Source organism: Gymnodraco acuticeps, unplaced genomic scaffold (genome assembly GCF_902827175.1).
Source record: "Gymnodraco acuticeps unplaced genomic scaffold, fGymAcu1.1, whole genome shotgun sequence".
Classification (NCBI taxonomy): Eukaryota; Metazoa; Chordata; class Actinopteri; order Perciformes; family Bathydraconidae; genus Gymnodraco; species Gymnodraco acuticeps.
In genome coordinates, this window is record NW_022991375.1 from 129,388 (window position 1) to 273,566 (window position 144,179).

General features: G+C 42.0%; 4 protein-coding genes and 2 long non-coding RNA genes across 7 annotated transcripts; 2 read left to right on the forward strand and 4 right to left on the reverse strand.

Moving 5' to 3' along the window:
• The first annotated feature begins 26,235 nt into the window (after positions 1-26,235).
• LOC117562859 lies at positions 26,236-27,447 on the forward strand. Its single transcript, XR_004571632.1, has 3 exons — positions 26,236-26,292; positions 26,800-26,899; positions 27,005-27,447. It is a non-coding gene; the product is annotated as an uncharacterized LOC117562859 (long non-coding RNA).
• A 523-nt stretch (positions 27,448-27,970) lies between these two features.
• LOC117562858 lies at positions 27,971-30,363 on the reverse strand. Its single transcript, XM_034240788.1, has 5 exons — positions 29,952-30,363; positions 29,826-29,882; positions 29,443-29,718; positions 29,131-29,369; positions 27,971-29,057 (listed from the first exon to the last, which is right to left on the reverse strand). Exons 1-5 carry the CDS (start codon positions 30,037-30,039, stop codon positions 28,530-28,532), a joined length of 1,188 nt encoding a protein of 395 aa, XP_034096679.1. The 5' UTR covers positions 30,040-30,363; the 3' UTR covers positions 27,971-28,529.
• A 7,170-nt stretch (positions 30,364-37,533) lies between these two features.
• Positions 37,534-76,559, reverse strand: trim71 (tripartite motif containing 71, E3 ubiquitin protein ligase). Its single transcript, XM_034240746.1, has 7 exons — positions 74,835-76,559; positions 56,094-56,261; positions 48,022-48,156; positions 43,047-43,289; positions 41,325-41,822; positions 39,867-40,007; positions 37,534-39,657 (listed from the first exon to the last, which is right to left on the reverse strand). The coding sequence occupies exons 1-7, from the start codon at positions 75,570-75,572 to the stop codon at positions 39,085-39,087; spliced, it is 2,496 nt and encodes an 831-aa protein (XP_034096637.1). The 5' UTR covers positions 75,573-76,559; the 3' UTR covers positions 37,534-39,084.
• A 5,956-nt stretch (positions 76,560-82,515) lies between these two features.
• Positions 82,516-100,795, reverse strand: topaz1 (testis and ovary specific PAZ domain containing 1). 2 transcript variants are annotated; one of them, XM_034240785.1, is made up of 19 exons: positions 98,239-100,795; positions 98,111-98,154; positions 97,773-97,858; positions 96,844-96,890; positions 96,691-96,758; positions 96,509-96,567; positions 95,409-95,495; positions 94,767-94,824; positions 92,898-93,049; positions 92,288-92,380; positions 92,072-92,187; positions 91,510-91,573; positions 91,242-91,413; positions 91,070-91,164; positions 89,741-89,906; positions 89,008-89,160; positions 85,183-85,386; positions 84,338-84,518; positions 82,516-83,362 (listed from the first exon to the last, which is right to left on the reverse strand). In XM_034240785.1, exons 1-19 carry the CDS (start codon positions 100,539-100,541, stop codon positions 83,164-83,166), a joined length of 4,347 nt encoding a protein of 1,448 aa, XP_034096676.1. In that variant the 5' UTR covers positions 100,542-100,795; the 3' UTR covers positions 82,516-83,163. The 2 variants fall into 2 exon arrangements, with proteins under 2 accessions (XP_034096676.1, XP_034096677.1); XM_034240786.1 differs by lacking the exon at positions 95,409-95,495.
• Positions 100,796-110,690: 9,895 nt separating this feature from the next.
• On the reverse strand, positions 110,691-120,221 carry LOC117563064. The gene is made up of 4 exons (XR_004571653.1): positions 120,092-120,221; positions 117,294-117,461; positions 114,850-114,934; positions 110,691-111,206 (listed from the first exon to the last, which is right to left on the reverse strand). It is a non-coding gene; the product is annotated as an uncharacterized LOC117563064 (long non-coding RNA).
• Positions 120,222-133,738: 13,517 nt separating this feature from the next.
• Positions 133,739-137,878, forward strand: LOC117562979 (1-acylglycerol-3-phosphate O-acyltransferase ABHD5-like). Its single transcript, XM_034241068.1, has 7 exons — positions 133,739-133,850; positions 134,704-134,786; positions 134,993-135,383; positions 136,368-136,519; positions 136,668-136,779; positions 136,850-137,030; positions 137,513-137,878. The coding sequence occupies exons 1-7, from the start codon at positions 133,807-133,809 to the stop codon at positions 137,633-137,635; spliced, it is 1,086 nt and encodes a 361-aa protein (XP_034096959.1). The 5' UTR covers positions 133,739-133,806; the 3' UTR covers positions 137,636-137,878.
• The last annotated feature ends 6,301 nt before the right edge of the window (positions 137,879-144,179 follow it).

The window sequence follows — 144,179 nt, forward strand, 5'->3', positions numbered from 1 at the left end:
TACATGATGTGGTTACACTTTGTATGGATTGGCACTATTTATAAGTTTCGTTATTTAACGATATTTTGAGGGGAAAGTGTGGTAGCACAAGCAGGCTATGTTGCTGTCACTGCCAGGGCAGTCACGTCCGTAGTATAGTTGCGCTGCGCTGTCATGTTCTTCTATGGGACAGACAGACAGCAGCGATTGCGTTATTGAATGGTAAATATATATATATAAAAAACACACACCCAAGTACTTTTTCAGCTGTAATTGCATTATTGCATACTTTTTATTGACAGTTTTAACTAAAGTCTGATTCAACACTTGATTAGATTTCACATCATTCATCCACATCTGCAAAGTAACTAAAGGTATTACATAAATGTAGTGGAGTAAAAGTACACCATTTACCTCTGAACTGTAGAGGAGAAGAAGAACAAAGTAGCAAAACATCGAAATACTTAAATAAAGTACAAGTATCTCAAAATTGTACCCAAGTATAGTACTTGAGTTTATGAATTTAGTTACTTTACACCAGATGCCATAAAGATAGAAAGACTAAGCCTTGCACAGAGGCATGACAATAGATTTTCAAAATGCTCAACAGTGCTGCCAAAATTATAAACTGACTGCTACACAATTAAAATAAATGCTTTTATATATTTCTATTAGATGTGACTCTTTAGCGTTTCTGTTATTATTAACGGCTGCTTTAGTTGTTTTGACTGCTAAAATCTTCTGTTATTCCTCATTTTAAAGCCGATATTCCGTGGGGTCGGGGGGCTCGGGTCCTTGTCACCTTTTCCATACCTGATGAGTTTGCATCCCTGATAATACTTAGTAAGGAGGCCATAATATTTTTGACTCATGGCTGAAGTTAAGTTTCTCCAGCTCTCCCCAGGTTGGCAAAAAAATGCATCTCAAAATGCATCAGATTGATGCTTTAAAATATGGAATATTCAAAATGTTCTTCCGGGGGAGCATACATCTTACCCCCGGACCCCCCTAGAGGGATAATATCCTTCTCACCTTTTTCACCCCTGACCCGTTTTCATGCCTGTACTTAGATACGTTTTACATTTTTGGAGGGAAACGTTTGTGTTGTGGTGATTGACATTATTCACCCACGGATCTATGGGTTGGGGTATTGTTCCGCACGGACATTTGAGTGAGCCGGACTTCCTGTTTCCGCCGGTCTTCGCTTCCCGGGCATGAAGTGGTTTACATGTGTGTTCCGATGCTAAATAAAAGTAGAGCTTGTAATTTTGATACCCCGCCTCCGACTCCCGTCTCTCGGCACCACATTGGTGACCCCGACATAAGTCTTGTTGAAGGATCCGAGACTGAACCGAGCATGGCAAGTAACGCCGTTTTTTTCAAACTGCCGGAGTTTTGGGAGACATCTGCAGCTGCATGGTTCGCTCAGGCGGAGGCTCAGTTTCGCCCTCCGTGGAGTGGCTGACGACGCAGCACGCTATTTTCACGTCGTTTCGGCGCTGGGGAGCTCCACTGCGACCCGGACGGTGGGCTTTATTACATCTCCTCCTGCCCAGGATAAATATGCAGCGTTCAAGGCTTTCCTGCTAAAGACTTTCGAGCTGTCACGGTCGGAACGGGCCCGACGCCTGCTCGCTATTCATAGCCTGGGGGACAACAAGCCTTCTGACCACATGGAGATGATGCTCAGCCTGCTGGGTACGGAAGAACCTAATTTTTTGTTCATAGAACTGTTTCTTCGGCACATGCCGCCGCATGTACAGACAGCGCTCGCTAACACGGCTATTACTGAGCCCCGCGCTTTGGCCGAAGAAGCTGACCGGTTCTTCCTGGCAACCCTGCGTTTTGCCCCGGAGGTGCTGGCACCGACACGCAGCGGCACCTTCCCTGGTACAGGCATGCCACCTAGCAGAAGCTCCGGGGCCAACGTCAGCAACACCAGCCCTGGCCTGTGCTATTACCATGCACGCTATGGGGCGAAAGCGAAGATGTGCCGTCCTCCCTGCACCTACAAGGTAACGGGAAACGCCAAGGCCTGCGCTCGGTAGTGGCCGCGAGCGTGGGCACATCCAACCGGCTCCTGTTCATCAGGGACACCCTCTCTGGTCGCAGACTCCTTTGTGACACAGGAGCCCAGCGGAGCGTCCTGCCGGCTACCGTGGAGGACGCTGCCGGTGGAGGCCACGGCCCACCTTTAACGTCCGCTAACGACACCCCTATTCGCACCTATGGCACAAAGACAGTGGACCTGTGCTTCGAGGGTCAGCGGTTTAAGTGGGATTTCGTCACGGCTGACATCTCCTTCGCTCTCCTCGGTGCAGACTTCCTGTGCGCTCACGGACTGCTGGTGGACGTCAAGAACAGCCGCCTGGTGGACGCACTGACGTTTGCCTCGTTCAAGTGTACCCGCGGCGAGGCGTCATTCAGCGGGCTCTCCAGCTCACTCTCACAGGGCGACAAGTTCCAGCACCTTCTCAGTGAGTTTCCCGACTTGACGCAGCCCACCTTTTCCGCTGCCACTACCAAACATGGGGTAGAGCACCACATTGACACTGAAGGCCCCCCTGTCTACGCTAGGGCCCGGCAGCTCAACCCTGACATGCTGGCAGTCGCCAAGTCAGAGTTCGTCAACATGGAGCGTCTGGGCATCATCCGCCGCTCAGACAGCCCTTGGGCTTCGCCGCTTCACATGGTCCCTAAATCAGCCGGTGGCTGGCGACCGTGTGGTGACTACCGCCGCCTTAACGACGCCACTACGCCAGACCGCTACCCGGTCCCTCACATCCAGGACTTCTCTGCACACCTGGCGGGCAAGCTGGTTTTCTCCAAGGTGGATCTGGTGCGGGGCTACCACCAGGTTCCGGTGCACCCCTCGGACGTCCCCAAAACTGCGGTAATTACGCCGTTTGGGCTTTTCGAGTTCCTGCGTATGCCGTTTGGACTTAAGAACGCAGCTCAGTCCTTTCAGCGGCTAATGGATTCAGCGCTCAGAGACATGCCATTCATCTTCGTCTATTTAGACGACATCCTGGTCGCCAGCTCCTCCTCCGAAGAGCACCAGGCACATCTCCGGGTCCTTTTCGCGAGGCTCAACCAACACGGCCTGATTATCAACCCGGCGAAGTGTCAGTTCGGGTTGTCCTCCATCCATTTCCTCGGGCACCTCATCAGCAAGGACGGGGCTGCCCCCCTCCCGTCGAAAGTGGAAGCCGTGTCTGCCTTTCCACGACCGCCTACAGCTCGGGCGCTCCGAGAGTTCCTCGGGATGGTGACGTTTTATCACCGGTTCATCCGCCGGGCGGCCCACACCATGCGCCCGCTGTACGAGGCCCTCAGGGACAAATCCCCCGGCCAGGCCATAGACTGGACGGCTGAAAGGGAGGTCGCTTTCAACGCCACCAAAGCCGCCCTGAGCGAAGCCGCCATGTTGGCTCACCCGTCACACAGGGCCCCCATCGCTATCACCACTGACGCGTCTGACTACGCAGTGGGCGCGGTGCATGAACAATGGGTCGACGGCGCCTGGCAACCGCTCGCCTTTTTCAGTCGCCAGTTGACTCCCAGGGAGCGCAAGTATAGCGCTTTTGACAGAGAACTCCTTGGTCTCTATTTGGCGGTTCGCCACTTCCGTTTCCTGCTGGAAGGCCGGGAGTTTGCGGCGTTCGTGGATCACAAGCCACTGACCTTCTGCATGTCCAAGGTGGCCGAGCCGTGGTCCGCCCGACAGCAACGCCAGCTTTCGTACATCTCCGAGTACACCACGGACATACGACACATCGCTGGCAAGGCTAACGTGGTCGCGGACTGCCTCTCCAGAGCGGTCATCGGAGCTGTGCAGCTGGGCCTCGATTACCTCCGCATGGGCGCTGACCAGGCCTCTGACCACGGGGTCCAGACCCTCAAGGCCTCGGTCACGGGATTACGCCTGGAGGAGGTCACGGTCGGTGACTCTGGCGCAAAGCTGTGGTGTGACGTCTCCACGGGCCAGCCTCGACCGCTGGTCCCTGCGGACTGGCGTCGACCCGTTTTTGAGGCGGTTCACAATCTTTCCCACCCCGGTAGGAAGCCGTCCGTGAAGTTGTTGTCACAGAAGTTCGTGTGGCAGGGGCTTAAGAAGGACGTGAGGTCCTGGGTCGACTCGTGCGTGGCCTGTCAACGGGCCAAAGTCCACCGCCATACTAGGGCCCCTTTTGAACTTTTTGCGGTTCCTGAGAGGAGGTTTGACCATGTCAGTGTCGACCTCGTAGGTCCGCTTCCCCCCTCTCACGGTTTCACTTACCTGTTTACGATGGTGGACAGGACGACCCGCTGGCCCGAGGCCGTTCCCCTCGCCTCGACATCAGCTTCTGACGTCGCCCGCGCTTTCATCGGCACGTGGGTGGCGCGATTCGGGACCCCGTCTGACCTCTCCTCTGACCGCGGTTCTCAGTTCACCTCGGAGCTGTGGAACGCTGTTGCTGTGGGTTTGGGGGTCAAGCTGCACCGCACCACTGCATATCACCCCCAGGCTAACGGATTGTGTGAGCGGTTTCACCGGTCCATGAAGGCGTCACTGCGTGCCGGCTTGATAGACGGCAACTGGGTGGATAAGCTCCCGTGGGTTATGCTCGGCCTCAGGTGTGCCCCCAAAGAAGACCTGCAGTCCTCGTCGGCGGAGCTCGTCTATGGTCAGACGCTACGGGTCCCTGGGGAATTAATTCCCACCGCCACTGTGCCCTGGTCTGCAGCCGGGCAGCGCTCCTCCCTGCTGGAGACCGCCGGGACATTCACGCCCGTCCCCACGTCGCAGCACAGCAACCCAGCTTTCCGGGTGTCCCCCGGATTACGGTCGGCCGATTTCGTTTTTATTCGCCACGACGCCCACCGCGGTCCCCTGCGGCCCCCTTACGACGGTCCGTTCAGGGTCATACGTCACGGGGACAAGAGCCTGGTGGTGGACGTTGGTGGCAGGCCTGAGACTGTGTCCGTTGATCGGATTAAGCCTGCTCACGTGGACATTTCCAGGCCGTTGGAGTTGGCTCTGCCCCCACGTCGGGGCCGCCCTCCCATGGCCCGCCCCCCCGCCCCCTGTGGGGATGCCCTCGTTGGCGCCCCTGCCCTCGCCTGCGGCCCCGCCCTCCTCGGCCCCTGTGGTCCGTACGCGCCGGGGTCGGGTGGTACTTCCTCCCAGGCACGAGGATTTTGACTATGGGTGAATACTGGGGGGGCTTGTGTGGTGATTGACATTATTCACCCACGGATCTATGGGTTGGGGTATTGTTCCGCACGGACATTTGAGTGAGCCGGACTTCCTGTTTCCGCCGGTCTTCGCTTCCCGGGCATGAAGTGGTTTACATGTGTGTTCCGATGCTAAATAAAAGTAGAGCTTGTAATTTTGATACCCCGCCTCCGACTCCCGTCTCTCGGCACCACAGTGTTCATGTTAGCATGGGTAGCATGATCATGTTAAGACTATGAATATCATTTTACCACAACAGTGGATGAACAATTTATATATGTGTTTGAACAAGAACAACAGGAAGAACAAAGTAAAAGGGACGAACACATGTGTGAACAAGTATTAAGAACAGTGTATGGAAAAAGTGATGTGATGTGGGATGTGTGTTAGAACAAAACAAAGTAAAATGAATGAGAAGGAGAACAAAGAGGGTTAGGGTTCAACAGAAAAAGATTAATTCAGCCAAAAAACACAATTTTGATTAATCTAAAGTGTAAAACAATCTTCAACACAGACCAAATTAGTGCCCTTGGACAACAAAACATCTGGTGGGGCAAAGAAACGATAAATTAAATTGAGAGAATGGGAGACTAAAAATGATTACTATGATAAATATTCAAACTATTTACAAAACTATTTACAGAAGCTCCTGTTGAACCAGCAACAAAAACAGGTTTGTCAACAATAACGAGGCCACTTTGCCAGGGGGAGGTGATCCAGCGACGAGACAATAAAGCAATTCATATTAGGTTCTGTTGAGACACTACAGAATATAAAACCTTCCAAGCCATGACCTCTCCGAGGAGAATGCAGCACATCAAACTGGAGTCAGGAGTGTGAATAACACATTTTGACCAAAACAAATTGTTGCTTACCAATACAGTGACTGAACATTGGACACCAAAAAGTTTGACCTCATGTCGTCACGCAACACTGTTACTGCCCTAAGTCATTTCAAGATGGAGGAGTATGATAAGGCCATCAGCTTCCTCCGGGACTCCATCCATCTGTTTCGGGGCCTGAAGATCGGTCCCAAGGGCAGCTGGAAACCAGTCCAGACAGGACTGGTGATGGCCACAACAACAATCCTGGAGGTCCAGCATGACCTGTTGAGACAAGGGCACAAATTTGTTCTCACAAGCCGCTTCACTCAAGACTGCCTGGAAAACACATTTTCGTCCATTCCTCTGAGGAACTCTGTCCCAACACCTGTAGAGTTCCAATATGCTCTGCGCGTTGTCACTGTGGGTGAAAAAAAAAGTGCTAATTATTTTTTTTTTAAGTGTTTATTTTGTTAAAAATAAACATTTTGGATGCATGACCATGTTTTAGGCTCATCCTTCATTCACTGCTGTAGAGTAGCCTATTCAGTAGGCTATTATTTTTTTAAGACTGAATAATACCTTTGAAGAACAATCATTAAACTAGTGTGTATATTACAATACAAAGGAATCTATCCTAGCATGCCATCAAGCATGAGTAGCGCTAGGCTAGTTGTACAGTACAGATGAGTTAACACGGAACAGTACCAAAAAAAACAAAGTACAGTCAACATGTCACATAATGAAATGTTAGTATATCCCAAAATTCAATGAAATATTAAATGAAATATTTATCACAAACGCCACCTCATTTCTACTAGTGCTAGCAGTTAAGTCATATCATACAGAAAAAGCCGACTAAGGATGGCTGACACGATCAGGTTCAGCGGATAAAAACCAAAATAACAATAAAAACACATAATCAATCTAAATCCTGCTTGTTAGTTACCCAGCATCATTGATATATAAGCTGCTAGCGATTCATTACTGAAATCTTACCTTCAAAGCTGACGAAGTCGCGCTAGCTAACTAGCAGGCAATGCTAGCTAAATTGGTTGTAACAACCAAGATAAAATATAGATAATTACGCTGTGCATATACAAATGAAGACCAGTATAAGCATCATAAAGGGCCTCTGATACAATATAGACAGTTGACAATTCAAAAGAGTTCGATATTTCAGCAACTTACCTCTGGAACTAATCGACGCGCCGTAATGTAAGTGAATGAGGTTCAACGCCCAAATGACAATATTTTGAACTATTTCGATGTCCATACCCCGGAAGTAGGCGCCGCCATTTTTTACAACGGAGGTCTATGGGAGTGTCGTAACTCTTATCTCTCTAGGGCTCTGGACTACACCATGTGCTCTGTTTGACAAACCCCGTGATTAGTTCTCAAGCTCTGTGATTGGTTGACCTCCAACTGCATTCCATATAAAAATGTTTCGTAAAAGATAAAATCATACTTTATTCAGCAGTGCTTGCTTTACTCTTTGAAAGTCATCACATGAATGCATTGTAATAAATGGTTCGGCTGCATTAAATATATTACACATCTGTCGTAGTTCTTTATTTTTATTTATCTACAGAGATCGGGCTCAGAATAGACCGGAAACTATTCTTTTACCGTTCAGTTTGAATTTCACAATAAAGTTAGTAGTAATATTTTGTTTTGATATTATTGTTTTTTATTAACTACTAGACCGCTGGGTCATGTTAAGACCATCTTTTCTGTGTTGCTGTGGATTTTTTCCATCGCTTTTGTGTTACAAATATCAAAACAATAACTAAATATATCCGTCGTAAACAGAGATGGGGTCGTTACTAAAAAAAAGTAATATATTACATATTACATATTACTTTTTAAAAAAGTAATATATTACACTACTTCGTTACTCTCTAGATAAAGTAACTCGTTACTTTGCTCGTTACTTTACTCGTTACTTTACTCGCAGGGCCGGCCCGCCCCTCCCTACAGGCAGATCACGCAGACTGCGGCGCACCTACAGTGTAAGCGCGCCACAGTTTTGCCTCTGCGAAACTCCACTTGCACCCCCAATTACTATTGCATTAAGGAAGACATAACACAAGTCTTTATTTTTATATGCTCTAAAATAGGCTACCAGCCTACCACAACAAGCTAACAGTCTGTGAAACGTAAATACACTAATTAATTAAACCAGTTCAAGACGCATTATTCTTATCATTCTTTATGAGCGCATAACGGTAAGGTATCTAATTACTTATTTATTTAGTATTCCATAACTTAGTAACAGAGATGGTCAAACTAAAGTGGTAGAGACAGAATTCCTACAATGAAGCGGGGCATTGAACTGTTCACCCGTGAGAGGGCGATCAACAAAAGAGAGCGAGCGCCCCGTTGAGGGAGTTTACAGATGAAAAGACTCAGCCATGTTTATGCAGCACTGCACGTGGAGATGTGGTCTCGCAAATCGCGCAGATTACATAGGCCTATATATATATATGTATATAAACCGATATAAACCTGCGGCGGAAACCCCTCTTGTCTGTCAGTGAGTGTGATTATTTTATAAAAGTAACGAAGTAACGCGTGTCGGGGCAATGTTAGTAACTGTAGTGTGCATGGGCGTCGCCTGGGGTAGGCATCCGGGGCTTTAGCCCCGGATGTATTTTCTTTAGCCCCGGACAACTTCTCCCTCAATAATATAATACATTAACCTACTTTACCTATAGGACAGACGGCAGGAATGTAATTTCCCATGTTCAGTGAATGCAACACAGAGGCAAGACGACGCCACCAGACCAATCAGAGAGTTGCATGGACATAAACGTGTTTTATTGGCTGACAGGTACGTACCTCTCCTCTGTGACAATGTTTAAACTTTAAACTGTCAGCCCCGGACGCGGAGATTCTGAAGATGGACATTAGACATTTCTTTAATAAAAAAGACGGCAATTCTCAAGTGGTGGCTCACACAACAACCCAGAGCCACCACCTGAGCCAGATGAACAAGGTATGTACCTGTCAGTAAACTTACAAGTTATGCGAACATGTAAGCAAAGCATAAATTATAGCTACGTTGACGTTACTTTGAATCGCGCGGGTAAGCTAAACCGTTAGCAAGTAGCTATAGCTAGCCAGATATATTAAATCAACACTTTGTCATACAATCTAAATGTTGTGTTTTTTAGCGTTACCTGGTGATTTCAAAGAAAGCTCTCTGGGAAATGTTGACTTACTGTCTGTGTTCGACATGAAGCTAGAAGCTACCTTACAAGTACACAGTTGATCCTGATTCCGGAGTCCTGTCAGTTAAAGGGTTTCATAGTTAGCTTAGCTTAGCATCAACCTAGAACTGAAATATATATATGGATGTTATGTGACAGTATTTCTGAGAAAAAGTCAGCTGAAATGGTGGCATAGTTGCCACTGCTTTACGTGTCGACAGCATGTTTGAACGTATTTGCAGCAGTAAATGTGGCTGTCTGGCCACTGACGTTGCCATAACAACACCTGCATTTAAATGTGCAACCTCTTTTTGAGACAGATTTTGCATGAAAATATAATTCTTCTGATTGATATTCCTATTGACAGCTAGTTTCTATGTGAACATTATGAGATGGACAGCCAGCTAACAAGCTTTTTATACAAATATTTCAGATCAAAGCCAATCCAGTGGGGCTCCTGAAAGGGAGCAAGGGACACTATGCTCCCAAATATTAAGCCTTGACCCGCATCTTAAAATTGATATGATCAAAAAATGATCTGCATTGTCGGAGGCCTTTTTTCCTCATTATCATGTCAAATTGTACAGCTTTCCTTAGTGTTGAATGCAGAAAGAGGACTATATTAGAGTATTAAGTGAAAATGACTATATTAAAGTTTTAAGTAAATGTATTAAGTGAATTACTCAAACTGCATTTGTATAGGAATGATTCTGTCCTATTGGCAGATAACTACTCTTAACAGTGATATCTACAAGAGGTTTCCAATGTAAATGTAACTATTTTCAATTGGTTAGTATTACATTTTGTGACAGTGTGGTGACACTCATTTTAATGAAGACACATGTGTGTATCTTGAAATTCATTTATTTGACAGAGCTGGAAACGGATTGACTTACATACTTGTTTGTGTTTACCTACACAGTCATCACAGATGAGCCAAACAGAGTAGAGGATGAAGAAAGGAGAACAGGAGAAAGGGACACACAAGAAGGAGATACAACAGACAAGAACAACAATGGAGACAACAATGAACAGGAACACCAGAACAGACAAGAGTCAATGAGTAACATGACTGATTTAGGGACAGCAGATAGAGGGCCAAGGCAAGTGAGACACCACTGCTTTCCATCCAGCATGTTTGGCCAGCAAAAGAGATAATTTCAACCGCAAACAGCAAGTGATGAGGGATTATTATTTCCTCCTTCCATCCCTGTTTTCTGTTTAATCTGATTACTAACAACTTCTAATAATTTGACATAGTTTATGATTTAATTGGAAAATGAAGTGTTTTTAAATAATAAACCCGTTTCTGATTCTTTGATTTCTTTTTGACATATGGGTGTTGAGAGATGTATCCATATCTCTTGATGTTGCTCTCAAAGTGCACAAGATTGATGCTTTTGACTTCAGTATTTAAAAAAAGTCTTCCTGGGGGAGCATGGCCTGGCCCCCCCAGAGGAGGTGAGTTCCCCCCAAAAGAGCACTTTATCTCTGCTATGTAACTCCGGTGTAGTGTCCCCTCGGCAACAGATCACTCAGAGCTGGTGATTACTTTCCTGCATTTCAATGGACAGCATATAAAAAGGACACGTGAGCTGCATTGCTTAAGAGATCCTCTCATGCTCTCTTTTACAAAATAACAACAAAACAAAACATCAGTGATCGTATAGTGGTAGTATATTTTTCACAAGCAATGTGAAACATTAAACTTATACAAACTGGTGTACAAAACTCACATACCTGCGTTGATCTCCTGGAGTGTCTCTACTCTTTCTTCTCCACATCTCTTTCCACCATCAGAGATTGCAAACATTTCAGAAACAGCTAGAGGTAGGGGACAAACAACTTGTTCGCTGGGCATGTCAAAAACCTCCCTGCTTTGATCAAGACTTTAGGGAGCCTTTAGCCCCTCTACCAAAGGGACTGGAAAGCAAGCTTTGAACATGCAGTACCATCTACATGCTGTCATGTTCCAGACACTGCTCTCAACCACTCAGGGCCTGCACAAATACCTGCAGAAAGAAACACTTGACTTGGTGCAGGCAGTAGATTACAAAACAGCAGTTGAGAACACACTGAAAAGTTACCAAAGTAACGAGAAAGCACATGAGGTCTATGACAAGACCAAGGCCCTGTGCAATGATCGTGATATTCCCGAAACTGTGACACAGAGGAAGAAGCGTAGAAAAATGGAAGACTTTGTAGTCGAGGCATCATGTGGAGCAATGTGAAACATTAAACATAAATAAACTGGTGTATAAAACTCACATACCTGCATTTCAATGGACAGCATAAAAGGACTCTGAGCTGGGTTCTGGTGCTCAGATTAGATGTTGATGATCACGTTGATAAATCATATAAAACAAATAGCCAATCACACTAAAACATGTTGCTGTGACTGTGAGCATTAAACAATTAACATTAAACTAAACAAACACAACAGTACGTTATTGTCCTTATAAAATAAAAACATACATTTTGTCCACCGAGATAATACAGGCACCTTACCCTCAAGAGATCCTCACGTGCTATGAGAATCTCCCACAATGCATTGCCGTAACAAAGCTAATGCAGGCACACGTTTGTGACACCAGATGGCGCAATTGTGTATGTGCGTGTGGGGAGTCTTGCAGTAGAAAATTTGACTGTAGCGCCGCCACTGTGGGCTAAGCCCCGAATGTTTCCAGGTCCAGGCGACGCCCCTGGTAGTGTGATAACTGAATTATAAAAGTAACACGTTACACTACTCCGTTACCGACACAAGTAATATTATAACCCTTTGTAACGTGTTACACCCAACTCTGGTCGTAAACTAAACCAGAAACAGCAGTATATTTTATTTTGTTAACACTGTAAACTTGACAGCTTTTTAACCCAAACCACCTACTGGTTAAAGCACGTTATTACACGTTTAGAGTAATGCAATGCAGGTAGATTGTGTTGCTTTTTAATGACTGTTTAAAATGCCTTTTTCTTAATGTCTTTTGTTATTATTAACTACTTGTTACTTGTTGCTAGGGACGCTGCTATCGATATTATTTATGTTATGTTGTGTAACTGTTTAATGGTGTTATCTTTATTGCTACCCCCTTCCCCGTCAACGTAGTGTTGGTCCACAGCGCAAACGTATTAGTTTAAGAAAATCCGCATCTAAAATTGTGGCATAGATAGCCTACGTTATTTTCCCCTGTGCAATTCTCCATTTACTCAACAATAACACATAATTATCCTTGTGTTTATTTATTTGTTTGATTAATAAACACAAGTTGGAGTCCGTCAGGACCGAGGGTCGGAGCAGCTAATTTGCTTTAGAGAATATTACACCGGGAAGTAAGTATTCTCTCCGCTTCGCTTGACAAACTCCGTGATAGTCCTCAAGCTCTGTGATTGGAGAGTGTGCTCCGAGGGTTACGCCGAGCGTCGAACAGCACTTGAAATGGGATGGAACCATGGCAGACTGTCCAAAACTGGATTTGAACGAGTCCACCGCGTCCCCCCCTCCCCCGCCCGGTCCCCAGAACTACACATGCTGGCTATTGTGTTTCGCAACATGTTCTCTATCTATGGCACGTCTCTACTGGGAGTTGTAGTTTTAACCCTCCGGCATCATTCGATTGGACTACGCAAATTAGTCATTCGAGACAAAAATGTCCACTGCAAAAGACTTTGATAAAAACATTGTATTAAAAGGTTTTTTTCACAACTTTTTTGGGTTCAATTTTTAAAGCAACTTCCGTCCTAATAGAAAATACCAAAAATGTAATCATTTTCAGGATTTTAACCCTTTAAATGCCATTTTGAATACATGAAACCGCTGTTTATTTTCATGATGAAAACAGAGAAAATGAGTTATTTTCCAAAAAATACATATCTGGGGATTGGCTCTTTTTTTTATAACAGTCTTGGATATGTCAAAGATTAGCAACAAAATTGATTTTTTTGCATTATTAGTTTTTGCACAAAATCAGATTGAACAAAAAAGTTACAAATTAGTCATTCGGGACAAAAATGTCCACTTCCAAAAACTGCTCTAAAATGACAACAGATTAATATTTTTTAAAACTTTTTGGGGTTAAATCTTTCAATCAACTTCATTCCTGATCAAAAATACCAAATGTTAAATTATGTTCAGGATTTTAACCCTTGAACTGCCAGTTTGAAAACATGAATTTGCGTTTTCTATGAAAAACATGCACAAAAAGGCAGTTATTTTCCATATAATGAATGTTGGGGGGGGTTGGCTTTTTTTAACACAGTCTTGGATATGTCAGAGATTAGCAACAACATTGATTTTGGTGGATAATTAGTTTTTGCACAGAATCAGATTAAACAAAAAAGTCACACATTAGCCACTCGCGGACAAAAATGTCCCATCCGCTCCCATTATAACCAGATCTTTTGATCTCTCCGCCATACCGGTATAAAATCATGCATTTTGTAATGTCATGGTTTTATATTGGAGGAAAATAGTTCAATTTTCCTTTTTACTGTAAAAACCAGATGTGACATTTTACCATTGAATTACATGCTTGTCATTTCTTGGTTTCTTTGCCTGTTGTATAATGGGGCCCTGCCAGCCATTGGAATACATGTATGCAACTAATATGATGTAGGTGTGTTGGTATGGATGTGGAAGAGTGGTATCAGCTGAGAAATGTTTGTGTGTGTGTGTGTGTGTGTGTACAGAGACAACAATATACAGTAGATTTGGTTTACAGCAAGTCGCAGTTTTCACCTCATATCTTTCTTTCTCTCTCTCTTTCTCTCACTCCCTAATTTCCCAAACTCATACACACTCTTACATATTAAACCTCCGTATACCTTGTATGTGTGTGAGTGATTGTGTGTGAGAACGAGACAGGAGTAAGTGTGCTCTCCTGGCGTTTTGTTTTTCATTTGTGCTGTTTCATGTGTCTTTGAGGTAAACAGATGTATGATCTTGACCCTGCTTGACCTCGATGTTTTGAATTGTTTGGAACTTCAAAGTCCTTTGATAATGTCTCTTTAGCAAACAGACATACACAGCCATACATATACTCCTTGAAGTAAATAAAAACACCTGGCTGCAAAGCCAAAGCTTCAAATATGTGTAGTTTGGCTGGATGGTCATTTCATTCCTGTGATACGCAACAAGCAGTAAGATGAAGAGGAGCTTCTCTGTGGGACAAGAGGTATCTGCTCATGCAGCCCGTAACTTCAGGACTCATCCTCTGAAACAGAAGCACCCTGAGAAGGAGAATCTGGTGTGGATCTGCCTGAACTGCTTGAAAGGAGTCAGCACAAGGATAAAACACTTTTTTGCCAAACAGTTTGCCAAACAGTTCATTTATCAGATGGGGGCAGAGAAGAAGGAACAATTCTGCCCTGAATCCCACGTTGATACAGAGGAATCGATGAGTTCCTTTGCTGAGGAGGTTGAGGAGCTGCTGAGGAGCTGCTGAGGAACAACACGATGGTGATAGAGGAGGCAAATCCTACTCTGATTGAGCTGGTGTCTTATTTATCTTTTCTTTAGTTTTCTAGCCCCTCATGCTATAATCATGTGTATTTTCTCCATTCCTATTCATGTGTCTTCTCGCAATTATCACTGGCCCCGTGTATCTCCTAATCGATATAACCGGCCTGCTCTCGTCTATCCCACGTGCTCCACTGAGATCCAACATCTAGTTTCTGGTGGCCTGTGGAATTGCCAGTCAGCTGTTCCTAAGGCTGACTTCATCTCTGGCTACGCCTCCCTGCAGTCTCTGGATTTCCTTGCTCTCACTGAGACCTGGATTACTCCATCCAACACATCCACCCCAGCAGCTCTCTCCACTGCATATTCCTTCTCCCATACACCCAGACCCACTGGCAGAGGAGGTGGCACTGGTCTCCTGCTATCTCCCAAATGGAGCTTTTCCCTCTTCAAGCTACCTAACTTCACTCCTTCCACCTTTGAATTCCATGCCGTCACAGTAACCCATCCTATACAGTTAACCATTGTTGTTCTCTACCGTCCACCAGGCGCCTTGGGGGACTTCTTGGAGGAATTAGATAATCTCCTCTCACTCATCCCTGAAACTGGCCCTCCCGCTGTACTTCTCGGAGACTTCAACCTCCAGACGGGGAAAATAGACGAACTAACATCTCTGTTAACCGCCTTTGCTTTCTCACTGTCTCCGTCCCCACCGACTCATAAAGCTGGCAATGTCCTTGATCTCATATTCTCAAGGAACTGCTCTACTTCTAACCTCTCTGTAAACCCGCTCCACACATCCGATCACTTCTTAATTTCATTCTCTCTATCCCTTTCCAAACATAACAAACTAATCTCTTCCCATCCTGCACTTGTCCGCCGTAACCTTCGCTCCCTCTCCCCCCCTACCTTTGCCTCGTCGGTGCTCTCAGCCCTCCCTTCCTCTGATTCGTTCCATCTCCTGCCTCCAAACTCTGCTGCAGAAACTCTCCTCTCTACTCTCTCATCCACTCTGGACTCGCTCTGTCCTCTCACATCTCGGCAGGCTCGTCAGTCCCCTCCTGCTCCCTGGCTAAATGATGCACTGCGTGCTAATAGAACCGTCCTTAGGGCAGCAGAGCGGAAATGGTGGAAATCCAAACACCGTGACGACCTCCTAACCTATCAAGCTCTCCTCTCCTCTTTCTCTGCTTCGATCTCTCAGGCAAAAAGCACTTTCTTTCAAGATAAGATCCAATCTTCCTATTCTAATCCTAAAAAACTATTTTCCATCTTCTTCACCCTCTTGGACCCTCCAAAAGCTCCTCCCCCCTCCTCACTTCTGTCAAGCGACTTTGTTACCCACTTTGAAAAAAAGGTTGATGATATTCGCTCTTCTTTTTCTGACTCACCTTTACTCACCGCTGGGTCACCAGACCCTCCTTCCACCAACACACTTACCTCCTTTTCCCCTCTCTCTCCAAGTGAGGTTCTTACCCTCATTACCTCTGCCCGCCCTACCACCTGTCCTCTGGACCCTATCCCTTCAAACCTCCTTCAGACTATCGCTCCTGATATTCTACCGTTTCTCACCCATTTCATCAACACTTCTCTAACTTCTGGTCACTTTCCAAACAGTCTCAAGGAGGCAAGAGTAAACCCTCTCCTAAAGAAACCCACTCTCAACCCGTCTGATGTTATAAACTACAGGCCTGTCTCTCTCCTCCCATTCCTGTCTAAATCACTTGAACGCGCTGTCTTTAAACAACTCTCCTGTTATCTCAATCAGAACAACCTTCTGGATCCGCACCAGTCTGGTTTCAAGGCAGGTCACTCCACAGAAACTGCTCTCATTGCTGTCACGGAGGAACTGCACACTGCCAAAACTGCATCCCTCTCCTCTGTCATCATCCTATTGGACCTGTCTGCCGCATTCGACACGGTGAATCATCAGATCCTCCTTCGCACTCTCCAAAAACTTGGAGTTTCAGGCTCTGCACTTTCCCTCCTCACCTCATACCTGAAAGACCGTACCTACAGGGTGACTTGGAGAGGGTCTGAGTCCGACCCTTGTCAATTAACTACGGGGGTCCCTCAGGGCTCTGTTCTTGGTCCCCTCCTCTTCTCCGTGTACACAAACTCGCTCGGATCAGTCATTAGCCCGCATGGTTTTTCTTACCACTGCTACGCTGATGACACCCAATTAATTCTGTCCTTTCCCCGCTCAGAGACCCAGGTCGTTGCACGCATCTCTGCTTGTCTAGCTGACATCTCTCAGTGGATGTCTGCTCACCACCTCAAGCTCAACCTTGACAAGACTGAGCTGCTCTTCCTCCCGGGAAAAGATTGTCCCACTCTTGACCTAACAATCAACATCGGCACCTCAGTTGTTTCCCTGACTCAGACTGCAAGGAATCTGGGTGTGACCCTAGATAACAACCTGTCCTTCACTGCAAACATCGCTGCTACAACCCGTTTGCTGCAGATACACGCTTTACAACATCAGGAAGATACGTCCCCAGCTGACTCAGAAAGCGACTCAGGTTCTGGTCCAGGCTCTCGTCATCTCACGCCTAGACTACTGCAACTCCCTCCTGGCTGGTCTACCTGCATGTGCCATCCGACCTCTGCAGCTCATCCAGAATGCAGCGGCTCGTCTGGTCTTCAACCTTCCTAAATTCTCCCACACCACTCCGCTCCTCCGCTCCCTTCACTGGCTTCCGGTAACTGCTAGAATCCACTTCAAGACACTGGTACTTGCTTACCATGCTGCGAATGGATCTGGCCCTTCCTACATCCAGGACATGGTTTAAACCGTACACCCCAGCGCGTGCACTACGCTCTGCATCAGCCAAACGACTCGTTGCGCCCTCGCTGCGAGGGGGACCCAAGTTCCCATCGGCGAAAACACGTGGGTTTGCTGTCCTGGCTCCAAGATGGTGGAATGAGCTCCCCATTGACATCAGGACGGCAGATAGCTTGCACATCTTCCGGCGCAAACTGAAAACTCATCTCTTTCGACTCCACTTCGAGCGTTAGAACTATTAACGAAGCACTTTTATACTAATAAAGGACTGGCTTACCTAAAGCCAGTTGAGTAGCACTTGAAATGTTTGGCTCTATGAAACCTGATGTACTTATATGATTCTGTTTTCTTCAAGGTTGTGTCTTCCTGGTCGAATGTACTTATTGTAAGTCGCTTTGGATAAAAGCGTCAGCTAAATGCAATGTAATGTAATGTAATGTGATGAGGTTGAGATGTATGAAGGACTACAAAACCATTTAGATGGAAAAAGCCTGATGTTCACTAAAGTGCTTAGTGATCTCCTCCTCAATCACACCACAAAGGGGATGATAGCAGCAGAGATTGCCACAGGAGTAACAAGAATATTCATTGCGCGCCACGTGAAGCCATGCTTAGAGAAATGATCAGATGCTTGTGGTGGAGTCTGATCGTTCTTCGTCTGACCCTTCCCCTGAAAGTGGAGAGGACACAGAGGATCCCATCCCGTAGCTGCGCTACATTCCTCTGCACTATCCTATCCAATGTTTGCTCAAACATCTGTGGCATCAACATCCCTCCAGTTTGCCACCGAACGTCCCCCATGCAGGTGTGTCATGTCGACAATACTGCTGATGATCTCAGGGGTAAAGAATAAATCAAAGAAGGATTCCACGTCATGAATTCTTATTTATGCCACTCGTAATGGCATAACGCGTGGGCCCTGAAACCAAACCTCTGGCAGCAGGAATGTAGCGCGGCATTTCCTCGTGAGAGGGAAACCAGATTTGAAAATGTTTTGATGTCCACCCACTGCCACGATGGACACGATCCTCCGGATAGGATAGTACAGAGGAATGTAGCGCAGCTACGGGATGGGATCCTCTGTGTCCTCTCCACTTTCAGGGGAAGGGTCGGACGAAGAAGGATCAGACTCCACTACAAACTCCACATCAGATTCTCCGTCTCGTGTTTGGCAAAAAAGTGTTTTATCTTTGTGCTGACTCCTTTCAAGCACAGTTCAGGCAGATCCACACCAGATTCTCCTTCTCAGGGTGTTTCTGTTTCAGAGGATGAGTCCTGCAGCTGAAGTTAGGGGCTGCATGAGCAGATACCTTTTGTCCCACAGAGAAGCTCCTCTTCATCTTACTGCTTGTTGCGTATCACAGGAATGAAATGACCATCCAGCCAAACTACACATATTTGAAGCTTTGGCTTTGCAGCCAGGTGTTTTAATTTACTTCTAGGAGTGTATGTATGGCTGTGTATGTCTGTTTGACATTATCAAAGGACTTTGAAGTTCAAACAATTCAAAACATCGAGGTCAAGCTGGGTCAAGATCATACATCTGTTTAGCACAAATGAAAAACAAAACGTCATGAGAGCACACTTACTCCTATCTCCTTCTCACACACAATCACTCACACACATACAAGGTATAAGGAGGTTTAATATGTAAGAGTGTGTATGAGTTTGGGAATGAGGGAGTGAGAGAAAAAGAGAGAGAGAAAGAAAGAAAAATATGAGGCGAAAACTGTGACTTGCTGTAAACCAAATCTACTGTATATTGTTGTCTCTGTGCACACACACTGTACATCCAGACACACACACACACACACAAACATTTCTCAGCTGATACCACTCTTCCACATCCATACCAACACACCTACATCATATTAGTTGCATACATGTATTCCAATGGCTCTCAGGGCCCCATTATACAACAGGCAAAGAAACCAAGAAATGACAAGCATGTAATTCAATGGTAAAATGTCACATCTGGTCATATACAGTAAAAAGGACAAATTGAACTATTTTCCTCCAATATAAAACCCTGACATTACAAAATGCATGATTTTATACCGGTATGGCGGAGAGATCAAAAGATGTGGTTAGAATGGGAGTGGATTGGACATTTTTGTCCGCGAGTGCTAATGTGAGACTTTTTTGTTTAATCTGATTCTGTGCAAAAACTAATTATCCACCAAAATCAATGTTGTTGCTAATCTTTGATATATCCAAGACTGTGTTAAAAAAAAGCCAACCCCCCCAACATTTATTATATGGAAAATAACTGCCTTTTTGTGCATGTTTTTCATAGAAAACGCAAATTCATGTTTTCAAACTGGCAGTTAAAGGGTTAAAATCCTGAACATAAGTTAACATTTGGTATTTTTGATCAGGACTGAAGTTGATTGAAAGATTTAACCCCAAAAAGTTTTTTAAAATATTAATCTGTTGTCATTTTAGAGCAGTTTTTGGAAGTGGACATTTTTGTCCCGAATGACTAATTTGTAACTTTTTTGTTCAATCTGATTTTGTGCAAAAACTAATAATGCAAAAAAAATCCATTTTGTTGCTAATCTTTGACATATCCAAGACTGTTATAAAAAAAAAGAGCCAGTCCCCAGATATGTATTTTTTGGAAAATAACTCATTTTCTCTGTTTTCATCATGAAAATAAACAGCGGTTTCATGTATTCAAAATGGCATTTAAAGGGTTAAAATCCTGAAAATGATTACATTTTTGGTATTTTCTATTAGGGCGGAAGTTGCTTTAAAGATTGAACCCAAAACGTTGTGAAAAAAACCTTTTAATATAATGTTTTTATCAAAGTCTTTTGCAGTGGACATTTTTGTCTCGAATGACTAATTTGCATAGTCGATTTGTTACACAGTTAATTAAAGACCAATTTGAAAAATTTAAATTGGAATTCCAAAATAGATCGAGAAAATAGCCTTGTTACAAAAAATCAGGCCATTTGCACCAACACAACCAAAGTTATTGCAAAATGAAAAGTGAAAAATGACCCATATGGACAAAAACGTCCACAGTGATACCGGAGGGTTTAAAAGACGTTTTCGTATTTCCCATAATAAGAAGTTGCCAGTATTAAACTGTGTACATCCCTGGAGGTTTAGGGGATAGGAAACACTCAAATTTAAAACATATGATTAATAAATGGGTGAAAATTGCTTGTGCCCATAATGGGCAGCATTAATATATATACCCACATGCCAGCTAAGGTCAGAAGAGCTTTATTTAACAGCTGGTCTTATGTTTGTGACCCCTCCTGTTGTTAATTGATAACATTACATTATATTACATTAATTGATAAGCCTGAAACATGCACTTGTCAAGGTTCAGAGGCAAATTTTGCAAATATGGCATGGAGCCATCGATCAGCTTAAGATAAGATATACTTTATTGATCCCAAGTTGGAAACATTTGCGTTACATCAGCATGTGTAACAGTTGTAAATATGAAGTGGTGTTTATTTGTAAATCATTTAGTATAATCACACAAATTCTGTGTTTTATATTTAACAATTCTGTGTTCTTTATTTATTGATTGTTCAATACCTGACAAGGCCGGAGATGAAATATCTACATACATCTTATAAGAGTATAATACATATGTATAATATCAGTTAAAATAAGTGCTTCAACATAGTTAACATTGCTGGAGGTATGCACAAATATTAGGCTTGTTTGAGACACATTGCGGCTCGCCTCGAAAGTAGACGAGAGTAGCCGATCGCAGCCGGGGGAGGTGTCAAAAAGCTCGTCTTAAGTCGGACAGCTCGGAGTCGGCTTGACTGGCTGGGTTTGCAATGGCGGAAATTGCGTTGGCGTTTTTCGTTGCAGATGAAGTGGATGCAATAGAATATGGAAGCAAACAAGAGACAGAAGTATTTGAATTTTATTAGACACCGAATTTATAGCATTGAAAATAATTACTTTGAAAATCATGAATCTGAATTTTTTTTTGCTCCGAATTTATCTATGTGAAATAAAAATGTAAAAATTCAAGTTAAAAAAATTCGAATGTTCAAATTCAGATCCCAAAAATTCAAGTGAAAAAAATTCGACGTCAAATATTTCGGTGTTTAAAATTCGATGTAAAAAAATTCGGTGTGTAAAATTCGACGTCAAAAATTGCGATGCAGCCTCATCCGGGCTACTCAGACAGGATAAGCAATCGAGCCCTAATGCAATCAAACCGACTTCTGGCCTATCAGAGCCAAGCGGCAAACCCCGGGACAGTGCGGTGAAGCCCAATGCTGCAAACTATAGGCGATGGATGCAGATGGGAGCAATTCCCGTAGACCCTTTGTTAAAATGTCCAACTTAACATCAGAAAATGAACATGTTTCTAGCCTGGATCTACAAAAACATATTCTGTATATAGTTAGATTCCCCCTTCATGACAACGGGGCTGCTGCTCCTAGCTCCTCTCTGCTAGCTCCGTTAGCTCCGTGATGCTACAGCGGCTCAGCTCATGAGGAGAACACTACTTGAACTCGGCCATGTTTGTTGTGTTGGTTCCTGGTGGACTATTCGTCCTGCAAATATAGGATTTATCTGCCGTTGAAACAGACCGTCCATGAATGCAGTTTCTTCGGTAAGTCAACCCTGCGTACTTTATGTTATGTTACTGGTGTTTTTATTAAGCTAACGTTAATGAATGTTTAGAGTTGGGGTAGTATTTGAGCAATCGTAGCTCCATCTGTGCTAACGATGCTATGCGTAGCATCCAAGAGTGTAAAACATTAAGTGGGATGCTACTGTCTACCAAAAGGCTTCTGTGCGAGGTTGCTCAAATAAGGTCATCCTTGTACGTTAGATAGTTAGTTTGCTATTTAGGTTACTGTATGCATTGTTAAGGTTCATTTAAATTCGCTATGCTCTACTATAGCATACAATAGACTAGCTAACGTCAACGTATTGTTGAAGAGAGGCTTAAATCAACCTCACAATGAAATATGTGTATCTTTAAAATATGAACGTCACATTTCAAGATAATAACGCTCCCTTAGATATTGTAATATGGTTTGTTGAACTGGAGTTATTTATTGCAGCTAACCGCCTATCCGACGAACATTGTTGTTTTTAATATTATTACCAATGCCTCTTTTAATTGTATTATCCTCACACTTGAGAAACAGCCTCATCGTGGCTGTAGAACAGAACATGTAACTTAATTCCTGCATTTAAGGACGATGAATAGCGTAGTCAATGCTTTAGTGACAAGGAAATGATTTGTTTAAATATTATATATGACGTTATCTGTGACTTCAGTGGAAATTAAGCTTATCCATTGCATTGCATTTGTTCAATAGGTTTGTGTCTTACCCTTACGTGTGTGATACATATGAATATGGCATATGAAAACAAATTAATTTGACTGACTCATGAAAACCTCATCCAAAGTAACAGTAAAATAAAAAGGACCTACACAATAATACTCAATCAAACTGATACAGTATAAGGACTGTGATATCCAGCAATTTCTGAAGTATAACAATAAGATTATGACCTGTTTTTAAAAGAAGATAAAAAGTTGTTTGCATGGAAAGAAGTCTGTAACCCACGCATGTAACTTTACATCTGTTTGTTCAAAGTCTCCTTAAGGTGATCCAGACAGGCTGGACCAGAGTAGGAGAGACAGACCTGGACCAGAGGAGGAGAGACAGACCTGGACCAGAGGAGGAGAGACAGACCTGGACCAGAGGAGGAGAGACAGATCTGGACCAGAGGAGGAGAGACAGACCTGGACCAGAGGAGGAGAGACAGACCTGGACCAGAGGAGGAGAGACAGACCTGGACCAGAGGAGGAGAGACAGACCTGGACCAGAGGAGGAGAGACAGATCTGGACCAGAGGAGGAGAGACAGACCTGGACCAGAGGAGGAGAGACAGACCTGGACCAGAGGAGGAGAGACAGATCTGGACCAGAGGAGGAGAGACAGACCTGGACCAGAGGAGGAGAGACAGACCTGGACCAGAGGAGGAGAGACAGATCTGGAGTCCTAGCAGCAGAGAACTTCAGCACGGATTCCAAGGTACACCTTTTTCATGCTTTACAAAGAATGCATAAAGTAATGACTCTAATACACTGATAGACATGCCATTAAACATGACTGAATACTAGATCTCCTACACATCAGTGATGTTGAGTGTACTTTCTTAGCAAAAGGTTACATTTACATTTTACCAAGCAACATCACATAGTGAGAGCTGCGACCCTTTGTCTTTCAGTGAGACAACCGGACAGAGCAAGCTTCTACAGTTGCACTAAGTTTTGATAACAGTTAAATATTATTTTAATAATACATTTATTTCAATGTTGATGAATTTAGAACGGTTTATTCATAATCTGATTATCTTTGCAGTACACTGTTGGATTTAAAAAACACATTCAAATAAAAAATCATTATATTTATGAACAAACAAACACACCTCTTTCTTAAATAACACACTTGCTCAGCAATAATATGTTTTTTGATATTTCTGTTAGGAAAGGACACGCCTGAGAGACAGGACTGCTTCACCATGTTCTCTTTCTCTGAGGGTCCAGAAGAACATCCAAGAGGGAAAGGAAAAGCTGATGTTATGAGATTTAAGAGCAGTACAGGACATTCACTAAGAGACACTTGTATTGTAACACAAAGACCTGCACACTGAATAGTTTTGTAGTCTAACAGGAACTTCATTTGTGTTGTTTTGTGTTTTACGTTGCACCTCAGAGACAGTGTGATTGTCAGGCCTATAAAGTTTGGCAAAAAAAAAGTCAGCTGATCAAATGCATTTGCACTTTGAGCTTCACATCACTTGTGCCTTGTGCCGCCGAGTTTGGAACGTCATAAATAAATGGTACCAATCTTCAGTCAGATGTGAATGTGTAATTTAACATTTTCAGTAAGGATAACGGACAAAAGGAGTGCAAATACAATTTATTGAAATGTGAGCTAAAAGTTATCAAGCATGAACCATCACCATTTTTAAAAAAAAATAAAAACGAAATAATATACATAAGTTACACTCAATGTTAATCTGTTAATTGACAGGCTAGGCCTGTGCAGGTGGTAACAGCTATGCCCAGCATGGGCTAAGTTCTGTAGGTGGTGCAGGTCCTCCTCCATCAGGTCTGGTCCTCCTCCCTCAGGCCTGCAGGGTCTTTCCCTGCGAGGAGGACTCCTCGCAGGGAAAGACCCTCAGCCCTCTCTGGCCAAAGCAACAGACAGGACGTTCATAAAGCTGAGGTTTCCCCCAAAGTCTCTAATCATCCATCCTGTGAATATGAGAGGGGAACAAATAGTGTAATAGATGCTTTGGACAATAAGAAATATAAAGTTAACTGTTGAGTTGCTCAGTTTTTTAGATTGACAGGGTTTAATAACACAAACAAAAGGAGAGAAATAAAGATTGGTCTTTCAATACATTGTGTTGATTTTGTCTTTTGAATTGTTTGTCTGAAGTCAAGTAGCTAGAACTGTTACTTATAGTTTGAATGATACAGTCTGGTTATAATGTGTGGAGGAGGCATCACAGGTAAGAGCACCATTTGTTGTGTTCCATCCACAACACATTGATGTGTGTGTATTTATTTATCTACTATTTCTTGAATCATTACTGTCAGTCCAAAACAAGAGATTTTGTTTTGGTAACATTTAAAAAAAAAAACATTATCTCTTTTCCACTACACTATCTTGAATACTTTAGTTTTTACGTTACTACATTTATCCAACAGCTTTAACATTGTAAAGGTGTCACTTCGGACTCTGGGTAATTATGACAGCATGTCCTACTCAGAGCCCTCGAGTCTCTCGGGCTCTGGTCCTACTATTTTGAGAGTTTGAACAAACCAGACCTTCATCTATTAATGTAGAAAATAGTCAGCACATTACACCATTATGAAAGTAATAATTAGTTAGCTCATTGTTCAAATGAGCTCCAACTACAACAGTTAAGTCAACTCGTGCATCGGTAATAACAATAAATCAAATGATATAATATAATAGAATAACTTGTGTCTACTTTAAATACTCTAACAACACTTGTTGCTAATTATACTAGCATACTTTTACTAAAGTAACATTAACATGTTTAAATGCAGGGCTTTTGTAAGAGAGTATTTCGTATAGTGTAGCATGGTCTACTTGACTTATCTAACCGAAGTGATCGTTACGTTACTTTGCAAACCGTCCCCCCCCCCCCCCCCCCACACACACACACACAAAAGGACACGGTAACGTTGTGATTCACTTCAATTAATGATAACTACGGAGCTTGCTAACAGCAAGGCTACTTCACTCATTTAGCTAATGTAAGATACAAATGCTGTCGAGCCCTCACTGCTTGTAAGATAAAGAGCACAAACTGACTACTTACCCGAGCGCCGAGCCCCGCTGTTCTCCGTCATTTTTCTCCCGGGTTGTTGTGATCACATGACTGACAAAGCCGTGCTCTGATAGGCCAAGTCAGTTTGATTGCATTAGGGCTCGATTGCTTATCCTGTCTGAGTAGCCCGGATGATGCTGCATCGCAATTTTTGACATCGAATTTTATACACCGAATTTTTTGACATCGAATTTTTTGACGTCGAATTTTTGGGATCTGAATTTGAACATTCGAATTTTTTTCACTTGAATTTTTACATTTTTATTTCACATAGGTAAATTCGGAGCAAAAACATTCAGATACATGATTTTCAAAGTAATTATTTTCAATGCTATAAATTCGGTGTCTAATACAATTCGAATACTTCTGTCTCTTGTTTGCTTCCATAATAGAAATCCCACATGTATTGTATGGAGAATGGCATGATGAACACCGTCTGCGGAGGTAATTACGTATCTTTTTATTTTTTAATTTGATAGGGACAGAGCATGTTAATGAACATCAGTATAAAATACAAGAAGTATAAATGTGTTTGAGCAAACGTGCTAATTTACATCCGTAGTAGGCTACCTAGGCAGGTAACAAAAACAGATACACAATACAATACACAAGTAAAAAGACAAAATATATTGTTGCATCAGTCTAAATTAAAAAGTATGATCGATTATCCGGACTGATTACTTTACTCTACAGATCACAAATTGTGCAAAATTATGACACTATTAGTCTTTTTTAGTCCAATGGGATAAGATAAAAGCTACTTTACTAAAGATATAGAAAGCAAGCAAGATAGTAGTACAAAGATACAATAAATAAACAAGAATACAACTGAAATCAAGTGAAGATAATATAGGCCTACAGCAGCAGCAGCAGTTATATATATATATAAAGAATGTTGAATAGGTCTAATGATTTATGGTCATCATTTGCTCCTGTGTCTGCCTTCCTTAGATCCGTTCCAAAGGTCCAACAATTTGTGGAAGAAGTGGTCCCACAGTACAGTCCTTCAGACTTCAAAAGTCATTTCCGATTGTCCAGGGGACATGTGGAAGTATGTGTGTGTATATATATATATATATATATATATAAATAACATCAAATATGTATTATCTGGACTGGTGATATTAAAAGCCATTTATTCCTTTCTACCAAACAGGATGTGATGACGACTATTGGCCCGTTCTACTGGAACAGACAGCACAGTAAAGTGCCGCTTCAAAACAGTGTTCTTGCCTGTCTGTGGACTCTATCAAACCAGGAGTCCTATAGGGGGGTTGCTGATCGTTTCAATATCACCAAATCCACTGTCTGCCTGCATCTCCATGAATTCTGTAGTCTTGTCACCACATATTTGTCTCACCACATTTCCTGGCCCACAGGGCAAGCCCTACATAATTCTGAGTTAGGATTTTGTGCAGCAGGATTTCCCAACACTGTCTGTGCGGTAGATGGATGCCACATTCCTATTGTGAAACCACACTGTGAGAACCCAGTAGCATACATCAACAGAAAACAGTTTTATTCTGTTGTGCTTACTGGGTTCTGTGACAGTAAACGGAGATTCTGTCATGTTAATGTGGGCCACCCTGGTAGCTGGCATGATGCACCGGCATTCCGGTTGTCTGCTGTTGGAAGGCTGCTTGATGAAGATCCCCAGTCCCTGGTGCCTGAGGGAATGCACATCATTGGGGACTCTGCCTACCCACTATTGCCTCAGCTTATGAGGCCATACAGGGACAATGGCCATTTAACTGCTCGGCAGCGTCGTTTCAATCAAAAATTAAATGTTGCACGCGTGGTCATTGAGCATACCTTTGGCCTACTGAAAACGAAGTTCAGGAGGCTCAAATGTTTGTACATGAAAAACATTGCAAACATTAGCACAGCAGTCACTGCCTGTTGCATACTTCACAACATGTGCTTGGAGGAAGGGGAAGCAATTTAAGTTGATGAGCAGGTTGAAGCAGCAGATAACAGGGCACCGCATCCCCAGAACCAAGATGCAGTGTTGCACAGAAATCAGATTTGTGACCTTTTTTAAAGAGCTCACACACACACACACACACACACACACACACACACACACACACACACACACACACACACACACACACACACACACACACACACACACACACACACACACACACACACACACACACACACACACACACACACACACACACACACACACACACATACAAATAACCACTGTCATATTCTTTGTGGAAGACATTTGTTTTTTATTTCCTTTCCTTTTATGCCCACAGTATTGAGTATGTAAGTCGCTTTGGATTAAAGCGCCTAACAAGTAACATGTAATGTCATCCAAAATGATTGGGCAAGTAAAAAATAAATGCATATACGGTATATGAAAACTAGATATGGTCATTTTCTGCACATGTCAATAGCAGTTGACTATCTTCTTTGAAAATGAAATAACTATATATACATATGTACACATGTACTTGGCAAATAAATAATAATTGCATATAAACATTGTGAACACTTAGTGTATACAAATACAAATATTACAAGGCAATTGCCAGGGATGAAATAATAACTCAACTGCATAACGAGGAAAATAAATAACTAATCTAAACAATATTACTTCCATAAACAAACTGAGGTGGTGTTCTTTATAAACAAATTAATTCAGGGAATACCCAGTGTGGGGGAAATTATGGCATATTGGGCTTGTCCTGCAAAAGCTCAATGATGCGCTCTTGTTGGCTCCCAATGAACTTTAACTGGGAAACAACTTCTCCCATCGCAGTCAACATTTTAGCTTCAAACCTCCTCCTATTTCTCTCCTTCAGCCTTCTCCGGCGCTCCTGTTCTGGCTGCACCAGTGTCTCCAGTGCACTGGTCCTCCTCTCCGAGTGGGCCTCATACAGGTCGTAGAAGGAGGGATGGGAGACTCGAGACCGGATTGATCTCGGCTGAGTGGTGGGCAGGGTCATGGAGGGACCAGGCTGGCCCTCAGAGGCACACGGCAGTGTGGTGGGCAGGGTCATGGAGGGACCAGGCTGGGCCTCAGAGGCACACGGCAGTGTGGTGGGCAGGGTCATGGCGGGACCAGGCTGGGCCTCAGAGGCACACGGCAGTGTGGTGGATGGTTGTGAGGCAGTGGGTAATAGAGGGGTGGAAACAAGAGTGCCTGGAGGTGCGCTCCCAACACCGCACCTCCCAAACAGGTTGTCCATTATCTGTGGAATTGCAGAATTGTTCAAATGGAAATTTTGCTTTTACCAACTAGATGTGCAAGAACAAACTTCTTAACCCATAATATTCCCACGTTATGTTCCCCTCTCCTGTTGAGGTACAACGGTCCTTGGCCCTTTTGTAGGTGGTCAAAAGGTTGTTCAGTTTTTTCCGGATTTTGTCTGAGGAGAAACTGTATCCCTCCTTGCTGAACTGCCGTTGTAGAATTTTGTAAAAACCGGGTTTGGAGTGATAGTACACCTGTTGGTGTGTTTTTGTCAGGTCCAAAAGCAGCAGTATGGTGTTGTGTGTGAAATCTGTTAAGACACAAGTGTTAGTAACTCAAACAAATAGCATTTGCTGTTTAGATCCTCATTTTAGTTACTGTACCTTGTGTTGCCTCAAGGTGTTCTGACCGGCTGGAGGGGGATGCCAGGTGAGGAGTGCCAGCTTGGGATCTAGCAGGCCTTACAGGAGCAGGCCTTACAGGAGCAGGCCTTTCATCAGGAGCAGGCCTTTCGTCAGGAGCAGGTCTTTCATCAGGAGCAGGCCTTTCGTCAGGAGCAGGTCTTTCATCAGGAGCAGGCCTTTCGTCAGGAGCAGGTCTTTCATCAGGAGCAGGCCTTTCAGGAGCAGGCCTAGCATCTGAAGACAGATCTAAAGGGACTGTGATTGAGAGAAAATTAAATATTTGTTTACAATAAACATGAATATGTCATTTGTTTGATTTGCATTAAAAGACAATACCATTTTTGATTTAAATGATAGATTACCTTGTGCATTTGTTGCAGCCCTTGCTTGCTGCATAAGTGCAGCTGCTAAACTGTTATCTGAAAAATAATTTACATCATTTAAAATCATATCCAGATTGTTGGAATGCAATTTAGTTGTTTACTCACCATTTTGTAGTCTTTGGGAAATGTCTTGTGAGACTCTTACAGTGATGTCTCCCTGTTCGTCACACAGTGTAAGCAGCAAAAATTCCATTTTACCCACTGTAGACAAAGGTGATCTCCATTGCTTTATATAGCTTTGTTAATTCAGTCATGATGATGAACCACACCAGTGACTGGGTTCCATAATTAGAAATGCTCCTCCCTCTTAATGTTTGCAAAACTAATAGGTGGACAGGCTACAAATGATCAGTCCCTTCAGATCCGCACACGTGAAGCTTAATGAGCATGAATTGAACAGACCTGCTGCTGTGTTAATTCTTTAGCTGCCACTTTAAGCTTTATGATGTGTACAACATGGATGTAATTTGATTTAATCTTGCCATTTTAAATGATGTATTCAATAAATAAGGTTAAACCAAATCATTACATTAGATTTTATTTTAATGATTTGGTTTAACTTAAAGAGAAACTTTATTGTTATTGCACATATTACAGGTACTGAGACAACGAAATGCAGTTTAGCTTCTAACCAGGTGCAACAAGCAGTGAAGTGGAAAGTAATGTACACAATCTACAGAATAACATATAGAATGAATTGAATGATGAATAAACAGTGGGGTATGAATACACTAGATATCAGCCTGAGAGCAGTATGAACAGTGTGAATGAATATGCTAAGATATATAAAGTATGAAAACGGTAAGCAGTATAGTATAAAATATATAGATATTAATTTCATGATGATAAACATTGTGGAACAATGATGAAAAATGGGAATGGATGTGGCGACGTAAAACTGACACAAAACAACAACAAACTTTTGCCAGCCAATTGGAGAGTTTCATCAGCAGCACGTGGTAAAAACCACCAATGAGCGCTCAGCTCGAGATACCAGCGAGCCGTTTCCCATCAAGCATTTCGCTTCCGCAGCCCGTGGAGAGCAACTGCGCCAACTCGCCTCGCCTCGCTCTCAAGGCTGCGGGCGTCTTTGTCCCGCGAAATTTCAAAGTCTCATGTGGGCGGGCCTCCAGAGCAAGTCGGACAAAATGACTAACCATCATGCAACGCACTAGCAAGACGTTGATCGCGTCTGCGCAGGTCTTGCTTGTCTCAAACAAGCCTATTGATAGATGTCTTGTAATGCACTATTGAGGAACCTGCGACCCAAGTTTTTCATTCAATGCATAACTACACCGTTTGTGAATATGATATGTCAATAAACCTTAAAAATGTTTTCGGTCTGTTTCCGGTATTTGTTAATGACGATGTGCTGTGAGATGTGAGACTGGAATTGCACAGGGGGAAATAACGTATCTTTAGATGCGGATTTTGTTAAACTAATACGTTTGCGCTGTGGACCAACACTATACATTGACGGGGAAGGGGGTTGCAATAAATGTGAACGTTCTCTGGACGCAATTTCCTAAAGTAATCTTCATAATAACTAGCAAACTAAAGATCATGTACATCCACTGCACACATAATCTGAAATAACAACTCATATTTCTCGCATCAAATGACATCAAAACGCATTTTAATGGCCAAACTAACTTTAAAATAGGCATTTTCCACCGAGAATAAAACGAAGTTCGGCCATGTTTTTTTCTTCTGCAGGGAGAAATTTGAAGATCACGTGACATAGAGGCCAGCCATTGGAATGAATGGTGAAAAAAACGGGGTTTGTCAAACAGAGCACATGGTGTAGTCCTAAACGAGAGCTGGGGATTCTGGGTAGTGTAGTGTCTTCTGCCATCCTTTACTCCGAAAAAATATTTGTTTCTCCGAATCGAAGGGGAAAAATACAAAAGCATTGCACACAATTTAAACCAATCAATGTTGTGTAATTAACAAGGATAATCTGGTGTTTTTTAGTCGATGAGTAGTGCAGATATCACTGTAAAATCAATCGACAGTAAGGGGAATACTTTCTTCCGGGGGTACAATTCTCCGTTATCCAATGGGAATGGACGCTCACATTGCCTTTAAGGGCAGCCGACCAAGCCCCCAGGAAGACACAGGCCGTGGGGGGACACCCGAGACCGGGCAATGTCCCCTAGAAACCGGGTGAAATAGCCAAAAATAAATAAAACCCGGGAAAAGTGAAAAAAAGTGTCCGAAAATAGGCACTCGTGAGGCGGGCAGAGTCCCCTGGGTCAACTCCCGTTACATTCCTCCATGGTGTCATTTGAGCGGGCGGGGGGGGGGGGGGGGGGGGGGTCAAAAGGGCATGACCAAGGCCGACCCAAAGTGCACGGTGGGCGGACTCATCACCTCCGTGATGAGTCTCCATTGTGATTTGAAAACTTCCATCAAATGAGTCCTTCGGTGGGCGGGGAAATACGCGTCAGAATCGTCACTTCCTGTACTGACAGTGGAGGTCATATCTATGGTGGAGGTGTCCTGAGAGTGGAGGTCTGCACCGGAACTGTCCTGAGAGTGGAGGTCTGCAGGCAGGCTCCCATGGTAAAGACAGATCATTGTTGTGATACGCAACAGAAACCCGTTTCTTTACATTTTTCACATTACCCTTGACATGTCATAATGGGGAAAGTACATGATTTATAAAAGTAATCACCCACCTGTGCTTTTCCTGTCAAAAGGAAATATGTTTATTGTGATAATATCAGCCATCATTATCAAATGAACTTAAAGTAATTAATTGATTCCAGATATTTACCATCACTATTTTATGTGGTCCCCTACTTTTATTGAATTGCTACTCACAGTTTTAATTTGACCTCTGACCTCTCGGACAGAAGCAAAGAGGAAAACCAATGTTCTCTTCTTGTTTTTTCCACTAGGGGGGGATGAGAGCCCATGATGCACTTGTCTGTGTATTAAATGCAGTATGTACATAAGGTCATGTGTTTTTGTTTAGTCTTTTAAAAGTCTTACATAAAACCAAGAGGACGTAACATGTCGTAAATGCAAAATTGTAATCAAATATTTGCTTTACATTTTTTTTAATATATTGTAAATCCAGAATATAATAATATAGATGTTATCAGGTTTAGATTTGTTTTAAGCTTGCATTTTAAATCCTTAAACCATTTATTCAGGGGATGGAAAAAGATAGTTGCTCCCTCTTGTCTGGAGTGGTTCAAACCTTCTTAAACATCACTTTTCCAGGTCCAAATCACTCAAATTCAAGGACCCAAGCAAGGAAAGTTGACATGGATGAACACACCCTCGTGATTTCTAGAGGCAGGTGGTGTTTGAAAGTAAAAGCCGACTTCCGGAGACACACATGCAGACTGTGGAAAACATTTTCTGTTATTGTTGAAAATTACACTGATTGAATGTGACAATGTTGAAAAGAGGCCTCATACGTAGCTTGGGATGTTTATGGGATTAGAAGATTATATATTAACGTGGGGAAAACACCAGATCAATATATAATGCATTATGCATCTGTATAATATCTAAAGCTACCCTAAGGGCTTTTGAAAAGTGGCTTCAATTTAATAAAATAATTCATCTTAAAACGGTTAAATACCAGATCTCTATCTCTAAGAATATATAAAACTGTATGTACTATTACATTTTAATTTGTATCTTTTATTTACTATCTATTATTATTTCAGACATAGTTTTTCCTTTTTTCAGAACAGTACATTGTCAATTATTTAAAACATAACAAATTGGTAATAACTGAGATTTCTAAATACAATAGATAAAATAAAATACAGTCACTATAATACCATATTCTGTGCTTCATCTAAGATAAATGGTCACAAGAATAAATAGATAGTGTTCGTTTAGTTTAAGAGAAAAAAAAGACAGAAGTCAAAGAAATACAACTTTATTTAAAGTGTAAACCAAAAAATGCATAGGAAATGTTTAAAGTCCACAGAGTACAGAGAGAGCGGCAGGTGGCCAATATATTATAGTCTCCTTTACTTTATTTAGACTGAAAACCTAACATCTGCACTTAAACTTAGCAGTGTGAGTGTGTGTGTAAAAGAGGGAGGAAAGGTGAGACTGATAAACACACACACACACACACACACACACACACATACACATACACATACACATACACATACACACACACACACACACACACACACACACACACACACACACACACACACACACACACACACACACCTGCATGAGGAAGCGCCAGCAGCAACCATCTAAACTCAGCGGACCACCCCGGCCCGCCCTGCCTCTTGGACTGTTGGAGGATACATTCAGTGGATTTCTGCTTACACAACATGGATGCAGCGCACAAACACAACACACACTCACACACACCCAACAGCCGGGAGAACAGGACACAACGCAAACAAGATTTTTGGACACGATTAGCTGGCTGTCAGACTCTCAGGCCTCCCATCGGGGTAAGGCTGTCGTAAAGCTGGTTCAGAACGAGGTGCTGCATGTTTCCACCACACACACATGATCCCACCTCTCACTCGAGGTATTGCTGGTGTGGAACATTTATCACTGAATAGAAAACTCTGCGTTGTGTCTTGTTCTGCGACCGGCAGCCGGTTGTGGGGAGCAAGCATCAACAAGACGGCGTTTAACCCTTTTCTTCACAAAATACATTCTAAAAGGGCCAACGGACGTCAGGTGGTGGAGAGCGTTTGTACTTTTAGTAAAAGAAAAATTGGCAAAAAACCAACCCAAAGATTAATCAGGGGGAGCTAATCGAAAGTGATTTAGAAATAATTAGTTTTATAATATGTAAATGGAGCACACAAAAGAATCAGACTAGTACTGAGAGGTCATAAGGAGAGGAGGGGGAGGGGGAGGGGGAGGGGGAGGGGGAGGGGGAGGGGGAGGGGGAGGGGGAGGGGGAGGGGGAGGGGGAGGGGGATACTACATCATCACTACGGGACACGTTTCAATGAGACACCTGCAGGGCAGGGCTGTTGAGAACTACCTGAGTTTTTTTTTTTTTTTCTTTCTAAATTTTCCAACATTTTTTTTGTCTTTCTGTGTTTAGAGTATCCAATCATTAAAAGAGGGTCTACGACCTTGCACATGTCACCTGGTGCAGCTTTTCTTTTTCTCTCTTACACTCTTTGTCCACACAGCGGCTTTGGAAAAAGCTTGGAGGTGGGCGTGCCTGAAGCTTGACCAACAACCATGAATCTCCCGCCCCTGACACACAAGCAGCGGTTTGATTGGCTAGAGCTTGTACTGGTTTATGATTCGATTGGCTGACGCTTCTGCCGAGGCTTCAAAAGTTGAACATTGCTCAACTTTTGCAGCCTGAAACGCCAGGAAAGCTCCGCTCTGCTTCCCACAATGCAGTTTGGCGAAAAGTGACGTCACCCCATTGAAAGTGAATGGGCAGAAGCGTGGAAGAAGCTTCCAACGCCGCTGTGTGGACGGGCCGTTACAGCCGTGAGAGGCCAGCAATAAAAATGGTGGACAAAAACCACAGGGGCCCAATAATAAAATAAAATAAAACACCGAACAGGAGTGCAGTCAACCGATCACGTGCTGAGCAGCCGTCGCCGCACTTCCTGGGTTCTTATAAAGACGAGGAAGGAAGCTGATTGCTAGTTTGTGCTGCAGAAAGCTAGCTGCTTCTCACATGACAGCGAGCGAGTTCCCATTACTAGGTCAAACACAAAACGGCCACCTTGTGGATTCATCGTATTTGGGGAGGTACATCTACAGAAGGACAATATGTTAATATGTCTAATATTCAGACTAAAGGGAGTTAAAGTAAATTAAGCACTAATGGTGGAAGGACGCAGCTGCCTTCTGCTTTTTAATCTGAAAACGGCCTCTTTTGTTTTCAGGGCTTGAGGCTCGCCTGGCCCAACAGGTTGTGCTCTGCAGAGCCTCTTGAGAACAGGAAATACAATCGCAAAGGTCAAAGGTTAATCCCATCCAACGCAACCCTAAACACACACATACACATCTTTGGGTATATATTTTGGTAAAAACCATCCCAATAGTCGGCTACCCCACCCCATCTGAGTTTTTTTTCAACACCTATCAATATAATACAATATAAGGACTTTTTAAAGCATGCAACAAAAAAATGAAAAACATATTTACGTTTTAAAATACATTTGTTTCCTCTTTAAGAGTGTAGCCCTAAGGATCTTAAAGATAGAATTCAGCAATTAAAAAAAAACTGATGCAACATGAATGAACATTTTCACAGAGTTAATACTTAAAAGCAAAAAACAATCTTACTGGTGAAACTAGTGTTGAGTTCAAAGTAGCTGGGTCTGTGGAATCAAACTGGCTCGCCATCAATGTGCTAATAGCTCCACTTTAATAATAAACCAGGCTGTTGTAATGCCTTAGGCATATTCCTATGATGCGTTCGTTTAAACCGCAAAATCCACACTGAAATATTTGTAAATTGTGCTGAAAATTGAGGTAATTCTTGTGCGTTCAAAGGTGGATTTGTGAAGTTATCAACTCTTTAGAAGAGGCCACATCCTCTTGCCCTCACCAAAGTGTAATCCACATGTTCATCATCATTTTGAGGTAAATTGGGCCCAGCCCTCTTAAGTGCATCCAATCAGAGAGCGAGGATTTATCCCCAGGTGCTCTCATGATTCCACATGTGTATCTGTGATGTAACGGTCCAGTGACACTTGTCGTCTACAACTTCTGGTCCCAATGCCAACTCCGTTTGGCACTGAACTCTCACAGATCATTTTGGCACGATGCTTTCATCTGAAATATTTGGTTTCTTGATGATAAAAGGCATAGTTCACCAGGCATTTTACAGTAGATTAGACAAACCAAAAAGCTGCTCAGGGTTGCAGGATGGAGCGATGACCATAATACAATTTTTCTCTGTTTCAACAAAACCATGATCTTTGGTCCAAGAGCTATGGGACATGTACTGCACTGTAACACAAGAAGATTCAAAGAATGAGGTATATCTGTAATGCATACAAATCAGACGAGGTATGCTTAAATATAAGAGTAAAAACGTGGTATGTGTAACAAGTTGAGGTATTTAAATGTTTAAATGCACAGTAGCTATGAGTGACACACTTGAGGTATTCAGGAGTTGAGGTATATATACGAGAAAAATGAGGTAAAACAACCATTGAGGTACAAGATATCTGAGATATGACGGCGTAAATCCTCTCCTCTGAGGGGAGCGCCCGTCGGTCATTCTTTTCAAAAGGTCCCAAAATTCGTCGCTAGGCTAAAGAAGTGGCTAACAAAACCGAATAATTGTCTAGTGCTTCCAGTGGGACACGGATCAAACAAAAAGGGCAAGGGGATTTAAAACCCTGCAAGAGTTAGTAGCGATTAGTTTCTATTGAGGTACAGATCTGAGATGCTATTCTGAGTCTACGGGCCGTCTAAAAAGGACCAAAGATGGGCGAGGTTTGATTGAGGCGATAAATGCGGGGGAGGGAAAGGGGGTTATCTTTGGTGCGGGTATCTTCTGTTCTCTACACCACGAACATCTGCAGAAATCTCCTGTCACATCCTGGATCAAACAACTGCAGGTCATAGCGGGAAGTCAAAGTGCACGTGCATGATAAACTCACGTGCACTTTGTTCTTCTAAGCCTTACATGGACAACGCTATGACCTCAACTCCAGGCCCTTTATGAACTCGAGACTTCCCAGCAACAATGATTATTTAAGAAAATGTTTTTAAAGGGGATTTTTTTTTTTTTTTTTTTAAAAATCGCCAAATCTACAGTTGGCCATTGTACAGAAAATCTAACTTTGGTTAACTCCAGTAGTCTATAGACCTCCATCTTTAGAGGAATCGGTCTACTGACGCTCAATCTGGAGGTTTCTCCTCAACTCCAACATCAATAAATAGGGCAGGGCTTCCTGATCGCGCCCTATCATTCGACTAAATCCCGGGCCCCAAGGAGCCACAGACGGTGGCTTTCAACCACCATCCAAATCAAAAGGATTGTAAATGTCAGGCCTTAAATTTGATGTCATTAACGTCGTCTGGACAGCCAAATCAGGTGTCTACTTGTGAGGCTTTTGTCACACAGCATGCCTCATGAAAAAGGAGTCATTCAATTAAATGATTAAATCTCTATGTTAAGATCGCTAATAGATCCGGATCTTGGAAACAAAATTCATCACCAAAGGCCTTTGGTGTGCTCCCTTTTCGATACTGCATACTTTAGTTTGCATTTATGCATCTGACTGGAGAATAACGACTGAGGTTGTCTTGACAATAATTCTTCCAGTCTTATGAGACACGGTTGGGGAAGGGGAGTATTGGATGATCATATTTTATAACAGGATTTATTTTAGGGATCGTTTTGGAGATGACTTTATATATTTTTAATTCTCAATAGATTCACTCAGCCAGTAAAACTAGAGGGGGAGTCTGATCATTTCAATCAGTCCTACGTGACCTGAGCTAAATTAGATTCTTTCTATTTTGGCATCGCTTCGCGCTCTCCTCTTAGGCGATCATGACGAACTCCGCAGAGCAACAAAGAGACAAGGGTCGATGCATAAGCAAAAAACTAACCACTCGGAAACAAACATTAAAAAAGGACACTAAATCCCTCTCCGAGAGAAGCCCTCGAATGAGAATAAATCATGTAGCCTCGACAGCGGTCTGAGTATTGTCTCAGCAACAACATTCAGGAGGTTCACTTTAACTCATATTTCGAAATGCACAGCAAGAATGTCTTTAATCCTGTGCAAATATCAACTGAACAGTCTATTCTTTTTGTGTCTTTCTTAAATAACAAAGTATAGAGGTAGGCTTTTCTTCTTTGTAAAACTTCACGGACTTTAAACCTCTGCTCAGTGACTATGAGTACATTCATAAAGAGCTAAATGAGGTAGGTGTGGAGCAGAGGGTACAAGATTTCGAGAAAAGTGAAAAAATCCCTGAGATGGATACTAAAGAGGAGCTCACAGAGAGGGTTCAGAGCAGCTGAGACCGGGGAATGGAAATATGGCTTTTTCTACTGATTATCAATTTGTAGAGGTCCCCTTTGTCATACATACCAAAGATATCTGATTGGAAAATATATATCAATACACATGAAAAAAAATCTATAGTTTTAATTTCCCTTCACTGCAGCTTGCTCTCAACCCTCTCTGCGCCCGCCTCCTGTTGTGTCTGTTGATTCATTCTCTCGCCTCCATTTCCTTCATCAAGAAAACTGCAAACGGAGGCGGAGAATGCAAAAAAATAAATCTTAAAACTTGAGGATGCGATTATTTCCAAAGTCAACGACCACGATGACTCCTTCGGGCGTCACAGCCACACCGGAGGGGCGGTCCATCTGTCCGAAGCCATTCCCCTGTGTGCCAAATTTGCATAAGAAGTTCCCGTTGGGCTCGAACACTTGGACCCGGTGGTTGCGGGAGTCGGCCACGATGATGCGGTTCTCGTGGTCCACGGCGACGCCCTGGGGCCGCAGAAACTGCCCGTTCCCGGTGCCCTCGGAGCCCAGGAAGCGAGCCGACTGGCAGTCCGGCCGGATGACCAGCAGCCTGTGGTTGTTGAAGTCGGTCACCACCAGGTGGTCTTCGTGGTTAAAGGCCACGCCCCTGGGAGAGTCAAAGTGTTTCCACAGGGCCCCCTCGAAGCCGTACTTGTTGAGGAAGGAGCCGTCGGGGCCGAAGAGCTGCACGCGGTGGTTCCTGGTGTCCGAGACCAGGATCTTACCCTCAGAGTTGACAGCCACATCCCAGGGATAGTTGAACTGCCCGTTCTTGGTACCCTTTTCCCCAAACTTCAGCAGGAACTGGCCCTCAAAAGTAAACACCTGTAAGACAAAGCAAATGTGTTAGAGTCCAACGTGTTTATATCTGCAGGAGAGAGAATAAGCATGTAGAGCTGTGTGTTTACACGGCTTTAAAAAGGTTTTTAGAAGCTTAACATGTTTTTTTACAATAACATTTATTCTCCAATGTCTTATGGACTTCCAATTCACATGTGGAATGCCAGCTAATTTAGCACCTAAACATTTCCTACCTGCACTCGGTGATTGTCCTTATCAGCCACAATGATTCGTCTCTGACTGTCACATGCAACCCCGGCCGGACGGTCAAACTGTCCCGGACGGGAACCCAGAGAGCCAAACTTATGGTGGAAGGCACCGCAGGGCTTGAATATCTGGAGAGCGAAGAAACAAAAATGTTGATTCCAATTCAATGAACGCTCTAATTGTTTAAGAGAAAGGGTCAAACTCAGCTGTGTTTGTGCAGTTTCTACAAAATGTATTCTAATGCAGTGGTTCTCAACTGGAGGGTCACCATTTGTTCTATTAAGTGTGTGTGTGTGTGTGTGTGCGTGTGCGTGTGCGTGTGCGTGTGCGTGTGTGTGTGTGTGTGCGCGCGCGCGCGCGCGTGCGTGTGTGTGTGTGTGTGTGTGTGTGTGTGCGTGTGTGTGTGTGTGTAGGGAAGAATGGAAGCCAAATGCACTTTTCAACACTCAAACACAAAGTTTGTTTTGCAGACTCTCCACTATGTAAGCCACTTGGCACAAAAATCAACAGTGTGAAGTTAGCATGAACTGCTGAGTGAATGCTGAGTGGATGGTACATTACTTATAACCACTCTAAATTCAATTTAAGTCCAGATCGCTGTGGTGTTTAGTCGAGACAGACTGAAACAAAGGGTAGAATTACAGACAAAAGGAAGTGTGTATGTATATACATGGACAAGGGAATAATTGGTTATGTGTGTATGAATGTATATTCATGACATCATCCCCTCTGTTTGTACCACCGTTATTGAAATGAGAATTGCTGCAATGGGTAGCAAATGGAAGACATAGTGAGAACATATCTTAGACCTCTCTGCATATCAATGCTTTTTTGTTGCTTTCATTTGACTTAAAAAAAATGTGTTTCTTTTCATTTAATTTAATAAATGTTGTCTTTGTTGTGATTGACCTATACTTTATGCATAAACATGAGTTTGTATTCGAGGCAAAGTGCATCTGTTCACAAAATAAGTCGATCAATTAAAAAGTATTAAGGATTAAGACTTTTTATAGAGTTTGGAGCAAAAAATAAAGCCCTCTTTATAAATTGCTTTACCTACATTGAACTGGCCAGGGATAGTGAAGATTCATAACAAACATTCTTGTGATAGTGTGATTGAAGATCCAAATTTAAAAAAGCATTTCAAAAGTGTTTTTGTCGTATGCAGAAAAGCTAAAGCGTAGTGTTTGGCTATCAGAATCTTAGGTCCAGGGATACTTCTTCAACGCAACATACCATATACTTTAGACATGAAGCAATAAGAAAGAAAAACAGTGAGAAAAACAGTGCAATAAAAATGTAAATCCAGAGACAAGTAAACTATGTAAAAGTAGTAAAGAATAAGATAAAACAGAATGAAAAATTAAAAACCATACAGTGGAATAAAATAATGTAAATGAACTAACCAGATGTACGTGTTAAAAAGAGCAGGCAGAAGTCTCTACCTGTACGCGGTTGTTGCTCCGGTCGGCCACCACCACGTATCCCTCCTTGTCCACGCTGATGCCCCAGGGGCGACACAGCTGGCCGTCCCCCTCCCCCTCGTTCCCAAACGCTGCCACCTGTGAGCCCAGGGCTCCGTAGCTGCGCCCCGACTTCACCAGCACCTTGAAGGGGCTGCCCTGGATGTGCTGGTTACACACCAGCACCGACAGCAGGTGCTCCCCCTCACTCTTGGGCAGGTAGCCCACGGTGTACGAGCCGTTCTGGTGATCCGTGACCTCCACGGCCGTCAGGTGACCGTCCGGGACCGACATGATGATCGCTGACACCGTGTCGCCGCCGGAGAGACGAGGCTCGCCGTCATGGTCGTATCCAATCACAGTGAAGGAGGAGGGTTTGCCACGAAGGGCAGTTTTTAGACCCTCGCCGTGGGCTTTGGTGACGGGGGCGAAGGCTCCGCTGCTGATCAGACCCATCGACTGGACGGCTATGTACAGAGCCTGTGGGAAGCGTGACGGAAAACATTAGTGTGTTTTAAAGATTTACGCTCTTAACAGAATTCATTTAAATAATCCACAAGGTTAAACAGCCATAGCCCCTCTCCTCCAATCAGTGTTTTGTATTAGTCTTTTTATTGAACATGTTAGAAACAAAACAAACAATAATTATTATTTTAACAAAGAAGCAAATAAAAAAAATGTCAAGGTATTATTCTCAAATAGTTTCCGTCATGTTCAAAAGGGGAAAGAAGAAGCTTAAAATCGTTTCTGGTCCTATCCCCTCTAGCGTACATTGTTCATGAAAAAAGTTTAGGTCATCGTCATCTGTTATATTTGATTCATTGTTTTAAACAAATCATTTATTTGTACAAAAACAAATGACTTTTACAACGACAAGAAATAGCAAGCATGAGTTCACAGCTCCTGCTCATAACCATTCAGGATTTGGTTTCTACATAATTGTTTTAGTGTTGCTTTTCTTTAAAGGTCCCATGTCATGGCCATTTCTACTGATCATAATTCCGTTGTTGAGGTAAACTAAAATAGATTTATATTGTGCAATTTTCCAAACTCACATTGGTTTCTCAGACAGCACCTCGTATGTGTATTCACTCTCTGTCACGCCTTGTTGGAGCTCCTGCCCCCCCCTCCCTGTGAGCCCAGTGGCGGTCTGCGAGACACAGCGAAACCCAGCCCGAACACACACACACACACACACCTGCAGCCTGGCTGTGAGTCAGTGTGTGTGCTCACACACAAACTCAGAAACTCAGAAATCGGCAGAGCTGCAGCTGAGAAAAATTGAGTGTGTGTGTGAGGAAGTCCGTGGATTGGTCCAAATTGACCAATCCACGGACTTAACCTAACGGCTCTGCGGACGTAACTTAACGGCTCCACGGTTTGGTCCATTTGGACCAATGGGTCCATTTGGATATGGGCACGTCACTGTACCCAGGAAGAAAACAAGAAATCTCCAACGAGGCGTTCTGGGGCAGCATAGACAGGTATTTTCTGTGTTAGAGTTTTACTCGCTACAGGGTGTACTTTGAGGGTTAGTGACTCGCAGACCGCTTACATGCTTAAAAACCTTCATAACACACAAGGGGACGGGTAATAACCGGAAAAGCATGACATGGGACCTTTAAAACCTCATTTCTATTTTAGTCATCTTTCAGAGGATGTTGTCATGTTATGTTGTACTTTATTTTACAGGAGATGAGCTACCTGGTCTGGAGGAGTGAACATGAAGCGATCGTCCTCCTGCGCCTGCAGCAGACCCCGCAGAGCTTTCAGCTCGTGGATCTGAGTGAGCATTCGCTCTCGGGCCAGCAGGACGTCCAGGTGGCGGCCCTCGTCCAACACCTGGCTGACGGCGGCGATGGTGCTGTCCAACTTGGTCAGACTCTGGTGCAGTTTCTCCACCTGCAGGTACAGAGACTTGGCCTTCACCTGACGGATCTTCTCCACCTGAGAGGAGACAGAACCAGGAACTAGAACGTTAACAATCTCTAAAAAGGGGTTTTTATTGTTCAAAAAGCATATAAAGCACACGACAAAAACACTCTATTGATGCAGGAAATTATAAGGTTATATCTTGCATGATATATTTAAATCAGCACAGATAACATTAGGCAACTAAAACACAAACTATTTTTGCATTATTATTAGGGCCGGGACTCGATTAAAAAAATTAATCTAATTAATTAGAGGCTTTGTAATTAATTAATCGAAATTAATCGCATTTTTAATCGCATATAAATATTTAACCTGAGAACAGTGAGAAGCAATTTTTTTCACATGGATTTTAGTATACCATTAGGCGCATTCACACCGCAGTACTTTTCCCACAAAGGTTCATGAGAACTTAGTTCATGAGAACAAATGAAGCCGCTGACGTCACTTCTTCTTCTTCTGCTTTGGGTTTACTGGCAGGCCGCAAACCACTTCACGGCGTATACTGCCGCCCAAAGTCCCCGGCCGGAAGTCCCCGGAGTTGGGGACTGGCTTCAGTAGAAGCTGCTGGGAGTCCCAGCAGCTTCTACTGAAGCCTTCCGAGTAAATCGCCAGAACGCCGACACCTCCTCATCTCCACCGCTCCCATGTTTTATTTTGTGTTGCCATAAGTTAGTCTCTCTGCGTTTCTGCGCTGGGCTAATGCTAATGCTAATAATGCTAATGCGAGGATAATAAAATGGCGGCTTCACCAAACTTTTTGGGAGTTTTACGGGGCGTGGTTTGCAATCCGCCCAGCCAATCAGAAATATAGCTCTTTTCTCACAAGAGAGCCGTACGAAAGTCCCTGCTCTCTGCTCTCTAGCAGGGACTTTCGTGGGGGTAAAAAGGTTCTCATGAACTAATTTTAGTACCGGCTCTTTTTGGTGTGAACCATAGACTGTATGGTGTGAACGCGATAAAAGAGGCTAACGTCCACGCTAGCTGCTATATGTTTTTGCATTGAGGTGATACTTGAGGCTTGATGTGCTGCGGTGATATGCGAATTCATTTTTGCATAATTTGCACACAACCGTGCTCTTATCAACGCTTCCATCCGTCCGTTTTTTAAAACAACATTTCCCACTGTTGTTCACTGTGGTTTGTTGTTGTCTGAAGTCATGAACGTTAGTTGGTGCTCCAGTATAATCGGTACGCCTGAAACTCATCCAGTGAGAAACGTTCCGCGGTGCAAAAATAAGTGCGATTAAAATGCGTTAATTTTTGTGTAATTAATTCATCTTAATTAACGCGTTAAAGTCCCGGCCCTAATTATTATATTACAAAATTACACATTTATGTATTTTCAGGTTTGTCTGTTCCTGAAGTGATGCCACTATATGCACTCTATACAAGTGTGTGTGTGTGTGTGTGTGTGTGTGTGTGTGTGTGTGTGTGTGTGTGTGTGTGTGTGTGTGTGTGTGTGTGTGTGTGTGTGTGTGTCATACTGGTAAACTTCATTAAAAGATACCCCGATATAACACACGACTATGTCATTTTAAACATAAGATTGAAAGTGGAATTAAACAAGTCTCCTGGTAATCTAAACCCAGTGTGCCCACAGGGTGGCAGCAATGTGCTGACCATGCCAAGTCTCTCAGATATTCAGGAAGGAGAAGAAGAATATTTGGCTGATATGCTACTAGTTGCATGCATACAATTTTTTGACTGGGCATCAGTGTGTCTAAAGTCTGGTACAATGCAGGTTAAGTGAAGTGACTTGAAGTAGCAGAGATGCATCTACAAGAGACACTATTAAATGTTTACTTAAAGTTAATGGGCATGGACGAGAAATAGTACATTACATGGTAATTAACAAATGAATGTGATTGACAAAATGTGCTTGACTTGGTATGGTTGTTTACTACTACATCATATGTAATTCTGTGTCATTACTATTCATGACTCCCTGATTGTGATACAGGAAATATGGATGTTATCTATGTTGGGAAGCTCAATTGAAAATCCTTTTTAATCCTTTCATTCAAACATACAAAATGAAATACTGCAACTGTAGATAGGTACATCTTAAATGTTTGTAATACATTCAAACAAAAGGGTAATACTAATGCATATTCTATAAGTGCTAAATCGTTAGCTGTGAGTCCAATTTGCATCACAGTTAGTATTTCTTAAGCAGTTTTAAGGGATTAATGCAGGTTTGTTGCTTCTGTCTGAACAATACAACAGAAGACAATAGGACAACAATGAGCATACAAAGTCAACTATACAAAGAGATACCAGGGTCTGCAGCTCACAAAATGAAAAGTGGTTCAGGAGTGATTTATTCAACCGAAGGTGAAGAAAATAAATTAACTTGTCACTAAACCACCACACATCTCTGTTCCCTTTAGAAGCCAGGTAGAGTTACGATACAGTCGGTGAGAACAAAGAATTAAAGAGGGTGGCAGAACCTGAGAAGCACAGATTGGGCTCTTGCTTAACGTCAGCAAACAAAAAGAGTAAAACACAATAGCCTGACTGCTTCTATGGCTAGAAGGACTTCTGATAGTGGGGAGGGACTGTGAAAGAAACAAAAGAGAGGGGCTCTTTTGTTAATCCTTGGCGTAAGTGGAACTGCAATTTGCATCTGTGTGACTCGAGTTACACTTTATAGCCACGCAGGACAATGACTCAAGTTAGGCTGTCTAATGGGCAGACATGGAGTTTGAGTTGAACACACTCATTGGTAGGTTGGTATGTATTTCAAAGAAGTACTGAGCGAAAAACCCCAGAGACAGCAAGAAGGACTGCTCTTTGATGTAATAACACCTTATCATTTACCATGCTAGCCAACGCCGGTGCTACACATTCACAACCTACACAAGACACACCCAGACTCACACTTTCAAGTCAAATATTTCACCCCTGAGTAACTTTATACTATTGTTTTTGCTGTCATCTCACAGCCATGAATCACTCTAGAGCAGAGCCACAGAGCTGAGTCACTGCAGAGCGCCTTCCTAGATTTAGTTTCTGTTTTCCGGACACCACTGTGAGCCCGTGGCCATCACACAGGCTCACCGTACAGGAAACACTAGCCGAGTCATTTCCAATATCTTGTCTGAGTCAGCAGAGGACAGCTCAACTTACAAGCTTTATTCACCTGAGTCAATGACAGCATAGGAACGTGATAGCATGCCACCACTGCAGTCTTACTCAGCTCAAATGACCAAACTCGGTATTATTGAGGTATCACAGATGATACTTATTTCTAAGGAATTTCTGTTCTTTTAGTCCCAAGTTGAGGATTTTGTAGCGTATATTGGCAATGATCGATATCATCTATGATTAGGTTAATTTATTTACCTTTAGAGGGGGAATGATTAATTATTAGTTTAGCCAAAATGTATTATTTAATGACTAATCGATTGTTGCTTCTTACAAAATGACCCTTTGCTAAGCCCCGCCCCTTTGTTGTTGTAGTAGCAGCTGCAGTCGGCAGAGCTCACGTGTGCACACACACACCTTAATACTCAGAGAAACAAATATTGTACATCTACTTATTGATATTTATAACATTTGTGTGTGTGTGTGTGTGTGTGTGTGTGTGTGTGTGTGTGTGTGTGTGTGTGTGTGTGTGTGTGTGTGTGTGTGTGTGTGTGTGTGTGTGTGTGTGTGTAGGGTGCTTTGGTTGCCTGTAATGACTTTATCAGGGCAGGGATAAGGGGTCCTGTAGTGGTGTATAAAGGATTAAAGAGGGAACACGGGTAAGTGAAAACCTCCTCGCTGACACTCTGACCTGCACACACACACATGCACACTTGAGAGCTGTAAGATCTGAGGGAGAAAATACACAAGTCAGTTTTTACAATGTCACCGAGCCTGCTCTCAGGAGGAAAGGGGAAATAAGAGTTGGGTGGACCGGTGGGTGTTCGGATAAATCATCCGTGATGTTCTGTAAGGCTACAGCAACACATTTCACACATGTACGCACATTTAACTTCCCGTTTTCAGTTGTAGTTAATAGACGCAGATTTTGTGTGTTTGACTGGTATAATAGCATGCATGTAGCACAACATGGCTCAGGGATGAGGGTTGTTTCTTTCACCCAAAACCCAGCTCCTTCTCTGGGTAACCTTAAATCTGGGGGGCCTTCAGAGGGTTCCTGTTTAACCTTAAGCTACTACAAGGAGTTCTTCACTGGTTATGAACCTGCTCAATTGAATACTCTTTATGACTTTAATAAGCAAACAAGATTATCAACATAACATGCGCCTTAAAAGCACACACCTTTATTCTCCCTAACGATGGCTCTACCAGTGTGTACCAGGCGGGTATCAAAGGATATACAATACATTCAAAAAGGGACCATATTTGGGATTTTGGTCCCTCCAGAGGGAATTTCTCTCCTAAACACCCCCCATCTCCTTTGTCTGCTTCCCTAACATAATGGCATCACTATGTAACACTTCTATTGGCTAGCGCTCAAACACATTGTACGTGATAGGCTAAGGGGCGGGACATCTCTAAGCGGTTGACCAATCACATCAGAGCCGACCAGCTAACCAATCAGAGCAGACAGGGCTCTGGTTTGAGACAGAGGGTGAACAGAGGTTCTGCAGCACAGGCAGTATGAGAAAAATAAAGAGCTTTTTGAACATAATAACATGTCACAGTAGAGGCGCAACATAGGAATATGAAACTGAAAACTAGCATGATATGGTCAAGTGAGTTGACGTTGATAAAGATGCGGGCAGCAGCTCACCTTCCACAGTAGTTCACACTCCCTCTCCTCTAAAGCTTTCTTGTGTCGGAGCACGAGGGCCTTCACTTCGGTCTGCACCACCTTGGCTTTGATCTCCACCTGCTCCGCCATGGCCTGGACCTTCTCCATGCTTAGCTGTCGAAACAAAACACAATGATGGAAGGAGAGTTAGCAAGTGTTTCCTTACAGTTTACCTTTTTTTATTTCAATTTTCACCTTGGTTATGAAGTTATATCATGACTGATGTCCACCTTTATCAGTCCCAAATGAAACCACACCATCATGTCACAGGGCCAAGTATCTAGATGAGATTTTTAGTAGTCCACGCTTGAAAAATTGTAGTTTCAGCTCGGCATTGTTCCCTATTATGCTTTTTGGGGTTTTCCCTTTCCTGTGGTGTGTTATAGAAATGAAAATGGTCTGTAAGGGCTAACATCCCAAGGTCTTCCACACTACCCCCCCTGCCTGAAACCCCTTAATAGTACTCCTTTGTTTACTTCCATTACATAGTGACATCGCTAGAGTTAGGGGAGGGTAATATTGGTACGGTTATACACACAAACAGAAAAATCATTAAAAAAAACTGGAAAAATATGTGGAAATTAGCAAAGATAGCGTTATCTCTCACTGCAGTGTAACAAAGGAAAGGTGGACGTCTAAAGGCACACCACCTCCTGCTCTGTTTTATTACTCTGGTGAGACACAGATGACACCCAGAAACAGGATGCACAGGACCAGGAAACATTAAAAACAGAGGACACTGTACGGGACATCTTTCCTGGCAGGCCCATGCTCTAACACCTGCTCAGCTTTGCGAATTTGTTCCTTTCTCACGTTTGGCGGCTACTTTAGAAGGGAAAGGGAAACAGGGGTAGGAAGTCACTTCCCACTGCACAAAATGATGCTACTTCCTGCTGATTTAACCCAGACTCAGTCCTGATATTCAAAGTGGGCATCGTGGGAATTATAAGCACTACATTTGGGACACTATAACGCTCATAATTTATTAATTAATGTTTTGAAAAGTGTCAAAGAAATTGAGAAAAGTGTCAAGAAATAAAAAATGGCATTGCACATTTGGTACGATTTTTTAGGCTTGATTACATATTTGTTTATCGGAAATGTTATTAACTTAACTTTATTTTAATAATCATACATTTAAATTGTATGATGTAAATTAAAATGATACTCTCAATAGATTAGATAGAGTTTTTATTTTATAAATAGTTCGGTATGTTTGATATTCTATTTTTAAAAACATGCAAATTGCTTTTGGGTATTTTAGGTCCTGAACAAGAATCTATTTTACTTAATAATGTAGACACTGTTTCTTCATTACCCTAATAAACCCAGGCACTGAAATACAGCTGTTTGGCATGAACTGAAGGTGTAAGCTTTTACCACCCCCAATTTTGGGCTTAATGCAAATTTCCCTCTTTGTCTCCCTCCCTCTCCCTGCTGTGTTTTATCTGGCTTTTCCTGTGGCGTTTTTCTGGGAGGTCACAGGGTGAGCCGGACCTCACAGGGACGATGGGGAGGTGGGATAAGGCCTCCTTTGTGATATCGGCCGCAGGGATCAGAGGTCCCCGAAACCTCTACAGGTCATGATCTGCCACCTCTGTCTTAAGACACATACCGCCCTCCCCCACTGCTGCCCTGCAGGAACAAAGCCTGGCAGCACGCCTTCTTTCTCTTTCCCCTGGCCATTTGAGGTGGGCAGCTAAATGGTCAAATAAATCCGGCCCCCAGAGAGAGAACAGCAGGGGGGGGGGGACTTTTGGAAGAATCGGGGGAGTTTTATCAATACATGAGGAAAGAGAAAGGGAGGAAACATGAATGCTCCAACACCCTTTTTTCCGGTTAGCTTTGTGTGTTCCTCTAAAATGCAAAATCCCTTCTGTTTTGTCAAGTAATTAATCAATAATAAATGTTCCTATTTTTTCTGATTTGTTTTACTGCAGCTCAGTTTTCCCTTTTCCCTTTCACACCAACGCGTTTTCAGCTCCGGCTCGGAGCTGGAGCCTGAAAAGTACCGTTTTTTTCCTGTTCACACCGCAGCGGCGCCGCCTCTTAGCTCCGGAATCTGGTTCACTTCCAGCTCCAAAAAATTGTCGGTCTAGAGGCAAGAGCTTCGGAGCTAAGAGGCGGCGTCGCTTACTTCTCTCTTACGTCGAGGCGGGGGCAGGGGCAGGGGCATGGGCGGGATCAACCTCCTGAACAACAACAAAATGCCTGCGTTTTAACCAGTTTGTACACAACGATGGAAAACCGTTCGATGTGAGGGATTTCCGCGCGGTTTGGATTTTATGAAGCAGGCACGTAAACGGTGACGTCATGACGCAGCAGCGGCAGCTCTGGGCGGTGTGAACAGAGCGGGAGCAGAAAAGGGAAACCGGAGCTGAACCAGAAAAGATCCCGCTCGGAGCTAGAAAGGGAAATGCGCTGGTGTGAAAGCCGCATTAGTGGCTTTGGAACCAAATGGTTGCCGGTTCAAGTCCCGATTGGAAAAAAAGTACAAAGTGTGGACTGCTTACTGGATAAGTCTCCTTGAGCAAGGCACAAACCCCCCAATTGCTCCCTAGTGGAATAAAACCTCAAATTGTCTCCGACACCCCTCCATAAAAAAATCTATGTGTTTGTGCATGTGTGTATCTTAACTGTGTGTAAAGAAAAACTGAATTTCCTTGATTAAGTGGCTTCTTCTTCTTCTCTTAATATCCCTCCCTGTCTCAGTGTCTCCATCTCCTCTCTTTGCGTCTTCCTCTCAACATTTCCAGAAAGGCACATCTTGTTACACAAAGAGGGTGAAACCAACCAATCAAATTGCGTGACGCAACTCTGACCAACTAGGAGGTCACAAGCCTGGAGTCGGAGGTCAGGGAAGATAATGGATGTGGAGTGGGCGGAAATTTCCGACCTCAGGGGACAGAGTGGAGCGTGTGTGTGTGCTTGTGTGTATTATCTGGCGTCAGCATTAACTCTCATGTTGACCTGGGCCAAAATAGACAAACGCATGATAAACCAAGGTAATGCCAGATGGTAGGGGGGTTTCTTATGACTCAGCACAGATCCATGTGCTGTTCATTACATAAATTATTGGAATTTGTCTCTCATTGGTCAAGATAACGTGTGTGTTGTGGTATTATCTTTAGCTTTACTAACCATAGCCTGGTGAATGCTATTTAACTAGGCAGTGTTGTGATATGTGGGAATTTGCAGAACACCCAGAGTGACACAAGTATCTGTCCATTAAGGCACAAAGCGAGACCCGATCACACAAAGGTCAAGCTCTGAGGAAGAGATACAGTACATGCCTACGTGTCACATGACCTTAGTGGAACAGCTAGTATTTCAAGTTTAATAGAAAGGGTCATAACACAACCACACCTCCCAGGCACATTAGACAACGCTAGGGAGTGATCCAGTAATGTTACCCCTTTTAGCTGTGGCTACAACTCATAACTCATTCATATCCACAAACGTAAATAACTTTTATTATCCCCTAACATGAGATCAAAATGTATCCAATAGCAACCACCTCCATATACCTTGAGTTTTGGGCTTACGAGAAAACGTAAGCAGCATGCTAAGCTAGTGAGCATGGCTAACAGTTCCAACTAAACATTAGCATGTTAGCACACTTTCATGTTTAGCTGAGACTACTTCTGTGCCTGAATACAGCGGCTAAACTGGCAGTTGTAGAAATAACTGTAGAAATCCAATTGCTTATCAAAATTGTTGTTAATTTGTATTATTTCAAACAACTAATCATGTACGTTTTGTTTTTTTTAATCGTCATTTAAAAACACAACAAGACGTAAATTAGAGCACATAAAGGGTTTGAGATTTGGTTATAAACAACCACGTTTCTTGACGTGAATTGAATTTTTTTATTGAAAAGTGTGTGAGTTCCTGAATCTGATTTATATAAATGACGCTCCTTTATGCTAATTAGGCAGCATTATCGAACATAACAATCCATCTGTCTTTGTAATCCAGCATATTGTTATATATGTGTTCAGGTTGGGATTCTCTAAAACATCAAACCTTTTGAGGTTAATCTTCCCGTTTCCTTAACGTTCTTTATCATGTTTAACTGTGATAGGCACACCTCTATCAGAGCCATAGCACCAGGGATGGCTAAGTATTTAATATTGAACACTAATAATCTATGTTTTTGTATTATATTCTATTGTCAGTCTTGCAACTTTCCTAAAAAAAAAGTGTCGAATAGCAAAGAGAATCAGGACTGTTTAGGCAAATATCAAACTGTTACGGAAACCTCTCACCCTTTTTTCACTTATTATGTCACTGTATGGATTGGAAACAACGGGGGGTCTAGGAGGCTGCCACCCAATCTATAATTACGTAATTGTAGGCAGGGTGTGTGTGTGTGTGTGTGTGTGTGTGTGTGTGTGTGTGTGTGTGTGTGTGTGTGTGTGTGTGTGTGAGAGGAAGAGGGGGAGGGGGGAGGAGTGGATGGGTGAGTGCCTGAAAAGGGGGTAGGGCAAAGTGTTCCTTTCTCAGAAATCCTTTAAATACCTCATCTACCCTCCCCCATCCTCCTCTCCGTTCCTCCACCCCTGTGACCTCCAGCCCTGCCCCCGCCAGACCTCACCCCATGTGACCCACCCCCTTTCAGGGCCAGCTGGACACCTCTAACCCCAGGCGTCCCAGCAGCCCCTGCACTGGTCAAACTCTCAAACACATTCAGGCTGATCATCTGTGCAGAGCGACGCTGGAAACACACAGCTGCTCTCCGCGGCGTCTCCAGGAGATGGATGAGTTTGGGTTTGTGCGGCTTGACCTTTACAAGGATTGTCTTTTTGTCAGACCTTGAAGAAATCATGCAGATGAGCTTCCCGCAGTTAAAGACTTAAATTAGGTTGGCCTTTTTGAATCCGGTGGAGTGATTCAAGCAGGTTTTCTTTTGAACCAATTATAAGGACATCTGGTCGTGTTGTCTTGAATTTATATTCCGTTTTTACACACTTTGATTCGGACAAAATCTGATATTAGGATTATACCTATATTCTGATATGAGGATGAATACCGTCTTAGATTTTGGTTTTTCCTGCTGTAAAAGGTTGCTTTACAGTGAATGGATGTCATTTTCTGAATTTACTTGACTGTTCGAGCTATCACATTATTAACCTTTGCTCACTAAGAAATAAATCAACATTACTTGTCAATATTTGTCAAATTTCTCATTGTTAAAATATTTTGTGAAAGCATCAACCCTACAATACTGTCACAATATTGATATTGAAGTATTTGGACAAAAATAGTAATATGGTTTTCTTTATGTCCCCCAGCTCTAGCACAACACTAAGTATTATTTTATGCATATTTTATGTTTCCCTCAAGACTGCTGCATAAGTTCAAGCTTTTACAGTAGGAGTAAAAAAAAGTTAAGTGTTTTACATTCGATTGCATTAAGGCTTTATGATATCCTTCACAGTAGACATTTGAACATATCAAATTGCTGATCACCACTTCCATTGAATTTTGGATGATTTAGTCAACTTTGTAACATCCATGGTGTTCCCGGTCAAAAATGACCGCCATAAAGAAAAGGAATTAGTAATCATCCGGATCAAGGGCGCCGGAAGCGGGGGGGCCAGGGGGCCATTGGCCCCCCCGCTTTACGGCCCTGCCCCACATTTTCGCAGCAGCGGATGCCGCGGAACACTGTACACATCCCGTTTCAATAATTCCCCTCTACTCTAAAGTCGCATCTAAAAAGAACGCTGTGTATATTTTGTTATTTTTGATTGTTATATTCAATCTCATTAGCTACAGGCATTTTTTAAGCTTGTAAAGGGAAGAACACAGCTCGCCTCTCACTCGCCACTCAGCTCTCCCACAGCGCCGCTTCCCCTCCCTCCGCTGACATTATGAATGTAAGGCATATAGTAATTATAGATAACACCGCAGGGTCCGTTACAGTTTGTTTTTATCTGATTTCAAATAAACAAAGTCTTGGCTTTCAGAATGTTAAACTTGTTTCGGCAAATTCAGATGATAAATACAGCTTTGAAGCTTTTAACGGCATAATTACAAGCGGAGAACGGAGTAACTTGACGTCACAGTAAGCATAACAACAGCCGGTGTTTCTCCTGAGAGTTTTCCCCGGGAAACAAACGCAAAAATACACCAACACACACACGTATACACACACACACACACTCGCGAGCTTCCCCCAGACCAGTAATCCAAACGAAAATATCTTCCCTCCGTACTACTTTGATCATTTGCTCCGTTAATAATCAATCAGATCGATCCAGAGAAGAGGAAACTTTAAAGGCCTTTTTCTCAAAATGATGACTGTGACAGTCATTATATAATGTGACATATTTTGCTTAATATAGTACAAAAACAATCCTGATATCATTAGAAAGCTAGGAATCTCCTCTTTCCAACAGTGTATACCACTCAAAATGTGTCTTCGGATCAATGCGACTGACTTCGATGGAGCAGCAGGTCACTTTGCATTAGGTAAAATACAGCAGGCAGACATAACAGGAAGAATATGTACATTTTAATCCAATCAAATAGGACATTGTCACACCATTCAAATGTATCCATGTACATTACAACCAATAACAAAGCTTAGATGTGTTTATTTGTTACGTTGTTTACGTTATGTGTTACGTTGTTCAGTGTGTGTCAGCCGTTAACCTAGATAGATAAACTTGCAAACATGTCAGAAGAACCGGCGCATAAGAAAACAAAATACAGTCAAACTAAGCTGAAATTCAACAACTTGAATGTCACATCCCTGACATCCACAACTCCGGAGCCTGGTCCTTCAACCATAGAACCAGCGCAGCCAGATGAACCCCAGCAGCAGCTCTGCGGCCGCAGAGGCTGTCAAAACCGCCGCCGCCGGCATCGTTGAACCGAAACAGGCTGGTTCCGACTGCATGGAGGTTTGTTGTCGGGACATTGTGACGGGCCAATAAAAGCTTATTTGGGCAAAGAGAAAGGTACTTCAATGCAGAATGGTACAAAAACAGAGAGTGGTTAATTATTTGCAAAACCACTAAACGAGCCTTCTGTGAAATATGCAGATGTGCTGCTGTCAAACGGCTTGTAACTTTCTCCAAATGTAGAGATGACAGCTTTGTAAATACCGAGTTAATAACTGCAACTTTTCACAGAGCTTACTTCAGTCAAACACCAGTCAACATTCAGCTTGTCAAACAAGAGCGTAGCAGGAAAAAAGAAGAGATGGAATGAGCAACTGCGCTGTCATATGTGGGCTAGTCTGTATAGTTTAATTTACAGGAAAGGAGTGAGCAGAGGGTTGAGTTGTCCATTCTTGTTCTGTTTTCTCTGACTATCTTCCTCCTGAAGACCCTCTCAGACTTTCATTTGCTCGCGCTACTAAAGAGACAAGTTACCATGGAAACCAAACAATGGTGTAGCTGTATTGAAGTCCGAGTGGAAACAGTAACATTTGGTGCGTTATGTTAGAATGAAACAAATCAGATTTAGTCAGAAATCGGGAGAAATGCGGGATAAATATGACCCCGGGAGGAAAACGGGAGTCTCCCGCGAAAATCGGGAGGGTTGGCAAGTAGGCTATGTCACATGCACTTTTTGGCCCCCCCCACTTCTGAAATGAATCCGGCGCCGCTGATCCGGATCGGATCAGATAAAACACACACACATCTAGAGTGTGTGTGTGTTTTATCTCTCCTTATGTGCCCAATCCCCCCATGTGAATCACACCTGGCACTCAAACACACAGAACAATTTGATACATTTCCCACTCTTATGTGCCCATCCCCCCACATGGATCACACCTGGCACACGCAATACATGTTCAGTGTCTATTCTTTGGATATTTACTGCAGTTTTTCATGTATACCAGTAGTCTGATACAATATTTACAGTTTGAAAGGGTGTTAAATGAAATTTGGTGATGATTAATGGTTTTTGTGTAAATGTAATAGTTAAAACAGGACCGGTCAAATTTGACCGCGAATACCAAAGTAAGGGGGGGAAAACGAAGACAATAGGAGGGTTAATCCCTTTGAAAGTGTCTGTCCTGGTTCATGTCTCACCTGCACAGCCTGGCGTCCCTGCTGGGCGTCTGACAGCAGCTGGATGGTGATGGACCTGCAGTCCTGTACGGCGTCCTGTAGATAGACGAAGGTATGGCCCATGTGACGGCCCACACTGCACTCCCGACAGATAGGCACCGAGCAGGTTTCACAGAAGAACAGAAACACCTGGGAGAACAGGGAGACAGACAAATCAGCTTTTTGTTCCCAATTAAACAGCAAAAGAGAAATCCTATGGGACTTCATATAAGACTTCGATCAAAGCTATACTCATAAATTGACAAGCTCACTCATTTTAAAATGCATGAACAACTGACTAATCATTTGGAATACTCTCATTGTTGTTCAGATAGACCCTCAAGAAGTCCTTAAAGGTGCTCTATTCTGCTCATTTTTAGGATCATATTTGTATGTTGTGCCTCTACTATGACATGTTCAAAAAGTGCTTGAGACTGACCGATCATTTTTAAATATTCACATTATCCCTCAGATTTTCATTTGTATATGTATGCCTAATTCAATGACATTTCTATTACGTTCTTACTATTTATAAACATTTAAAGATCTTCATGTTTAAATAATGTAAGGCCAAAAAGTCCCTGTCTATTGAAAAATACACACACACACACACACACACACACACACACACACACACACACACACACACACACACAACACACACACACACACATTACACACACACACACACCACACACACACACACACAACACACACACACGACACACACACACACACACACACACACACACACCACACACACACACACACAGCACACACCACACACACACAGCACACACACACACACACACACACACACACACACACACACACACACACACCACACACACACACACACACCACACACACACACACACACACACACACACACATACACACACACACACACACACACACCACACACACACACACACACCACAACACACACACACACACACACACACACACACACACACACAATTAATGAGAAAAGCCCATGAATGATGAGCAAGTCATCCATATGCATGTGTTAGCAGGGAGGCTCCATCGGCAGCAGCACCCTAGAGAGTTTCTCTTTTTTCTCAAACACAGAGGGACTAAAATACTCATTCTGAACAAACTCCCAACAGCTGTGGAGGAGGGTCATTAAGGGATGTCACATAATTCAAACTATGTAATACTGTCAATGCATGCAACAGTCTAATACCTGATGTGATTAATGCTTGAAAGCATTCTGTTCTTTGTAAATGTATTATTTCTTAATAACATGCATTTTTTTTAATGTTGAATAATAGACCTTTGAAAACCATTTTATACTATTAAGTAAAAATCACTCTAACAGCTGGCTATTGACTTTATTGGGATGGTTTACAATCAACACTGATTGCCAGGAGAAATGACTTTGCAGTGTTCATGGTTAATTATCCACCTGAGTTCTGATTGGCTGTGATGGAAACATCACCTGGGTTGGCACGCTCATTTTCTACACAAGTGATGCATAATAAAAGGAAATCATTAAGGATTAAGACAATAATTATACTTTCTTAACGTTCATTTATCTCTTCTTCAAAGCTAGACATTTAGGCCACGTCCACAGTGAGATGAAAACTAAAAACAAACCGAGGTCGATATCAAAAAAGTATTCCGTCCACACGGAATCTGCACCAGAAATGTGTCCGTCCAAACGAGACCGCTCAACCCGCTGGAGACGCTGTAGTACATATGCCGGGCCTGTAAGTGGCGCTGTACTTCCGCCACAAAATACACCAAAAGCAGCGAATAAGACCCCCCGGGCATGGTTGCCATGGTTGCCCTGTTTATTCTCCGCAGTGGATTTAGCAACATGTAGTTCAGGTAGTTCTCTATGTCCACTTGCTGCTGATGGTTGTGGTAGAGGAGCTGTAGATGTTGCACTAACATCTGTGGCATGGCCAGTAGCATCTGGAGCACGAAAGCAACCCTGTGATCCGCCATTGTTGTTGTTGTTGTTGGCAAAACACATCAGCGGTGACGCGGGGGTGAGCAGCAGAGGTGGGGCTATGGCGTCATCGTTATCAGGAAATGATCGTATACACGGAGCCGTTTGGCCCTCCAGAGCGTTTCGTCCGCAGATCTACCCACCTTGGGAGCCGTTACCGTTTTCGTTATCAGCGTTTCCGTGTCGGCCTCGTGTGGACGAACCGTCTATACGATAGAGAACTGTAGCGGATACAACCCGTTTTGTCTCCGTGTGGACGGGGCCTTAGTCACACAGTGATTTTACTGCGCTGATCATCATGAACCCACTTAATTTGAGCTTTACAGAAACACAATAAGACTAATTTAATCCATCTTTATTACTCCTTCACTGTGCCAACAATCACCAACTCTGATTTAAGAGTTTGAAAAATAAACTGAATATGTACAAATATATTAAAAAAGAGGCCAATGCTACATTTTCACTGGCTTCCACCATTGTTTACCAATCCTGGTTCCAGAGGCCTGTACTACGAAGCAGGATTTTCGCTTAGCCGGCTAACTTCAGGGAAAACTCGGGGTTTCTGGTCCTACGACGCTGGTTCTCTTTTTAGCGGGCTAGATCTCCATGGTAACTTATGCTGTGCGGCTAACCTGGTCGGGACCAGGTTAGGTTGCAGGCTAAGAGATCAACTCAGTGAAAGCACTGCCTGCTGACCAATCAGAGCTCAGTGTGCGGAGTTTAAAGCGATCAAGTCATATTACAGGAGAAAGGAAATACAGTTTAAACTGCCGTTGCAGGAAAGACGGCTGGCAAAAATCACCGACTGTGTGAACGTGAACATTAATAGAATATCACCTCCCATCTTCAGAGCAATCTGACTATTATAACATTAGTGTTAAGAAAGCTTAATTAAATATCTGCCACAACATAAGTAACTGGATCAAAGTAACATTACGTACAGTCCACGGCACTGTGAGTGCAGACGTCAATATGTCCCATTATCATTCATATCACATCATAATGTATCATATATTTCCTTATCTGAGTCAGCTTCTTGAGCCGTATCTGGCCGTGCAACACTTAGGCCTACAGTGTCACATACTGTATGCAGAAGTATTATTTTAAGCAACACATTAAGTTGACGAAACACTGGAGTCAAATGTAATTAAAGTCAGATCGTGTCTTAGCCGTCTAAGACACGATCTGACTTTAATTACATTAGACTCGAGTGTTTCGTCAACTTAATGTGTTGCAGTGATATCATAAACCTGTTAATGTACGCATTCAAACACTTGTTCTTTTGCCAGCTGTATTCACCTTGCAGGTGCAGCTATGTGGCTTTGATCCTGGATAAAGTGTTTAAGTCATGGATGTTTAAAGTTTAACTTCTTCATATTCTACTAATATTAAAGTTCACTTTTCATTCAGGAAGTATGACGCTGCGCTGTCAGTACGCTTCTCCATGTTTGTGATTGGTCGAATGCTCCAAATACCACCCCTTTCATGTGAACGCGCACCTAACTAGATAGGAAACGACTGGCTTGAGCGATCCACTTGATAACCAGCGTTGTAGGACCGCTTAGCGAGAGCGCGTATGTTTTGGATTAGGCCAACCGGCTAACTCAAACATATCCAGGTTAGGTTGAACCAGCTTCGTAGTACAGGCCTCTGGTCCAAAAAGAAGCGTCTGTGACACGCCAAAATGAAAAGAAACCGCAAAAAAAACAAGCGTGGAGAAAATACAGTTTAAAATCAACTTTCCCAATTGTTAAACCAACACATGAGGTTTATTTCACTGGGAAAGGGTGTTATGCTGGCAGGTATGCTTCGATTTGGTATATAATACGCATGACAGGTGAAGTAAAAGCATCCCTGATCATACTTGAGAAAAAAGCCCCATGGGATCAGAAGGCAAGATGTCATTTAACCTTTGTTCCTAAAACCTAAGCTTTGATCTGAACCCCTTGTCTGAATGTTGATTGTTTGTAATGGAAGGCTAATTAAATATGCAGTAGCCATCATATCCCAAAGAGACACCAGATGAATGGCCTCCAATGGCAGGAGACCTGAGTGGATGGGGAGGGGCCGGCAATCAATACATCAATAATGGCTGTTCCCCCAGGGAAGCAGCATAATCTAATGACACACACAAACACACACCCTTCTTCCAACTTCCTCCTCCTTTCTGCCTTAAACTCTTCTTCAATCCTTTTCTTTTTCTTGCCTGTCTCTCTTTCTGCTGTCCTACACTTCAGTCTCTGCACCGCTCTGTCACTCAATGTTCTCCCCCGTGAGTCCCATCCTAACCCAACCCCCCTCACCACATTGCCATCTCCTAAATTCCAAGGGGACGGCACAAACAAAAGCCAGGAATTCAGCTGGGCTCCAGAGTGGAGGAGGAAAGTGGAGATGACGGACACCGGGCTAATGGGGATGAGGGAGGGATTCTGGTGACCCAAAATATCTTCAGGACAGAGATCTGCAGCTAATCAAAGGAAGCTGTGCCAATATTGCCGATTACGTGAAGAGTAATATCTAATGATTGTATCCCTCTACTGTTGCTTATTGGCCAATTACTGAAAGCTGCAGCTCCCACAAAACCCTCAACATATCAGATCACAGTCAAAAAGCCTTACTGGTAATGATTTGTTTCTTTAGCGAAGATAGACAAGATAGGATTACTTTGTGCTTAAATCAATTGTTTTAATACCATCAAACAAAGTCTCCACACCTGATTTCATCAATGCTCATGATCGTCTCTTGTATTAAAACCATCTCCATCCCAGAATATATTTCATATCCTAAAAGAGGTTTCCCTTTCTCTACCTGGAAGTTCTTTATTTTGTTCCTCCTTAAAAGGCTTTTTGGAGAGTTGTTTGAAGACCCAAGGCTCTGTGGACAGAAGGTGTTGTATGCTAGATCGATTGTAAAGCCCCTTGAGGCAAAATTGTAAATTTGGGCTATATAACTCAAATTGACTTTGGAATGCTAATCAGGTCTTTTATACAGCCTGCCACAGAACAGAGGAGCAGGATGTGTGCAATATAATATGCTAATTTACTTTTATGGATGTTCAAAAGGTCCTCGACATCCCCCATATAGTGGTTAAATCCCCCATTTATGCTGGTGGGAAATCTTGGAAGTCCAATGTGGAAAAACCTTTTACCGGCATTTTCCCAATAACCAAAAAAACCTGTTTCCTGTTCCTCCCATTAAAAAAACAAGACAGTTTACATGTTTTAATTTCCCCATCTAAAGTCCCAAATGTGCAACCGTAATGTTGTATTTTAAATCTTGGTTATACAGCTTCTATATGTAGACAAATTCAACCTGGGGTAAAAAGGGTGGAGAAATTAGAAAAAAATCTGATCTAAAAAAATCTTAGCTGTGTTTATGTTTGCTTTCAGTTGGATTTGCGTTCATGTATGCACGTGTTTTTAATGAAGGTGTTTACAGGATGGTTTCACTGGACTACTTTGTATGCTCTTGTGATTACCAAATTATTGTAGAACAATCACTATATTCATTTGTTGCAGAGATTATAATATGGTCTTCCTCTTGCAAAACATAAAGTGCTTTAATTATGTGTAAGGAATAGCAGATTCTGAAAGAAAACACAATTAAACCAGACATTCAACACACAAAACATAAAACTGACCATTTTCATTCGATTTTATATGGACCATTCAAAACAATCTACAATATCTCATGATTGTATCATCTCATGTTAACAGTAACCATTTGTGATTTTGTGTAAGTGGAGAAATAGCTAAATGAAAAACAACACAAAACATTGAAGTCCTATTTCAGGAAATAGTTCCTGCAACAGGCTTTTGATGACGCTCATGAGCCATAAACACAAACACAAACACGGTCATATATTACATAACACACAGCCTCTTGGAATGCCTGTCAATATTATCGACTCGCTCAGGATACTGCGTCTTCCCAGAGGTCTTCATGAGGAGGAAGCTGTTGTTGCCCTATCTAGCGCTTGCCTCTTTCTGACACCCATCCTTCACAAGCTTTGAGTATATTTAAACTGAGAGACTAAAATGCACATCGCACACAAGCCGAATTCTCCAGACGCCAGGAAAAGCAGCGTCTCTGTTACACACGTGGTACTTGAACAGAACAGGAATTTCACAGCCAGGCCATGCACTGGATACGCCGGATAGGATACCTCCACTCACACGAGCAAGAACACACACCAGAAACTCCCAGAGTGCATGTGAAAAACAACTCTAGAAAGACGTGAAATATAGGCGTGGTGCCATGCTAACAAAGTTGTAAATTCCTCAGAGAACACCCTAGAGGGGCGGCTGAGGTGACTCACCTACAGAAAGTATCTCTGTTACACAAAAACTAGACGCACGCTAGGGCTGCTCAATTAATCGTGTTTTAATCGCAATTACGATTATGGCTTGCAACGATTACGAAAACAACGTAATCGAAATAAAACGATTTTTTTTAAATTAATTTTTTCTCAAATATTTTTTTTTTTATTATTGGTTTTTCAGTTGAATTATACTTAAAGTTCAGGGTAATCAACTGTTAAAAACATACTGTTAAAAAACATTTTCTCCAATAAATCGTTTTTAAAAATCGTGATAATTATTGACCCAAATAATCGAGCCTTTTGCTGTTGGGGAGCGGCTGAACATGTGATCAGCTGTGAGCTCTGAGCAGGGGCTCGGCAGGGGGAAGTGAGTTATTGTATTTCATTAGTGACCGGATGTTTCCCTCTCTGCCCATTACGCTGCTCATTCACATCATACAGGACCATTTTAGGGTGTTTTTATTTTTCTTAGCTCTAGCTTGTTTTTGATACCACCTTATTTGATGTAATTGGTTGATTATTCAATTAAAAAACAATCTAGAATTTTTTTTTTTATTCAGTTAGCAGATTTGCTAAACTCTGTTTTATTTTCATTGTAAATGTTATATCTTTGGATTTTTGGAATCAAATACATGTGTGGAAGTCTCCTTCGGTATTAGGAAATTATAGCAGGCATTCACATCAGTTCCTTGCATTTATTGGACTCAACATGTAGGTTATTTTACCCCAAAAAAGACACATTGAAATACTATACAGACAAAAAATGCAGATAAACAAATGCTGCCAGTGCATTACTCCTGACAAATGAGTCATGCATTAGTAATTGCAGTCATTTATATCATCTAAAGACCAAAGTAAAAGTGTAGATAAGTGATGAAAAATGAATTTGAAGGATAACTACAAATTAGCAGACTCCACAAAGTGCAGACATAATTAAATATAAACAATCCAGGAGCCAGAGGGCATCACAATAGACTAACAGAGCTTGTTTACAAAAAAATAAATGCCAGGGGAAGACCCACCCTACAGTGAAATGTCCTAAATGGCCCATGCCCCCCTGGGAAAGCAGGTTGAGTACCCCTGCTGTAATGGGGATGACAGTATCACACCAAGCTCTTGATTGTCGAGAGCACAACACTGAAGTTGTGAGGGAAAAACAACGTTGGTGTACGTGCATGACGGCCAACCCTCTGCTCACACTGTGGGGAGGAGGACCGGCCCCTCTCCCCCCTCCCTTTGGAGGTACTGGGAACTGGGGGAGAGGGCACGATCTCAGCCAGCCAGTAGGATCGCCCTGTGCAGCCGAGTGGGGGGAGGGGACGAGGGCCATGTAATGTCACACTGCGGTGCCAGAAAAACCAGAGCTGCTCTGAAGCACGCTCAGAAAACATACAGAACCCTCCTCTGACAGGGAGACGCTCGGAAAATCTGCAACAGTCCAAAGGCCTCAGACACTCCAAAGACACGATTACATTAACGCACACTATGCAAACAATACCTTTATTTATTTCATTTGAGGTTTTTTTCATTTTAGCCAGCTCAGCACTACCCTCTGAATATTTTGGCACATGTGTACACAAGCTACCTCTCTTTATTACTGCATAACTTTCCACAACAATACTTCACATATTTTATTATTTTGCATTAGTATACAGTACGTAGATTTTTGGTATATCTATATTTAATGTAAAAATGTTCCTTTATCTTTACCTCAATAAGAGTTTTTTTATAGATGGTCTTATATTTTGGCTGTTTTTCCTACAATCCATCTTTAACTGTGTTTATGTTTGCACCATATACACCACAGGAAATTCCTCGTATGTGTAAACCTACTTCTGATTCCTTTTCTCAACTGTTTCCATCTTACTCCAAAAATGCATTTTACAGATGCTTTATAACGCACATTATTATAACTTCATGTACACAAGCTTCTGAAATCAAACACACGTGCCACTTCAGAAAGATAATACTGTTAGTGGTCCATACTGTAGATGTGAGCTCATTTTTAAAGATGAGATCACACTCAGCTCTTTTCCTTTGGGGTTTTATTTTTCCAGTAGCAGTGTGCAGGGGCTCAGGTTAGGGGGGTTTGATATGTAAAGAAACTGTTAGACAAATATTATTTTAACCAAGAGAGACAAATGTCTGCTCAAAGCCACTGGGGAGGGACGTTCTGAATGGTTATTCTTACAAGTACAAATACGGCCTGCATACTTCAAATATAGACCTAGTTTTATGATATAGGAGTTTAACTGTGGACTGTTTACACACGCATAACATACATACACAGAAGAGACATCTATTAATATGTTGACTGATTTATGTGTTTAGCAGCTTTTGACACTTAAAAAATATGTTTTCCCCGGTGACAAACGGACACATTGTGTGTAAAACTCAGTATTTATCATGCTTCTAGATTTGTTTGTCCCTTTAAATAAGCTTTTATTTAAGATACATTATTACATCTAGTTGTCACTGAGCTTGAAATACACTTTTTACAGCGACATGATTTACAAATAACTAAATGTGTACAATTTGCCCTGGTAGGTGTCCTTGACAACAGCAACATGAGAAAATATATATATATTTTTTATCAATACTTGAAAATTATGAGTAATTTAAAAATCAATAAATCCATTTCTTTTTATGGTCAAAGATCTAGGTCATAAACTTCGTAATCCTTTCCGTTTAGAGTTGAAGTCAGGTAGTGTCATGAGTAACAACAAAAGGCCTCATTACAGACAAAAGGCTGGGGTCAGGATGCCTTAAGCAAACACAAAAATAGAAAAGAAAACATAGGCAGTAAATATGGCGTGAAGCGTTTCCTGCAAAGCAAAAAACAACAAACCAGCGACTTTCCTCTGAATGATTTTGCAGAATCAACGTTAATTATATCTTACTTTTATATTGTTTTAGCTGTATTGGCCCTTCATAGTGCATATTTGACAGATAGTCTTCAGAAATATACCTCTCACTGTCATTGTGTACAGTGGGGCAAAAAAGTATTTAGTCAGCCACCAATTGTGCAAGTTCTCCCACTTAAAAAGATGAGAGAGGCCTGTAATTTTCATCCTAGGTACACTTCAACTATGAGAGACAGAATGGGGGGAAAGAATCCTGGAAATCACATTGTAGGATTTTTAATGAATTAATTGGTAAATTCCTTGGTAAAATAAGTATTTGGTCACCAACAAACAAACAAGATTTCTGGCTCTCACAGACCTGTAACTTCTTCTTTAAGAGCCTCCTCTGTCCTCCACTCATTAACTGTATTAATGGCACCTGTTTGAACTTGTTATCAGTATAAAAGACACCTGTCCACAACCTCAAACAGTCACACTCCAAACTCCACTATGGCCAAGACCAAAGAGCTGTCAAAGGACACCAGAAACAAAATGGTAGACCTGCACCAGGCTGGGAAGACTGAATCTGCAATAGGTAAGCAGCTTGGTGTGAAGAAATCAACTGTGGGAGCAATTATTAGAAAATGGAAGACATACAAGACCACTGATAATCTCCCTCGATCTGGAGCTCCACGCAAGATCTCACCCCGTGGGGTCAAAATGATCACAAGAACGGTGAGCAAAAATCCCAGAACCACACGGGGGGACCTAGTCAATGACCTGCAGAGAGCTGGGACCAAAGTAACAAATGCTACCATCAGTAACACACTACGCCGCCAGGGACTCAAATCCTACAGTGCCAAACGTGTCCCCCTGCTTAAGCCAGTACATGTCCAGGTCTGTCTGAAGTTTGCTAGAGAGCATTTAGATGATCCAGAAGAGGATTGGGAGAATGGCATATGGTCAGATGAAACCAAAATAGAACTTTTTGGTAAAAACTCAACTAGACGTGTTTGGAGGAGAAAGAATGCTGAGTTGCATCCAAAGAACACCATACCTACTGTGAAACATGGGGGTGGAAACATCATGCTTTGGGGCTGTTTTTCTGCAAAGGGACCAGGACGACTGATCCGTGTAAAGGAAAGAATGAATGGGGCCATGTATTGTGAGATTTTGAGTGACAACCTCCTTCCATCAGCAAGGGCATTGAAGATGAAATGTGGCTGGGTCTTTCAGCATGACAATGATCCCAAACACACCGCCCGGGCAACGAAGGAGTGGCTTCGTAAGAAGCATTTCAAGGTCCTGGAGTGGCCTAGCCAGTCTCCAGATCTCAACCCCATAGAAAATCTTTGGAGGGAGTTGAAAGTCCGTGTTGCCCAGCGACAGCCCCAAAACATCACTGCTCTAGAGGAGATCTGCATGGAGGAATGGGCCAAAATACCAGCAACAGTGTGTGAAAACCTTGTGAAGACTTACAGAAAACGTTTGACCTCTGTCATTGCCAACAAAGGGTATATAACAAAGTATTGAGATGAACTGTTGTTATTGACCAAATACTTATTTTCCACCATCATTTGCAAATAAATTCTTTAAAAATCAGACAATGTGATTTTCTGGATTTTTTTTCTCATTTTGTCTCTCATAGTTGAGGTATACCTAGAATGAAAATTACAGGCCTCTCTCATCTTTTTAAGTGGGAGAACTTGCACAATTGGTGGCTGACTAAATACTTGTTTACCCCACTGTATATATCTTTTATTTGGAGACGTTTATATTTGTTGTCTGTTTATTTCTTACATTTTCACATTGTGTGCTGTGCCTCTTTACATGCTGCTGTGACGCAAACAGATTCCCAAATTGGGATCAATAAAGAATATCTTATTTTATCTGTCTTTGATGAGACTGGCTCTGACTCTCCAGCTGTTATAGTCAGTGTTGTGAGGCTTGGGGAAAGAAGAAAGATTAGCAATGTTACTCCACTTATGAAAAGCCAAATAGACAGCAGCAGACCTAAGCCAGTCTGGTATGTCCAGGCGGGATTATCTGTGGACTACCCAATCCCGACATTCCCAGCAATCCCAGGAACACCATCTGCCAGACAAAGCTCATTTTATGGCCCTCGCAGATACCTACTCTAATCTTTTCCTAACACAGTCCATATCTTGCTCACATATAGTTTTCTCTGTTCCCTCCATCACTCTTCTTCTCTCGTTGCTCTTTTTCCCTTTGCTGCCTCGCCGCCGCCCCGCCCTCAAACCCTGTTGGCTCGTTGCCACGGACACAACACGCACACAGACATGCCTGCCGATGTTTTGAAACCCTGCCAGATACGACAGGGGAGGGGGGCGGTGGCCGTGAGCCGGCGATCTGATTGGACGGCCCCAGAGCGAAAACAAACCACAGTCAGCTGGCCTCTTTTGCCGGCGAGCATGTGACTGACTGTTGTGTGATTATTACTACAGCAGTAAGAAGAAGAGAAAAAGGGGGAGGAAGTGAAAGGGTGGGAGACACGGGTGGAGATAGAAATCTAGTGTGAGAGGAAAAGGAGTTATACAACGATAACAAAGTGAAGAAGGGAAACATGAGAGCGGGGTGAAATGGAGAAGCTGTGTGAATGAAATGTGGAGCAGCTGAGATGTAAACGTGCGCCTGTTTACAGTCACAAAGCAGCCTATTCCTGGTCACAGTGACATAAGAGAGTATAATAAACAACCCATATGTTTAATGAACTTTAGTCCGTTACAACTCTGACCAAAACACAGGACATTCACACGCTCAACGCGCAAAACAGATAACAAACATTCATTGTTTTGTCCCGCGCTCTGTCCCTTATATATTTTCATGGCCTGTTGGTCACACACAAACAATTCCCAACTAGACAGTCTAGAGAGCATTACCTTAACAGGAAGTGGCCCTGTTACACAAGTAAGCTCAAACGTCAACATGAGCAAATGCCTGTCACATGGAGCATTACACTTAACATAAAGGAGTGACAACTTCCAAAAAAGCTATATCCTGAAGTAAAAACAATAAAGGAAAACATCTGTTATACCTTATTATTATTATGAGGTAATCCAGTGTTGATGTTTTGATTCATCTGCTGCAATCTAATGTAAGGATCCATGAGTCTGAAGGCTAATCAGTGTTTTCTAAAACTATGAGAAAGGAAGGTAACACTCATTTTATAATCCATCAAGGGGATTGATGGATTATATCAATGCTGTAAATGGCAGGAACATGAAGTATTGGGGTTGCAAATGATATGCAAGGAGTATGCACTGAATAGACTGAATAGAGCACTTTGTCATGTTACAGTGTTTTTTGGCAATGTTTTCCAGATGATGCTGCGATTGTTGTTGTTTTGGCTGAGGGCATTAGCATGTTTTGATTCAAACAAATAAAGTTGGCTTTAATTGTTTCCCCCTTGGTGCTGTTGACTGTTCGAGCATTACTGAATGTAGAGTGTTCCTTCAGCCTTGGACCAAAGGAAAAATGCATCTACTATTGTACAACGGAAAACCGGGAGTTAACATTTAGAGCAAAGAGGCTGGCTACCTTAAATTCAGCTTCTGTGCGAACTGTTAATCACATCTAATAATAATAATCATCTGCATGTGGTAGCAACAAGCACAGCCTTGGCCTAATAAATAATGATAATAATAATGTGGCTGGAAGCTGTGCAATGTCCCCCAAATAGGGTTGAGAGTTTTAACGTCAAATGTGTTAACAGCGCAATCCCGTTGAGTGAGGTCAAATAATGGCCAATTAAAACCCTATTTGTGCCCAACCACTGAGGAGGAAGTGGCAGGGTCCAGCTTTGTGAACGGGTTTTAAACCCTGTTGTCAAAGAGAATGTGATAAATGCCTCCCTTTCTATCCATTAAATTTATATGGGCCCAAAGTCCTCAAATGGACATCAAAGCATGGACACACACACATGCACAATCCCCCTTAGTCTACATGAAACACATTCACAACACACAGGAAACAGGGAATGCTCTCTAATTACTGGGCACATGTTGAGCATTAAACCTCTGGAAGTACAACTTCATATACTCTGCTGGCTGTGTGGAAACACACACACACACTAAAATCCTCTTCAGGGGATAACTACCTACAGATGGGAGATGCTCTCAGAGAGGAAAGCGCTGCAGCCCCACACTCACACGGATACTTCCAGGAGTGATGAAATGTAATCACTTGCCCCTCCACAGCAACAGCTGCTTAATCATGCCGAGGAGACTTTCTGCATTCATAATGTCCATTGTTTCTGACATAGAGCAGACAGAGAGCGCTGATGAGAAAGGCAGGAGTCGCCAGAGGAAATACCTCGGGTGTGTGAGCGAGAGAGAAGGGGAAAAGAGAACACAGGAGGTATAAACTCAAGTTACAGGAATTCCTCTGGCCTTGTATCAGCGTCAGTGTTGGGTTAGGTTTCCTTACAAACATTCTCCGCTAGTGAGCTCCAGAGAGGGGGAGCAGAACTGGTGATCAGAGAGCCAGCCCAGCATATGTTTCAAGTGATTGTCTTCCCCATACAGAACTACATAGAAGGTAATCTTGTGTAATTGTGGACAATCGTGTGCAATAAACCTGCAGTGTGTAATATTAACGCTTATTTGCAATGGTACCGTGGCATAGTTACTTTTATGTAAAAATCTGTTTATAAATGTTCCCAAACTTTTTTTAAGGTTGAAATACTTTAATAGGTTATTTATGTCACTTAGTTTGACATACTTTGCTGATACTCTGATTTTATTACTTTTATTATCTTTTTTATTACTGTATGCCTTTATTACCTGCTATGCCACTTTTGCTGTAACACTGTTCTTATTCTGAAATAAAATGTCATTCCTAGAGCTCCCACTGCAACCAAACATCCGAATGAGGACGAGAAATTAGAGCACTGTCGGACTGATTAGTTCAACTTCACCTCATCCTTATAAACACAATGTATTGTAGACGCTCATCGCCCAGCAACCACTCTGTATCTGCAACCCCCCCCCATCTCCCACCCTACTTTACAAGGGTTATTTGTGTGTGTGTGTCTGAGAAGCCACGCACGTGCACAGCAAACCATTTAATCTAGAGCACAGAGCGATGTTTTGTGGGATTATCATATCATTAGTCGTGCCTCTGATGGAGTTGTGTGTGTATTTGTGTGTTGGAGGGCTGACATCACAGCAAGCAGAGGGCACCCTTTTGATGTAATCCAATTTTCCATTTCCACTCCACACACACACACACAACGTGGCACCCCTTTCGGATGAGCAGGGCCTCTTTGAATGAGTAACAACTGACATTCGTGCTTTTAAGTAGGCCAACATATTCACTCATGTGTGCAAAACCTATATATTCTTATCAGTGTGTAGAGGACTGCCTTATCTTCAAACTGAAACCCCTTCATTTCACAGTCAATCCTTCTGTTTCCAGCATTCGTAAATCAATTAGGTTTTGCCATTTCTGCTACAAAATCATACTCCATCGAGGAGTGTACAATAACAACGGGTTAACTCGATAAACTGGTGCGCAAATAATTGGGAGACAAACTGAAGCCAAAGCAAATAAATGTGATATTTGCTCCGCGGCCTCCATAAGAGGGAAAACAAACATAACCTCTCCCTTATCCAAATCTATGGCATAAAGATGGAAAGCTTCATACGTTGCAGAGAGTCAAGCCCTTTGGCAAACATGACGAACAACTTGTAGATGGCAAGATACGGGACCTCCACAAATACAGAGCTGTGAAACACCTCAGCCGATCAGTCTAAGCTAACGTTTGCTAAGACTATACACAACATAGCACTGTATCATTTTGCCTGACGTAGTAAGTCATTTAAAGTCTATTTCCTAGCAAATATACTCTCTCCAGGAAAGGTCAAATTAGGTGTCGGTTATGACATTAATTGTTCCATGATATATTGAGGGGCACTGTTAATGTTATTAATTACACCGTTATTCTTGCTGCACCCTTTTACCCAACCCTGCGTCTTGTGGGCAACAAAATCTCCAGTAAAGGGGAATGGGATTGGGATTTCTACTGACCCTTTCTGAAAGTAATTCTCCTTGTATTCCTCTTAGACCCGAGGGACTGGGCACTTCCACAAGAACTTCACTAACAAAATCTTCCTGAGCAGTAACCATCATCTCCTGGGAGAGGCGAAATTCCTCGGCCGGCTCGCGTAACACTGGAAGCAGGGGCGGCGGGTACTGTAGGCTAGGGAAGGCTAAGCCTTCCCAAATATTTCTGTCACAGCGTCCTGATAAAATAAAAATATAATGTATAATGTTTGTGTCTTTGACATTAGCGCTGCTATGCAACCACCTGTGCCCTGTAGGCCTACTACGAAGCCAGTTCAACATATCCTGGATATGCTTGAGTTATCTTAACTAACCCTAACAAACGAGATCTCGCTAAGCGGTCATACGACGCTGGTTAATATCAACTCGGTAAATCAAGCCAGGGTTTCTCTCACCAGCTGAGAGCGCGTTCACGTGAAAGGGGTGGGGTTAGAAACATTTGACCAATCACAAACAGGGACAAGTGTACTGACAGCGCAGCATCATTAATGAAAAGTAAACTAATATTAGACAAATATGAACTTTAAACATCCATGACTTAAACATATAATCCAGGATACAAGCCACATAGCTGCACCTGCAAGGTGAATATAGAACAACTAGTTAAAAAATAAATAAACTACTGAGTGTTTGAAAGCGTAACAGTTTTATGATATCATTCCCCCATCTAAGACACGAGTGGATCTGACTTTAATTACATTTGAGTTGAGTGTTTCGTCAACCCAATGTGTTGCATACTGCTGCATACAGTAGGCTATGTGACACTGTAAGTGTTGCACGGTCAGATACGGCTCGAGAAGCTGACTCAGATAAGGACATATGATATATTATATGATCTGATTGATGATGTGATATGAATGATAAGTGCAACACGTCGGCGTCTTCTCTACGGCAGTTTAAACTGCATTTCCTTTATCCTGTAATATGACTTGATAGATTTAAACTCCGCACACTGAGCTCTGATTGGTCAGCAGGCGGTGCTTTCACTGAGTTGATCTCTTTTCTATAGACGCCAGAGGCGGGCAGCGTCAGGTAAAAAAAGTTATTTAGCCTTCCCAAACCTGAGCCTCACGCGCCGCCTATGACTGGAAGGGTCGGACACGGCTCCTGGATGATACTCTGCTCCACACTACTCAGTCTTTATAATGGTATGAGGGCCCTGACATACCTCAAAGGAGCACCTAGACAAAAGCGTGCTTTGTAATGCCTTGTGTGTTATGTTAAGAGATGAACACACAGCAGAGGCTCCAGCTGACTGCCAGCAGATTGATTATGGGCTTGCATGAGAGGACATAACTAGACAGTAGACAACATGAAGTCCACTGTGTTTGCGTCACTGGAAATCTAGATTAATAGAATGACAGGATAGAACAAATCCTGTCAGAAAACCAGTACTTCAGCTCTATTGTCCTCACCAGTAACCAGCTCCCACTATACAAGAAAAACAGATGACTGAAATATCTGGTTGGAGCTTTGCTGGACAATATTCTTAGTAACAAGGTTTATTAGTCCTGCCTAGTGCCTATACACCAGTTTGAGACAGTAGAAAAGAGACATAAATAGTTGGGAATAGAATGGAAAAAATGGGATAAAGAGACAAGTACGAACACTGGTTTCTTCCTCACCAATGCACTGCTAAAGTAGGCATGAAGACAGATCAACGCTTTTGGAAAGTTAGAGAACTGGAAACAGGAGTATACTGGCTCCTTCACAAACTAATAAATGGCAACTTGTACATTGATTAAATCAGAATTGAGAATACATAAAGAGGACTTTCCAAAGGCATAATGATTACGGAGCATACCAACCGAATGACTGGGTATATATATGAGGAAGCTTTTTAATATGTGATGGATGTGGAGCTAGCTGACGGACAATGACAGCCTGCTCGGTGCTCAAAGGTAAAGACAGAGCTGCCTTCTCCTGTGTCAGTCCCTCCCCCATAGGGCTGAAGCACAGTGAGTGAGTGAGGCATTACTGGGAAATGAAGCCCTTACTGGAAAACTGCGCTCACCTATTTACTGGCAAAGGATTGGGAGTTGGGGGGAAGGGGGGGGGCCGGACAGGAAGTTAATTGAAAATGTGACCTGGGGTTTTGTGACTGGGCACTTTATGTTTGGAAACGTCAGACAGATTTAGTTTTTCTTTACATCTCTGCATTTTGAGAACTTTTTAATGGACTCTTTTACAACTCTGGACATGGCTGCATTGCTTTTCTTAAACAAGTCCTAGCAACTATATCAAAGAATTAGGAAGCCATTTACTTTTCTCACAGTTGAGCGGAGTAGAACAAATATATATATATTTGCATTTGCAGGGAATCAAAACGTGTATAACAGGTTGTTAGCAGTGCGACAGAGGACTTTATTACTAGTCCAACCTCTCTCAATTTTCCCATTTTGTACCACTGGAAGAATTATGAGGCTTTAATTGCAGTCGCCAGCATTATTTTCAAGGTTCAGTTTCAGTTTGTGTGTGACGTGCTACTGTAATCTGAAAGATACATGTGTAGTCTGATGATTGGTTATGTGGGAAAGTTAGCAGTGCTTTAACTCTTGCAAAAGTGCTACAAAATGTAATGCATCTAATCATTTAGGTGCAAATATACCGAGTGATTACATTTGCTGACTTACCTGACTGAGGATAACAGACATTTTTGCTAATTTTAGATACAATTATTTATTGTCCCTGCGCTTGTTGGAAGGAGAAACTCCTTGAGCTGCTCAACAGTAAACAGAAGTGGATCAAAAATGAAATTCCAAGACCCCCTACCAATGCTATTTGTTATTCTTCCTGACCATATGACTAAACCAAGAAAAAGATGGTTTCCTGTTTTACAGGCCTTTGTAGTTACTTTACCCAGATCACACAGTAAAAAAAAAAGAAAGCCCTTTGGGCCCCGAGTTGCAACTTGTCTTTCCCATTATCAGAGAAAACCTAGATCTCCATAATGTGTCCATGGATAGGACTTCTAACAGTCATAGAAACATGTGTGCCGTTACTACAAGGGCCTCTCTCCGCCCTGAATGGATGGTGTGGTACAGATTAACCAGACTCTGCATGTGTCTATGCTTATAGTGTGTGTGTGTGTGTGTGTGTGTGTGTGTGTGTGTGTGTGTGTGTGTGTGTGTGTGTGTGTGTGTGTGTGTGTGTGTGCGTGTGTGTGTGTGTGCAGGGTCAGTGTGTGTTTGTGTGTGTGTAAATCCAGCTCAGCACACGTGCCTGTTCGTCTCTAGGGAACTAGGTGAAGAGCCACTCAGCTCCCTTTGAACCCAAGGCCATATGGCCCCCAGTATGGTTCTATAATACACACATAAAGCTATTACACTATAGGAGCATATGTTGACAGAATATGTAATTACACATTCAACAAGGACAATGCTAAATGTGTCAAAAATAGATCAGAAAAGATGAGTATTTCTGAGCAAATATTTCTCATTGGTTTGTCAGGAGTGTTTTGCACATGAATGGACATCCAGAGTTTTATCCCCACTCACCTCATTGTCGTGGTGCTGGCAGAAGCTCATGTGGTCCTGGAAGAGGGACAGCAGGGCAAAGTTGTTCTGCAGGGACTGGGCGAGGGACTGCTGCCCCGAGTTGCTGTTGACGTTGAGGCGGCTCAGGTGGAGGTTCTCCCCCAGGCGCTCGATGAAGTGGTCCTTGGTCAGCCTCACCCTCTGGTGCGCCCGCACACAGTTGTCACACAGGTACTCCTGGCAGTCCAGGCAGTGGGAGGTGGCCGGGTTCTCCTCGTCACAGGAGCTGCACCCAGGCTCTCCCAGGTGGTTGGGGTGCAGCAGGCCTCCATGGGGGTGATGGAAACCCGAGGAGCCTCCACCCAAGCCTCCTCTGAGGTGGTTGTGGTGGCCGTTCTTGTTCTGGATCTGCTCCTCGGAGCTCACCACCACGTCCAGCAGGTTGCTGAACAGGAAGTTTGAGGAAGGCAGGGAGTCCACCCCGGCCTCTGAGATGCACACCTTCTGGTCGCAGGTGGGGCACCGCAGCTTCAGGGGCTCCCCAGGACTCCGCTGGCCCTCTAGGCACTGCCTGCAGAAGGCATGGAGGCAGGGCAGGACGTGGAGCCTCCTGGTGGTCTGGCAGGAAGATGAGGAGGTATGTGAGGAAGATGAAGAGGTAGAAGAGCTGGAGGAAATGGGAGCAGAGGACCCGCACAGCTCCTTGCAGAGCGGGCAGGTCTGCAGGTCCGAGTCTGGAAACGAAGCCATCTGCAGCATTTACCCAAACCCAGGTTTACAACATGCGCAATCTGAGGTATTTATCTGGAGTCACATCAGCCAGTTGTGAGGTGTAGCGAAAAAACGTGTATTTGAGGTAGATTCATGAGGTATCAAAGTCAGTTCAACAGTGGAAACGGTGCTCATGGACTTACAGATTTGTCTCTGTATTATAACTCTGACCTGATGCGGAACAAGGAGGTAGGCAGTTCTCCGAAGATGAGGCAACAAAAACAAAACACTTTTTTAGGCGTTTATGATCATTCACTTGTGTAAGGCGAGGGTGAAGCATCCGCGTCCCTCTTTTCAAATAATCTTACAATGGTCGAGAAAAAGTGTTTAGGCTCATAAAATAAACCCGAAACTGGAGTGACACTGGATCGGCGTCGAAAAACCGGAGGCTCCGTCTCTCCTGCCCATGACTGCGGGGCTCCAACAGCACCAAGGCGAGAGTAACAAGGATTTAAATGGGTCTTTCCTCTTCTCCAATTAAGGCCCGTGTTGTGGTTGTGTTTTCCTCCTCTCTAGTCCACCATCGGGGCCCTGGAAGGCGGCGTCGGGCGCAGCCACCGGTCAGTCTACTCGGAACGCAAGACCGTACTCGTATTCATCAGAGCAACCATCCCATGGTGCACCTTGGGTCTCCAAAACAACAAACGCATGGAGTCTCCAGTAAAGCCCAAACATCAGAGGTGTGTTTCACCAGCCTCCGGGGGTGAATGCACCGGTCCGGGGTTGTGAAGAGGAACGCTAGCAGCTCTCCGTTGGCCGGGCTGGTTCTCTGGCTCTCTGCGTGCAGGAATGCGCACTTGCAGCGTGGAAAACGGTGCCGAAAAAGTCGGTCCCGACGGCCGTACGGAGAGGATTCGCGTCCCGTACTGCGTTGTTGTTGCCGTTGTTTACTCCCGGTTGGTTAAGGATTAACATAAACATAAGGTGTGTGCGCTCTCGTGGCTGCCGTGGTGCTCGAGCTGCAACTCCAGGAGCCACTCTTATCCGATTGAGAAAAAATGGACCCACTTCCGCCCAAGGGAGGAGAGAGGGGTGTGCGTCAAATGCGCGTTCCCGGCGGTGACGGGAGTTTTAGCGCGTCCGTGCGTGCGAGCAATGCTCACTGGCGTCAGTAGTGGCAGGTAATGTAGTACATTTACTTAGGTACAATGTTGAAGTACTTTCACTTTAACTGAGTGTTTTCATTTTATGCTACTTTATTACTTTTACTCCAATACATTTATTTTACAGATTTATTTACTAGTTACTTTATACATTTTGATTTTAGGAAATACTTTTCAAATATGATTAATTGGTATGGATTAAACCATCCAACATTGTTTAAGTACTAAAACCCAGTGGTATAAAGTAAATAGTTAGATTTACTCCAATGAGAACAAAGTACAATTTTGAGGTATCCTACTTGTATACTTTGTACTTTTACTCCACTACATGTATTTAATACCTTTAGTTACTTTACAGATTTGGATTAATGATGTGAAATATAATCAACCTTTAAATCAGACTTTAGTTCCACCTGGAGTAAATTCACAAGCTACCCCGCAGTATACAAAGTCATTCAAACTAGCTGCACCTTTACCAGCTTTGAGTACACTTTCATGATCAATAATTATAAAACATATCATATATATTATTCTGAAATGGACCAATCTGCAGAATGAGTATTTTTACTTTTGGTACTTTAAGTATATTTTGATGCATATACTTCTGTACTTTTACTTGAGTAACATTTTGATTGCAGGACTTGTACTTGTAACAGAGTATTCCTCCACTCTGGTACTTTACTTTTACCCAAGTACAAGATCTGAGTACTTCTACCACCTCTAGCTACCATAAACTCGACTACATGTATCCATCTTTAGTTTCAAGTTACTTCACAGATTCAGATTATATATATATATATAATTCAACTAATAAGCGGGAGTTTTAATTGTAGTATTTTTCCATTTCATTATTGCTTAATTTATTCTAGTATAAATCTGAGTATTCTTCCAACACTGGTTGTAGTCTGTCCTTATGAATGACAGGATGTGCACACCTGAAGGAAAAAATAACTGTTACAATATAATTCAATATTGCTACTTTTACTTAAAACTTAGGAGTACTTCTTCCCCCACTGAGCAAAATGTCCTGCATCTTTAGATGTATCATCCAGCCATCTCTCATCTTGCTGCGTTGCATTTGATTTGGCAACAAGTCAATATGAAAATGTTGAGAAACGTGATGCAGAAAGTCAAAGGCAGAGAGGGGTTAGGTTATTATATAACAGAGATCATATGAGGCACTTAAAAAACCTAATTTGACATGGGTCACAAATGTTACTCAATTTTTTTCTCTGGGGTTAAAGGTGTGACTCAAACAAAAAAAGGCTGAGATGGTGAGTTGATTTACAGCAAACTCCAAGTAGGTTAAAGGATGAACCTTTTGGAAACATGCCAGAGGTTATGTTAACACGTCAAAGAGGGAATAACACAGAGCTGTGTGTTTCTGCAGAGGCACATGACGCTGGCTGCAGAATCCAGTGTTACTATTCTCCATGTGAAGAAGAATTGGCTGTTCTTTCATATTTTCATGAAGATCAGATGTGGTTACCGGGACTTGAGGCGGGGGGGAACAAGATTCATAAAGCACTGCTCCGAGCAACAACAACAAATCACACAAACAGTCCTGTGTTGGGACTAACTATCGCTGGATGACTCCCAAATGTGTATTACCTACAGCATGTCATGACCGAAAGCACGAGATCGCGGATACAAGGGGCCGAGATGGGTTTTCTCCGCAGGGTGGCTGGTGTCTCCCTTAGCAAAGCAATACTTCTTCTTGTGTGTATGTCATTGGGGATATGAATGCAGATATCTCAGACAGGAACTCATTATTTGCCAAGCATATGGCTCAGTTCTGTCACGATAACAATTTTATATTGTCAAGCAAGACGCTTTTGCCTGCAGATAGTTATAAAAGCGAGGCCTGGCATACTACGTCATGGCTTGATCATTGTATTAGTACAGCTGATGTGCATGCTTCACTTGAGTTACTATGAGCATTCTGTATGGGACAGCAACGACTGATCATATACCTGTTGCTATGTCAATAAATGTCGAACATCTACCTGGGCTAACCAGAAATGTAAATAGTGCTCAAACAGAAAAACTAGACTGGTCAACCCTCACAAAGGATGACATTACATCCTATTATGCTCAGACGGATACATCCTTAACTAATATTCATCTGCCTAGAGATGCAATTATGTGTAGCGATGTTAATCGTAAGGATGCAAAGGATGGGGTGATATCTGCTCCATGTACAGTGATATAGTAAGTGCTCTGTATGAAGGCAGTAAACCTTACTACAAAAGTAACAATAAGACACATAACATCAGGCCTGGCTGGAATAGGTATGTAGCTGAGTATCATGCTGAAGCCTGTGAAGCCACCAAATCATGGGCTATATGGCAGGCAGACCCAGACAAGGGTCTGTATTTGAGTACAAGAAGCTTACTAATGCAAGATACAAGTATGCTATTCGCTTCATCTGTAAAAATGAGCAAGCCATGAGGGCCGATTCCATGGCTAAGAAGCTGCTAAGTAACAATGTTATGGATTTTTGGAAAGAAGTGAAGGCTATTAATAAATGCAAAATATCTCTACCATGCACTGTTGACGGAACATCCGGAACAGACAACATTGTGGAGTTATGGCGACAGCATTATAGAACCTTATTCAACTGTGTCCAAAGTGAACTGTATAGGGTAGATGATATTGATAACAATGAGTCAATGGTGATAATGCCTCATGAGGTGTGCCAAGCTATAAACAAGCTGTCGGACAACAAAGCCAGTGGTGTAGATCATATTTCTGCTGAACATCTTAAATATGCCAGTGTAAAGATAGCTCCTCTTCTTTCTATCTGCTTTACTGCCTTTATGAGTCATGGCTTGTTACCAGACTCAATGTTGTCTGTTCTGTTGGTGCCAGTTATTAAGGACAAAGCTGGTAAAGTGGGAAGCCTAGACAACTATAGGCCCATAGCATTAGCCAGCATATTGTCAAAAGTCCTAGAAAGAATTCTGCTGGACAGATTAGATGACTTTATTAACTCAACAGATAACCATGGCTTTAAGGCTAAACATGGCACTGACTTGTGTATATACGCCTTAAATGAAATTGTCAACAAATATAGAGGTAATAACTCATCAGTTCTTATGTGTTTCATTGATGCTTCTAAAGCCTTTGATCGTGTTAATCATAGGAAGTTATTTGTTAAACTGAGTCAAAGAGGGGTGCCCAAATACATTGTGAGAATTCTGGTCTACTGGTATGGCCACCAGACTATGCAAGTCAAATGGGGCAATAGGGTCTCAGCCCCATTTGGGGTTAGCAATGGTGTCAGACAAGGTGGAATTATGTCCCCAGTTCTTTTTAACCTTCATATTGATGATCTGTCCAAGCGACTGAAAGCCTGTAATACTGGATGCATGATTGGTAGTGAACCATATTATGTATGCAGATGATCTTGTTGTGCTGAGTCCATCTAGCGCTGGTCTTCAGCAGCTTCTTGCTGTTTGTTCTGTGTATGGTGTGGAACATGACATCAAATACAACGCCAGTAAGAGTGCTGTCATGATCTTTAGAACCCAAGAAGATAAATGTCTTAAATTTCCTGATTTTAAATGGTCTGATATTAATCTTAGTGTCTGTAATAAGTTAAAATATCTTGGACACTTTATTACAGAACAAATGACAGATGATGAAGATATTTATAGGCAATGCTGCATGATGTGCACAAGCAAACATTCTCCTACGTAAGTTTAGTGCATGTACAGATGGAGTGAAGATGTCTCTGTTCAGAGCATATTGCACACCGCTCTATACGGCACATTTGTGGTCAAACTACAGAAAAGCAAGTTTACGGAAACTTCAAGTAGCTTATAATGATGCCATGAGAATATTGCTGAAGAGACCTCGATGGTCTAGTGCAAGTGAAATGTTTGTGGCTGCAGGAGTCAATACTCTACAAGCTGTTTTAAGAAATCTTATGTATATGTATTTGCCGGCTTAATGACTCTGATAATGAAATCCTCTTGGCCTTATCGAACATAAGGTTTAGTACTACACGCTACCAATCGCAGCTGTGGAGATTCTTAAACTATGAATTCTTTTTATGCTGTATATGTAATTTATTATATGTAATGCCTTGTCTTTTATCTGGACCCTGAGTCTGTAATAAAGTTTTTCATTCATTCATTCCCTTAGGGATAAGGTGAGAAGTTCAGTCATCCGGGAGGGACTTGGAGTTGAACCGCTCCTCCTTCGCGTCGAAAGGAGCCAGTTGAGGTGGTTCGGGCACCTAGTCAGGATGCCACCTGGGCGCCTCCCTAGGGAGGTGTTCCAGGCACGTCCAGCTGGGAAGAGACCAAGGGGGAGACCTAGGACCAGGTGGAGGGATTATATATCTTCGCTGGCCTGGGAGCGCCTTGGGATCCCCCAGTCAGAGCTGGTTGATGTGGCCAGGGAAAGGAAAGTTTGGGGCTCTCTGTTGGAACTTCTACCCCCGCGACCCGACCACGGATAAGCGGGAGAAGATGGATGGAAGGATGGACATTATGTCATATGACTGAATGGTGTGGGGTGAGCCTTTACTTTAAGTAACGCTATTCAGCTTTTGAAGTCTCTATATGAACATTTGTTTGGTTTCTGACAAATGATACATGTTGCAAACAAGTTGAAGAAATACAGTTTGTGTTTCTTGTGTCATCTTCACCTCTCTGAGATCTCTAATTTGCTCCGGTAATCACACTATTTGCCTTAGCTTAGATTTTAAGCATCTGAGCAAATGTATGCATCAATCAATCCTCGTTGCATTGCTGGAAGTACATTTTAAAAGTAAATACTCTGTTCAAAGTGAAATTCACATCAAAATGCACCTATTGCACAGACAGTAAAAGTACTCATTTTACACATATCTATTCCAGAATCATTTATATAATTTTTATTTAACATTTTAGATTTATCGCTTTCATATTGCAGCCAGTATAGGGGCAGGGTTAACTTTAATTACTTTACACACTGCGTGGTGTATTCCATCCATTGATCATCAACACCTATAATAATACAAGATAAGGGATTTTTCAATTATATTTTGCATTAATAATCTGAATATTTGTGGGTCAGAATCAGAGTATTTGTGTCTGAACGTCTAGTGGAGTATGACTATAAAGTAGCAGACAAGGGACTTACTCAAGAAGTCAGAGAAAGTACTTCAAAAATGGTACTGAAGTGAAGTACTGTCCACCACTGCCTCTTTGAGGACTTGCATTTCATGTTACCATCATTTGTAAAAAAAAAACATCCTCATTAAAAATGAGCACCTGGACTAATGCATGTGTTTGAGCATATCTGTATTCATATCAAATGTGAATTCAACACATTTCCCCTCTTGTTTTAATAAAAGGGTCATTTCACTTCTTTCCCCATTTATGCTCACTTCCCCACGGCTCAGTGCTTCCCCCTGGTGGTTCGGTAGCTGTGTAACAAATGTACACTACAGTGATCTGTAAATAAATGCACAGGAACAGGGGTGAGAGATGCAGCTGATGCCGCACACATGTAGCTCTTTAGACATCATATGTACATACATTAAAAAAAAACACATTTTTTTAAAAAAATGTTAGAAAATGTCTGTTTTGTGTTGGCTTAAAGGAAGCTACTAAAACACACTTTCTCACTGCCTCTCAGGGATTTAACTGCAGACGTTATGCAACTTTGTTTAGTTGACTTTGTTTTCTCCAAGGTTGTGTCTTCCTGGTCGAATGTACTTATTGTAAGTCGCTTTGGATAAAAGCGTCAGCTAAATGCAATGTAATGTAATGTAATGTTATATTACGGGAAGAATGCTCAAAGTAAATGCATAAAACAACAGCAGTGTGATTTTAACTACCTACCAATCTTTTATTTTCCAAAAGACAATCATTTGGGGATCTTTTTTCAAACAAACAGTACAAAGTCAAACTTTTGGAGCTGAACAGTTTTTATAAAAACGTATTACAAAGAAAATGTAAATCACAGCTCTTGAACAAGCAACAATTGAGGATTTGACAATCAGTAAGATGATGTAGCAAAATAATACCGTCAAAGACTTAACACCATTATAAATATACACTTATATACACATTGTACATTTTTGTTAAAGAAACCAACCGCCCTACCAGATTACTTATTTTTCCAAATCACACAAACACCGAGTGACATAAATCAAAGACAATTCAGCTAAAATAACTCCTCAGGAAACCACAATTAACATAAAAATCCTTAACATATTTAAAACAAAATTTGAACAAAAATGAGGCATTATCTTTGTACAAAAATCAATCATTGAAAATGTCTGGTGTCCAACTTTGGTTGTGAGTTTCTTCTTCTTGGTCAAAGGCTAAATTGAAATATGACAGCCAACAGAAATGTACATGTGTTGATTTAATTGGTTGTTTTCCCAGTCAACCGCAGCCTCTGGAACAAAAGCAGTTTTAAGGGAAAAAGGAAAGTTAATTATGTCCGGGGGACTGCGGAGGAATTATCATTTTGGATCAGCGCGTCCACACCTCGTTGGCCCACAGGTGATTGTGGCGGAGCCAGGAACGAGCAGAGAAAACGTCCAGAGTGAAAACCTGATCCTGAGACGAGTTAACGGCCGTGTAGTGAACGACCAGTTTGGGCAGCGGCCTGCACGCTGCGGAGAGGAGGCGGCTTCCTGCGGAGAGGTACTCGCTCTCACAGTTCTGAGTCCTGGAGGAGGAGGAGGAGGAGGAGGAATCAGCGTCAGGTACGTACAGATCACATTACATTACATGTCACTTGTTAGACGCTTTTATCCAAAGTGACTTACATACTCAATACTGTGGGCAATCCCCACAGGAGCAATTTGGGGTGAGGTGTCTTGCTCAGGGACACAACGACATGCTGACTGCAGTGGGGTTTGAACCTGTGACCCCCCTGATCCGAACACCAACGCTCTAACCACTGCGCCACACGCCTCCACATGATGCAACCAGCGACCTCACACACAAACACACTCATTAACTGTTCTTATCTTAAGGCCTGTGTCCACATGACTATTAACGTTTGATTGGATGGATGGATGGATGGATGGATGGATGGACAGATGGATGGATGGATGGATGGACAGATGGATGGATGGATGGATGGATGGATGGATGGATGGATGGATGGACAGATGGATGGATGGATGGACGGACGGACGGATGGATGGATGGATGGACGGATGGACGGATAAGGCAGACGGATATTTTATTTCTCGCAAGTTAGGAAATTGTTTTGTCACAGCAGCATTTTGAGAGTCAATCTACAAGAATTACATCATTTAAAAAGAATGGAATAAAATACGATAAATATTACAAAATGCAGCAACAGCTGGCCTGGCCGATCTGCTCTATCAAACTGGCTTTTCCGAGTGAGAGACACGGCCGAAAACAAGCTTCACCTCCATTTTCTAAAGTGACTTCAACAGCGTGTTTCTGAAAACAATAAGCGCTCAGAAAAAAAGACGCCGGGAGGAGCGCTGTTTCTCAAGGTGGTGGTTTGCAACGGTATTCGCTCTGTTCTTACTGGCGAAGATGCTGGTGCTCAGAGAAAGTTCTTTGTGCATTTCTTTTGCAATCTGTCTACGCTTTTAATATTTTTTAAAAGCACTTTGGCCTTTTTGTTGAAATGTGCTATTTAAATAAACCCTTCTTATCTTACCTTTTGAGAGTGATACTGAGACAGGAAGTGGAGGTCTCTGATAGGTGGAAGATGTCCGTAGCGCTGACCGTGACGAACATCTCCAAGCAGAGAGCCAGCTCCACCTCCCCCAGAGAGCAGGGCACCATCAGGGCCATGAAGCCCGTCGACACCTCCGGGTAGTAGCCCGAACTCAGGGAGTCTGAAGAATAAACACAGGGATACAACCGTTAATACAAAAGTTTGAACGTAAAAGTAATTAACTCAGCTAATCATTTCCACATTAGAGATAATAATAATAAAGCTTTATTTATATAGCACTTTTCATACAACACATGCAGCTCAAAGTGCTTTACAAAATGACACAAGTTAAAAATAAACAACAGGAAATTCCCCTCAGATTATTTGTTAAGAACTTTACAGGTAAAATATAAAATTGTATCAGGTTAATTGACACAAGGAGGTAAAATGAATGATAATACAAATAAAATAAAATAAATAAATAATGGTTTCTCACTGGTAAGACATGACAACTGAATCGATACAACAATATAAAATATATAAAGGATGCACAGATATAAATCGTCTGATCATTACTGTCGGTTTTCCGCCTTGTTGACTGCTATCCTCATACAACATATTAAAGACGATATTTATCTGTTATTTTATTTATAATGAAGAGGTCTTTCTTGCCCTGGCCCAGAAGGGGATCAAATAACAAACAATTATAAATAACTACAAAAAACATTGGTATGAGTATCAAACATCTGACAAATTGTTACTATCAACATCGCTAGAATCAGTGCATCCTGAATCCATAATAATATTTAAACAGAGCAGCCAATAAACCAGAGGGCAGGACTCACGACTGAAGGCTCTCCGCGCGTGGGGCCAGAGGTTCTGCTTTCCCAGTTTGTTCAGGAGCGTTTGCAGCAGAAGAGGATTGACGGACAGTTTCTTACTGAGCATGAAGTCCACGGTGTCTGAAGCTACGGGGAGAATCTGTCGGTCCACGCACACTTGCAGGTGAGAGTTAAACAGAGGATCATACTTGGGGATGCTGACCATGTCTGAGGAAAACAAAAAATATAAAAGAATAATGCAATCCCAATTTCCAAACGCCCCCCCCCCCCCCCCCCCCCCCCCGTTGACAGTTCACAAGCGTGCTCTCTCTCTACCCCCCCCCCTCGTCAGAGTTGTGTAAGGGCCGATGGGTAATAGTGCATTTTGACGGAAATTTAACGATTCTGTCCTTCAAAATGGCGGGCAGCGAAAAAGTGTAGCGCAACCTCTGCCTTAGATACTTTAAAGTCGGCTCAATATATTATTATATACATATCCTATAGAGTGGCGAAGTCCCGCCCTTTCTGGGGGACCTCCATGGGACCTTATTTCGGTAAAAGTATGTATTGAAGTCAATGGAGAAAGATTATCTTTCGATCCTGTTTGAATTGTGCCACGAATTACACATATGATGTTTGTCAATTTAAAAGATAATTTTGCAAGTCAAAAAAAAAAAAGTGTCGTAAAACTGTGAAGTAACACTTTGTGTGAAACCGCTCAATGAACTACATCTCCCGTCTCGCACCACACCGTCACGTTGGCACATTTCACCTCTTTCTTTCAGAATGATGTGAAAAGTATTAAAAGAGGTGAAAATCACTCCAAGTCTGGGCATGTTGAGAGCTGTACATACACAAGGGGAGTTAGTCGGTTCCGTAAGAGCCAGCATGCGGGACCGGGATTTGTAGTCTTTCTAGTTGCGTATTTTTCATAGTCTTATATTTCAACAGTTTTACGACAAACTGACTTTTTTGGAAATTATTTTTTAAGATTGACAAACATCATGTGTGTAATTCGTGGCACAATTCAAACGGGATTGAAAGATAATCTTTCTCTCTCCTTTGACTTCAATACATACTTTTTCCGAAATAAGGTCCCATGGGTCGGAAGTAGGTCCGGGGAGGTCCTCACGCTGGTGAAGGTCCGCAACATCGCCTTCAAAGACTTCAGAGCTGGAGATCCAGCTGGGCTGAAAGCAGCCAGGGCTGACCTGACCTGTGGCATTAGGAAAGCAAAACAAATTCACCTGAAAAATTACAGGACATTTCAAGGATAGCAGGGTATCACGGAGCCTGTGGCAGGACATAAGGACCCTAACGGACTACAAACCACCACCACAGACCTGTGACAGTAATACCTCCCCCCCCCACCGACGACCAGGCTTTGCGTCTTTCACCAGCCAGTGTGAGGAGCACACTGTTGAGGATTAACCCCCGTAAGGCTGCAGGACCGGACAACATTCCTGGTCGTGTGCTGAAGGACTGCGCGGAAGAGCTCACAGATGTCCTCACAGACATCTCCCTGAGCCAGGCTGTTGTTCCCTCGTGCTTCAAGGAAACCACCATCATTCCAGTGCCAAAGAAGTCATCTCCGTCCGGCTTCAACGACTACTGCCCCGTCGCACTAACTTCCACCATCATGAAGTGCTTCGAAAGGCTGGTCATGAAGCAGATCAAATCCACCCTCCCCCCATCGCTGGACCCGTTTCAGTTTGCCTACCGAGCTAAAGGGTCCACAGAGGATGCAATCTCCTCCGCTCTCCACCCAGCCCTCACACACCTGGACACTAAGACTAAGACTAAGGACCCATATGTCAGAATGCTATTCATAGACTTCAGCTCCGCATTCAACACCATCATCCCCCAGCAGCTTGTAAAAAGACTTACAGACCTGGGCCTCAGCCCCTCTCTCTGTAACTGGTTGCTGGACTTCCTAACAGAGAGACCACAAGCTGTACGGGTCAACAATAACACCTCAAACACCTTCATACTGAGTACGGGGGCCCCCCCAAGGATGTGTGCTCAGCCCCCTTCTCTTCACTCTGCTGACCCACGACTGCAAACCCATCTTCAGCACCAACCACATCGTGAAGTTTGCAGACGACACTACTGTGGTGGGTCTCATCAACAACGATGAGACTAACTACAGGAAGGAAGTGAACCAGCTGGCCCTGTGGTGCCAAAATAACAGCCTCTTCCTCAACCTGGAGAAAACAAAGGAGATAGTTGTTGACTTCAGGAGAACCCACCGTCGACCCCCTCTCCCCCTGACCATCAACGGTGCTGCTGTGACGCAGGTGACCAGCACCAAATTCCTTGGGGTGACCATCACTGATGACCTCATCTGGAAAATCAACACCACCGCACTAGCAAGGAAAGCCCAGCAGCGCCTGTACTTCATCCGGAAGCTCAAGCGAGCCGGAGCATCACCCCCCATCGTGCTGACCTTTTATCGAGGCGCCACCGAGAGCATCCTCAGCAGCTGTATCACGCTGTGGTTTGGAAGCTGCACCGCCGCTGACCGCAAGAGCCTGCAGCGCATAGTGAACTCTGCCCAGAGGATCATCGGTGCCTCGCTCCCCTCACTACAGGACATATACAATACCCGCCTCACCTGCAAAGCACTCAGCATTGTGGGTGACTCCACCCACCCCTCCAACAGCCTCTTCAGCCGCCTGCCTTCAGGAAGAAGGTTCCGCAGCCTCAGCTCGGGCACCGTCAGGCTGGGGAACAGCTTCCTCCACCAGGCGGTCAGGATGCTGAACTCTCTCCCCTCCCTACCTCCCTCTCTCCCCCCCTCTGACATCTCTCCTCTGAACTCTCCACCCTGCCTCCGACCTTTCTCCCCTGCCCCAAATGGTCCTGGACTCTAAACCCACACGCCCTTTTTGTTTTTTTGTTGTTGTTTGATGTATATATATGTCACACTGTAGGACCTCGAGAAACAATATTTCGATATTTCTGGATGTACAACATGTAGAATTCTTGACATTAAAGCTGACTTTGACTTTCACTTGACTTTGAAGTAGATGGGCAGGACTTCGCCTCTCTATAGTGTTTCACAACAAATAACTACATCAAGTCTTCCTGTTTTTTCCTATGGGGGAAAAAAACTGGGCAGAATTGAGGAAACTGCTGCTGATTTGCTGCTTATACTTCATTAAGAAACAACGTTTTAGGCTCCTTACTTTTGCTGATAAAATGTGGCTACATGGAAGCAGAATTATGGAAATTATTATCAATGATTGATGAGTAAAAAGGTAGTGGATTTCCCCGGTATAAGAGTGATTCTGAGTCTGATGAAATGTCTGGTGAGTGTCGTGGTTTCATAGGTTTGGCATGAGAAAGTGACAAGTGTTATGGATCTATTGATTTATAAACAAGGCCTGCAGGATATGAGGACCATCTGTTCATTTTAAAGGTCATAGGATTTGCAAATAATGATAACAATTATATAAGTGAGCATATTAGCTAAACATTTTTGTTGCCAGCCTGGTTGTCTTTAAATTTAAAAGGCAAATTAGAATTCAATATTTGAAAAACAGGCTAAATTAAGTTAGGAGCAGCAACAATATAGCTTTGAAACAACAGAATAAACACAATGTAAACGTATCTTACAGGAAACAATTCTTATCAAAATTCCTCAAATGTAAATATAGAGACTGACTGTGTACCGAGGATGACTGAACATGTGTTTGGGATAGAGTAAAGTCACTTTTTAAATACATATATTCGTTGTTGCGTTGTGAACTAAGAATCAGTGTTGAAATCCGCAGGAGAGCTAGCTAACGTTAGCCGTTAGCAACCACTGAGCGGTGGTTCCTGTTAGCTGTGTTATGTTGCTCTCACCGTTTAGCTCTCTGAGTCCAGGCAGATTACAGAGGACCTCCAGCGTGTCTCTGTGAGAGGTTTCCCCGGCCAGACGCATCAACACACGACTTCTACTCTCCAGATCGGCAGGGTCACACGGCCACAACGACGAACTCAGGAACCATTTGTTTTCTGAATTCAAAGATGCAGGAGAAATTAATTAAAAACATATTTCTAAGGCTAAAAGCACACAAAATAACAATATACAGTAGGGTTAAAGTGTAGAGCTGTAGTATGCATCTTTTCTTGGCGTAATGTTATATCAGGCTAAGCTACATCCCAACTAATGAAATACCTGAACTTTTGAAATAACATTCATCTGGCTGCAACTTACAAATTATTTATCCAATATATCATATTCCAATCACTTGTATATAGACTCTTATTGCACTATTTGACTATTTCTTTTTGTATTTACTTGCACTATTTTTTCGGTTTTTATTGTGTTGCACTGTTGGAGGAGCCTGTGACCTAAAATGTTCATCGTCATAACTACACTGTAGCTATGTACATATGACTAATAAAAGCCTTGGACCTTGAACTCAAATTCAGAGTCAAAATAATGTTGAAAAAGGTTTTTATTTTGCATAGAACAGAATCCATCTTCAAAAAACCTGGTGCTCTGCTGAGTAGAAACAACGGTTACATTTTGATGCATTATGGGGGGAGCTGGAGCAATCATAGAAAACCTATTAGCTCTGGGGTCAGTTACCTCGCAGTGTGTTCAGTGCTCCCTCCACGCTGCCACTCAGGAGGAGCAGCTCAGCCGCCACGGTAACCAGGGAGCAGCGCGAGGCTCCATTCTCGTTCCCGAACAAACCCTTCAGTTTGGAGTAGTTCACTTTGGAAAAGGACAGCACATCCACCACCCTCCGACCCTACATGAAAACACACAGACATGGCGATACCAAATGGCATTTACAAACAATGCTGCATCTTGAATTATACAAAAATAACAACAATACTATGTTGTGTGATTATAAAGGTAATCCTGTTTTTGTCAATCAGCAGTATTACTTTAATATCAAACCATAAAGATTGTACTATGATAACAATAAAAAGCTGATTTAATTGATTCAAATGTTTGTTTTGGTGTAGTTTATCAAGCGGTGCAGTGATGATGTATTTTGGTAGGCCCGGACCAGACCACTTATTAACACCACTTTGAGATTTTTGAAGCGTACTGTATATGCAAGCCAGAGATGGACTTGTGTCAGCGTGATGACGTTTAGTAGTTTTATTCACTAGGAACAGCCGTATTTATGACACTAGAACAGGTGTGTCAAACTCAAGGCCCGGGGGCCAAATCCGGCCCGCCACTTCATTTGATGTGGCCCACAAGAGCTTACAAATAATATAATACGTTTATTGTAAGGTCACGTGCCGCTTTACAGGAGCACGTTGCCCATAAACTACATGTCCCACAATGCATCTCATTTTGTGAGATGCACACTTTAGAGACTTGCAATTACTTACTAGACTTATGCTTTCAGGCGTAGTTAATTATGAAGTTATTACCCTATCCGATAATAATCCAATGCAGAAGAAATATTGTTAAATAATACATTATTTTAATATATATTATGTATATTTATCTATGTATATTTATATAGTCTTAACGTTACCACCGGCCCTTTGAGTGTAACCATAATTCTAATGTGGCCCGCGATGACATTCAGTTTGACACCTCTGCATTAGAAGCTTCGGACATTGACGAGTGGAGTATTTACTGAGGTATTTAACGTGCAAATCTGTTCAGCTTGTGTTGACCACAGACCTTATTTCAGGCTTCCAACCACAAACAAAAAAAAACAATGATTTTGAGACGAGGGAACCGAAAGGGGTGGAATGCTAAGTATTTTCGGGGTTTTAGGACTTATTACTGCAGCACTATATTTAGATCACAGCTAGCAATTACCAGGCACTGAAACAGGGAGTCTTTACATAAGCTCCCCTGAGTAAAGACATTCCCTGTAACATGAAGACTGATTTACAGACGCACACATAGGAGATAGGAGTGTGAAACAAACTGTTTATTTACCTTTGACCATTGTTGCGTTTTGTGGTATCTCAACATGAGCGAGACCCCAATTCTGCCCAAAAAACTCCCGACCAGGTCATCTTCCCCCTGACACACTAAAAATCACATAATCAGGATTACTATACAGAAGCATGTTATGAAAACAAATGCATTCAAAGTAAAAGTTTTTAACCCGACTCAGCGAAGGTAGCAAAGGGCAGCGACAGCTTGTCTTTGCTCTCAGAGAGCAGCGCGGTGGCGATGCGCCCGCTGATTCGCCCCAACTGGTGGGGATGTTTGGACACCTGACAAATGGAGCGGAAAACATTCCCCATCCTCCTCCAGTCCTCCTGCTTGGCACACAGCTGACAGACAGAACAAAATAAAGGCAGACCTGAATATTAAACCATTTCCTCCTTGGATAAATTGCAAAAAGTAATATCCTGAAGAGAAGAACTTACCTCTATTTCCACAATGGAGTCGTCCAGATTCAGGCACTCTGGGAAGGGTGCACTCTGGGATACCCTTTGTAAATAAGTATAAAGAGGAAAAGATGACGGCAAGTCTACAAGTGAAAATGGACTCCTTTATCAAAAGGATGCCTAGCTAGTTGAAAAGGGTTGTTTTAACTTAATTGAGTTTCAAAAGAAGACATTATGGAAAATGTCCCCGTGTAACCGATCCTGCTCTGCTGAAGATGTCACTCCTCGTGTAAAATGCTTTTATTTATTTGTATTTACTTTACTATTATTAATTTTATTTATTTGTTATTATCTTATTTCAAACTTGTAACTGTTTTACTTTATTTCATATTCTGTTTTACCATATTATTATTTGTCATTTGAATGGAAAAGTCCTATGTCAGGATATGTCTTGATTTGTAAAAATGAAAATAAACAGTTAAAATAATATAAATATATAAGTATACAGAGTAATTAAGTGACTTATTTGTCAAGAATCAATAAATAAAGAATGGGTGATAATTGATTATTCTAGTGCGATACATGTTGAGCTTCCACTTACTTGTGGTTACCAGGCACTGAAACAAGTGAGTTTGGATTGACCGTCTGCTGGAACTCAGGAGTGTTTTTAACGCTGTCGAAGCTGTTCAAATTCAGCACCAAGCCGGCACTGGCCATCTGTCAATCAACAAATATGCACAATTACATCTTCATAGAAAATTAAAAAAAAGAGATTTCACTGCCTTACAGTGAGTTAGGTACGTGTGAGCTGAAATACCTTGTTTGTGAGCTCCCTGAGATCAGGTACAACACTTGTGAGACTCTTTTCTTTCACAATGTTGAAGAGGGCCAACAGGAACTCGGGGCCAGGCTAGAAAGAAAACACCCCTAGTTTTTATCAATAATTGGGATTTAACACTTTCAACACAAGGCAATTCAAAGTGCTTTACAAAAATGAAAAACATTAAGAGCATTAAGAAATAGTGCAGCAGAAACAAATGCTAAAATGGCATTTTAAAAAAAAGCTAAAAGAATATACTTAATAATAACAAGCTAACATAGAATAACACAGACTAAAAAAAGTGACAGTGCAGTGTAAGATATTAATAGTTTAAATAAAGCGACAGCCAGAAGAAAAATCATCAGCCTGGATTTTAAAATAGTGAGAGTTGCAGCGGACCTGCAGGTGTCTGGGATTATATTATATATTCCAGATATTCTGAACATAATAACAGAAAGCAGGCTGACGCAGAATACGTGAGAGTTCAGGGTGGTACCATTGAGTTCTTCTCTATATTAAAACACAACATGCCCTGCCCTCTGGTGGATTACATGCCACACTGCAGGGTGACATTATTGTTAATAACATGGATGAAAACCACACTGACCACGATCTTGTGAGCCAGGCTGACGTTGAGAACCGAGAAGACCTCTGACACCATGCCGGCATTGAGCAGAGCCCAGAGGAGGGTGAGGAGCACGGGCATGGAGAAATACATTCCAGGTGGGTTGTTCTGGTAGTATCCTGTATACACAGCTCCTAGAGACAGAAACACATGGTTTATATATTCAATATTTCCCAATGAGAAGAAGGATTATGATGTCGACGGCTAAACGCTTTGCCATCTTATGAGGCGGCACAGAACGCTTTAGTCAAGAAATCGTTCAACTTCTTATAAAAAGGCACTGGTGACGTCACTGTTGAAAATAGGAGCTTGTTTTAGCCATTCCTGTCTATTCCATCTCTCTATCACGATACTTAAGCCACGATACGATAGCGATTCTACAATGTGCTAAGTATTGCGATACGATATATTGCGCATATGATTAATAATAGGGATGCTCCGATCGCCAATTTTGGGGCTGATAGCCGGAATCAGTATCGGCCGATGCCGACCGTCAATCCGATCGGATCGAGTGGGCGGGGCCTATGGGGATCTTCCATTTAAAGTGATGTTTAAAACTCAGTTAATGGGGCTCATTCACTGGCGCTTCCACAAACAACAACCAACATAATTATTACATTCAAATAAAGTACATTATTCAAGTTTACATTAACTTTGGATAATAACACGGGAGAAATGAGCGGAAGCGCTCTCTTTTCCTCCCTCCCCCTCTCTCTCTCCTGACAGCCTGTCAGTATCGTCTCATGCAGCTCACTGATCCAGTAATGAGTGACCTGACAATGAAGAAAAAATATATGTATAACTAGTTTAGCTTGTTCCAGAGGTATAAAATAGCTAAGTGTGTTAGGCCGTAACTGTTAGTGTGCGTTTTGCTCCGCTCACCGGTCCGTCACAGCGGGCGGAGCAGCAGGATTTCTGCTTCACACACGCGTTGCATACCGCTATTTTATTGTCATTTTCGGACACCTTAAAATACTGCCAGACCGGTGAAGCCATTTTGGCGAGCTTGTTTTGCCGCGCATAGAGAAAAGTGTCATGTATTCTACGTCATGCGATCGGCTCTTGCGATCTGCATTTTTAGAGAGATCGATCGGCAGAGAGTGAGTATCGGCCGATATCGATCGGAGCATCCCTAATTAATAATAATAAATGTTATAAAAGTGTAAAGCACCTTTCATTGACAAAAGTAATCCCAAAGTGCTACAAGGGGCATAATAGAAAAAAGAAACACACGTTTAATCGAAGGCTTTTTTAAATAAAGGTTTTTAGGCCTTTCTTAAAGATTGCACGATATATTGGGTTCCAGTGTCTTTAACATGTGACAAAAGCATTCGTTCTCCACAACGCTGTATGGACGCAGGTCTTTGCACATGAAGCAGGTGATGGAGTTATTTTCTTAGCTCGCTCAGAATTTGAGGGTATCTTTGCCAAGCTAATTTGCAATATGAAGTTTATATAATAAAATATCGATACTTGGCTTCAGTGTATTGATACAATATCACCACGCAAAGTATCGCGATACTATTGTGTATCGATTATTTCCCCCACCCCTAGAGCTTTACATGTCAGATAGACCCTTTCATAACAAAGACACTGAATGTTGCTGCTGTTGTGAAGTGTAATACTTTAGTAGCCGTGTGGATCATCCTCTTTGCTCTACAGCTGTCAGATTTAGTGCTAAAAAGCTTTTCATTTTGTATGAGAGCAAGCATCTATCTCATGATGAAACTCATAATACATAGGCAAAATGTAGGAGAGGTAAGGACATTCAAACAGAGTGACTTGCTTCGAAGTCAATATCGCAAAAACTGCCAATTCGGGTCTAGGTTACTAGATAGTTTGAAAACTCACCTGCTTTCTGAAGGCACATTGGTTTTTTGGCGAACCGCGTCACAGTTTCAATGCACAACTAAAAAGGGGAAAAAAGGGAAGGGATTCAATACTTCTGAAATCAAGTGTAGAAAAAATACAGCTATGGCTCAGCAGAGGGTGATGTTGCCTCTGTGATCAACACCTGAGAGTTTTAACATTTAGCACATAGTCTGTTGTATAGGTCTTTGTGCATGTCAATGATCTTCAAAGCCTAGTTAACGCCTGCCTTAAACACCTCGATTGGACTTCTGTAACATAGAAACATAACGAAAAGAACTGCAGCAGCACAGGCAGTATGAGAAAAATAAAGACCTTTTTGAATATTAAAGCATGTAAACGTGTCCCAGTAGAGACACAAAATACAAATATGAACCTGAATAAGCATTCAAGGGCCCCTTGAATTACTCTTACACTTTCCAGTATGTTGCTGTTACCCATCTCATGACTTTCTGCTTTATAATTGTTTTTTCCATATCCATTGCATCAGCCATTTAACTGACTCATCTACTTTAGTTGATGACAGGAAAGAAAACACTACAGACTTGTACAATCCTCCAGTGTGTTCACAGTTTATCATGATGCTGGGAAGCTAAGATGATATTATTTTCACTGAGGGCGTACCTTCTCGTCGCCCGCCTTAGGCACATGTTGGAAGTAACAGATCTTGAACCGACAGAACAGCGAATCACTGAAGTACTGTCTGCAGTACTGAGGGTTTAGAGAAAGAGTCAAGTCACATATTAACTCAATTACAATTAAAGCTGCGCCAGGGCACTTTACAGGTCTTGATTAAACATCATTAACAAACCAAGCATAATACATCTCCCGGCACAAGGCAATTATTCAACTCATACCTAACGCTACATAATTAATTCCATATCAGCCCTGGAAACCATCTTGTGCTACTTTATAATTGAGAAATGTGCCAAAAAAAATTCTTTAAATCATATCATAAAGAACAGATGTTATACCAGACATGTGTAATGTATGCAGCCAGATTGTGTCCCCCTGCTATCCCTAGCATTAAGTTAGAGATCCTAAAAACAGCGCAATTCTTTTTTGAATTTGTACTATTAACATCATTCTTTAACTGAAAATTAAATTACCACCTGGGATAAACGTGTCTAAACAAACTACCCCGCCAACGGAGCCCCCCCTGAAATTCAAGGTGTCTAATTATTTTTCTTTTTATCACCAAATTGCAACTAATCTATCTACTGTCACCTTTCACATTGAACATGTGCTCATTTATTAAATAAACTAAACACTTTCATTGTAAGTTGTGAGTTTAGTGTTTTTGACCCTAAGAAACACTGATGCATCAATCAATAACAATAATCCTCTCTCTGCTCCATAGGATTAAACAAATATATATACCCACTCAGGCAGCACCCCCCCTCAACGCAGTAAACCTAGGGGAAACACTGATGTTGTTTGTGAAGCACAGATGTTTTGGTCAGTTTCTTGGGAATAACACCCATGGTTATTTACCCATGACATTTCCCTGTGTGTTGTCTTTATATTTCTGTTGTAAATGTCTTTTCTTTCATATGTTATTGTGTGCTTTATTACATGTACAGCACTTTGGGTCGACCAAAAATCGTTTTTAAATGTGCTTTATAAATAAAACTTGACTTGATGCTTAGGCCAATAATCATGTGTATAAATGAGGCCTTACTGAGGGAAGATAGTGACCGTTTTTCACGTGATGGAGCACTTACAGAATTAGATTTGTGGCACCTGACCTCTGTCATGTTGGGTGGGTTTTTGATCAAGGGCCCTGTGAAGACGAGAGTCAAACACAGCAGCTTTCACTCTGAATCAGCAACACTGGACTGCAGGCCAATGACAAAATGAGGAGTTATCAGTGCAAGCAAGATACACGTTGTCATTCTCTCCTCACCAATTCTTGCAGTCATAAGTGGAGGGAAGTTGTTTTGCAGGGACTTCACCGTATGGATGGGCTGGCTCCTATTACAAGACATAGTGACAGTCAAAACAATACAAAATAAAGGTAGGCTGAATATGTTGTGTGTGAATGTGTGCAAACCGCTACCTCTCCAAAACTCTGTTTACAAGATTGATGTTGGCATCAGGGAGACTCTGGTCGGAAACACAGAAACAGATAGGACGCTTTTAATAGCCAAATAAATGATAAGTTTCTTAAAAAAGCTGCCCCAGCATAACGCAATGGGGAGACGGGTAACATGTTTATTTCATGGAGAAAATCACAGGAAACGCTTTGCCTTTCACATATTTGAGTTTGCTGTAATGTTCTTTTTTTATTTTGGATTGTACTACCAACAATAACCATCACCATAAATCTTCCCCGGTTGGTTACGACGTATTTTTGTGTAACAATCTTCCTGAAGAATTTGTTGTCAATTATGCAAATGATATATTTAATATGTGGTACATTTCAGTAACACATTTCTTGTTTTTATTTTGTTGATGATGAGGAGTCAAAGCTTTTCTTTTGAGGGCATTATGGATATAGCTGTTTGTACAACTCCATAAATATGAACATACTATTCCCTAAATATGCAATTAATGCTGAATTATGGTACATTTTGGAGATATGTACGGATTCAAATAGACAAAAGAGTAGAAAAATAAACACCTAAATATGTAATTTAGATGTTTTTCATTCAGATGCTTTGAAAAAAAGACAAGCAATGGAAGCAGAGCTCTCAAAATTGATCCTGGAACAGGATATTAAAACATCCTGTGAAGTCCCATGTGAATTTAGATACTTCTATATTGAAAATGTGCCCGACACTTTTTGTTATTTATTATTTGTAGATAATGATGGTCTGCATCATGCTCCTCTTTTCATTCAGGACTTTTACCTGAGGGAAGGCACAGAGAGCAATTATGCAGGAGAGAAACCCTGTTAATGTTTATGTAGCAATGCCTGATACATTGCAATAAAGTGGTGAAAGACAGTGTTTACTTACCACTATAGAACACTACATTAGACAGTACCGTGTTTTCAGTCGAAGGCCATGTGCTGCTTTGCGTGGGGGGCTGGTTTCTGCTACACTGAGGTCTCCATGTCCTGCTCTCCTGTTCTGTAAAACACAAACAAAAAACACAACCATAGGATCTGTTTAATCAAATTCTACAACCAAAAACAATTATATTTCTTAACATAAGGTTACTTTTTTGTTATTTGTATCATCGCATAAGTCCCTGAGCAGAATTCAGAATCAGAAGTATATATAAAATGTGTCTTTTGCTGTAGTAACTGTTTTAAATGTTGTGTTTTGGTTTCAAATGACGGATTATTGCTCTGCATTTTCTGACTGGCGCACTGGTCTTACCTGTGACATCAGTACTGCCATCGTAGGTATCAACTGAGCTCGATCTGAAACATAAAATACATTTTTTATTGAATTTGCAATGAGCAATGCAATTCAGTAAGGATATGCTTTTAAATAAGAGACTTTACTCTTCTTTAAACTCCAGTGATGCTCCATCTATCCTGGGCGTCAGTGTTTTCACCACTCCAACAGGTCTGTGTTTAGGGGCCTCTGTGACCCGGGTGGGGCCTAGCTTCAGCACTCTCTCCTGGGGCAGCTTTTCGAACAGCTCAAAGTCGTCCTGGATCATATCGACAAGTAGGATGTCCTGTTCGTAAGCTGTGATATCGTCCAGAACGCTCGGCTGAGTATCCTCTTCCACACTTTTATCCCTATCACTGCCTGCTACTTCAGATGGACTAGATCCTTCTTCTCCAATAGGACTTGGCTGTCCTTCATCACTGAAAGACCCGTCATCGTCTTCATCACAGCTGGGAGAAGAGCAGGGTTCTGTCAGAGCTCCTGAGGTTATGCTCGCCTTTCTCTTAGCCTCGGAAGGAACTTGATCTGATTTGTTGTTACCCTGTTCCACATCATCTTCATTGTCGGTTTCATCCTGGCTTTCCTCTTCATTAGCATCCTCCACATCTTCATTATTGTATGGCGAAGACTCCACGTCCTTTGGAGTAGCTTTAGAGACTCCTTCCAAGTCTTCCCTATTATGTTCAAGATCATCCTTTGAGTTTTCATTATTGCAATTGACAATTTCTGGCATGTGACATTCAGGTAACACTTGACGTTTGCTGGAGTCCATGTGTTGGTCCTCCTTTGCGTCACCTGGGCAGTCTTGGCTTTGGGGGGGAAAAAGGCTTTTTTGTGATTTTCCTTGGGGGGAATTGATAGGAGAGAGAATCTGTGGAAGCATAATAACATTTGAATCCGTTTTGTGTGTGAGGAGTTCTTCGTCACTCTCTTGCTCGACTTGAGGAAGGAGGAGGGAAGATTGACATGAATCAAAGGAGTCAGAGTTATGTGAAGGAGCAGAGGGTGAAGTCCCTGATGTTATTTGGGATTCTTCACAGGTGAACAATTCTTTATATCCAGCTTTGACCTTACATTTGGGTGTTGAGGACGTACATGCAGAATAAGCTGATTCAACAAGTTCGACTTTCTTCAGTAGGAACAATGAAAGTGTGAGAGAGGAGGGTGTGGCTGGAAGGCTGCTCGGACCACTGTGTGAGAACAGAGATGACATGGGAGATAAAGTATTGGCAGTTTCACAGTCACTCAGGTCAAGAGCTGATGGGGAAGGGGTCAACGTGGAGCTGTCCGGTTCAGGTCTATCAACTGGCGAAGATGCGGCTACATTGGAAAATGTAGCCTTATCGAAGGAGAGACTGGGTTCTTCTGCTTCCATAAGGTGAGATGCAAACTCCGTAGATAATGATGACACATTGTCATGTGTTTGCCTATTCCTCTCCTTTAAAATGCTTTCTCCATTCTCTTCTCGCTTGTCTTCCTTTTGAATGGAAACATGATGGGCTGTGATTGAGGAGGCCTCTGAATGTGGGAGTTCATCATTGGTCCATTTGCTGGATATACCTGGCTCAATTTGATCGGATGGAGCGTTGCTGTTATTTCGAGCCGATAGATCAATAGGCTCTGCTTGACAGTCTGTGGTATGTGGTTTTGGGATCAAGCGACTGTTAGGGAAGGGCCAGGACATAAAAGTGCGTGCACAAGAATATTGTATGTTCCTGATATAGGGCCTCGCTCTCTGGCAGGTAAATGAGTCTAGTTCCTCCATTTCAACCTCGTTGGTATCACTGAACACTTCTGATGACATTTCTGCTGCCTCAGTGTTTGTGGGATTGTTTTTCTCATCACAAGGTCTATTGTGGACATTGTTTTCTTTCTCAGTGGAGCCAAAACAGCTGCTGTCACAAACTGCACGCTCTACACATGCTCGACTTTCAACAGACATCTCTTTGTCTACAGAGTCTGTTTCCGCTTGGTCTTTGCAAGTGACATTTTCGAAATCCGGAGTAGATGGCAACGTCCCATCTTTAACACCATGCCCTAGTTTCAGTCTTTTGTCCCTGTGGATCTCCTCTCCTACTAGGTTGGATCGAGAGCTAGGATCCTCTTCAACATCTCTGCCATGAATGCGAGTCCTGCACTGCCCTTCTTGTGTGTGTTCACGTAGTGAGGAAGAAGCAGAACAGGTAGTGGAGCTTTTACTCTTCAGGGAATGACATCTCTTGTGACTGGATACTGTCTTTGCATTTGTGCGATGGCTCTGGTGTTCAGTAGGACTCAGAGCACGACAGACAGACTGAACTTCTTTAGCCGAAACACTTTCCTTGATTTCTTGCTTGTTATGCCCTAAACACCCAGGCTCAAATGAAAATCCAGCTCTCATTTCTCGGTTTTTAGCAATGTCACAAAGCATCACCTTCGGGTACTGGTCTATCCATATGATAATCTTCTTAGAGGTGGCCGTGGCTTTTTTATTGTTCTCAACCTTAACCGTAGGATGCTCTGGCCCACAGCTACTGCTTTTTTGCCAATGCTCACCCAAAGTTGTATGATGACGGGAAATGTATTTACAGTCACCACAGAGGCTGCAAACAGAGGATTTGGCAGCCTTTCCCAAAGACCCATCTGAACCAGCAAGTCTGGCAGGGCTTGGGAGCGTAATTTCATCATCATCTGTGAAAACAAAAAACATTTGGAATTATTAAACACTAACAAAATCCCCTCTCACAATTTAAATGTTTGTTTTTTTTGTTCCACAGATTTAAACTAGGTCCGAGTGATCTAAAGAATCATAAATATCATTTTATTTTCTAACAAATACGTCAATTTTGATATTGTAGAGTTGCCCATTGACGGTAAATTCTCAAAATGACTACTGTAATGCAGCTTTTCAAAACACAACACTTAAGATATTCGGATATTAAATATCTAAGAAGATTTCTAGTCTGATATGACGATTACGATAACATATCCAAATATATTGCTTAGCCCTTTTATAAACCTACCAATGTTAGCATCATCAGATCATTTGAGCCATTGCCTGTGAGACAGTAGGTGAAACACAAAGCTTAGGGGAGCTTTACTTTGTTTACTATATTTTTTAACCCTTGTTTCTGGTCACATCTGACCACTTTGCTACTTTCAATCTTAAAAATTGTGTTTTACATTTAATTGCAAGGCACTTTAGTTACACCTGATGTAAATTCACAAGCTACCCTGCAGTATACAAAGTCATTCAAACTAGCTGCACCTTTACCAGCTTTGTTAAATACATTAATAATGCATCAATAATTATAATCAAAACACATAATATATATTATTCTGAAATGGACAATTTGCATAATGAGTACTTTTACTTTTGGGACTTTAAGTATATTTTGATGCTAGTACTTTTGAGTAACATTTTGATAACAGGACTTTTACTTGTAACAAACAGAGTATTCCTACACTTTGGTACTTCTACTTAAGTACTTCTCCCACCTCTGGCTAAAACAGACCACCGTGAACACAACAGTAAGGGGGGAGAAACAAGCAAGACAGGAGGGTTAAAAATCAGTATAAAAATATGGGGTCGATTAGACGTTGACGTTACTTATCTAATGACAGAAAACACTTATAGGCTAGGCAAGTAGCTCATTTTTAGAGATGTATTTTTTGAAGTAGCTAAAGCTGTTTAATACATGTAGTGGAGTCGAAGAATAAAGTAGCAATACATGGAAATACCTAAGAAAAGTACCTTAAAATTGTACTTAAGTAAATGTACTTAAGTTACTTCCCATCTCTGTAGGATGGGATTCACATTAGTCGCCTTTAGCTTAGCATAAAACACGTTCTAAAAAAAACTTAGCAAAACGCATGTAATTAGCACATTAGCTAACAGCCTTTTCCTGCCAAAACAACCCCAATTAACACACATTTACTAGACCCCAATGCCAGTTTCTGTGCACGTTTAGTGATGGTCAAACAACCCTCTTAAAGTGGCCCTTACTTGATCCTGTCTGTGCAGCAGCCGGATCGGGATCACACCAGGCGGACTTGGCCTTCTCTTTACACCCGTTGTCCCTGGCTCTTCTACCAACGCGAGTTTTCCCATTAACACCACCTTGTGTAGAGTTGCACCTTCCAGATTTTACTACACCTGACTTTTTACTCTTTGTAGCCTCGTTAATCAAGTCCTTTTTGCAAGACATTTTGCCCCTTTTTGGTTTTACCACCTCTTTCCTGTCTGCAGCCGTGCAATCGCACCAAGTAAACTTCAATCTGAGGTTGCAGAGCTCCTTTAAAGTGCGCATCCCGTGCTTGCTCTTGCTCCTGGTGTTTGGTTTACACTTTTGAAACTTGCCTCTGGTGCATGGTCCCTCTTCATCAATAACGTGCACACTACCATCCCCTTTGGATCTCCATTTTGACTTTTGCGTTCCTACGCACGGCTCCTCCGGTTCTCCTTCGATCGTGTTCGTCACGTGTGCGGGGCTTGTTAAAGACGATGGCACGGATGCATTGTTGTTTTGGAAAGAGTTACTGTCTTTAGGTTCAGGAACAAGTTTGTTTTCCTCTGGTTTCTCAGTTGCAAAATTATTCTGTAAGTTTCGTCTACGCCGCGGCACCAGCGTCAGACTGAAGTTTGTCAACGCGGTTCGGTTAAGTTTGTTCCTGCTAGAAGAGGGTAACATGCTTATAAATACAAAAACTGACTTATCAAAAGGAGAGAAATTATATATCTAGACCTGGTTACTTTGAAGAGTGCGGCTAGTAGACATGCGTGACAACCAGTCTATGGTGACAACGTCAAAAATACACCCGTTCATAGCGTCCATTTTCCCTGAAGCACATCCACATTAATTGACCATACTTTGACACCGCTCATTCTGCGCATGCGCAAGATTGCTCATGGAAAACGTGAATTCAGAGCCCTAGAGATCTCTCTATCTCTTATCTCTCTAGGGCTCTGCGTGAATTAAATTAAGAAAAAATGAAAAACCAATCAGTCACAAGAACATGACATATATTATCGAAGCTATACAAGTGGAAAATGCCCAGAGCTTGTAATTTCATGTAGTGATGACCAGGGGCGTTGCCTGGACCTGGAAACATTCGGGGCTTAGCCCACAGTGGCGGCGCTACAGTCAAATTTTCTACTGCAAGACTCCCCACACGCACATACACAATTGCGCCATCTGGTGTCACAAACGTGTGCCTGCATTAGCTTTGTTACAGCAATGGATTGTGGGAGATTCTCAGAGCACGTGAGGATCTCTTGAGGGTAAGGTGCCTGTATTATCTCGGTGGACAAAATGTATGTTTTTATTTTATAAGGACAATAACGTACTATTGTGTTTGTTTAGTTTAATGTTAATTGATTAATGCTCACAGTCACAGCAACATGCTTTTAGTGTGATTGGCTATTTGTTTTATATGATTTATCAACGTGATCATCAATAGCTAATCTGAGCACCAGAACCCAGCTCAGAGTCCTTTTATGCTGTCCATTGAAATGCAGGTATGTGAGTTTTGTACACCAGTTTATTTATGTTTAATGTTTCACATTGCTCCACATGATGCCTTGACTACAAAGTCTTCCATGTTTCTACGCTTCTTCCTCTGTGTCACAGTTTCGGGAATATCAAGATCATTGCACAGGGCCTTGGTCTTGTCATAGACCTCATGTGCTTTCTCGTTACTTTGGTAACTTTTCAGTGTGTTCTCAACTGCTGTTTTGTAATCTACTGCCTGCACCAAGTCAATTGTTTCTTTCTGCAGGTATTTGTGCAGGCCCTGAGTGGTTGAGAGCAGTGTCTGGAACATGACAGCATGTAGATGGTACTGCATTTTCAAAGCTTGCTTTCCAGTCCCTTTGGTAGAGGAGCTAAAGGCTCCCTAAAGTCTTGATCAAAGCAGGGAGGTTTTTGACATGCCCAGCGAACAAGTTGTTTGTCCCCTACCTCTAGCTGTTTCTGAAATGTTTGCAATCTCTGATGGTGGAAAGAGATGTGGAGAAGAAAGAGTAGAGACACTCCAGGAGATCAACGCAGGTATGTGAGTTTTCTACACCAGTTTGTATAAGTTTAATGTTTCACATTGCTTGTGAAAAATATACTACCACTATACGATCACTGATGTTTTGTTTTGTTGTTATTTTGTAAAAGAGATAGCATGAGAGGATCTCTTAAGCAATGCAGCTCACGTGTCCTTTTGATATGCTGTCCATTGAAATGCAGGAAAGTAATCACCAGCTCTGAGTGATCTGTTGCCGAGGGGACACTACACCGGAGTTACATAGGCAGAGATAAAGTGCTCTTTTGGGGGGAACTCACCTCCTCTGGGGGGGCCGGGCCATGCTCCCCCAGGAAGACTTTTTTTAAATACTGAAGTCAAAAGCATCAATCTTGTGCACTTTGAGAGCAACATCAAGAGATATGGATACATCTCTCAACACCCATATGTCAAAAAGAAATCAAAGAATCAGAAACGGGTTTATTATTTAAACACACTTCATTTTCCAATTAAATCATAAACTATGTCAAATTATTAGAAGTTGTTAGTAATCAGATTAAACAGAAAACAGGGATGGAAGGAGGAAATAATAATCCCTCATCACTTGCTGTTTGCGGTTGAAATGATCTCTTTTGCTGGCCAAACATGCTGGATGGAAAGCAGTGATGTCTCACTTGCCTTGGCCCTGTATCTGCAGTCCCTAAATCAGTCATGTTACTCATTGACTCTTGTCTGTTCTGGTGTTCCTGTTCATTGTTGTCTCCATTGTTGTTCTTGTCTGTTGTATCTCCTTCTTGTGTGTCCCTTTCTCCTGTTCTCCTTTCTTCATCCTCTACTCTGTTTGGCTCATCTGTGATGACTGTGTAGGTAAACACAAACAAGTATGTAAGTCAATCCGTTTCCAGCTCTGTCAAATAAATGAATTTCAAGATACACACATGTGTCTTCATTCAAATGAGTGTCACCACACTGTCACACAATGTAATACTAACCAATTGAAAATAGTTACATTTACATTGGAAACCTCTTGTAGATATCACTGTTAAGAGTAGTTATCTGCCAATAGGACAGAATCATTCCTATACAAATGCAGTTTGAGTAATTCACTTAATATATTTACTTAAAACTTTAATATAGTCATTTTCACTTAATACTCTAATATAGTCATCTTTCTGCATTCAACACTAAGGAAAGCTGTACAATTTGACATGATAATGAGGAAAAAAGGCCTCCGACAATGCAGATCATTTTTTGATCATATCAATTTTAAGATGGGGGTCAAGGCTTAATATTTGGGAGCAAAGTGTCCCTTGCTTCCTTTCAGGAGCCCCACTGGATTGGCTTTGATCTGAAATATTTGTATAAAAAGCTTGTTAGCTGGCTGTCCATCTCATAATGTTCACATAGAAACTAGCTGTCAATAGGAATATCAATCAGAAGAATTATATTTTCATGCAAAATCTGTCACAAAAAGAGGTTGCACATTTAAATGCAGGTGTTGTTATGGCAACGTCAGTGGCCAGACAGCCACATTTACTGCTGCAAATACGTTCAAACATGCTGTCGACACGTAAAGCAGTGGCAACTATGCCACCATTTCAGCTCACTTTTTCTCAGAAATACTGTCACATAACATCCATATATATATTTCAATGCTAGGTTGATGCTTAGCTAAGCTAACTATGAAACACTTTAACTGACAGGACTCAGGAATCAGGATCAACTGTGTACTACTTACTGTAAGGTAGCTTCTAGCTTCATGTCGAACACAGACAGTAAGTCAACATTTCCCAGAGAGCTTTCTTTGAAATCACCAAGTAACGCTAAAAAACACAACATTTAGATTGTATGACAAAGTGTTTATTTAATATATCTGGCTAGCTATAGCTACTTGCTAACGGTTTAGCTTACCCGCGCGATTCAAAGTAACGTCAACGTAGCTATAATGTATGCTTTGCTTACATGTTCGCATAACTTGTAAGTTTACTGACAGGTACATACCTTGTTCATCTGGCTCAGGTGGTGGCTCTGGGGTTGTTGTGTGAGCCACCACTTGAGAATTGCCGTCTTTTTTATTAAAGAAATGTCTAATGTCCATCTTCAGAATCTCCGCGTCCGGGGCTGACAGTTTAAAGTTTAAACATTGTCACAGAGGAGAGGTACGTACCTGTCAGCCAATAAAACACGTTTATTTCCATGCAACTCTCTGATTGGTCTGGTGGCGTCGTCTTGCCTCTGTGTTGCATTCACTGAACATGGGAAATTACAGTTCTGCCGTCCGTCCTATAGGTAAAGTAGGTTAATGTATTATATTATTGAGGGAGAATTTGTCCGGGGCTAAAGAAAAAACATCCGGGGCTAAAGCCCCGGATGCCTACCCCAGGCGACGCCCCTGAGTGTGAGTAATGTGAATCGTGTTGTTTGTTTAAAGTTAACAGCAATACAAGCAACACGTGCTAAATGTGAGTCTTACAGGGAAACAGTAATCTGTTAGCCTAGGGGCTCTATGATGACTCGCTGCAAAACCAACTGTTAGCCTTTTTGTTTATTTGTTTAATGAAACCGTATGTTATGGTTATGTTACTTAGCAGAGGCTTTTATCTAAAGTGACTCTCAAAAGAAATAAAAGACCCATAATTAACATTAGAATATCAATACAAATAGTTACATAGTCAGTTACATTACTTATTACATTTTTAACGGTAATTAGTCATCTATGACCTAATACATTTCAAAAGTAAACTTCCCAACCCTGATCATTAATTATAGTCCGCTAATTAATTAAACTTCAAAGGATGACAAAAGCATGTCAATATGATCTGTCTGTCCACTACATTAAATCAGCAGTAGCCTAAGTTGTATTACTATTTGAATTAATTGTAAATAATCTTAACTGTGCTGACTGCCTGTTTACTCCACACTACTTGTTATCAGACAGTCTCATCATTTTGAAATGTGTTGTAATATTGCACGAGGTGTTTTAGTCAGTTATTATGTCGGCCTATTCTGTAGGTTAGAATCTGTCGTGTCAGAATCTAACAATTAGGCCTAATTTATGTCTGTCTGTGAAATTATTTCAAAATGTTCAGTTTGACCATTGACCATTTAGGCTCTCTCTTTTTCAAGATGCATATTACAATCCGAGAGGGGAGATCCTTGCCCGACTTACAGCGATGTACTACATGTTGCAAAGACTTTCACTGCCCGTTATGTGCCTCAAATGTGTTCCACCCAAATGTCCAGGTGCTTTCACTGTGACGACCATTATAAGGACGTCGGCACAGGCTACCGGGGAAGTGGACGGCGAGGAATCTTCCAGGGTTTTTACTCCGAAGAGGGCTTCCCGGGGTACTGCAGCTGGAGCTGTTGTCTGGTGGTTGAGGGCCGCGCCTCACCCCAGTGAAGAATCCTCATTGTGGAAATTGTGCCCAATGAATAACATTTGATTCTGCACTGAAATGCCTCTTGGTCAAACTGCATGTTTATCTTTGGCAGCCATGTGCATAAACACACTAACACTTGTTTTTGAGTAATCAACCTCTTCAGAGACACATTTGATTTGATTTATTTCGAACGTGTAATACAATTAATAGAAATAAATACATGTAAATGAAATTAAACAAGATAATTATGATACTGTAGAAACATAAGCAGTATCAAATTGATGAACTAAATATTATTGACTTACAAATGATATATAAACAAATGATCTACCCAATTACACATCCGAAAAGTCGTGGGAAGAAGTTTACCACCCCTTCTCCCAAAAACTAAATTAACATTTTTGTTTTCTTTTAACAAAATATACATCTAAATGTATGTCTACATACAATATACATTTACAATTATAAATAGATTATATAATTCTTACTACTCTATATATATATATATATATGTTATATATATACTCAATACTAATATTCCAAGTTCCAGGGGCGTGGGTTTGGATGGAAAATAAGGACATACGGCATTCATGAGTTAGAGTTTTCACCATCAAATCCATTCAGTAGTGTTCCCCCATGGCTTTTCCCAATGGTAAATATATATATGAGTATTGTAGAAAAGAAAAGAGAGTGGCAAATATATGAAGTAGGATTCAAAACAAGTATGTACCTCAGGAATAATTATCACAACTACCTCAAAATATACACAGATGGTTCTAAGAACAAGGAAAAGTGTGTCGGAATTGGTATCCCAGAATTTAAAATATATATTGATCGAAGAGCGTCAGATCAATTATCAGTATACACAGCAGAAATGCTGGCAGTAATAATAGGATTACAGTGGGTGGAAGAGGTCAGACCAGATATGGTGGTTATATGCTAGGGATCGACCGATATGGCTTTTTCAAGGCCGATACCAATTATTAGTAATCAAGGAGACCGATAACCGATATACATTTGCAGTAAAATCAGAAAATCTTGGTGTCAAAATGTAGAATAACACAAACTCCAACACAACTTCTTTGAAATGCATTTAAGCATATATTATGTTTAGTTCACTTTTAAACATCTTACAACTGGTTTCCTCTCTGTGCCCTTTTCTTTAGTGCAGTCATCTGCAATGAGTTAGAGAGAGACAAGAAGTGGGGCTGCAGGCTGACATGCTTAACTAACAATAATGCTTAATTTATTATATCTGTCTATCTAGCATAAAATCCCAATAAGCTGCAAAACACTAGTGCTAGCTAATGTTTTGCAAACTATTAAAAGTGAGGCTATTACAGTAGACCTAACGTTAGTCTAGTAGCCTCACTTCTAATATTTTGCTAAACATTTGCTAGATACATGTTGGCTAGCTAATGAGCTTCACATATCAACCTGAAAAACTGCGAGGCTCCACTCGCAGCCCCTCCGCACCACAGTTACTCCGATGCGAGACGCTGCACGCACCCCCAACTCTGACTGACTTCCCGCGTCCCTGTGTAACTGGGAAACTGATAGAATTGGATCATAAGATCGTGGTGTTTTTGCAACTTCAGCATAGGGGATAGGGATGTTTATTGAACTTCGGTTTAACACATGTATGGCTCTGCCGCTCAGCGCTGCTGCTTGCTTCAGTCTGTGTCTGCGTTCTTTCGCACCTGCCTGTAATCTGAGAAGGTCCCGCCTCTCTGGCTGGCTCCCGCCCGGAAAATCTTCAGTAATAGCCTATCAGATAGCACTGTGGGCGGGACATTGCTCGTGTACACAGAGTGGTGACTGCAGCCAGAGAAACGGCCGAATCAGAGCCAAAGTTGTATCGGCAATTTGATTAAAAAAAAGGCCGATACCGATAATCGGTCAAATGCGGAATATTGGTCGACCCCTATTATATGCACAGATTCATTATCCATATTAAGAAGCATACAGTCAACATCAACTGCCAGAGAAGACATACTCATAGAAATTAATCATAGCCTGTTAAGACTTCACAGAGGCGGTATAGATCTTCAGTTCTGCTGGGTGCCTGCATGAGGGGGTGAAAGGGAATGAGTGTGCATGAGGGGGTGAAAGGGAACGAGTGTGCATGAGGGGGTGAAAGGGAACGAGTGCGCATGAGGGGGTGAAAGGGAACGAGTGTGCTGATACATTAGCAAAAAGTGCATTACAAAAGGAAATAACATTACCAGTTCAACTAAGCAGAAGGAAAAGCAGTAATTAATAAGGGAGGTGTGTGGTGCAGTGGGTTGAGCGTTGGTGTTCGGATCAGGGGGTCACAGGTTCAAACCCCACTGCAGTCAGCATGTCGTTGTGTCCCTGGGCAAGACACTTCACCCCAAATTGCTCCTGTGGGGATTGCCCACAGTATTGAGTATGTAAGTCGCTTTGGATAAAAGCGTCTAACAAGTAACATGTAAAAGAAGAAAGGGATGGATATCTGGCAGAAAAGGTGGGATAAAGACAATCACAATCAATATTTATAAAGAAAGAAACAGAAGGGAGGAAATCATGATAGCTACTCAGACTAAATCACACAGCATTGAATGGTACTATGTATGTCATGGGGGAAAGTAACAGTGGGAACTGTGGAGGTAAGGGAAATGTGGAACATATTTTATTAAATTGTGTCACCTATAAAGTTGAAAGAGAAAAACTAAAGGATAAAGTGATAGAGGCAGAGTGTGGTTGGTATTCTGGGAACAGAAGGAGAAGGAGTGAGAGCTACCAGAAAGGCACTGTTTACTTTTCTGAGAGAAACTGGGATAGGTAAAATAATCTAAAAGTAGGTTAGAATAAATTATGGATGATTGTTTTGTTTTATTTATTTTATGGTTTCTTATTTTAGTTTTCGTTATTTTGTTTATTAGAGCTGGAATGACATGGTGATACACACTCATGTACAGTAGGTGGCGGTATGCAACTAAAAGCTGTTTGCGATCCGCCATTAAAAAAGAGAAGAAGGGTCCAGAAACTGCAGTCTGCAAGGCCGCAGCTTCATACTATTGAGGGAACTTGGGATTTTAGCCTTTGCAGACCATTGATGCACAAAAAACACATTACACTAAGGGAAAACCCCAAAAAGCACAATAGGACTCCTTTAAAGAGGTTTTTTTCAGATTAATTCAAAGAACAAAACCACAGTCATATTTAAAAAAAAATTATATTTAATTTCTTTATTTGGGGAAATACTGTTAACTACAAACATATGGTATTATCCATGTTAAATGTGTTAATGTGGAGTGACATAGTTTAACATTTTTATTTGGTATATTTAATTAACTTTTTTGGCAATTCATAATTTGACAGGATACAATGCATAGGAAATATACATCACACAGATTTGGACTAGTACAATTAATGAATCATCATTACATCCAACACAAGAGAGCATATACAATGAGGAAGTCCTTTGAGACTGAGGTCAATCATGTGAGGATGTGAGGGGTGAGGGTGGGACCCTGGTGTTGGGAAGTAGCCGGTCCTTGGATTTCGGCGGCCTGATTCACAACACCAGCTGTCCCGCCCCACCAGAACCAGCAGATGGCGCCCCGATGGTGGGAGAAGTTCTCCTTTCGGAAAGCAGAAAAGTGTTTCCATCTCACTGCATCCTCCCCGGGGGAAGAGTATCCCTTTCCTCCTTATCATCGCTACATCTGGGATAACTGTGAGAAGAGAAAATGCAAATTAGAGTCGGAGGAAACCATCGGAGGTTAGGAGAGAGGGAAGCTTTCTCTAGGCTCCTCTCTACAACTGACAGGCATTAGACCACCCCCTGCTTCTGCACTCCAACAACATCCTCTATGCAAATGTTATAATCACACCAGAGCAATGAAGGATGTGCGTGTACGTACAGTGAATAGGGATATAAGCTTTTACTTAGCATATGAAATGAGTTGGGATTAAAAGAGATAAAGGGCGAAGTGAGGAGCAGAGGGAGTGTTATGAGAGAGGTCACTCATCATTTTGCGTCTTTTGAGCAATTTAAAATCTTCCTGACTGCTCTCACAGGGCTTGGAAAAGGCTCAACAGAGCCATAAAAGAATGGTGGCAGTTCCACCAATAATCGTGCACTTCAAATGTAAAGTCAGTTGAATGACATATGTTAAAATTACGAGCCTTTCTTTACAGACGAGGAAGAATGACCTATTAACCCTGTGAGCCAAACCAGTGAAGTTTATACTACAAATCATTAAGTCGTTTGATTACAGCCACTTCACTGATGCTCATTTATAAAGCACTGGGACAGACTAATAACTGGAATTATGTTAAAGGTTGCAATTAATCACTTTATGTTATTACTTTGATTCTCTTCTCAATAAATCATTAAATATGTAGTCTCCATAATGTCAGCCCATGGAGAATATATCACAAAAGACAAAGACTAACATGACATTTTGAATTTCAGAAGCTAGAAATACATGATGCGTTTCATTTGCGTTTGAAAAATTACTTCAAAGCATTAATTAATTATCAAAAAGGTGAAATAATAAATGTTATTTCAATCAGCGGTTCTAGGGGGGGGGGGCACAATAGGCCTGGCCCCCTACATAAGAACATTTAATGGTTATACAATTAGGGATAGAGTCGCAGCAAAGACTGTGCTGATAAAAGGATTTTTTTCCAATAATTTAATTTAAAAAATCATTATATTATAAAGTAATTGGCACAAATTCTGTTACTAAAACAGACACCAATCATTGTATGTTCTTGTTGTGGGCTATGACTTAATACTGAATTAAAAAAGCTCAAATCTTGAACTCTGTCTTTGTCTCTTTTGCATTAAATGTGACCCTATCATAAATCAACCGGCCCCAGTATGCCCCCCCCCCCTCAGTAAAATCGGTCGGGTGGCCACCCTGAATAAGACGTGTTATTTTAAAAAGTCAGTCTGACTAGCATTGCCATGTTTTTGTGGTTACTTAGTGAACAGAAAAGCAGAATAATTGAGAGGAAGCGCTGCCTATCACTTACAGTTAGATGTTGACAGAGACACATGGGGGGGTTAAGTGAGAATACAGAAATGCTCTCAGTAGGTGAGATAAATGTCAATTTCCTCCAGGTGTGCGTCCGACAGATAAATATGTGTGTGAGAAACTGTGCTTTCCTTTGTCTGCTCTGCGTCTGTTTGGCATGCAGAGCGCTGTAGGTGCACAACGTTTTTTCTTCCTCTCCCCATGTGTGACTGTCCACCGAAAAAAACCTCCCTGGAGAAAAAGGTGTGTTTGCTTTTTATATGAATACTTTCAGGCGTTACATTAGAGTGGCCCCCGTCTGCAGATGATTCCAGAAAATGTGCATCAACGTAAAAAAAGAATCCCCTAATGTGCAAGCTTTTGCATATATATTGTTTTATATATATTATATTGCAGGGAAATATGTTTTACTTTTGTCGAAAAAGAGGGTACATTTCATACGAATGGATTCAAAATATGTACATTATTTAAATAACAGGATAGGTGTTTTAAAATGTAAACACTTCATCTCGAATCGGATCTATTTAACTGGAAGAATACATACTAAGGAGGGATAGAGAAAAAATGGAAGTGTAGGAGATTATTACTAAGAAGTTCAAGCAAAAATAAATCAATGTTCAGACTCCATTGTTCGTTTACGTAGAGTAAGCAGCCCTTAATTTATTCTGCTTTTCCGCTGCTTCGAGCCCTAATACCAGACATTAGACTGCAGGGGTGGAACTATAAGTGTCTGTGCATTCACTTCCACTTCTTTGTCTTTCAGTGGACCGGTGTGAAGCTGACGGGAATGCGAGCAGCAGCTGAATTCCTTTAAATAGCCCTGGCTGCCTCATCATATGGTTGCTATGGCAGCCAGACCCTCGTTTCAAGATAACGTCCACGAGCGCCTCGAGAAAAAAAAAAAACCCTCCTCCACCTGAACACTATGGATCCACGCGAGCCGCTCGGCAGAAGAGGAGACTTGTCGAAGCGAGACGGCGACTTAATGGCGCGTATAAATAATGTTATGTGTGTCTACATGCGCACAGTGTGAGAAAACAATCAATATTGGAGACATATGCATTTGTGTGTGGGATCAATCTGCTGTCATTGCAGCTTCCCTTAGTGGGGGAATGAAAAAAAGGAGAAACATTTTTGTTTGAATGTGGTCATTTTAGATTTAAAGAGGTAAATGTAAAAAGGAAGTGCCGTATTAAAAGTCAAACGTATCAAACTTTCACTAAACTGACTGTGACCATTAAAGGAAAACATATTGGACTTAAGAAAATCTATACTGCATTAACATTGTGTCAAAATGCACAAATTGTAGCGTTAGGATTATCTCATATGATTTTATAAGATGCGAGGAAGATGAACATTTAAAGCAGGTAGAGCTACGGTGGAAAAATCTGAAACGAGATCAAAAGTGAAACAGATGAGTGAACGGCTGTTACAATAAATGATGTGACACGGGAGAAATGAAGGATGAAAAGAGGATGAATGATCCGAGACATTTCTGAGGGAATGAAGGAATTGAAAGAAAGCTAAAGACAGGAGGGTATAATAGGAAATGCCATCTTTTCAAAAGCCATCTCCCTGACTTTTCACCAGCTCTTTCCCATCCCCTCCCCTCAGCCCTGCCATTCCCAGCCCCCCATCCTTTGTCCTGCTCCTCTCTTCAGTCTTCTTTTTACCCGAGCTCTCTATTAGTCGTATGTTTTGCTGAGGGACAGTCAGGACTTCAAACAGCGAAGGATTGTAGTAAAGCTGGTGCGAGATCTACATGGATCCCTCTAAGTGCACTCAGGAAACTATTGTGAGGCTCAAAGGTGTGAAATCAATTACAGGGGGAGGAGAGGGAGACGCAGACTTTTAGAAGGTTTAACAAAGCCACGTTTAAAAAGCTTTATAGTACTACCTGGAACGCAATTGAAGATCAATTTAAAGGCTCGAATATAGAACAAGAACGTGTGAAATGGGATTATTTCTGACTGAAAAAAAGTCATTCAATGTCAAAAAAGGAGGTACTGTATACGTAGAAAAGCCTAAAAGTGTGATCATTTAAAAACTCTAGCACTGCCATTCCTTAATATTGTGTACAATGTGCAAGTTGTGGCATTAGCAGAATGTTATATTGTTTTAATGTATGTCAAATTATGCCATTTACTCATTTCTAATGATGCCATTCAGTACATTTGAAATTTCTTAATACAAAAATGTCTTAATACAAAAATGGCACTTAAACATTTTGAAGACATTGCACACACTAGGAGAACATGCAATATATTGGAAAGCATTAAAGGGGCAAGATTTCAAGTGAATAGTATTTCAACCAGATATATTTATAACTTACCTTCTGAATCTGAATCTATCTAAATCTTTATGGGATGAGTTTATTCTTCACAAGCATCGTCTTTGTCTTTTTTTCCCCCCGAAACCTAAAAAGGGAAACAAATCAAATCAGTACAAGGTAGTCATGTGAAAAATCCATACACAGCTATTAATGTTTTTTTAATTATTTACTGAGACATTATGTCTGAGAAAGAGGAGAAGTCAGAAAGAAGACGGCACCCTCTATTTCCCCTTAAAACACAGGTAGGCTGATTACATTCGAGAGAGTTGGGCGCGCCTCAGCATCTCCTAATGCGTCTGTAAATCGAGTTGGAAAAATGACGACGTCTGTTGTCTGCACTTGGGATGGAAGCCAGGGAGGCAAAAAGCATTGCCGTGGAGCACTCCCTCCCATACTCTGTGTTTTATACCCGCACTATTAACCAGCAGACGTGCACTTGTGTCAATCATTACTCTCTTTTTATTCCATTTGCGGCGAGGAAAGACAGAAACGTACAATACTTTAGTTTCCTCTTTTCACTTTTGTGCCGCATCGCCTTTTAATCAGCTGATGAATGCCTGTGTTAATAGATACGAGCAGACTTGTACATTATTATGTTCATTACCATTATCTGGAGCAACACCGTGGAGGCTGAGAGGTGTTAGTGAGTGCATTAATAGAAATGACTCTGTGTTTTGTTTCCATTATTAAAGGAGCAGGGGTGGTCGGCTTTGAGAGCAGCAACGATAAGGACGCTGGCTGAGCATTTGCCAAGCATCCATTTGCTCTTCACTCGGGTCTAAAAGGCCCTCTGCCAAAAACAGGTGTACACACACACACACACACACACACACACACACACACACACACACACACACACACACACACACCACACACACACACACACACACACACACACACACACACACACACACACACACACACACACACACACACACACACACACACACACACACACACACACACACACACACACACACACACACACACACACACACACACACACACACACACACACACACACACACACACACACACACACACACACACACACACTGCTGTCCTCATTTTCCCTTTACTCAAAAGGTGGACATCAATATCTATCCAATTAAAACAAGACTACTTCTCTACTCCTGCCTTCTTAACTTCATCTCTTTTAGGGTCTTATTTCTAAGTTGACGTTAGCATATCGGTTTATAACAGAAGCTCTTTTTAAATGGGACCCAATAACAATAAATGGGCCCCTGGTCGCTCTGCTTACTGTGAGCTTTCTGCGATGATTACCCAGAACAAATGTAGGGATATAAAACAACACATAAATCAAATCAAAATACATTTATTAGGATCGTATTCTGTACTTTGTTGAATTGTCTAGACTTTTTAATGTATTTTTTTCTAGTTTTTATGGGGGAAATGCCTGCCTATAGCTGTGCATTTGGCCCTAGTCCACTGTGTTTATAGACATTGAACAAATGGCTAAAATCTACCCTAAAGGATTATTTGAAAGTGAGAAAGAGAAAAAAGTGAAGCATTATCCTACCTAATCAATAGCAAGAGGTACATACACATATGTGCCCTTTACACTGTCTCTCACACAAACACACACCTATATGTACACATCCTTAGACGCGGCCATTAGGATCCGCTGTGTAAACGTCTTTCTTCCCTGCCGTATCTCCACCATTCGGCGAAACGGTATGACCACGCTACTGCAAATGCATTCGAAACAGCGGCTGAGATTTTAATGTGTAAGCCTGACACACACACACACACACACACACACACACACACACACACACACACACACACACACACACACACTCCCGCTCTCTCTCTCTTACATGTGCATTCGAGCCGCACACCCACACAGCTGAGATAAGGCCTGAGCGCTGGTAGTCATTTAGTTCAGCTTTGTCTTTTTCAAAGCGTCTCCCCGATGAACTGCGTAAAATGCTAACACTTGCAGTATTTGAATTATTAGCAAAACGGCACTGTTTTTACTTAATCCAGCGATGCCTATAATCTGTGTGACTGTGTAGTCTAATGTGAATGGGAGAAAAAAGGGTATGTAAATGGCAGAATGCTGCTTATCTCTGAGAAAATGTTTGTGTTTCTGCTTGTGTGTGTGTGTATAAAAAGGTACGATGCTAAACTATTTTATTGTACGAGTGACCTTAAAAAGACTCATTGATCTCTTTGTCTCAACGCATTTTAAATCAAACAAACTAAATGGCCATCACTCGATATCTACTCTAAGATTACAATGAAACTTTGGCTTTTGTGCAACGATATAAAATGTCTCTTGACTTGTCCTATATCGATCGTGATAAATCAGGAATAGGAGCAGTGTTTTATCCGCCCCTTCTCTCCCCCTCGCTTTCCCTAATGTAAGTATATTATTTGATTGTCTGGCCTTTGGTTTAAGTGTAGATCTATACACTTACAAGTTCCTGCCTGATGCTGGCAGACGATTCTGGCACAGAGGCGTGCCAAAGGCGCACTAACCCTGATGACTCCTGCAGGTTGCCAGGTCTGTGCAGGGCAGGGCCGGATTCGCAGGCTGGGCAGAGGGATGGATGTGAAGATATCTGGATGGCTGGTCGGGCAGAGAGCTGTAAAGAAAACACAACGTCAGCTGTTTGGTGAAACACATTCAGCACCTTCATGCTGGTGTGTGAAAACGCTCTGAAGATGGTGGACGTGAAGCTGAGAGGGGCGACTCCCTGACGGCGCCATCTCTTCAGAGGTTTTTCAAAGCAGTATTTCCAAGAAACACAATCTTAAACAGTTCGACATAATGGCTCCTACAGAAGAGGTATATTGAGGTTGGTAATTATGGATTAGCAGAGATCTCCTGTGAGCGGAAAGACTTCCCTCGACACAAAGCAGTCGGTGAAAAGCAAAAAGCAGGATTATTCTCACACAGGCGAAACACACACATCCAGACGAACAGGTGTACACACAGACACGTAGACACAGCGCTGCTATACATGCACACACCTTAGACCTACACACTCCTGTCGGCCATCACAGACAGAGTGCCGGCACGGCAGCCATTTTGCAGGGCTGCTCTGGAATGTTCAATTAGGGTAATTGTTGCTTACGCCGACATTTCCCGGTGTTACAAACATCATATATGCAGAAAACCAAAGTGCCATGTCACCTCACCTCGTAGTATTGGAGTTATAGAAAAAGAAGAATACTGATTCTGTGTCCGATTTCTTTTGTCAGCGCGGAGGCCCCCACAGTGTAAACCAGGACATGTATGACGGGGGCAGCCATGTGTGAACTGCACATGGTTCTGAATGTATGTACGCCGCACGGCTCGGTGTAACGTATGTAGCGAGGGAATGGGGGGGGGCACGCCCTACAGCTTGTCAGTGCTCACATTAGGAGGAGGGGATGAGTGTGCACAGAGAAAAGAGAGAGGAAATGGGAAGACTGAGGAAGGAGTAAAATGGAAGAGGAGAGAGAGGAGGGCATTGAAAGAGAAAATGTACAGCTTGTTCTCGTCGCCTCCATTTCTACACGCAGACTGTGCATTTTGGTCACCGTATAGATTACCCCGCTGTCATGATACATACAACACTTAGTGAGCAGATGATGACAGCCCTCACCTGTCACGCACACCTTCACAATATTAAACATTTGTTTAAGACCAAGGGGTGCCGACTCCGTCAAATATTGAATTTTCCAGATTATTGCACATTGATTGATTGGCCCTATGTCGTAGTAGTTGAACGCATGACCTGTGCATGTGCAGTTGGAGCCCCTTACCTACCTGACTATTGTCTCACTTACACGGTACTCGCCAATAATTTCACAGAAGAAATCTGAAAAAATATGGAATCAGCACTTCTTTGACCAAATGAAATGGATCTTGTAGAATGTTCTCTCTTGCTTGAATACAGAATGAGACAGTTTAAGAGTTTACTTATCTGATAAAAGATTTGTTAATCCTCAACTCGTCTTAAAATCTAGAAACTAGACTAGACTGCACCACCGCGACAAAGATCTGCAACCACACCGGCAGGATTTAACAAAGGCCACATAAGGATACGAGGCACATTTATTGCAGTAGTTGACACAAAGAGCGGATTGATGATTCGGTGTCATATGAACAGGGCTGGACCGGGTGAGACGGGCTCTGCTGCTGCAGGACGGCGGAGGGTCGGGGGGAGATGACGGCCGGCTGTCAAAAGGGGACAGGTTGGATAAGGGCGTCAGGGAGGGGGGGGGGAGAGAGGACGGAGAACACGGCAGCGCAATGCGCACGTGTGTGGAGAACGCTCAGACATGATGATCAGACATACTGTACATGGAGATGCCCCTGCGTTTACGTGACCGTTCAACCCTCCCCCAACTTCCCCACACACACATACACACACACACACACACACACACACACTCAGCATGACACAAGACTGCACATATGATCCGCCGCCCTTTGTCTGGGTTTATCGGTCAGTAATGGCTGGCACATTGCGCTCTCTCACACACACACCATCAGTCATGTGGATGGCAGATGACCCCTCCTCCTGTGTTTGAACCCCATTCTTCATGGTATGTCCAGCACACATTACAGTAGTGTCATTACCGACAACTCCCCAACCCCCCCCCTATCAACCTCCCATCCTTCCTCATCTGAGCCTCCGTGTCCTCAGAGCACACCCCCCCCCCCCCAACGCCACCCCCCCCCCCGGTGATCATCTGCTGTGACCGTGTCCTCCTATCACCGTGAGTCAGGAGTGTTCGACAGCGATGGGTGGGTGGGAAATTGGAAGTGTGGGGGGAGGGTGGGGCACCCTATTTTACTTCTTTTTTTTTTTTAGATCAGACATGATTGCTGACAGAAAAAACTTTCCCACCCGTCGGCGGCTGTGTGACAGCGCCAGACATAGGGGACCCTTTGTCTCCCACCACCCTTACGGGGAGGGACGGCGTATGTTACACGCACGTACACTGTACATTCTGGCATGGCTTACAAAACACACACACACACACACACACACACACCGACACACACTCGCTGACAGTAACTACGCACAAGAAACACACACTGTTAGTATGTTGCAGAAGTGACAATACCCTCATCCTGGAGCATGTCGGCGCCTGCACACCTGTGTATGTAAATCCCTTCAATTCAACACCTACCTTTGTGGAAACAATGTAAATTCATTGTTCACATATGTGTTAAAGTGTGTGAGTGTGTGTGAGAGTGTGTGCGTGTCCTCAGACTCACCTGGCAGCACTCCTGGAGCTGGTTGTCTTGGTAATGCAGCCTCAACTGGGGTTGCAGAGCAGTGACACCTGATGTCCCTCCTCCCTCACGCTCTCACCCTCTCTGCTGTAGTATAGGATCAGTAGCTACACCCTAGCACTGACAGAGGAGGGGGAGACGGAGAGGAGGGGGTTCTTATCCAGCCGGGCGGATCGTACCACCGGCCGGGCGCAGACGAGGGGACGCCCGGGGGCAGAGCTGGTTGGGTCGACCCTGATAACGCTCAGCAGAGCTGTCTCCGAACCCCCCTGCTGTCTGCGCCGAGATGGTCTCTCCCTGCTGCCGCTGCTCCGATTGGACGGCGAGCTTCCTCCTTCATCAAAATGTAAAATTCCAAGACAGAGAGTAGTGCAGCGTTTGTGTGTGTGTGTGTGTGTGTGTGTGTGTGTGTGTGTGTGTGTGTGAGAAAAAGAGAAAGTGTGTGTGTGTCTAAGAGACAATGCAAGAGAAAAAAACGTGTATACGTTCAGTGTGTATTTGAGAAATATTCTTCATGCAGACTAGTATGACTGCATGTATGAATGTGACTGTGTGTGTGCAAATGTCTGTGTGTGTGTGTGTGTGTGTGTGTGTGTGTGTGTGTGTGTGTGTGTGTTTGTTCATGTAAATGTGTGTGTTTGCGCCTTTGTGTCAGGCAGACGATATACAGGATGCCATTGTCTGTGTGGGCGTGTGATAGAGGAAGAGGTAGCCGAGGGAGAGACACAAGACAAAGAGAGCGAGAGATGGGAAGACATGGTGAATATGTGTATGTATGTGTGTGTGTGTGTGTCCGTGTGTGTGATAGAGAAAAAGAGAGTGTGTGCGGCCTGAGAGCTGTCATCATTAGCCTCTCTGCAGCGGCTGGTGTTGGGCTGTGAAGGGGCTTGTCAGTCAGTTTCTGTCACAACATGTCACACCGGACACACACTCACACACACATACACATACACACAAACACACTTTCCCAGAGGAGATCATGTCAAGATAGGGGCCAGTTGCTTTGACAAGCTGATCCAACCCCTCCAATAACCTTTCACCCCGCTCCTCGGCGACGGTGTCACACTCAGGATCAATCCCCGATTCTTCTGCCTCTCTGTGTGCTTCACATGTTTGACAAAAAGGTAGAATAAATCGAGAAGTAACAACACGCAGAATAAAAGGGCGAAAGATTGTCAAGAGGCAGATGGCTTTGAGGGCTCACCAGAGCCTCGTCGAGTCTACTGTGAAATAATGCTGACTCACTGCTCTGTGGCAGGCCCTAAAACACACACATCCTCTACAGCCAGTTTTCACTCAAGAAGATCACAAAAAAGTTGATTACTGATAATATCAACATAAAAGGTGTGGGAATAAGACGCAACAACAAACGGCATTTTGTTCCCGTCCAATCGATGGCTGCAGAGGAGACTTTTATCCTCACACATCAAAGAGACCATTCTTTTTTTCCTGTCTTTTCCTCTGGCTCTTCTCCTGCTGCCGATTTAATTACCTTCTATATTTATCGGAGCTCAAGATGCTATTTTGGTTTCGAGACTCTTGTCACTGATATCGGGAGGCTACATTATTCAGAGTGAGAGCACCAGGGGCCGTCAGACACAGAAACAAGAGCGCTGCTGTTAACCCCACGGGGAAGGACGGAGGATATGTCACACTCACAGTAACAATAATCGTGTATGAGAGTATTGTCTTACGTCCTTATTTAATACAGCTGCGTAGACACACTGGTCTAAGGTGTGGTCTGTCTTTCTCGTGTCTCCATTTTCTGCTCCAATCTCAGATCGGTGGCAGAGAGTATTTCACTCACAGATGCCCACATATTCAGATATATGTTACAAAAAGTGTGCACAGCATGCCCGCGTGCACACAAAGCCGGTATAGATCGTGTCCTCCATATTTGGTTGTGATTTATGATGGCTCTTCAGTAGAGGCCACAGTCATCTGGGAGATGATGACCATATCGATCTGATAAACAGTTTCATTTACTGCCAAAAGCTCACCATTCATACTCACACTCGCACAAACACACACACGCAGCTAAGGCACATAGATTCACAGCAGGAATAACCCAGCTTTCTGCTTCATCAATTCCCACCTCCTCCACGTCTGCTTTTCTGTTTCTCTGCTTTTTCTCTTCTCCTCCCCCCCAGGCCACCTCACCCTCTCCGCCGCTCTCGACGCTTTAACCCGTTCCTCTCGATCCCTCGTTCTTTCTACCGTTCCTCTAACAATATTCTCCCCTACGCACCGTGGCCTTCTTTTGTTTCTCCATTTAGCTCCACATGGCTTTACACTAAGGGTATATCTCAGTTTGCCAACGTTTCCCAGCATGCTTTTGTAAGCGACATGCAGGAGATGAGTTTAACATGTATATAACATTCCCTCTTGTTTAGTAGTCGATAATAGTTTCAGATTTGTCAAGTCTGTTCATTTTACCTTGAAATATTTGCTGTAATCCGTCCATACCGGCCTTGACGCGATGATGAGATGGGGAACATCTCAGGTTCTGTGGAGACACAAAAAGAAAGAAAATAAAATAATGTTCAAAATCACGTTCCAGAAAACCACTTGACTGCTAAACCTCATATTAGTCTAATCCTAACTTGGGAATGCATTTTTCGGCAGAACAGGGACAGCGGTCCACCATTTTTGACAGTAAGAAATCAGTTCGACCAATATAAGGATACACTATATTATGAAGTATTTGACTATTTTAAGGGTTAGGTTCCAGTGGTGCCGATTGGGACTGTGTCAGACTGGTGTGATCCAAACATTTATAATAACTCCAGAGCAAATGAAGTCTAAAAATCACAATTTGTGAGCATTTTTTAGGCAACTAAATAATCTACTACAATGCATATTTGTTGGCAATTAGTCGTTCAAATACAACATTTCCACTGCCATCGAAAAATAGTTTGCTCTCTTACTTACTGCCCATAAAAGAAAGCTGTATTAACTGCTGTCTATCAGTAAGATAACAGCACAATAAACTCCATATAGTAAAAATATCAAAAATGTCTTTCTGTATTTGCTTGGCCCAAGTCTTCACTTTCATATAAACTGTAGAAAGATTTTGATGAATTCACAAGTTTGAAAGCATTCAATAATTGACTATATTCAAATGAAGGATGTTGTTCAAGGATTTCTGTATTTTTTAGGCTGACACAAAATATGACAACGTATAATGGAAGCATCTATAAAAAACCTAAATAGTCAGCCATGGCAGTTACCCAATGGCCAGTGTATCAAAAGTCAAGGTCATGATTATGCAGCATAATGCCAGGATTTGTGTTGCAACATAACGCTCCTCTACAGTACGCACACATCAGAAATGTTGATATGTTAACCCCCAGGCAGTTTAGAGTCATAAAAGAGCTGTTTCATGAGGGAAATATCACACAATGTCAGTCAGTGATGTCTGCGGCAGCAATGAAACAGTCAGACTAAAACAGCGTTTACTTTATGAGTCCATAAGATTCTGTACTTTAATCTTTTAATATAATTAATCTGGCATTAGAAGGACTAATGGTTTTTCCAGAGTTTCAGGATGTTTAATTGGTGTGATGGGTCAAACTGCCTTAATTAGCCCTGCTCTCAACTCAGAATTTAGTGCGAGAGTTTAAGGCGACGGTCTTAATGTTAATTTGAAATACTTTCCAGTCTAATTCCAGAAACTTTCTAAAACTGAGCTTTTTTTTACAGTCAAAAATTCCAAATGTGAAGACATATTGAATGTCAAAGTCAAAAAACCTCCTTCTCATGTGTCTTTCTCTGTGTGTGTTAGTGTGTTTTGCATTTTTTTGCGAGTAAACAGATAATGTCAGAGGAGTGAAAAAACACACACAACATATTCACACACACACATACTCACACATACACTAGAAGGCTTTCAGATTCTAAATCAATCCCACATCCGTAGCTAATGCAGTGCTGGGCCCTCTTCAGGAAGCATTAGGCCTATTAGTCAAAGTGCGTACGCATTCTTGTATTTGTGTGTGTGTGTGTGTGTGTGTGTGTGTGTGTGTGTGTGTGTGTGTGTGTGTGTGTGTGTGTGTGTGTGTGTGTGTGTGTATGTGTGTTTGCGTAGAAGCCGTACACTCAGCAGTAGCCGATCTCAGTGGATCCTGTGGGGTCAGCAGGTGCAACTGGGAATGAGGGACCATCTTAGTGTGTGTGTGTGTGTGTGTGTGTGTGTGTGTGTGTGTGTGTGTGTGTGTGTGTGTAGGTCTGTGCATGTGTGTAGGTCTGTGCATGTGTGTGTATGTGTGTGTGTGTGTTCCCTTCCCTCGATATCCTCTGGGCTCTTTATCGCTCTAAAATTATCCTCCATTTACTGGAAGACACTGGGCAGAGTGAGAGGGAGAGAGAAATATGGACACTCTAGTTTGAATGCCTTCCTGGATCACTTATGGATGTGGAACCAAGAGACAAACAGACTTCTTGCTTTGTCAAATAATCCAATTAAATAAGTGCGGATAAGTTAAGAAGTCTGAGAGATAGTGAGACTGATGGGGCCTGGAAAACCAGAGGAGACTTTTAGGCTTTACACAAAATATCTAGGATAGATCGTTTGATGTGAGCACTAAAGCTGGAATTTGAGTGGTGTGTTAAGAAGTGGGATTATTGATATTGAATACAACATAAAGTCAGTCATAACACACTGACATGCCATACATTGTTTGCTATAGTTGACCTTTCTGTCCATACCGACCTTAATGTTCCCCTCACTGCAACTCATGCAAACAATAACTATGCGTACCTATGTAACCTGATAAATACATTATTCTTCCAATCATTTATATAGAAAAAATGAAATAATTATCCACTAATATTCCTCTTAACTGACAGCAGTGCATACTCTGACTAACATAAAACACACCAATGATATCTTACAGTTACTTCCTTTAAAAATGTCCAATCTCTTTTCTTCTTAAACTGAAGTGGTGGTTATTTTACTTTATTATCAGCTCTCCAAATTCTGCTAAATAGTGTCCTAAAAGCTGAGAGGACTCAGTCAGGCTTAACTCGAGAGGTTGTGGTTTGCAACCTGTGTGAAAAACCTCAATTGAAACGCATATAAATACTCCTACAACCTCAAGACTAGCATATCAGCATATCTCACTTCTTAATTGGAACATTCTGTGATTGTTAAAAGCCCAAATTCTGCATATTGAAATCCAATATCCAACATGCCCTAAATCTAATTTGGAATTTTGTCATATTTGGAATAACAGCATAATTTTTTGTGTGCTATTGCTATCTCTATCTGCTTAGCCCATGTCATCACTTTCATAACAACTGTAGAAAGATGTAAAATCCCAAGTTTGAAAGCATTCAAAGATGATTTGATAAAAAAAGGCATAATGCCAGGATTTGTGTTACAACATAATGCTCTACTACAGTACCCAAAAGTCAGAAATGTTGATATGTTAACCACCCTCGGATATCCAACAGGATATCCAACAGGGCCAAAATGAAATTCTGAATTTTGTCATATTTGGAATAACAGCATCTTCTTCTTTCGTGTAACGTTAGAGGTCCAACTCGGTGTCGTGTAGCCATGCCCGCATCTCTGGTCCTATACTGTAGGTCGAAGAGGCCGGCTTCCGAGGGTGGTCTATATAAGGGGCAGATGGTGATTATATGGACAGCGGTCTGCTCAGGGTCACCGCACTCGCATGCCGCACTGTCCGCCAAGCCCCACGTCTTCATCGATGTTTTAAAGCGACCGACCCCAGTTCGTAGACGGTTCAGAGTGGTCCACTGCCGGCGCGGTAGGTTGTCTCCTCCAATGGCGCCATCTCCTGGGTCCCAGATGTAACGGTGGATTCGGGAGGGGAGCATCATTTTAGTGTGTGTTCCCGGTCTCTTATTGCCAGTGCTTTAGTATCTCCTCTCAGCCAGTAATAATAATAATAATAATATATTTTATTTATAAGCGCACTTTTCATTTGCGTAAACAAAACTCAAAGTGCTACAAAATTAAAAATTAAAAAGGGTGAAACAAAACAACAAAAACAATAAAAAAACTATTTAAAAACAATTAAAACAATGTGGGGGATTTAAAAATCTAGTTAAAGGCTATTCTAAAAAGATGCGTTTTTAGGCCTTTTTTGAAAGCCTCCACAGTCTGTGGTGTCCTCAGCTGGTTTGGGAGGGCATTCCACAGTCTCGGAGCAGCGGAGCAGCGGAGCAGAAGGCTCGGTCTCCCATGGTCTTCAGTTTTGTCCTTGGTGGGATGAGGAGGTTTGCCTTTACTGAACGTAGGTTCAGTGTGGGCAGGAGGAACGATGAATTGTGAGTGCTGTTTAAAGATGGACTGACCTTTAAGGCAGGTGAAGAAAGACTCCACAGTCCTTTCAGTGACACACATCAAACAAAGCCATGCACACTGCAAACACTGTGCACACCGCCGTCCAGCTAGGAACGAAATAAAGTAAAAATGGCCGTTGCACAGCAGTATTATATGATACATGCTTAAATAGAAGTTAGCAGGATGTAACCTAACCCATTGTTGCTCTCAAAGTATATCAAATTATAAAAACACAATTACAGTGGAGAAAGTAATCAACGCACACACAAACGCCTGATCATGTGCGATACATCTGTGAGTAACGGTGGTTCTATCAGCAGGTGAAATCCATCGTTGGTCTATAAATCCAAACCTCCGCTGTCTGTGTCTACGACCGGCATCCCACTAACCCATTATGTCAACTATAAATCCAGTTATGGTCTTACAACATAAACCATATTGGATGGCAGATACAGACAAGTCTCGATGTCCTTGTTTAACCCAAATTCACATGTTTCCCTCACTCCTCTAGTGGTATCTAGCTACGCAAATAGTTTGGCCCCGTTTTTTTGAGATATAAATCCACAGACTTCACTGTACATCGTTTTATAAAGGGACTATTTCCTCAGTTGAAAGCATCTGTTAAAAACTGTTATGGGATTCATTGGGACACTGATTCCAGAAAAACCCTGTTGAGTGTTGGAAATAATAAAGAACAATTACACATTTGCAATTGCTGCGATCACGTAAACCCACAAACACTTGACCTTCAAATATTTCAGTCCTTTAAGAGCCAATGAGACGGTCTTGATAAATAACAAGTTTAAAACACTGGTAATTTACAGTGAGATAAAACAAATACACATGTGAGTTGTATGCTCAGAGAGATCAGAGGGTATTTCACTTTAATATAATAATATGATTTCTGAATTATAAGAATTAAGTCCCGACAATTTCCCAACACTAAGCTATGATCACCCTCGGTTTAATGGGCGCTACACAAATGTCCGTATGTTGTATCCTGATATTGCGAGCACTATCTAAACTGGAGCATGATTCTGCAAAACGCCTTTCCTCAACGAGTGCAGAATATTTGTCATGGATCGGATAACACAGAGGAAGTTGCTTACTGCTTACTGATGTCCAGTGTACGGTGGCCTACAGGTGCTACAACGGCTTCAATTAGGAGAAACGCGCTGCACTTTCAAAAACGATGCAAATACAAAAAGAAAATTCAACATCTTCACCATCTTGACAAACATGTGCAGCGTTTACTAAAAGAGCTGAATAAACGAAACTCTGCAAATACAAAATGCTGCAAGAAGCTCAAAACACAACAGGAACGGGGTCACGACACATTTGCACCTGACGACCATGCAATTCGTCGTAAAAATCCACACTGGAGTTACTGGAGGAGGTTTAGGTCGAACTTGGGAATGTGATTCATTTGCGTTCATTCTAACAAGTTAAGGTTTTCAAATGAACGTCGAATCAAGCACATCTGTTTCAAAAACTACATTTTGCATTACTACATCCTTCTTAGTCATCCTCATATGGCCCTCCATCTCCTTTTCTCACATGGTCTCATGCCTCCGCCTCCTCCTCCTCCTCACACTGCATCTTTCCCTGAGGATTTTCACATCCCGAGGTGGATCAAGTCTCTGCAAATCAATATCATCTATTCATGTGGGTGCAGCTCATGCATGATCATGTGCACATGCACGCTTAAACAGCACATACGAGCACAGAAGTTGCTGCACCTATATGACCCCCCTCTGTGTATCTAAAACTCACAAAAGAGATGGATTCATAATGGGTGGGTCGTGTTGGCTAAATCAACTTCCTTTCACATTCATCTCAGCATGCTTATGATGGACGCTGGAGAGAATATCAGGAACAGCCATATAAATAATAGCCTTGTAAGTACTCAGATCAGGCAGACAGAGCTGGTTAATAGAACCGTGGAGATGCTCAGGATAGACATGAGGGTAAGGGATGGAGAGAGTCGGTGGAAAAGTGAGAGGGAGGAGAGGAAGGAGGAAGCCAGCGGAGAAAGCGAGACAGTGAGACTGGCCATTATAAATCATATCCGCTGTTGGCGCCGGCCTCGTATCCTAGCAACCAGACATACCCTCCTCCGCCTCTCCTCCATCCCCTCTCCATCTTCCGCTAACAGATTGGTCACTCTTATTACCCATAATGCACTGAGTCATGCCCTCATGGCAGAGTGCAGTTTTTCGCTCACAGCTAACTGGCTAATCAACAGTGGTTTTGTATTAACCTTAAGCTAATCACACCTAATAGCATCTGACCCCAGAACAGTGCGCTGCCAGAAGAAACTGCGTGCTGCACACACATATATAATATAACTGGTTCCAGATCTGATAGCTTTTCTAACACTATTGGCTAGACGTCTGAATCTACGATGTATTAAAAGGATCTTCAAGGAAGTTTAAAAAGGGATAACCTTATAAAAATATCCCGTTTCCTTACCTGACCTTTTTTTTTTTAATGTATTTTCTTTTTTTCTGACCTGAAAGGTGGGGTTTTTATGTTTTCTGTAAATGTGAAAAATGACCGAGCTGACTGTTTGTGTTGTTGTCCCTGTAGCTGACCGGCTCGATGACATTACATAACTTTATTACCAACTTATTTTAAACTGTTAAATTGTGTTAAAAGGATGAGCATGTGTGGTTGGGTTTCTAAAGTTGACGTGCTTGCTAGCTTGTTCTTAAAGAAAGAGAAGGTATTCTTTAATGTTAAGATACATGTGCCCTTTATCACTAAAGACATTTTGACTGTCACAGTAGGAACAGCAGAAGTGTAAAAATAACGATGCCTAATTTCCATTCAGCTGCTTCTGCTTCAGCGTCCTGATACGGCGCCTGCTGGCTCACTGTCATGGCTTTCTGGGATGCTTGAATAAATGAATGGTACCTGTGGTTTTCCTAATGTGACAAGTCAAAAGTCTGCTATGACAAAAGTTTGCACAAACAGGAAATTATGCAATATTTTCACAGACTGACATCAATCAAACTGCAACATGTGAATGTCACTGCCAATCAAACGTGAAGAGAAATCAAAATGACTCGTACTCTTCTCTCGTACTACACACAATTTATTTCATTATTTTGTGTGTAAGCCGCCCCTCCTTTCCATTGCATTGTGCTACAAGAGTGTAGTGAAAAACGCACACACACTGAACCTTTTTAGTATGCATACCGGGTTTTAAAAGTATATTTAATATTGTCACCTCCTGTTAATGCACTCCACTCGAAGCCTACTTAAAACTAGTTTGAAGTATGGAATTTAGACAGTTTTAATTCATTCCTGTAATCACTTGAAATCCAAGCACACTTCCTTTTTTTTCTTCTAGTCACCCATGCTTTGTTCATTTTAATGACATTGGGGAGCAGGGACTATATGACTATGTGAACTTTAGTGGGGTTACACATGTAGTCAGGTGGACAGGATCATATTAAAATGAAAAGACGCAATTTTTTATTATGAATGTAAGTGCGCCACAGGATAATGGTCAGCGCTACAGTGAAGTGCTTTTCCTCCAGTTGACACCATAAACACGCCCAAGAACAATCAGACAATTTAGAACAGGCACTATATTTGTGTAAACTTTAGCGAGGTTTCAAATGTACTTGGGTTGACAGGATAATGATATAAACATGACCTAAGGCACCATTTTTTAAGTATTATTATCACTGAACTGTATTTAATGTCGTCTTAATGTACATTATTTAATTTAATATTCTGTTCTTGTACATATCATATTCTATTTACATGTATAGACTTCTTGCACTATTTTTTATTCTTTATTTTATTATATATGTTGCATTGTTGGAGGAGCTCGAAGAATTTCATTGCCATTTCTACACTGTATGTGCATATGACAATAAAACCTTTGAATCTTTGAATTAAAGCCTTATTCTCCACGGCATAGCATTTGCAATATGTCAACAGACATCTGAATGTAAGTGCGCCACAGGAAAATGGATCGCGTTACAGTGAAGTGCTTTTGCTCCAGTTGACACCATAAACACACCCAAGAACAATCAGACAATTTAGACCCAATTGTAATGGCTTTGTCTATTATGTGAAATGTCCTCCTGATGGTCCCAGGACTGAGGACACTTAACAGACCCATTGTTAAGCCAATTTACTGCCAGACCACGGGTTAGTGATTTTGAGCCTCTGATAAACAAGAGGAAGTAGATGCATGATGTAAGCTTCAGTTAGCATGATTAGTGGTGAGACTTTCTGCAGCTTTATGCCGTCTCCTCACTAAAGCTTCACCCAGTTAGCTCTCTCCAGACAGCCACACTACTGCTGCCCCTTTACGGGCTTCACTACAGCCTCATTGTCTACCGACTTATGAAATGTTGAGTGCTCAGCAGAGTGAACGGACAGTAACACACGGAGGGAAAGAGTGTGTGTGAGAGCGAAGGAAACGAACCACTCATGAACCACTCTGTCAGCCCATCATCAAGTGGGTGGTATGAGAGGCAAATTGTGTTATAGGAATGAAGGACAAAGTAGCTACAGAATGTAAGAGTGTGTGTGTGTGTGTGTGTGTGTGTGTGTGTGTGTGTGTGTGTGTGTGTGTGTGTGTGTGTGTGTGTGTGTATTAATAAAACACAAGTACGCCACCTTGTGGACCAGGACTGATTGGGCTGTCCTCAAATTGTCCTTGACCTGAGAGAGGAAAAAAATGAAAAATCATCAGAGGTGGGAGAAGCACTCAGATATTTTACTTAAGTAAAAATAGAAGTACCAGAGTGTAGGAATACTCTGTTACAAGTTAAAGTCCTGCAATCAAAATGTTACTCATTTAAAAGTACTAAAGTATTAGCATCAAAATATACTTAAAGTATCAAAAGTACTCATTCTGCATTTCAGAAAAATATATATGATATGTTTTATAATTATTGATGAATTAAAATGTTCTCAAAGCAGGTAAAGGTGCAGAATGACTTTGTATACTGCAGGGTAGCTTGTGAATTTACTCCAGGTGGAACTAAAGTCTGATGTAAGTGTTGATTATATTTTACATCATTAATCCAAATCTGCAAAGTAACTAAAGGTATTAAATACATTTAGTGGGGTAAAAGTACATGATTTACCTCTGAAATGTAGTAGAGTAGAAGTACAAAGTAACAAAACATTCCCTGAAGATTTTACTTAAGTACAGTATTTGAGTAAATCTACTTAGTTATTTTACACCACTGCAAATTAATGATGAGACATTGGAGAGTAAATCTTGTCAAATGTTGATTATCTCTGTAGAATCATGTGCATAAGTATATATTGTATTCTGTTTCGTCTAAATCCTGAGTTGGTGCTCTCTCTCCCAGGTCTCCAAAAGACTAAATTAAACTCTAGTCAGCAAACACCGACGACAGAATAATTCCTTGAAGGGTGCTCCTGACAATTTCAAGGGTAATACCTAGTCTGTACATCTAGAAGATAAACTCCCTTTTAAGATTTAATGAGATTCACAGTTTGAATAAAAGTTAAAAAGGGAGAAAATGGAGATAGTAAACTCCTACAGCAGCAGGATCATACTGAACCACTCAATCCTCGAGGATAATGAATTAAATTAACTTCTCCTTTAATCTCCTTTACCTTATCTTAAATTAAAGTATGAAATGTACGCAGATAAGCACAGGTTTAATCTCTTTGCAGTAATTGTGTTTTCCTGTCTATTATTAGACGAGATATTAGTGTGAGGAAAAGCCAAACACATCTCCCTGGTTTGACATTGAACGAGAAACACAAGATATTTATTTTTCAGCTCTACCAGGCAAATGTACACCATTTTCTGTAAGTGTTTTCATTTCTCATTCTCAAAACTAACAGCTTTTTCCATCTGCTACCGGCCTCATCAACAAGGCCCGAGACCCGATTGACAGTGACTATTATCCACCCCATAATAACGTTATGCATTACATTAATGTACATCCTGCAAACAGTATATATTTATTTGATTTGAGTATTGCCAGGTCTGCACAAACCTCCAAATACTTGTACATCTGTACACAAGTTACAGCTCATCCACTTTCCATATATTTTAGTTTATTTTATTATTGTAACTACTTTTGTATATCCAGATTACATGTAAATAATTGGTCTATATTTTAACGTATAATAGTTTGGGTGTAACCCTTTGAAAAAAGTAAAGACTAAACTGGTCATTTGTTACTCTTTACTGTATGTATCATATAGGCTATCTATATTCTTTAATGTTTATCTGCAAGAAGTGGAGTGACAGTATTATACACAGTAATTTATATATATATATATATATACACACTTAATACTGACTATACACTATAATGTATACTTTCTTTTATTTGTGTACTATTAAATCAGTTTAAGCCTCTGATTGGCTGAGTGACATCATGTGACTGAAACCTTCATTGGAACAACATGGTGTGCTAATTGACGTGCTAACATGCTAGCCCAATAAAAACACACCTGTTTTCTTATGCACTCGAGTGTAAGTGTTTTACTTATATGTCTTTCATGTTAAATGTTAAATACGCAGCTTTTGTATTAAGGTGTTAGGCGGTCAAGTATTTTCATTTTGTATTTCCTTATTTTTACTGGTAGTTACCTGTGTTGTATGAAACCACTGGTGGTCAGCTGTGCAACTTTGGCCTATTGATTATGTTTTGTGGCAGGAAAGGAAACAAAACTGCCAAAACGCCTCTTAACGTATCATTTAAAGCAACACTTCTTAAAGTTAGCATAGACTTATTCTAGTCAACTATAGCAAGATAAAGAGTCGAAGGCACGATGAACGAGCCCACCTGTACTCGGTACCATTTAAGCTCAATCAAGAACACGCTGCTGCCTTCATGTGTAGTTGGACATGAGCACTCTGAGTCCGTACACAATAGATTATGATTTTTGATGATTTAAAAAAAAAAGAAGATGTGTGGACTAAACTGTCTGCCGAATTAAGGTTTCAGAAACAGGTGTATTGCCAGGTAGGTTCGCACATACTAGGAATTTGACTTGATGTCATGGTGCATACATAAAATATAAAAAACAAGAAATCTTCTTGTGTATCTTCGGGCTAAATTATGAGCAGAAAACACGCCAAACATACAAATACAAGTGGTCAAGTGGTGTGTAGAAATTGGTAAAATTGTTGGGCTTTTATACTTTTGCAAAATGTAATTCCATTTCATTAAGACAACCAATACATACTGGAAATGTTTTGTGGAAGTGACATTTGTGGATTAAATATTTTTCTAAAATAATCAAACTATTAAAACACGGTACTTTGGTTGATTAAATTATTTACGGTATGCACTTGAACGCAGCATAACAAAGTCTGACAGTACCTTTTCTCATGTTTTGCGAGAACATCACAAACTAAAACACCATGCGAAGGATGGCAGAGGAAATACAACCTGCCAAGCAGAAAAGGTGAGTTTAAAACCTTTAACACTATTTTATGTTAGTTGCCTTCAAACCGTGGTAGCTTATGTAAGTTTACCATGTTGCGTTTCCTGTCCGTTTTGTGATAAAAAAAATACCCAACTACATTGTTTTCTTGAACAAGAACTGACCCCCTCAGGACAGGAGTAATTGTAAAAACCTACTCTTAAATATCAAAATTACGTCAAATATGAGTTAAAATGTACCAATATCTTCTAGGGTACAAAGTGTTCTACTAGGCAGATCGGTAGGATATAGGAAATAAACACTACTCTTTTTTTAAAAATTCTTTCATGAATTCTCGCCTGTTGTTTGTAACAGACAGAGTTCATGAAAGAGTAAAACAAAAAAGTTAATGTATTTGTGTCGGTATGACTGTCTGTTAATTCATTTGATGCATGCCGAATTAAACAGTGGCTACTAAAGATGTCTTTAAATTATTAAGTCATCTTTTACCAAGTAAACATATCTGTAGGGAGGCAAGTCAGCATTAATTTGACATATTCTTAATTGACATCTGGAATTAAGATGTCAAAAGAGTGCAAACTTAACATCTGGACGTCACTCTGTTTTACTGTGAAGTTTTTCTGGAGACTCAGGGAACTGCTTTACAGATTGCATATCAACAACAGCCCATCTCATATGGTCAAAGTTCAGTGTAGTTTGCCTTTGTCTGTTTGCATGTCCCTCATATGTTCTGTCTGTCTGCTTGTTACATTATATTACATTTCTTTATATATATATTCACGTCAAGCAAGTCATACCGTTGTAAGTGCCTGTGAGTTAGTTACAAGTATTAAATTAACTTTTTTCTGTGCTTGTGTTGTTGTCTGAATCACAGCTCCTGGATGTTAAGCTGGCTTCCCACTTGGTGCCCCACTTCTGACTCTCAGCTGAAAGATGCAGAGGAGAAAATGCTCAAGAGTAAGTGTCCAACCACTGATTAGAACATGAGCTGGTTTCAGTCACAAGTTTTGCTGTGAGGATTTGGTGTCTTACAACTTTTGTCTTTTGAAAAGGTTTTAAAAAGCCACACACTATCCTCGTGATTCAGTAAACTCATGAATCTGAAGTACTTTTTTCCTCCTCCCTCCTCCCCCTCTGTCCCATATTTATTTCCTTTACTTCAGGTGTGAAGCGGCCTTTCTCCAGGCAACACGTCCGGATATCCAACAGCAACTATCTGTGGACCATAGCTTTCTCCACACAGCCATGCTCTCCCCCCCCTGCCCACCCAAGGACTCCTCTGGTGCTGCTGCATGGTTTCGGAGGCGGGGTTGCCCTTTGGGCTCAAAACCTTGACTCTCTCTCCAGCAGCGGACCGGTCTACTGCCTGGATCTGCTGGGCTTCGGCAGGAGCAGCCGCCCCGAGTTCAGCAGCGACCCAGAGGGGGCAGAGGATCAGTTTCTGTCCGCCCTGGAGGAGTGGAGGGAGAAGGTGGGACTGGAGGAAATGGTGCTGCTGGGACATAACCTCGGAGGATACCTGTCTGCTGCCTACACACTCAGATACCCCAACAGGTACTTTGGAGTGTGTTTGTGTGTGTGTTTGTGTGTGTGTGTGTGTGTGTGTGTGTGTGTGTGTGTGTGTGTGTGTGTGTGTGTGTGTGTGTGTGTGTGTGTGTGTGTGTGTGTGTGTGTGTGTGTGTGTGTGTGTGTGATGTGGGTGAAAGGGCACAAGTACGGCACATTTTTGGGCAATTCCTAAGACATCTTATAACTCTCCACTGACAGCAGCTAATCCTCCTTACACATTTTCCCCAACTTACAAACCAATCAAGTTTCATTTGTGGATGCCAGGCTGAAATGAATGCTCATGATGTGTTAACAAACAGAAAGCAGATCAGAACAGTGATGTCTGAAGTTGCAGTAAAAAGGATTTAACTCACTGATAAAACACCAAGAGCAATAGACCTGCTAATCACACACATACATTTAGAAAAATAATGCCCTATATAAGCTTTTAATATTATATATTAAGTGTTCTTGTTCAGTGTATTTTAGGATGTTTTTTGGTGCACTTTATTTAGCAGGGACAACTAGTAGCCCCACATTTTGTTCAGAACTATTAAATATTATGTTCAAACTACATTTATGTTCAGTTTGAATCAATTAGTGCCAATTGTGAACTTAGATCTGCTATTTAAAATCTGAAAGGCTTTGAAAATCAAAGACTATCGTACTTTGTTACCATCTGCTGAATGAGATGGAATTCTTTAAACAAGCAATGTAGAGATTTTTTATTTAAAGTTATAGCGATGTCTTTGACTAAAACATTCTTAGGCAACTCTAATTTAACGTTATGCCAATGGATTAATTGATCTAACGTAGAAGCACCACTTTAAATCTGTTCACTACAGATCTGCCCATAAGTCTCTTAAATGTGGAAAATAATATTTAGACCAAAACGACCAAGTTAGTGATTACATCAGAGGGGGCAACCCTAAAAACGTAACATATTTGTTAACAAGTGTCAAGTAACTGTGTGTGTGTTTGTGTGTGCAGGGTAAAACATCTGCTGCTAGTGGAGCCATGGGGGTTCCCAGCACGTCCAGAGAACCCAAACCACAGCTCCATCCCAGTGTGGATCAGAGCCATGGGGGCCGCAATGAGCCCCTTTAACCCTATGGCTGGACTCAGACTGGCTGGGCCTCTAGGTCAGCAAACACACACACACACACACACACACACATACACACACACACACACACACACACACACACACACACACACACACACACACACACACACACACACACACACACACACACACGTCAGAAGTTTTATTTTCCTGATATCTCTCAGGTCCGATGCTGGTCCAGACGATCAGGTCAGATTTTAAGCAGAAATACTTGACAGTGTTTGACGACAACACAGTATCCGACTACATCTACCACCTGAATGCCCAGAGTCCAAGGTGAGGAACTTTTGAAGCCTTAATGTGTTGTTATTTTACTCCTCTCTAACGTTTATACTCTGTGTTTCAGTGGAGAAACGGCCTTCAGCAACATGACCATTCCCTACGGCTGGGCTAAGAGGCCCATGCAGGAGAGGATCGGACAAATCCAGGCGGACATTCCCATTTCCTTCATCTACGGATCCCGCTCCAGCATCGACAGCGACTCTGGATATGAGCTGAAGAAAACCAGACCAGATGTGCAGATCACGGTAAGTTCTTCAAACGGTTGCCTCTTCAGTTTCCTATCAAGTCTCAATATATCAACATAATATCCACATTGTGATTTGAGACATTGTCTTACATTTTGAGGTCAGGACTATATAATAAAATAATTGACATTGTGTGATTTAATTTAGGTTTTATTACTTTCTATTTGTTTCATCTGTGTTTGATAAATGAGTGTGATGTTATTTTCTGAACTTACCAGACTTTTCCTGCTGTTTCATTATTTGCCAAATCATCATACCCATGTTACTGATGATTAGTTATCAGAATTTTCTTTCATTTATAAATATTAAGTAGAAGCATTAATGGTAAACCCTACAACATCGTCACAATACCCACGTATTTGGTCCAAAAAATTGTGATATGTGATTTTCTACATATACACCGCTGCCCTATTCTCAAGTAAGCTAACCTGTGCACCCGACCTCTGACCTCTGACTCTTTCTGTGTGTTTATGTTTTGTCAGATGATCAGAGGAGCAGGCCATTACGTTTTTGCCGACCAGCCTGATGACTTCAACCAGACAGTCCTCCAGATCCTAGCTACGACGGAGAGGGAAAGCAAAGAGCAGGAAACGAAGCAGAGATAGCTTTCTGACCCAGGCGACCAGACGGAGGTCAAAGGGTTCAACTAACCGAAACTCACAACGCCACCTCAGCTGTACGCCTCTTGTCATACACTTGACTCTTAAAGAGAAGGCAATCACTGACTCAGAACAATTTATTCATAATTTCACCATCTAACACTCCCTTAGGGTCAAAGGTCAGATGATGACAGGTTTCTTTATCCAAAGTCCATAATGTTTTGTAAATAAATGTGAGATACAGTCTGAGTTGCTCACTTGTTATCAATCACAACAGAGCCAATCAGAGCAGACTGGGCTGTGGTTTCAGACAGAGGGTGAAAAGAGGTGCTGCAGCACAGGCAGTATGAGAAAAAAAAAGGCCTAGTGAACATTAAAGCATGGAGACATGTCACAGTAGAGCAGTGGTTCTCAAAGGGGGGGGGGGGGGGCGCAGAGGCGTGTCAGGGGGGGGCGCGAGAGACCAGGAGGAAAAATGGTTATACATTTTTTTTTTTTTTTAAATAATTTGAAAAATTATTGATTCGAAAGTAATATAATGCAGTACAGTACTATTACGTCTGGGTCTCTGTGTTTCATTAAAGCTCGACTGTGTGTGTGTGTGTGTGTGTGTGTGTGTGTGTGTGTGTGTGTGTGTGTGTGTGTGTGTGTGTGTGTGGTGTGTGTGTGTGTGTGTGTGTGTGTGTGTGTGTGTGTGTGTGTGTGTGTGTGTGTGTGTGTGTGTGTGTGTGTGTGTGTGTGTGTGTGTGTGTGTGTGTGAAACGAGCCATTTTGTGTGCACTAGCGAGAGAGAGCGCACCGGTACTGGAGATCGTTGTTGTTAGCTTCTGGTGCTAGCGAGCTACGCTAGCAGATATAAGGAGTTTTTTCAACAACAAAGTGGAGGAGAGTCCTCTCCTGCCAGACTGAGAGACTCAGTGAGCTAAAGGACTCTGTCAGTGTTATCTCAGTGGGTCTCAAACGTTTTGGTCACCATTAATGTAAACAATTATTTCCGAGGCACACGTTTATATGATCATTATAGTTATAAAAAAATAAGAGAATAAATGAAAAACAGGTATGAAATACTATATGACAGTAAAAAAAGAATAAAGTTTAAAAGGGTGATTTGTAAATATCCATAAAGAAAAAGTAAATCTGTTTACAGTTCTGTTTCATATGGGTGTTGAGAGCGGTATCCATAGATCTCTTCATGTTGCTCTCAAAGTGCACCAGATTGATGCATTTAACTTCAATATTTAAAAATAAATCTTCCCGGGGGAGCTTGCCCGCGGACCCCCCTATGTGAGGTCCACACACCACCTGTAAAAATAGCACTTTACCCCTGCTTACACCTATATGCCGTGAGCTGATAATCGAGCCTTCATTGTAACAGTCGCAGGTACACTGTGTATTTGCGTGGGGAGTGTTGCAGTAGAAAATTCCACTGTAGCGCCCAGTACATTAATGGGAAACCCTAAATGTTTGAGCACCCTCTATGAAACGTCAAGCTACCCCACAGCACCCCCAAAAGAAATCTCTGGCACCGCCACTGAGCCTGACTATTTGTGTTGGGGGGCCCCGACTTTTTTTTTTCTCCAAAGGGGGGGCCTGACAGAAAAAGTTTGAGAACCACTGCAGTAGAGACACAACATACAGATGTGAATCTGAAATGATGGCAATAGGGCCCCTTTATGCAGGCGGGGCAAACTGTTGGGAAATCGTCTCTCAAGGGAATATCTTGTTTTGGGTTGAGGTCTAGGCGATGTACACAGGATGTTCCCGTCTCTGACCGCTCACCCACTCTGTGAGAGATATGAGGCAGAAGTGTTTGGGTCAAAGGGCTGCCGTGTTGTTCAAGAAACTCCCTGTGATTGTTAGAGGCCAGCAGGTGGCAGCACAGTGACAGCACAGTGACAGTATGCTAGATGCACGTTACCTCTCCTCTCCTTTATGCAGAGGGGTGACAGTGAATCCCATTCAAAGCGCCCTCACATGCATATTGAGTGGAGTGACCCACTCAGGAGACCTGGACAGCGAAGCATCAAGAGCTGCACGACACTCGGCTCTCTGCTCGGTCACAGCTGCTGTGACAGAATAGGGTCAGAGATGTGTTGGACTAAAAATAGGCCTTCTACTTCAAAGGGGGTCGACATGAGTTAGACAACTTGATCCCTCACTGGGAGACATACACTTTGTAAATATGTGAGTCTGCAGAAATTAGCTTTTAATAAATGGACATGTGTCTGTTTATGAGACATTTTGTGGAAACGCACATAAAACCCCTAAATTCATATCTACAGGTAACAGTTTTTGCTACATCATGCGAATTGTCCCCCAGGTTACTACGAGGGAAAACCTGATTCATCATAAAATACTTACTAGGTGTGAGAAGTGTCTTAATTGCAAAGTAAAAGGTAGTTTCCCCCTTGGTTTTAAAAGTGCCGCAACTTTAAGAGTACTCTAGCTATTTAGCATTTCACTTCTATATTGTCAGACTCATAACAGACATTATCAAAAAAGAAAATCACAATCGATTCAGCAAAAACACATATTGTTTTCTTATTTTTATATCATGGATTACTTTTAAAAACGGATGCCTATATTAACCACAATGCAACTTAACCACCAACAGTGCTGTCAGTGATGAATGTGTTTTCATGCAGCTTCATGCAGAGATGAGGAGCGGGCTGCAGAGTTTCCATAACGTCACACCCTCAGATTGATTTCCTTTTCAAACTTGTAGTCCTGGGGCCCGAACAGATGCTGACTCAAGTGACTTCATTCAACTTCTTTACATATGCAGTAGTAATCCACTGTCAGGTAAACAGACTTGTACATTGGATACAAAAAGATAAACAATTCCAGCTCTCGGTTTCACTTTATTTTACTGTTTGAACAATGGATTTGTTAAAAAAGGTTTGGACCACTTGCAAACATTGCTTGATTTAAAATATTCAAAAAAGTGTTTTATTTGGAAGGAAATACTCCATATTGTACACACATTCAACACATTAGACTTTGGGAATGCATACAATGTGTTTCCTAGAGAAAACCAAAATGCAAACATAACTACAAGTTTGTTAACAGGAACGCTCAACAAGACACTTGATTCCCAAAACATGTCATCTTTATGCAGAAGATACAAAATGGTATTAAAGGCTCTGGGTTTGAAACGTTAAGAAGGAGAGACTTGATAGCAGGAGATGTGTTATTTCTGAGCACCAAGACCTGTTACCTCTGCCCGTCTGTCATTTCTAAGACATCCACGCGGCCCACCCAAACTGTCTCCTGGCAACAGGGTAGCCACGGAGACAAGTCTTTTGGATCCCTGACTTGCAGGAAGTGATGCTGTGGTGGGAAGAGGTAATTATGGGCTGCTTGTTTCCCTGAAGATGCAGGCTGGCTGCTTGTCAGAGGAGGATCAGCAGCTTCTCTGTTGAGACATGCACACACACTGTGCCCTGGCCTCTGTCCATAAAACTCACTTAATAAGCCCGCAGGCTTTTTCATCACGTCTCAGTCTCCCACTCAGTCACATGAGCATGAAATCATTTCATACGAAAAGTGAGAAAAGTGACAGGAGCTTTCATAATGGGTTTGGATATAATTGAAAGCTTGACGGCCTGATATAACTGACGTGTGCACAGAAACACACACTGCTCACAGGTTTCTGCAGCCAGAGCATCAAGCTCTGATCTAAAAGCTATCAGTGATATCTCTGTCTGACTAAACATATATTTCAAAGATTTTAAGGACTATTTTTATGGTTCCTAATTTATTTTACATTCAAAGCTTTTGAGACCCTATTATGCTTTTTTGAGTCCTCCTTTTCCTGTAGTGTATTAAATAGGTTTACAAATAAATACCTTTTTGAACATTCTAGCATGGAAACAATGCTAATTTAATTAAAGTGATTGATATCATTGGATAAAATAAGTTGGTATTTTTCAACTTTTGTTCTTGTTTTTTCACTTAAAATATTGTTTTTGTAAACCTTAACGCATAGTAATATGAATTAAAGCGGTAATTACTCCTAAACTAAAAACATTTTATCGGACTTCGATGTTTTTTTACATCCATCTGTTTTCAATGCATTTTGACCGTCACAATAGTTTCCAGTTACTGAATTTCTTTCTATCACACACGTTGAAAGCAATCCTAGTAAAGTACTAATAATATTACTCTAGCCTAATCTGTATCAGAAACTGTGTTGCATTGAATACAATAAGTTGAAATGCAAAAAATGTAAAGCTAACAATACAACAAACAAACAATTATTCGATTTTTACGTGACAATCCACTGGAATGACACATTTGCAGCTCCTCTACCCGCTTGTCTAAACCAAACTATTATAGTCTGCTCAAGAGTAACTGATGATATTTACACTCCTAATATTTATTTTTATCGCAGAGTTGGCAGCTAGCTTGATATTTGCACAATAAACGAGAACAATATGTCACTAAAGTGTGCAGTGCCACTGTATTTTTAAAAAAAAGAAGGAATATCTATAAAGTAAATTCCCCTACTACTGATATGAAAGCTAGGTTTTTTTTGCCAGAAATCAATTCCCAGCCTTGATGCATTGAGAGCTCTTCACAGCACACACATCATACCAAAGGCGTCTAATGATCACAGCATTTAAATGATGCCTGAAAGAAGTAGATCTGGAGTTTGCCAGCTGGTTATTCTCTACAGACACAGCACAGGAAACGCATGTGGATGTGATGACTTCTCTTCACCTCGCAGGAGGAGGTAAATGCATCCAAAGAGGCAAAGAGAGTTTTACATTCAGACTCATGCAGAGCCATCTCATCAGAGACTTCACTGCGACTGATACTGAAGTGCTGCTGATTCATAACATCCTGTATTCCTCCTTCTTCACTAAAACTATTGAATCCAACTAAATCTGGTCTAGCATGTCTCCAGGCAAATTTACAAGCGTGTCTCAATTGTTTGTTTACTTTCAGTTCAAGGTTCAAGGTTCAAGGTTCTTTATTTTGTCCTATGAACATAGCTACAGTGCAACACGATAACAGATAGGGGAGAGTGGTAAGTTGAGCCATTTTTTTGTTATGCTGTCCTCTGAGCAGGGAGAAATGACACATAGTAAAAATTAATACACACACCTCCAATTCAGGATGTCTCCTATCAATGGCAATGATAATAATTAATATTTGATCAAGGGCAGTGAAAATATTACTTCTAAAAAAAGAATCCATGATCCAGGTCAGGGGGTAAATTGAACCACTGTTCAAACCTGGGCATACCTGTTCAAACCTGGGCATACCTGTTTGAACCTGGGCATACCTGTTCGAACCTGGGCATACCTACAACAAATCTTAAAGGTAACTTTAAACAATAACAAACCAAATACAAGTTTAGTTTTTCAAATATTTTTAATATACATTTCGATTGAATTGATTGATTTTTTTTTAACATGATAAAAGGAAAAGTAATCATACAAATGGTGATACAATTTCATACATCTTACCAATCAAACAGGGTAAATTCAACTTTAAATGTAGCCTACAATGAGCTCTTATTATCAACTTGGCCTACTTTCATTAATTTCTCCATTGAAAAACTGTCTCAACTTACCCCAAGGCCCATGGTTCACTTTACCCCACAGCCACCATTTTAGAAGAAATAGCCGAGCATTAAAATTCAGAGTGATCTTTAGCTTAATGATTCACATGGTTTAATACGCTGCCAACACATCAACATATACAATATATGTGTTTAAACAGCCGATATAGCTGACATCTAGAACATTTACTTTGACAAGCAAAAAACGTTTTTTTGCAAAAATGTTTACTTACCAGACCACAATGAGTATCTCTCTTTCACAGGCAATGAGAAATGGGAGGAGCTTGCATAATTTCTGGTCACTTGATTACAACTATAAGGCGTTGACAGGGGATGGTTCAATTTACCCACTGGCTCAACTTACCCCCTTCTCCCCTACACAGAAAAAAGTAAAGTTAAAAGTAAAGCTGGGCATTCATCACCTACACATTTAAACTCATTATAAAATTATCATTAGTACATATTCAGATTATTTATATGTACTGAAGCTGTAAACATAACTTTAAAAAGAGTACTCCAGTGGTCGCCAGTAGGAAGTTGTTTGACTAAAGTTGACTCCATCTATTATACAAGAAACAGGTTTTTAAAAAATGAATGCAGCAGTTAGAAATATCCTTACTTCAAAGATACTATAATCCCTATTTTTATATTATAATAGTTCAAAAAACTCCCTTAATGTTAAAAGATTGCTAGTAGTGATAATGGAGAGTTATCTCCCAGCTAGTTCCCCTGAGCTCTATGCAGCATTTTAGCATCTTTTCACATATTGTTTTTTGTTTTATTGCTTGAAACTTCTCTCACTGGTTGTTTTCTGCAACGGACAGCTGTTTCCCGCTAAATAAAGTCTAAAGAACCCTCTGAACACCAACCGGCAAGCGCCAAATTAGCAACTACAGTTAGCTACTAGAGTTAGCAACTAAAGACAGAGCCAGATATTTTGAACCAAAACTTAGCTAAAAGACTACATATTATAATAATATT

Bases quoted from the DNA above. Each gene is read 5' to 3' on its own strand.
- LOC117562858 (XM_034240788.1), bottom strand. From the start codon at position 30,039: ATGGAATTTTTGCTGCTTACACTGTGTGACGAACAGGGAGACATCACT. The intron at 29,883-29,951 runs GTGAGTAAACAA...ATTATTTTTCAG, and splicing joins TTCCCAAAGACTACAAAATG to ATAACAGTTTAGCAGCTGCA. The intron at 29,370-29,442 runs GTACAGTAACTA...GTGTCTTAACAG, and splicing joins ACACCTTGAGGCAACACAAG to ATTTCACACACAACACCATA.
- trim71 (XM_034240746.1), bottom strand. From the start codon at position 75,572: ATGCTGCAGATGGCTTCGTTTCCAGACTCGGACCTGCAGACCTGCCCG. The intron at 43,290-48,021 runs GTGAGCTGCTGC...GTCTCCTCTCAG, and splicing joins AGTGTGAACTACTGTGGAAG to GTGGAGAAGATCCGTCAGGT. The intron at 41,823-43,046 runs GTAGCTCATCTC...CGCTTCCCACAG, and splicing joins TGTTCACTCCTCCAGACCAG to GCTCTGTACATAGCCGTCCA.
- topaz1 (XM_034240785.1), bottom strand. From the start codon at position 100,541: ATGCTTTGTGACATTGCTAAAAACCGAGAAATGAGAGCTGGATTTTCA. The intron at 96,568-96,690 runs GTGAGGAGAGAA...TCGTCTTCACAG, and splicing joins ACTTATGACTGCAAGAATTG to GGCCCTTGATCAAAAACCCA. The intron at 85,387-89,007 runs GTGAGAGCAACA...TGTTTTCCTCAG, and splicing joins TGGACTCAGAGAGCTAAACG to ACATGGTCAGCATCCCCAAG.
- LOC117562979 (XM_034241068.1), top strand. From the start codon at position 133,807: ATGCGAAGGATGGCAGAGGAAATACAACCTGCCAAGCAGAAAAG. The intron at 133,851-134,703 runs GTGAGTTTAAAA...TCTGAATCACAG, and splicing joins CAACCTGCCAAGCAGAAAAG to CTCCTGGATGTTAAGCTGGC. The intron at 136,780-136,849 runs GTGAGGAACTTT...TCTGTGTTTCAG, and splicing joins CTGAATGCCCAGAGTCCAAG to TGGAGAAACGGCCTTCAGCA.